At 31.4% G+C, this 125,194-nt stretch overlaps 9 protein-coding genes and 1 long non-coding RNA gene across 16 annotated transcripts in view; 3 read left to right on the top strand and 7 right to left on the bottom strand.

Moving 5' to 3' along the window:
* The window catches only part of LOC111037756, a 7,733-nt gene extending 6,264 nt beyond the window's left edge, over positions 1-1,469 (bottom strand). Inside the window, exons 1-2 of the mRNA XM_022320504.1 lie at positions 1,449-1,469; positions 1,026-1,288 (exon numbers count right to left, since the gene is read on the bottom strand). Coding sequence (XP_022176196.1) covers positions 1,026-1,288; positions 1,449-1,469 — 284 coding nt within the window. The remainder of the gene's footprint in view (positions 1-1,025; positions 1,289-1,448) is intronic.
* A 2,230-nt stretch (positions 1,470-3,699) lies between these two features.
* LOC111037770 (G-box-binding factor-like) lies at positions 3,700-4,182 on the bottom strand (the record flags this gene model as incomplete). Its single annotated transcript, XM_022320526.1, has 1 exon — positions 3,700-4,182. A coding segment is annotated over one exon (351 nt), but the record flags the coding sequence as incomplete, so codon positions are not given.
* On the bottom strand, positions 4,153-73,967 carry LOC111037760 (transcription factor Sp8-like). 4 transcript variants are annotated; one of them, XM_022320512.1, is made up of 4 exons: positions 73,292-73,967; positions 13,332-13,403; positions 6,150-6,762; positions 4,153-5,330 (listed from the first exon to the last, which is right to left on the bottom strand). In XM_022320512.1, the coding sequence occupies exons 1-4, from the start codon at positions 73,403-73,405 to the stop codon at positions 4,183-4,185; spliced, it is 1,947 nt and encodes a 648-aa protein (XP_022176204.1). In that variant the 5' UTR covers positions 73,406-73,967; the 3' UTR covers positions 4,153-4,182. The 4 variants fall into 4 exon arrangements, with proteins under 4 accessions (XP_022176204.1, XP_022176205.1, XP_022176206.1 ...); XM_022320513.1 differs by having other exon boundaries at positions 4,153-5,318; positions 73,292-73,965; XM_022320514.1 differs by lacking the exon at positions 73,292-73,967 and adding an exon at positions 35,758-36,006.
* A 10,604-nt stretch (positions 73,968-84,571) lies between these two features.
* On the bottom strand, positions 84,572-86,171 carry LOC111037769. Its single transcript, XR_002604910.1, has 2 exons — positions 86,056-86,171; positions 84,572-85,987 (listed from the first exon to the last, which is right to left on the bottom strand). It is a non-coding gene; the product is annotated as an uncharacterized LOC111037769 (long non-coding RNA).
* On the top strand, positions 85,870-88,213 carry LOC111037768 (protein spartin). The gene is made up of 6 exons (XM_022320525.1): positions 85,870-86,014; positions 86,072-86,202; positions 86,260-86,585; positions 86,679-87,149; positions 87,222-87,474; positions 87,542-88,213. The coding sequence occupies exons 1-6, from the start codon at positions 85,898-85,900 to the stop codon at positions 87,699-87,701; spliced, it is 1,458 nt and encodes a 485-aa protein (XP_022176217.1). The 5' UTR covers positions 85,870-85,897; the 3' UTR covers positions 87,702-88,213.
* A 215-nt stretch (positions 88,214-88,428) lies between these two features.
* On the bottom strand, positions 88,429-90,158 carry LOC111037767 (uncharacterized protein C15orf61 homolog). The gene is made up of 2 exons (XM_022320524.1): positions 89,407-90,158; positions 88,429-88,606 (listed from the first exon to the last, which is right to left on the bottom strand). The coding sequence occupies exons 1-2, from the start codon at positions 89,705-89,707 to the stop codon at positions 88,479-88,481; spliced, it is 429 nt and encodes a 142-aa protein (XP_022176216.1). The 5' UTR covers positions 89,708-90,158; the 3' UTR covers positions 88,429-88,478.
* A 1,270-nt stretch (positions 90,159-91,428) lies between these two features.
* LOC111037766 (UPF0183 protein CG7083) lies at positions 91,429-94,373 on the top strand. The gene is made up of 9 exons (XM_022320523.1): positions 91,429-91,874; positions 92,349-92,431; positions 92,499-92,582; positions 92,647-92,690; positions 92,797-92,956; positions 93,021-93,255; positions 93,319-93,524; positions 93,595-93,677; positions 93,739-94,373. Exons 1-9 carry the CDS (start codon positions 91,811-91,813, stop codon positions 94,052-94,054), a joined length of 1,275 nt encoding a protein of 424 aa, XP_022176215.1. The 5' UTR covers positions 91,429-91,810; the 3' UTR covers positions 94,055-94,373.
* A 3,193-nt stretch (positions 94,374-97,566) lies between these two features.
* Positions 97,567-108,304, bottom strand: LOC111037755 (influenza virus NS1A-binding protein-like). Its single transcript, XM_022320503.1, has 13 exons — positions 108,118-108,304; positions 107,791-107,912; positions 102,293-102,465; positions 101,818-102,017; positions 100,855-101,053; positions 100,597-100,785; positions 100,405-100,536; positions 100,195-100,321; positions 99,647-100,126; positions 99,454-99,579; positions 99,214-99,387; positions 98,957-99,127; positions 97,567-98,888 (listed from the first exon to the last, which is right to left on the bottom strand). Exons 2-12 carry the CDS (start codon positions 107,834-107,836, stop codon positions 98,976-98,978), a joined length of 1,998 nt encoding a protein of 665 aa, XP_022176195.1. The 5' UTR covers positions 107,837-107,912; positions 108,118-108,304; the 3' UTR covers positions 97,567-98,888; positions 98,957-98,975.
* Positions 108,305-110,284: 1,980 nt separating this feature from the next.
* On the bottom strand, positions 110,285-113,093 carry LOC111037754 (probable ubiquitin-conjugating enzyme E2 C). The gene is made up of 5 exons (XM_022320502.1): positions 112,638-113,093; positions 112,517-112,544; positions 111,315-111,401; positions 111,036-111,243; positions 110,285-110,604 (listed from the first exon to the last, which is right to left on the bottom strand). Exons 1-5 carry the CDS (start codon positions 112,739-112,741, stop codon positions 110,495-110,497), a joined length of 537 nt encoding a protein of 178 aa, XP_022176194.1. The 5' UTR covers positions 112,742-113,093; the 3' UTR covers positions 110,285-110,494.
* A 2,491-nt stretch (positions 113,094-115,584) lies between these two features.
* LOC111037757 (multidrug resistance protein 1-like) overlaps positions 115,585-125,194 on the top strand; it is a 16,061-nt gene continuing 6,451 nt past the window's right edge. The window contains exons 1-16 of one of the 4 annotated variants that reach the window (XM_022320505.1): positions 115,585-115,725; positions 115,848-115,947; positions 118,576-118,621; positions 120,819-120,953; positions 121,899-122,131; positions 122,217-122,349; positions 122,711-122,844; positions 122,910-123,081; positions 123,144-123,268; positions 123,355-123,526; positions 123,610-123,834; positions 123,952-124,077; positions 124,151-124,354; positions 124,433-124,684; positions 124,755-124,988; positions 125,103-125,164. In XM_022320505.1, coding sequence (XP_022176197.1) covers positions 115,868-115,947; positions 118,576-118,621; positions 120,819-120,953; positions 121,899-122,131; positions 122,217-122,349; positions 122,711-122,844; positions 122,910-123,081; positions 123,144-123,268; positions 123,355-123,526; positions 123,610-123,834; positions 123,952-124,077; positions 124,151-124,354; positions 124,433-124,684; positions 124,755-124,988; positions 125,103-125,164 — 2,333 coding nt within the window. In that variant the 5' untranslated portion in view covers positions 115,585-115,725; positions 115,848-115,867. Of the gene's footprint in view, positions 115,948-118,575; positions 118,622-120,818; positions 120,954-121,898; positions 122,132-122,216; positions 122,350-122,473; positions 122,640-122,710; positions 122,845-122,909; positions 123,082-123,143; positions 123,269-123,354; positions 123,527-123,609; positions 123,835-123,951; positions 124,078-124,150; positions 124,355-124,432; positions 124,685-124,754; positions 124,989-125,102; positions 125,165-125,194 lie in introns of those variants that run through there. The other 3 variants (XM_022320506.1, XM_022320508.1, XM_022320509.1) reach the window with 3 other exon arrangements.

Below are 125,194 nucleotides of genomic sequence, written 5' to 3'. Positions count from 1 at the left end.
GTAGTTACAGTGAACTTTCGTTTGACGAAGTATTTTTTGAGAGCCAAACGTATTCAGTTCAGTTTGACGAAATCGGAAATATTATCAATAATACGATTTTTTTTTTCGTTACCCACGAGACTCCGTAATGTGGAAGTTGCATCTGTAGGACTGTAGTATAGGTATACCTGCATAAATAATAATGCTCAAAGCCATGTCATAAATGATGATAATGTTCTATATATTATCCTTATGAGAAATATGGCTAGATATCATAACAGTTAATTCTTGTTTTTACCGTGCCCTATATCGTCGTAACTCGCATCAAATCTCTAAATACGCATCTTCGACGACTCGTCGTCATAAAATGAATCAAATGTTGTAGACAAAAAACGACTCGAGCCGGTTCCCCACGGATAGGTCATCAAGCTCTTCGCGTTGCGCATTTCGAAGTCGGTTTTCGTCATTTTTCCAAACTACAGGGTGTGGCAAACAGAACTCCCTGATTAGGGAAATTAATAAAAACCACACCGAGTCAAAAAAAAAATTTGTATTTATAAATTGTGCGTGTTTATATAAATTAAAAAAAAAAAAAATTATATCACGTAAGTGCAGGCGGCCCACATTCCGGATACACTGATTGAGCATTTCATGGTAATTTTCTACGACTCTACGGGTCATTTCGGGCGGGATAGCAGCGATTTCCTGCAGGGTTATTACCTCCTCCTTCAGAGCTTCCAAAGTTTGTGGACGATGTCGGTACACTTGCAGGGCTTTAAGATATCCCCAGAGATAGTACGAGCAAACATCGCGCTCTGCAGTCGTTCGATAAAAAATCCTTTATGTTATATACGCCAGGCGTGGTGAACTAGCCTAACCTATAACCAGCTATGGCACGTTGGCCGAATTTCAATGGCAAAACTAGTTGAAATATACTTTTCTAGACATTATATTTCATAATTAATTTGTCCGTATTTCGTACAACAAAAGTTAACTAATAAAAGCGTATATTATAATAAAACGTGTATAATATAATTATTGCTTACCTTCTTTTATCGTCAGTGTAAAAATGGCTTTTTCGGCGGAGGGGCACTCGATTATGTTTCGAGAATTTCGTTTTAAATTGAGGCACCTGTCCCGTAAAAGGTTCGCCAACCCTGTTATACGCGAATGGGTATGATACGCCTCCGTCGCTGATAAGAAAAAAAAGGCATACGCAGTCTACATCGATCCCCAATCGAGTATCGTCGACAATTCCACTCCAGTATTTTACAGGATTTTTCACAATACTTACCGACAACTGCGGTTTCTAAAAAAAAAAAAATTAACCCTGTAAAAAGCACATCTGACGCGCTCAATCATTGTAGCAAGTGCTTATAGTTTGGACAGCAGCTAAACGTACTGCACTGGCCACTGCACACGAGACGAATGTGATAACTTATGTGCAAGGCGTAACAGAAAGAACTGACTGATGCAATAACTTTTGTCATAATCGATATTTTGAATTTTTTTTAATTTCATATACGTTACGTGCTACATGTTCAGTGCGAACAATTATTTTTATTTTTCAATACTGAAGAATGTAAAACATTTAAAATGTAATTAAATTTTTTTTGGTCGAGTTCAAAATAGCCGAATCTGATTATAAGAACAGTTTTGATGGTAAAAACATTTATCTAATTCGAGTAGTTTATTTTTTAGAATTGTTTTAAATATCAATATTTTTTCGATTAAATTCATTGTCGGAACGAAAAACTTTTTTCAAAATAAAGTTTTAAGAAATTTTCTGACCCGAGTATGATTTTTAAATTATTTACTTCTACTCATAAAATGTTTTAAAAAACGTTGTCCTACGTTAAGGAAGCATAATTTTTTTTTTTTTTGGTCAGCGCTATCTGTTATATCTGTCGCCGTGCATTTCGAAGTCGATTTTCGTCATTTATCTGGACCATATATTATATACCTATATGGTATTATAGTATCGTATACTGAATACGACACCCGAGACGTCCTAACGTTTGGCGCAAACATCGCTCTCGTCGGCAGTCGAAAATTCATATCATACTACCCATGAATACATAGGTAGGTCGCATAATACGCCCACATAATCTTGGTCTCTGGATCGTCGAAAATTCCACGCTCTCGGCGGCCGTAGCGTATTTCGCCGGATTTTTCGTACCACATTACGCCGCAAAAAAACGGAAAAATTAACGCCGCAAAAAACGCATCGGCTCAATTATTGCTGCACCGCCGCCGCCGCCGCCGCCGCCGCGGGATAGCGTGTCACGCTGCAAGTGATCGTAGTCTGCACAGCAGCTAATGTACAGCGGGCATATAGGGCACTGCACACGATACGACACGAATAATAAATGATATAATATACTTGTCAGCGTTGGCATAACGTAATAATAATAATATGTATATTAAAACGCCGCTCGTGGTGTACACCACCATTATTATACCCGTGCGGTGGTGTCGTGTGTTTGGCTTTTCGTCGTCAAGGTTTTTTCGTACACTTTCGTTCGAAAAACCGCAATGGCTGCGGGCACGGAAAGGCGATAAAAAAAAAAAAAAAACCCCCCGACCAAAAGACCGGCGCGCATACACCATCACGTATATATTATCGTACACACAAAGTCGTTTATATTACACATAATAATCCGAAGTGTACCAGCTATGAGTGTGTCGTATAGATGCATATAGCGTAATATACGTAAATTATACCTGCAGTGTATAGGTGCATGTATACCAGGTATCTGTTTAGACGTTATACAGGTAAGCAAGTACCCATGTATATGTTTGTACATAGGTATAGATAGGTGCACAAAATATTGGCGGGTGCTCGTGTAATTTAACGCCGCCGCCGCCGCTTGACATTATTATTATGTGTTCGAGTCTACTCCGCGGGTACAGGCGAGGAGGAGGTGAGAGAGAAAAAAAATTCCAATTATGAGACGACAACAAAAAAAATTGTAATTTATTTCGTATAGTTATCAATACGTATATACATATATATATATATCATATATATCATATATAGGTAATAAAAAATACAGTAGGTACTCATATAATAATATTATGTATATAGAAACGTAGTCGAACATTTTTTTTATCTTGTCCGTACGCGGTTCTTACGCATATAAACAACCGTATATATTTACAATACAATAATGTACATCGTTTTTGTTGTACGTTGAGTATGAATAATCGATAACGGCGACTAAAATATTATATAAGTACAAAAGCGGCTGCGGTTCAACGTGGCACACTCGGTCGCCGGACGCGTATTTTTATATATATATAGGTAAACCGCGGTGTATTTAATATGAAGAAAAAAAAATTTGTTTTAATCGTTTGAACATGACGTACTATAGGTACACAATATAATATATAAGATTTTTTTTTCGACTTCGTTATACCCTATATGCGCGCGAAGCGGACAATATACTTCGTCGGGTTAAACACTAATAAAAACGTTAATAATATATAATAATAATAATAATAATAATAATAATAATAATAATAATAATACGACTTTTTTTTTGTTTTTTGTTTTTTTTTTTCACATAGGAAAACATTAAATTATGTACACAGATGTAATACAATATATAATGTTATATATGTACACATAGAAATAATGAATCATATAATTATGATAATAATAATAATAATAATAATATATTCTGTACAAAGTGGCGACACTCAGAGATTATATTGTACCGTTAAAAACACGCCGCGAGTGTTAAAAAAGTGGAAAATAAAACGTCTGTAATTTTTTATAATGTAATATAAATATATATATATACGAATAAAGATTTACAATTTTACCGCTTTTTCCGTCTACAGTGCGCGTCAGTACGTGTAAAACGCACTGCCGAGGGCCGCGTAATGCGTGACCAGGTTGCTGCCGTGCTGATGATGCTGCTGCAGGTACTGCTGGTGATGTTGATGCTGCTGGTGCAGCTGTTGCTGTTGCTGCTGCTGCTGCTGCTGCTCCTGCTGATGGAGGTGGTGTTGATGATGATGTTGTTGCTGCTGCTGCTGCTGCTGGTCGTGCTGATGCTGCTGCTGGAGTCCGTTTTTGTACTGGAGACTAGAAAACAACTGTGGGCCGGGCGTAGCACCACCGCCGGTGCCGCGGTCGCCGCCACCGCCGAACGCGACAGTCGGCGGCGGTGGCAGTTGCACCGGCGGGGGCGACGCTCATTCCAGTTTCTCCTGGTACATCTTCGGCTCTTTGCCGGCGGCGTTCGTCCAGCAGAAGCTCTTCTGGTCCTTGTTGTTGTTGTGCTGCTGTTGCACGGACAGGAACGGCGACGAGCCGATGGCGTGCGACGACGGCGGCGACAGCGGAACTACAGAACCCACGGAACTCACTACCGGGCTCCACCGGACCAGACCGGCCGGTCCGCTCAGGGGCAACGGAGGTTTGACGTCCACCATGTCGGCCATGTGCAACGGCTGCACGTGCTGCTGGTGCTGTTGCTGTTGTTGTTGCTGTTGCTGCTGCTGTTGCTGTTGCTGCTGTTGCTGTTGCTGATGTTGCTGCTGCTGCTGTTGCTGGTGTTGGTTGTGCGGAGACGAACCGTCGGCCGCGCTCTGGCTGTTCTCTGAATCGGAACACGAATCGCTGCTGCCCTTCTTGCTGCCGCCGTTGCCGTTGTGTGTCTTGACGTGCTTGGCCAGGTGGTCGGACCGCATGAACCGCTTGTTGCACACGGGGCACGCGAACCGCTTCTCGCCGGTGTGCGTGCGCAAGTGCCGCTGCAACTCGTCGGACCGCGTGAACCGCTTGCCGCAGAACAACCAGTTGCACACGAACGGCCTCTCGCCCGTGTGCCATCGGAGATGCGCTTTGAGATGGGACGTCTTGCCGTACACTTTGCCGCAACCGGGTATGTGGCAGCTGTGCACGTTCTTCTTGAGGTGGCCACCGGCCGGTCCCAGCCGCTCGGCTTCCTGGCAGTTGGGACAGTCGCACGTGGCCCGTCCCGTGTACCGGCGCTGTGTGCGCGGCGATGGCGTCTGGGGGGCCGCGCTGTACGCAGCGGACACAGCGGCCGCGGCGGCTGCGGCTGCGGCAGCCGCGGACGCCGAACCCGGTGACGTGGCCGACGACGAGGACGACGAGGACGTGACCACGGACGGATGATGATGGTGATGGTGGCTCAGGCCGAACGAACCCTGCGCGCCCGGCAGTATGGATTTGTACGTGTCCTGCAAGAAATGTTGGTTGGAGAACAGGTGGTGAGCGGCCGCCGTGTTGGACGCGGCCAGCGAGTGGCTCAACGACGAGTAGTCCGACTGCGCCGCGTAATTGGCCATCTGCGCGTGCATGCCTGCGTGGAAACCAAAAAACAAAAAAATACCAAAATAATCAAAACTCGTCGATATTATAATACAGTTATGCGTATTATACAAGAATTATAATCGTCCGGGCGATTACACACCGGTTTTCGATACATTATTATTATCGCTGTTAATTAATATTCCATAAATCGCCGTATCCGGTACAATACCCATACGTAAATAAGTTGCCTTTTAAAGGTCCGAGATCTAAAATAATTACGATATCAAAATATATTTCACATCTCTCGTAGGTACCTTTTATATAGGTAGGTATATAATATTATGCGTAAATAAGTCGCGTATTATATTAAACGCCCGGGATCAAAAATTACGATATTCGAATAATTATCATACCGTAATGTTGCACAGTGTAGACACGCGCTCGATTATGAAATGTGAAAGGCATCATTTTATGCGTCGAAATATCGTATATTATATTGTAATATATATGCATATTATAATATACGTATAGGACATAGGTATATGTATAGTAGCGGATCACGATTCGCGCGCGCTTATAATCGACCTCGTATGTGTGTGTGTTTATGTTTATACATAGGTACGCGGCCGAACCAGCCGTGTTTCGAAAACGAATTACCTATATACCAACGATTATTTTAATTTCGATTTTTAATTTTAATTTTTTAATCGCGAGCGTATTTTTTCTATTAATTTGTATCTTAAAAACGATGCCGTTACCATGTGAGACGTGCGTACCACATGAACGTTATCATTGCAATATTATTATTATTTTCATTATTATTGTGCATCGCATAGACACTAGTAATAAATCGTTTGATAAATATGCGCATAATATTTACCTCCACTCATGTCCAGCCATCCGCTCCCGTGCACATCCCACCAAGCGGGATTCACGGACTCCGTCTTGATGGCGGGCGCGTGATGTCCGGCGGTGCCCATCGAATTGAATGGCCACTCGTACGGATGGCGGCCGTACAGCGCGCTGTGGTTGTCGACCTTGCCCAGCAACGGGCTTTGGTGGTGATGGTGGTGTCCGTTGTTGTCAGCGGCCAGCGTCTGGTGGCCACCGCCACCGCCGCCGAAGTAGATGTTGCCGTGGTGCGGCGGAGGCGGGGGCGGGTAACCGGCCCCGGTCGGCACGGGCGTGGACGGAGCCGACGACGTGGAAGTGACCACGGGCCTGGGCGATTCCGCAGCGCTGGACGACGTCCGCTGTTGCTGTTGGCATTGTTGCTGTTGCTGTTGCTGCTGCTGCTGCTGTTGTTGCTGTTGCTGCTGCTGTTGCAGCGGCGAACCGGACATGTCGGTGGACTGCTGTTGCGGGCTTTTTTTCCACGGATAGAACCCTTTGCCCACGGCAGCGTCAGCGAGTGGCGGCGGCGATTTACTCTGCAACTTGTTGCACTGAGCAGCCAACATGGCCAACGGAGTATTTCTCAGACCGGGATGTTCCTGAAACAAATATAAAAGCTTCTAGTTAGAAATTTTCGAATGCAGACTCATCGTCCAACACAACAATCCTGACTCCCGATTTTTAGATGGCCCGTGTAAATAAAACGATTCAGTACCACTACAACTATTAAACGAGACTTGGGCGACAAGTTTATTTTTGTAGATCAAAATCCGATACCCATAACGTCTCTTTAAATATTGATTTATACTTTATCGACCGGTAACCTATTTTATTATACGTGTAAAATCCGGTAACGATGCGTGTCGTCGATGCGACTACGATGTATCAAAAGAATTGTTGAAGTGTCTTAAATGCTGTGAAGATTTGCATATATTTGACTGTGTTATTAATTATTATTATAACGTTTTGTGCAGTATACCTGGTACGAGTTTCAACGGCCCGGTAACTACTTATATTGTCAATACACGAAATATAAAAGAACAAGTACCCATAGGTATTTATCAGAAACAATATCGACCGAAAAAGAATCGCGAGTCGTATAACATAATCGCGGTTCGAATATATTATAATATCTAACGATATTATAACACATAGTTGCAAGTTGCAACAGTGCTTCACTCGCATATTATCATACGGGCTCGTAAAATATTAAAATATTATACCTAAGTCGAAATGCGTATACAAGCAGTTGTTCGAAATTAATTACAATAAAACTATATAATAATAATATAACATACGCGGTGCACGTGGCGTGTGAAGCGATCGTATATGTATAATAATATTCAAAACCAGTTTGTCCGACGAAACGAGATTTACATATTATATATACATAGCTAGTCTATGCAGCTCGCATTATATTCGTACGACCGCGGCTGCTGCACAGTCGGCCCGATAGGTATACCAATATATATTATACTATACAAATAATCAGATCACAGCGATCATTTCACGGCAATCGGTATTAGGTATAATATAGTGCAATGATATGCAAAACAAATGCCCAAACCATTCAAATTTTTTGTTGCGTGGTGCAACACTCCTCGCGTTTCAATAACAGTATCAACTGCTCAACACATCAACACGATATTATCATATTATTATAGTATAGTAGATAATAATATTACGGGCGTATCGTATGGGTGCCTATATGTGTAATTTCAATGAATGTAATGATGTAGTATGGAGCGTTTAAAATAATAATTGTAAATCGTATTACACTGCGTATACGGTTGTATCGTGGCTGACCTATAAATATTTAGTAATTTCTTTCGACCGACGCTTTCAAAACTCGTTCCCCTAAAGATACGTTTGCGTATACGACACCGCGGTGACGTTTAAGCGAATCTAAGTGAGACTTGTAAGTCTCCACATCCGCAAATGACGGATCTCTGCATTTTTCGAGCGTTAGCGCGCACGTGATTAACATCACACGCAAGTCGACCACCCCACACACTTCCTCATTTCAATTTCTATTTAACAGTTATGATATTATATTATACACACAACACACACATATTTTACGAATACGTATGTATATGTATATGTATATGTGTACAATGCAGAGCGCGAATGCGCCCAACGGCTGTCTGCGCGGTAACGTGTTTGGAAGAATAATATTATGTAGACCATACATGTGCGGACCACGCTACCTATAAAAAGAGTGCACGTATTTATATTTTTGTAAACAGTTTTAAATAAATTAGGTTTTTAAATTATTACAAAAAATAATAATAATAATAAAAACGACATCTGAATCCGATCTCGATATTTGATAGCCAATGGCTAGGTAATAGACCCGACGGGCGACGACGTCTATACAATAACATTTTAACCACCGTCTTCGTTCTCGTATTAATATGTACGCTGTATAGGTATAGACACCAACAAATATCGGACGCACGACAGATGAGAACCGTCGGGTATTATTATTTTTGTGGATCGAATCATATTATCATATTTTTCCATAATAAGGCTCTGGGGAAATAATATAAGTACCTTCTACCGACTGACAACTAAAAAAAAAAACGTTATATATATTAGGTATGCGATCGAGTTTTACCTACTGCGGGTATATCTATTTATGTGCATATCATAAGCCCATATGTATATTATGCAGCATAGGTATTACTGAAATAATCGACAAGACGACTGCTGCAGGATCAGATTTAATAGCGGGCGTGCGGTGTATAGCAGACAATTATATTATGATGTAGAGAAAGAGTCTTGCTCTGAATATAATATACAGAGACGTTGAAACATCGATAATCGATTTAAATTCCTAAGTGTAGGAAATGGTCTCAAACATTACCATGACTTATAATATAGCCAATATCTATAGGTCGAGTCAAAAACGTTACAATTCAATATTATATGTTGGACCCGTTGACAGGCTATAATGATATATTATAGGTAAGAGATATTATATATACATATATATATATATCCCTCAAAGGCAGCAAAGAATGAAATCATACATACAATGAAATATATAATATTGAAAAGCGTCGAATTGTAATATTAAAAATGACAAATGAATCAATTTTTTTTATATAATTATTATTAAATGCCAAAAATATTTAACGATTTCAGAGATCTTTTGGATGGTTTTTAAATATACCTTAAAAATACTTCTTCGGATACAGCACAACGTGGACATAATATGCAATATATATATAGTATATACGTACGAGTATTATTATAGTAATCTTAGTATTGTTATTATTATTATATTTTATTGAGAATGCAGTCTTTGACACAACTATTCATTCACAAGAATTCTGAAATTATTAGATTATGTATCTATGGACGAATAGGAATATCGGAACATACTTTTCAATGGGATTAAGTACCCATGCAGTGATGATATCCTCTCAACTACTGCAGCGCTGTATTATATGCACACGATAACTTCAAAATTTATTAATGAACTATTAATAAATAATAATTATGCATGTCATATAATATTATTGGGTAACACGATTAGAAAAAGACTTTAAAGATTACACAAAATATATAATGTAAAACCAGTCTCGTATAGTATTACGATGTGTAATATAGGGTGCATAAGGTTAAAATTTTGATAATTCTACACGCAAGTTAGTAATATTATGTATTTACAATTTACATATTATATTCTTGTAACGCGTCAAAATTAATTAAATTACACAAATAGGTGTAGGTAAAATTATCGATCGTATATATTTGAAGGATAAATTGCATCGGCAGTAATAAACAAAAATACAAAATGTGTTTATTAATTTAAATCTAATTAGCATGTAATTAAATAAAAACGTTACGCAGTGGGCAGCAATTATTATCGATGTAAATGAATGCAAAACACCATTGACTTACAATAATATAATATTAATAATAGTATTATCATATATTAATTTGGTTCGATGAGCAAACAAACAGAGAAAAAAAAATAATACGATTTTCAATGCCGGTCTTCGCCGACGGACGGACACGTTGGTCAACTGTCACTTGTGATCGTTACACACTAAGTGCTGTCATATTAGAACCCCAATAAAATATTATACTACTCCGCCGACGAATAAAACTAACCACTCAAGCGAATTTGACAACCCATTCATTCGTCCGGCGCCCCTATGATTACATTATTGATCATCACGAATGTCATGCAAAACTCGTGCATTTTCAAAAATGACATATTTTACCCTACAGTGGGCATGTATACATGTTATACAGAAATAACCTCTGCACAAATGCACAATACCGTAATCGTCGTTTTACGAAATTCGTAATTATTTTCGATTCATTGTTATTGTATTGTTTTAAATCAACTTGTCGGCGATTTACACATAAATCGTGCTCGGAGTTGAAACGACGCTTGCCGTCTTATAAATACATACATACAACATACTATTATATATGTACTACCTATATAGAATATATAGACAAGATGTACTTCGGTATAACTTATAAGCACACTGGTTCGGCCGCGGGCCCGGAGGATATTACGCAGTGGTGTATTATTATCGTCGTCATCTCTGTGGCATTTGTCGACTGGATCGCCGGGACAAGATAGTCTAAATCGTGGAGGGATAAAAATGATCATCGGGAAATCAGCAGGGTCAAAAATACATTTTATGAAGATGAAGAAAAAAAGAAACAGCCGCGTAACCCGACACCGGATATTCGTGTTATTGTCACCACGGAAACGTAAACATTTCAATAAAATTCGGAACGAGCAGCCGCCACCGTCCAACAATAATAATAATAATGTCACATTGTCCGAAAGGTAAAATCCTATACATACACCTGTCGCGCTCTCAAAAATCATTTACAATGACGTTTTTCTTAATCGAATATAGGCGATTCGACAAATTTGTTCCACTCGTTGTATTCAACTGAACTGCAAAGTATATACAAAATATATATTATTGTACAGGGTGCATGTGTATACATGGATTCGACGCATTCGAACGCAATTTGTATCTGTAAAATTGTCAAATTTGTGTGATGCACCATATACCCTGTATATCACACATAAATAATACATAAAAACTTTATGATATAACCTATAACTATAAGCGTTCATACATATTATTTGATGTGCAGAGGGAGGTTTAAATATGCTACGAAATTTATGCCTAGCGTATTTCGAGGAAAATAAAAGTACCTCCTACCCGTCGGTGGTTTATTTGAATTATTTGTAGGTACATAGGTACGAGGCACGCATGGTATAATATATTAATATAATACAAAATTGTTTCACGTAGGTACCGACGGTATATAATATAGTATAGTAGTACGAACTATTATTATGCATAATATATGCTCGTGGTATTTAACACGCGGCTAATTACAATATCGCATATTTACGTATTTTTAATAAGACTGTTTTATGCTAACCGTCCAAAGTTACTCGCGCCGCGGCGTTACATAGGTACGACGTGAACACAGCCCACGCAAGTTATATGATAATTTTAGAATGTAACAAATTTACAAATGAAAAAAAAATGAAAAAATGAACTCTAAGAATTGGTAAAAAACTCGATACATTCAACTCTCGTTTCCGTTCATATATTATACATAGTATATATATGTGTATGTGTGTGTGCATATGTATGTGAGTATATAGACTGCTACAGTAGAGCATATAGATATATACGAACAGGAACCCGTTAGTTCCTGAGGCCCATAGGTGCTAGAAGAAGAAGGCACACCTTGTTTATATTCTTTTAACTAACAAAAAGATCACGAGATAAGCCGCGCCATTAGTCAACGTTATATCTGACGACGTCATAAAATTAATTATATACACACTTTTTTACTCTTTTTTTTCTTTTTATCAATGTGTGCTCGTTTTAATGACGATGAGTGTGCGGTTTGTGGCGGCAAGCAAAAGTGTATAGAGAGTGAATAATGATAATAATAAAAAAAAAAATGAAATTCAATAAGACGATTTTTTTTTATTTACTATTGTGAATGGAACAAACGAACTATATATACCAACCGATAAAAAGTCAATCAGCACAAAATGTTTTTTTCATAATATTATAACAATATTATAATGATATTCCTCCCAAAACTTGTCGTTCGAATTTTTTAGAGATCGAATAATGTATTTTGTTTGAGAAACATTACATATGATATATTTAATGGGAAACAAGAGAAATATAACCTACTATATAGGGATGAGGGACCTGCACGTCAAACTACTAGTAATTATGGGGAGTAATTATTTTATGTATATAAGCATAATTAATATTAGTCTGTTTTTTATTATACTATTTTACTGACCAGTGACTGTAACACGCAGTTCAAGGCAGAGTTTTAAACGCACGATAACATAATATAAGAACATGTATTTTGTGCTGCAACGATATTATTTAGTATATGTTTTTGTACAATTTAAACTAAGCGATTATCAGTTGTACAATATATGTTGTATCTATAAGAATTGTAAATAAAATGTTTCAATTTTTCGAAACAAATAATAACCATGCGAACTGCACTCTTCAGTTTGAACACAACAATATATAAATACCTACAACGGACAAATGGCAATATGCATATACTTTTAATCTACAGCAAATCGTATATATACTAAATTGTCTATACATTAAATCAAATCGTATACGCGTCACCCATAACTCTTAATACCGACAGAACGACAATGGAATATTATGGTACAATATAGTATATATTTATATGTGTTGTACATATATATACTGCAGTATAATGTATATATAGGTAGTACTTTGTAGACGTGAAGGAGGAGATTCTATCGTCATTTTTTTTAAAGTTATTATTTACTTGTAGAATGGCTTCTTCCATTCTGTTATAACATCACCAGATTAGGTGGCGCCACATGTCATGTAGGGTTCAAAGATTCGACACCGACAGTCCGTGATGAAGCGGTTTTTATAATTTTCTTTTTCTGTCTCTCCGTACAACATATATATACAATATACATATATTTATAATGCGTACAGAGTGTTTTTACTACTCTCATTATACAAGCCCGGGGCTCTTAGTGATGGGTTTACGCGTTTAAAATCCATTTTCTACCGGCAGCCTAATCGAAAAACGGCGGCTAAATTAAAAACAAAAAATGTACACCAGGAAAGGGGCAACTCACCATTATCTCTTGTTCGGTGGGCCATCCTTCATTGCAAGATTTGCCAGTTAGGGCGCTTTGGAAATCGGGAACCTGTAAACACACACAATAAAACGGTTAGCGAAATGCATAATGAATACTAAATAACCATATAATATATGGACATCTAATCATGTATTGAAATGTACATAACATTATAAATATAGAGTATTTAAGTATGTCAACATATGGATTTTCAGAAAATAATATCAATTGAACGAATGCAACTGCTTTTGTATCGCTTAAAACAATCCGTGGTAACACGTGCGGTCATATTTATCTATATAGATACATATTATACATTTATATTATATTATAAAACATATCACTTATAGGATACATCATAAACATAATATTCTGTAATATACATGAAAGTATAAAATGTTTTTCAATCATTATTCCTCAAAATGCATATATTTTTTCAGATTTTTATCTCTATTGATCACTCATCCTCTCGCTTCAATTATAATAATATTATATGCGTAATATGCGTTCACAAAATTCACCGAGTGACGACATTGGCGACAGCTAAGCGTCTTTCGGAAACGCGACAACGACGAAGTGCAGCGGCCGTGCCGTTAAACGAAGGTCGTCCCGAAAACGGGTTCATTAATACATCCTCCGGGCGTAATATACATATTTTACACATGAATAATTTGACGGCACACCATCAAAGTTAACGCATATAGGTACGGCCGCATATGTATATACACACATATATATATATAAGTAGACACAATAATGGGGGCTCACAACTACTATCTCGACGATACCGCCTTTAGCTAAAAAACATGTGTTTCGGACAAAACGCATGTCATAAATCCTTTCGTCCAGCATCAGTCGCTATCTCTTTCCGCTGAAGACGTAGGTATGTATATAGGTATATAATATTAATAATAATAATAATAATGATATGTATACGAGTGTGTGAGATGTGTAATATCGTAGGTAGGTGTGTAGGTAGGTAGGTAGATAGGTATATTATAGAGTTTACAACGAGTAGTTCATCGGCTATTTATTTTCTTTGGTTGGGCTACCGATTTACGCGTGGTCTGAAAATAAAAAACTTTTTTTTTCAAATTCCATTTTCAATCACTCGAAATCTGCCGCTCAAGGGCTCAGACGCATACAACCCATATAAATATATATTATTGGATCGAAACGTCTACTTAAAGTGATCTGGGTTCACGTGCACAGCTTGAGAACGTCAGATTTCTGTCGAATGCTCAGGTATATGCTATATAAGAGACCGGCACTATAATAACAACTGACCATCAAAATAACAATTGCCAATTGCACATTTTCAACAATATAAAATATATTGTATACATAGTAATAAAACGTTATACAACACATCATAATATGAATCATCCGCTACACCTCGTGAATAATATTATTCTACAAGAGCAGCTGTATATATATATATGAAAGGCTCACCGTGGGCCGCTCACATGAGAAATTATGGTGGGGAGTGAGAACTGGTATGGATAAGGATATTTATTTTTAATTAGTTCTTCAACGTAGAAAAATAAAACAACGGTCGCTTAAGGACATATGCGTACAAACAATATTACAGTAGCATTTTATATATTTTTTAATGGGTTGTAACAAGTGCAAATACTCATTGTGTACATATATTATATATATTTTTATATTATACAATATACATTTATATTAATATTTATCATTCACACACAATGGCCTGGAGTCATTTATAAGTTTTTTCTAATTATATTTTGAGTTATTAATATTGGTTTCAATTCTAACGTGATGTACCTATTTATATACATATACATATAGTTATGACCGGCAGCATTCAAAATATAAATGAAAAAAAAAACTGTAAACGAGAAAAACAGAAGCGACTGACGAAACATCCATACAAGTCATCTGGTCGTATATTATAAATAGGGTTGAACTTAAATATCGAGTTTTAATAAGAAAACGTGGTTAATTATGTCCTCGGGGTCGATTCAGTTGTTATTTAAATATATATAACATTATTATGAATGAAGTCCTACCGCGCATACGCATCATCGAAATGATTAAGGTATATATTCTTCAATCGGTTTATTAAAAACAATTAATCCCCAGGCGATTTCCCACGGTGTATAGCCAACAGACATGCAAACACACATCACACATGCTGCACGCGTAAATAGTCGTTACGACAAACAATAACGAAATACAAAACGAAATATTATATCGAACATGATTGATCGACAAATTAAAAAATTTACAATAGCAAACATTATATTATATTGTAGCAAAAATGTTCCTACAAATACAATATTTAATAGCTGTAGTGTAGGTACATGAAAACATATGCTGCACTATAGGTTAGGAACCTAATCCAACCTATTAATAGTGCAAGCGAAAACTGCACATAACTACAGTCAAGTACCTAATACCTGTATTATACCTATATTTTGTATTGGCACACTACGCTGCGGGGTATTATCTGCAAATTCGGAATTTACGAAATCACGTCTTCAAAGAGGAACAAAATGACCTTAATATTCTGTCAAATCTCATTCGTGTCTTTTTGTGGTTACATTATTGTATTATATTATTATTTCTTCTCCTTTTTTTTTTTTTGTTCAAAAGAGACGATTCCGCGTGCACTGCACCGTCGCATTCAAGTGTCAAACGGTTTGACGGGCGAAACGTCAACAGAATGAAAAGGGGCAGATTTCTTCTCTATACAAAGTGAATTAAAATCGCGTGCAGCCACCACCGTTTCCCGTGTTCCAGTCTTTATTGACCGCAATTTATTTTGATAGCGGTTCAAAACCCGTCTCTGTGAACGCGCACGTTCCGTCAACAATGAAGCCCATGTAGAAAAAAAATAAAAAGATATGTATAATGTGTGTATAATATTGTACTAGTAAGTGTGTTGTATAAAATAAAAATAAAAAAAATGAAGAAGAAAGAAAGAAAAAAAAATCAAAGGCCTGAACAATAGGCCATCGCGGAATTAGCAGCCCCTCGAGGTCTGAAATCGTGTCGGCGTAATCAGCCCGCAATGGATAATAATATTATTGTATCCCGAGGCCGCAACGATTTCTGACGATTTGCTTTTTATATAATGTATACCTATAAGTTATAAGTTATAACCTATACTCTATAGTAATATTGTATTATATTATATATTAAAACGACGGCGTCGATTGCGCATAGCGATGTAAAATATACAAGTTTCATTTCTTCTTACGTTACACAAACAATAAACATTAATGTTATTATATTTTTTTTAATTTTTTAAAATAATTGTTAATACATATTAATAGTTAATGTATTTTTACCTAATCGAATTCATTATTAAATAGAATATAAGGAATTACACCTATATATATTGTTTTGTATATATAGGTTATAGCAAATTATTAAATTCTTACATGGGCAATTAATAATTATTTACATATTAAATATAGGTATCTACCCGAGTATTTTATAAATAGAGCAGAATCATTTCAATTTTCATGCACTATAAAACCCATATAATATTCTAATGTTAGACTAACCATATTCAATCAGATATAATAGAATCATATAATAAACCAAACATCTCAATTAAACTAGACAAAAATATTTTATTCAAAATAGTATTAAAAAGTAGTTTTGAAACTAAAAACTGAATTTGCCATACTATATTTTGAAGCTATTTTATATTATATTTGTTTTTTATTCGATTCAATGTGAATGACTCGATTTTTTTAAAAACATAATTATTATTTAAATATAACTTGGCTTGATGAAAAATCTTGTATATACGAATATAAGAATATGGCCTAAAAATATAAATATGACCTTAAAATCATAAATATGCCCTAAAAACTCAAAAAATGGCAAAATATGCAAATACATGAACGCATGCAATGTCCTTGCTCTACTAATTATTTTTTACATAGTACAATTTGTAATTAAATTTTTCTAAAACTATAAGCAATTTTTAAGTTTTATGAATACGAGAATTAAATTATAAGCTAATTGACTCATTAAATAAATAATGTTATTAGTAAATAGAAGGTACCTATATGTATAATATTGACTCTATAGTATATATACCTATTACCTATACTTCAATTATAAATATATGCCCATAGCTACAACTTTTATTGATTTTAATATTTCGTGACATAGAAATTTATAATTGATCAAATTCATAATTAACAGATGTAAAATCAATTTTACCCTAAATATTTATTATTATTGTGTGTATATTGTATACCTATAGGCTATAGTAAATATAATAATTATTAATTGTATAATGTACCTACTAACGTAATTAATAAACCTATAAATACATAGGTATATCAACATTTTTCAACTAAATATTTTGTCAAGTGTCAACAGTTTCTCAAACCTCTATTAGGTACCTGCTATAGCATACTATATTATAATCATCATCCTTGGATGAATAACAATTATAATATGAATGTCGAATGATTTGATCTTAAAGGTATTTATGAAAATTATTCGCTACACTGAATAATACTTTACTAAGTTAACTTATTGTAACAATGATATTAGGTAACTTATGAATATATTATTAATGTTAATCTAAATTGTTGGCTCATTTATGTATAAGTCATTAGGAGCGTCCAAGGATATAAAACGTGAATATATTTAAATTGAAAAAAAAACATACACGATACACATATATAATATTCTACTTGTAATGTGCTTATAATCATAGAGTAGGTATATGCAAGTTTTGTTTAACACTTATAGCCAACGTTTGTATGTATAAACTAATATATGTCGAACGTTGATATGTATAAGGCTATATACCTAGCTATATTAAAATAGTAGAAAATAATTCCACTGCAGTCATTCGTATTTATCCAATTGTAGTAAACTGGCAAATATCTTATCTACGCATGAAGGTTATTTAACCACCGTAATAAACAATTTATATATTATATATGTATTATGTATACATATTATACATCATATAGAACCCTCAATTTAAATTTTAAACCTGCAGCCGTATATCAAATGAACTCAACAACTGATATGAGTTTCATTATAATATTCGTAGATACCTACACCTAACTTTTATATACTATACCTATACACACTTAAACGTGCGGGCGTTAGAGTTAGTTATAAATAATATAAATAAGCGTAGGTATATAATAAGTAAAGTCATATATTATACACTCGTATGGGGTATAGATATCAAACTGTTTAGGTACTGTGGACTGCGGAGAATTGTAATATATGTATACAAATACAATACATATAGTTGTCCGATGCTTAAATATATAGATTGGTTAGATATATAGTACAGCCTATACGGGTATGTATATGAACTCAAATAATATGACATTGTAGTTGTATACCTAACTATACAATATAGGTATCAATATATTTATATACTAACCTCCCACGTTTAAAATCGTTCTAACTGTTGACATTTGTACAATAAAGGTGTACTTATATTCACGGAAACACACTATTTATAATATATATGTACCTCGTATACTTTTACCCATTCTTTCCCGTTATAACATAATATTATATTATATAGTTCATACGCAAAAACAGGGTTAACGCGGCAGGTTAAGATCTTTCTATGGGTATAAAAAAAAAAAAATAATAATAATAATAAAGGCTATAATGTCAGTCAACGGTCGACACCCACTGCTTCCGAAAAACCCGTTACCTGTGCCCATACTATTTATGTATCTTTTTGCCGTTATAACAACAGTTCCTTTATGTATATAAAATATAGCGCACTATATATTTTTAAAACGTTTTTTTTTTTCATTCAATCCCACTGAAAATTTATGGTCGGTCGGTCTATAGTAGCGATATTTTTTCTGTCCTTTCCACACAAAAACCGTTTCTCGGACCCTTTCCCACGATGACACGTTGACCAGCGTCCGTGCCGACTAAGAGCCTATATACATATAGTGTGTATAAGAGGACAATCGCACACGCAGTGAATCTCGAAGAGGGTTAAACCCGGCGGCCGACACCCGTCGAGACAGAATATAGTATCAGCGGGACGCAATATCCTAAACATGTATATAAATACGCATGCTTGTGGTATGCGACCAGGATTTTGTAGGTCTTTTGTAAAACCCCTTTTTGTGGTTTTGTATACTAGACTATATTCTTGCGTATACGTGTCACCACTAAATATTTATGTGGCCGCAATACTATACATGATATATATATATATATAGGTATTATATGTAGCCATACGCCATATGATGTGGGGTAGGTACCAATATATAATGTATATCAAGTAAAACGGGAAAAAGGAATATGAAACACAGAAACCGAAAAATCATGATTTATGGCATTCCAGTTATTTTCTGACGTAATATACTATAATACCAATAATATGTTATAAACTTATAACATATATGATATAGAATTGTTACCAGTACCAATAATACAACTATGTACGGGAGTTTTGGGAAGATGGATATTTTAGTTTTCTGAATATGTCAACCCTTTTTTCATCAATTAAAATAATATGGTAAGTATAAATTATATTAAAGTGTTAATATACATAGAAGTTGTAATTGAGCTCTTGAGTTCCTCATATAATTTTACCCTTATTGTAGATAGTACACTTCAACACATGTAAAGATAATTTATTGTGACTATTTACATATAGGTACGTGTACTTACTATAACTTTATAATACATACATAATACATTAATAATAAATAAAATATATAGAATAAACTATTTTTGGATGAAATTCATCACATTTTCTATACAATTTTAGGTACGTATTTACTTGCTTCTATTATATTGAAATGTGTTCCCAGAATCGAAAATGACACGGCATATTATATTATGCTGCAGCAACAGCGTATAAAGTGTAAGGTTTCTACGTGCAAAAATCCTCGTTTATTTTATAATATAACAGACTACCCTCAAAAATATAGTTGGGGTGAGAACAATCTATATATAAATGCATGTATTTTGTATATAATTGGAACCAATAAATAACATAAGACCCAATCCAATATTTGAATGTGACAAAAACTCCAATCTCTCTCTTTTTCTGTATATAGCGTATAAATTGCGTATATACTTATATATATTATATATAAGTATAATAGAAGTAAGAAGGCGGCTTCTTTGCAGACGACAATAATAATCATAATAATACGCACCGCGATTTTTAGGTCTCAGAAAATACAATAATTTTCAGAGACTCGTTTTACGATTTGCACCCCCGTCGAGTAGCCCTTTGAACCCATGCCGACCCAGAATACATTACACGTATAAAAACACATTATAAACGTCATATTTTCTGACACATATTTCACGAATCGTCTATTGTTTTTCACTGGTATATCGGTCGTTTTATAATACGCATCTACTTATTTTTTTTTTTTTGAGAAAATATAGAAAATGTTCATTTTATATACTATACAATATACATATATATGTATATAGGTACCTATAATTTAAAAAATAATATACAACCACCTTTTACTAATTATAATCGTATCAGAGAACCCTCCACACTCTCAAGTAAATATGAGCCTTAATAATATGAGTCCTAATATAACTTTATACGATGCCTTTATATATTATGGTGGTTTTATAGACACTATATAAAACAGTTAAAGCCATAGGTACAACGTATACTGTATACCATACAATATATATAGCTGCACCATAATTATGAGTTAGAGAATATAATCAACAAAATAAACTCTCTTTTCAGTTTTCAAATGCGTTCATTATATTGTTCCATTGGTATTCAATTAATTAAAAGGTGAGTATATATTATATAGGCACCAAGATATTATATATACATTAATGATTAGATATACGCTACAATTCAGTGTATACACAGTACACACAAAAGCTTAAACCAAAACGTTAGATTACCTGTGTTTTTCTTTTAAATATTCATATATGTATAGGTGCACTATCCTCTTTAGATATAAGTATTATAATATAATGTGATGAAGCTACATGTGAATGCAACTGGACATGCTAGGTGCACTCGAAATGTGTTAACAACGCGGCGACTGCTGGAGTCAATTTAAATTAAACATGTTTTAACATTAAAATCGTCTATTATTGAAGGGAAATTTAAAAAAAATTTATCCAAGGTAGATATATATAGATGAAACTCCTAGTGAAAAACACAGCTGCAGTAATAGTCAGTATAGGTGCCTATAACAAGATACGTATATAATATAGATACGTAGGTATATTATACATGTATAACAAAAATATATTTTAAATCACGCATCGAAAAATGTATATACAGATGTAGGCATATACATCTATATACATATAGGTACATAATATAGCAAATTATATCAAATTGAGCAAAACGTTTTTGAAATATACCTATACGTATAAATATATAGAATACTAATAATGTACCATAGGTACTCTACGTTAATTATATATGATACACATAATATACTATATGTATATGGAAACTGGTAAACATTATAATTATATTTTATCATCACACGAGCTATAGTTTAAGTATATAGGTATAAATTCGTCGTTAACTTACCACGGACGTGTTGTAGAGCGGTACGCCGGGTACGCGTGATATCGGGTAGTCGGCCAACATGTTGTTGTTCTAGCGTGAGACCGATTTGTTGAGTGCTTTTCTTTTACGTCCCGTATTGTATATAGGTATAATGACAATAAAATACGTCGTCACCCCCGATCGGCGTAGGTGCAAGTGGCTTATAAGTGTGTGTGCGAGTGTACGCCGCGGTGCTCGTGCTCGGCGTCCAGTCCGTCAGTAAAATATTAGTTTTCTGGTTGCGACCATAACTCGTTTTATTCGCGTATAATAAAATAGTGTTTCAGTGACGTTTAAAATCAACGATACTCTACGACGTATATCATAATAGTTTAATTAGGTATCAAAAAATATGTTATATTACGCATTAATATCGCTTCGCAGACAACGAAAATCGTACATTGTTCAAACCGGCGAGTGTATGACGGCGTCCGACAGTCGAAGCCGAATGAAAAACATAATCGACAACTGATAAAAAAAAAAAGAACTATAAACGAGAACTATGTGATTCGAAACGAAAACAACAACAAAATACAACGTTGCGCTAGACCGCGGTGATTATATCGAAACGGGCAATGTGTGTAGACTGTTCGAGACCGCGATCGGAGCGACTGTACGCGGACGGCGGTCGGCGGCGGCGGCGTCCCGCTACAAGTGGGCGGAGCTTGTCGGGGTCCCGGCGGCCAATGGACGGACACGCCCACGTTTGGCGTGCGTCGTCGTCGCGTTTCCCCGTCACCCGACCGCGCGTAAACCGCAATTAAATAGGGGCGCCCGGGACACGCCCCACCGCGGCGGTGCTCCTTTGCCCCCACCGCCGCCGACGACACCGCCACCACCGGCGACGATGACGACGACGCTGGGCCCGCCGACACTATATTATGCGAGGAGGCGCGCGGCACCGAAAGTGGCGCCGCGCCGGTGTCGCCCGGTCGACGATCGATATTTTACATTTTGCCGCGCTGGGCGGTGACGCTGTATTTTCATATTATAACATATACCGCGGTATAAATACTAACTCGTACTTGGGTATATTATGGGTAGATAGGTATACACCTATATCATAATAGTAATAACAATAATACTCAACGCGTACTTATAGCCGTGAATCCGTAATAATAAAACATAATAATATTAATATTATCGTATACTCGTTAATATACAAAAAGTATTATAGTATGTATATACTATAAATATTATTACATTATATTATTATATATCATATACCTACACATATATTCATCTAATATATATATACCTATCTATAGTTAAACGTACGCTTTTGACGGATGCAGCCACCAGTCAGTCGTTCAGACGGATCCGGTCACGCGGTACACCATCATATACAAGCGTCATATAAATAATAATATTGCGTAGGTACATTTATCATGGATGGACAGCTTTAGCGGAGCAGCTTTATTATACTATACGTCATGTCGTATTTTAATGCGAAATACATTTTATTATTTTTTAAATATTTTAATATACTAAGGTACCTTACCTATGTATATATACACATACATAATATGTGCTGTATATAGTATAATTGTATAATATTCAACTTGCCGGTTTAATGCGTCTTAATATTGGTAAATTTCCGGGTGCGATGGGCGAGCTCAAAGAATAAAAATAATCAACCAAACACAATATAATAAAGTATATAATATAAACCTATACCTATCTACCTGTCCTAATCTGTATTTAATTATAGATATAATATACTACATATATAGACGTATAATACACGGATAAAACCGTATTTTTTTAAAATCCTATTATGTACCTACTTACTATATCTATTTGTATATTTATTGTCATTATACGAAAGATTTAAAACAAATCATAATCAATATTTAAATGGTTTTTTTTTTTAAATCGTGCTATAAAAAAATATATATTTTGAAAATTCTGTTGCAGATGTTCCCATCCCTGAAAATTACCCATCCGGCACCCTTAGTAGGTGGTCTGCGCAATTGTTATAACCAATATATAATATTTAATATTGCGGCCAGCAGGATAGATATATCGTATACGCATATGCCATACAGACATATACTGCAGTATAATGTATATTACGGTTTTAATCTAAGCTGCAGTGCAATTTTGCAGCACGTGCTGCGGTACACGTGTATATTATTATTATATTTCGGATACGCGCATTAAGGCGTGAACATTGTCACTATACTCGCATATAAAATATATACAATATACATATAGTATTCTTATATTTATAGATATAAGATAAGTATATAACGAAAACATTAAAATGTACCTATTATATTTTTGGTATTATAGTACATGCAACTATATATAACTATAGACTATATGTAAGTGTATAATAATTTTGATTTAGATATTGGTATAGGTACGTTTATAGACATATTCCCATATTGTAGCTATGTTGGTTTATAAAAAAGTGTGCAAGGTGGTTTTAATGCTCTATATAAAGTTACGAACAGTGCCTATATACACCGTTAACAAAAAATAAAAATATGTTATTTAAAATGTTTTTTTTATATACATACGCTATATATACTTACTTACGTGTTATAACATCAAAACTTTGCCTGGTAACGTGCGCATCTGTATATATTATGTATAATATAATATTCATAAACATTATATAATGTAAAATATATGCTACCTATTAATACTAGGTACCTATACCTATAAGTAGTGTATAAGTACTAAAACACTAGGTATGTATATAGTATTATAGTGTTTATACTACTCATACACGTAAATATTTATAAATAGGTAATAAACTTATATAGGTATATATTGTTAATACGTTTATTATGTTAATACGTATGTCGTATAGCGTTAATGCGTATAGGTATTATAAAGACCCCCGACGTTGTATCTTATGCTTAAGTGATCTATATGACCGATCTGTAGACACATACATTTGTTCAGCAAATATCAGAGATGAATATCATTAACATAAACAGTAGCATTGTAGCGTTTATATAGCAGAAAATTGCACTTGCAAATATATAATTTAATGTTCTTGGTATGAATATGTATAAATAGGTTTAATGTGTGATACTCTACTATAATTCACTTGTTCTTTAAACAATAGTTGAAAACCATCATAGACCAAACTGCAATATACTATTACTACAAACAATGCAATTTATATGATCCACGACCGCTACTTAATATATATACATACAAGGTACCTAAATATGTTTGACTTTTCGCATCAAATTAATTTAAAGTTATAGAAACGCTCTGCACGCGAGGCATATATTATTTTCTTTGGGCGTAAACAAAACATCATTAATCATTTTGTTACATGAACTATCGCAAAAATCTCAATGTCTATAGTAATTTACGCTGCAGCTTAATTATTATATCTCTTATCATTCGGTTTACCGACCATATCATTAGTCATTAGTCGACAAAATATAAGAAAATTAAAATGAATAATGGATGTTAATTTATCGGTAATATACTAATGTATAATGACTTATAAGTTATAATATACTATTATATATTTATATAATGTCTATATATAAATAGGTATATATATCCAATAAGTAGTCCCTAATTTTTAAACATTCCTAATCATTTTTAGGTATTATTCATTATATTGACCTTATTTTCTTTTGTGTATCTATATATTATACATATAATGGTATGGAGATTGTAGGTGTATTCTATTTAAGTGTTGATATAATATCAGTTTGGTATATAACTCATAATTATATATTTTAATCATTATTTACGATTTATTTTTTTAATTTTAAGACGAATATTAAATGTTTTACGGTTTTGTTATTACCATTGCAGCCCATCTATACTACTCTACATATTATGTTCGCGGCCTGCAGGAAGTATATGTATGATAAATATGTATACCTACTTATACCTTTACCGCAGATGGTTATTTTTATATTACTTCTACAATATATACCTAATAACTAATTGTGTGCAAAAAATTAAATTCACTCGTGAAGAACATTATATTTGAATAAAACATTTATTCGAAAATATTATATACATAATATAACCTATATACCTACACGTTTTATGAAGGTACCTACATTTATACTTCGTTTCATATCCATTATTTACACAATTTATAATATAAAAGGTATATAAGGTATTCAACAAAAGTAAAAAAATATGTTTTTTGGTACCAATTATATGTATAGTGTAATTATTCAACTACACTACCTTATTCAATGACAAAAATAATTAAAGGAGAAAAAACAATTACCGTTTTCTAAAAAATACATTTAGAAAATTAGTTTTTTTTTTACCTAAATATTGTGAGAAAAGTTCTAATATACACATTATATTTTTCTAGGGACCAGTTATACTGAAATAATGAAATAAATACAAATAATAGTGCATTTCGTGTGCGATATTCATATGTGTTTTATAGGACAAATAATTTAATATTTAAATGTTCGATGAATGTGTTTTATAATATTTCTTAGTCAATTTATTTATCGCTGATATTCAACAAACGTAGAAAACTATGTTATATTTTCTGAGTATGTAGGTATATAGACACTGTAGTTTAAGATAAAAACTGAAAACCAGAAAAAGTTGACGATAATGATGATGATATAATAACAAAAAAATGAAGAAGCTATAATTGAGTATTTAATGACGAGACCGTATGTTTAACGAGTTTTTGGCCAATTGAATTTTACAATGTGTATAGTAGGTACCAGGTACCTATTTGTCTGTGTGTTTGTGTGAAACTGTGTGAGAGCGACAGACCAAATTTCTATTGCAATTTCCGCTACCCCTATATTTAAGGCACATTAAACCGGTTGGGTTTGTTCTTCTGTATTTCTGTTGTAATGGGTTCGATGTATAGATCAACCGGCACGTAGCACCGGACTCTGCAGTATCTGTACGTACACACAAAATGAACGAAAGAATAAACAGACAGACTGGCAGCCGGGCGGAGAGAGCGCGAGAGGGGAGAGAATATAATATATTATATATAGATGGAAAAGAAAAAAAAATACCGCCATCAAGGAGGAAATCATTTGTCCTCCGCAGCAGCGGTCGTGTCTGCATCAGAACCGATTTTTCAGCGATCTTTCGTCGTCGTCGGCTTAATGATACGACCCAAAGGCGCCACCATCGTGGTATATATATTCGACGCAACGCACACACACACACACACACACACACACACACACAGATACAGACACAAGCTCGTTAACCAAACATTAGGCGCTTTCTATGGGTACCTCCCCTGTTATCTCCACCACTACACCCCACCGCACGGCACCACCCACATTGTGTTTGTCTATATACTGTGTACACGATACACACTGCACGTATATACACAAACGTACATGCGCGTGGCGTATCTATGTACATATAGATATATTATGATGTGTATGTCTATATATACTATATACTCTGTGTAGCATATTTAATTTTCGTGTTTTCATAATGGAACTGTATAGATATACGCCGACGAAATTAATGTCATGTAATCAATTCCCCAGATCACGTATACATAATACATATATATATATATATATATATGCATGTACGTACGCAAGTCATACATATAGTATTTATATATACCACTGCAGTGGTAACACGCGCATTAGGTATATTGCATAACGACCGCGCCGCGGAGACGTTTAAAAAATATGTATTATAATATAATAAGGAGGAGCACGACCTGTTTGGACAAGTCATAGAGAAAAATGAACAAACACTGGTAAAAATATAAATAATATGGTTGGGTACTGATAAATACACAACACCACTACAAGTTTAATATAATATATTATGTATGTATATATAGGCATAGTGGTTTTCTACTTTTGGTCATTCGTGCACGTCCTGCAGCGGCTGGTTGGTGGTGGGTGCTAAATACGACTATACGAGACGTGGAAAAATCGACCGTCGTTAACAAACTAAATATATTAAAAACACCGACGTGTATATATATATATATATATATATATACATATTGTGTATAACATCGTGAACTCGCGCGTCGCGTTTCAACCGGCCGTTTCATTTGTTTTAAAAATGACGCCACTGCCAGCTATATATACGTATGAAATATGTACAATAGGTATTTATATAATGTGTTTATATTTTAAATAGTATACACAGCCAGCTCACAATCTATATGCAGCCATTGTTATGTATATGATATACAGCATATACGTGGACACGTGGCCTGAGTCAAAGTGTGCTGATGTATAGTGCTATAATATATACTGCTCTACACGTGATTCGACTTCTGTCCAAAAACTAAACATAATATAATATAGTAGGTATAATTTATATAACCACCCCGTATAATACCGAGTAATATATATAGGTACTCAGCTACGGCTCAACTCATATTATAAGTTATAGCTTTCAAATAGTGGTAATTGGGTCGGAATGCATACATATAGGAAATATTAGTATCAAAACATTTGGAAGTTCAAAAAAATTATTAGATATATATATTGAGGACTCGTTTTATGAAGATAATATAACATATTATATATATGTATAGTTTATTATTCAAAAAACGGTAACTAATAATTTATATTGTGTCTCCCAATTCTTATGTTGCTAAATGGCTTTATAGTGTATGCGTATACTGCAACTATACATAAAATACTAGCTAATCCCGTGCACTTTGTTGCCCGTTGAAAATACCAACTCTATAATATATGAGATTCGATATGCGATAATGCGAGCAGTATATTACGCTTAGTGCGTACTCTATATGAATATGTTTTTTTTATTTATTTTTTTTTTTTTGCCCACCGATGAGTGGCTATAAGAACAACTCAGCCACCTTGGTAGGCAATGTGCGAAAATTTGATTTGAGGCATGCTTATAACAGATCTGCTCGGTTAACCAATTGCAACCAATAAACAAAAAAAAAATACTCATTTCTACCAAATGTATTTATAATTCTCCTATAACCAATAGCAACTATTTATAAACAAAAATGTCTTTAAAAAATCTCAAAATCCCCGATAGGCACCTCCCCGAGTTGGACCTACCAGGTCCAATTATGAATCTAAATCATTCAGGGTATCTCTCAAACACACAAAAAATATCAACAAAATCGGTCTAGTCGCTTAGACAGGCTTAAAGGACAGACAGACAGACATTATTATATACATAGGTAGATTAGTGTTACAAACTATCTAAAAACAATTCGAACACACATATCAATATACATATAAGTATATGTGACGACTGCAAAGATCACCAGTCAAAAAACTTTAGGTTTTAATCTTGAAAAAAATAAATGTTTATAAGATTTATATAAATAATAAATATACTTATATATATATATATACCTACACGTGCCGTGTGTTTTGTTTTTATGTAGTAAATATTTTGTACATCTGATAAACAACACTATTATATATCATATCCACTTGTTATTTTGTCGATAATATCGGATGACTTTTGGACTGTTTTGGTTTAAGCGTTCCTTAATGAATAAGGTGCTGGATGGAAAACGACAAATTGGATACTATTTTATTGTACATGAACGTGTTCCAGGACCAAGAACAATATTTTAACCGAAATGTTTTGCACTTTGAAATTATTAATAAGTAGGTATATATTATATGATATACTGTAGTCTGTAAGTACCTACCATACATTAATACATAAAAATATAATAAAAACACCGAGGTCTGGTGTGGCATAGTGGTTGCAGGCCACTGCAGTCGCTAATGTGCTCCCGGATGGGTGACCATCATGGTTTTTGCGACGAATTCTCTCCCAACATATATACATACGTGGATCTAAAAACCAACTGTAATCCTGCTACAAAATGCAATGGCCATAGTTTCCGATGCTTTGATTCAATAAAAAAAAAACCAAATATCATTCAATTTGCGTGTAAAGCGCAATTTTTTCACAGATATGTATCTTTAGATCATGTACAAAAATAAAATTGTACTATAGAAATCATTGGAAATGATAGTAATTGCGAATTTACAATAAAACTTTATAATGTATAGGTTACCTGTATAATTATTTTAATTTTAAATTTATTTTTACCACGTCGAAAATATGGCAAGGCTTTCTATGCAGGAACGAAATCAAAATGAAAAATCTTTAATTTGTAAACAAAATTTAATTGTTCTGTCCCAATGATAATATAACATCGTCAACGCATTCAGTCCATTCCATTCTGCTGAATATATTACGACTGCATTATAGAACCCTGCACAGTCCACTGAACTACAACCTATTATATAAGGTAGACTATACGGCGGGTGTATTACTGCAGGTATGTGTAACGTAGTAAATATAGTAAGTATATATATCATAGTATTATTGTTGTTTTTATTTTTATTATTGTTATTACAGTTGCGTAGACAATAGGCAATTTTTGACGGGATTGCGGTAACAGATTGCTACCGGAGGTGACACGTGCGAACGCGTTTAACTTGGCGAGGTGAGTAAAAATATCCGATTATTAGGGAAACGCGGACGGCTGCCGACGGGGCGCGACGATGTGTACTTATATACACACATTACGCATATTATATTATATATTAAACGCAAGCAGTCCGCGATGTAATATACAACGCGGGGCGGAGTACTTTTAAGCACCGAGTGTGTATTTAAATGGGTGTGCGCCACAACACTTATATACATGTATAATATATATACATATGCAAGTATATAGTTATTGGATGTTTTCGTATTATATAATAACATAGTGCAGTGTATATACTATGAGTGTGTATATACGAAGCTAAAATAATAATAGGAAGAAAGAGCACATTGGACTTATATTTGACAAGGCGCCCGATGCGTATAAATACAACTATATATAGGTGTATATAGGTACCTGCTGTATATGTGTATATTATATATTATATTATTGACTAATTGAACACATTTTAAACGCCACACACACTCACACCTCCTACATATACAACTGACCATTATTACATCGTAATATACACGCCGCCGCGCTAATGATAGACGAGTTTTATCTATACACGAGTCGACTGGGCTTAGGAGTTTTTTTTTTCGCCAAAAACAAAAAAAGGCCCGGGGCGTGAATCACGAGGATTAACCTAATGACCGAACAAATTAGTGTATGTGTGTGTTTATATGTATATAATATACACCAATCAATAACAAATTATTTGTAACATAAACTATACAGCCATTATACATTTTAATCTTATAATATTATACCCAAGCGACATATAGGTATAGGTACGTGCTTATAAAACGTTTTAACATTATCTTATAGTTTATACGATTGTAATTATATTGTAGAAGTTGTAGTAGATGTGCCTAGTTGTAGATAGATATTTAAAATATAATATATATAGTAGGTATACTGCAGTTGCTATATTTTACAGTTTCAGCATAATAGTGTATAATATACATCACGTTTATAATAGCGTTTAAATACATTTGGTAGGTATCAGCTAGTTATATATAACCTGTATCAGTATAGAAAAACAACTTATTACGAGATAATCATACCGAATACCGATACATACACATGCGACATGCGATTACCTACGCATAGAGGTAAATAACAATATAGGTACCTGTATTATATATATACACAAGTTAATGATTAGAAGAAAAAAACGGTGAATTCGCTCTGCTCTATAATAGATGTTTATATAGCAGTATGTATATATATATACTAATATACTATATATATACAGTGAAGTCATAATAAGAGCAGTATGGTAAAGTTCTATACTTTTAAAATGTCGTGACCCTAAAATGTAGCCTTGTGCAATTTAAATAACACATTGAACCTCCCTCAATAATCTATTTTTTCCAAAATAAAATTAATCATTTGTATAGTATATTACCGAAACAGCATACCATGACGTTCTATATGACTTGTGTGTGTGGCCCGTAGTGAAAAGTCGTCGCGTCGACTACAGCAATAATCGGCACTATAAACAAGCGCCACCCCGCCAAACGAAATGTATTTCGCCCACGTCTGATGAAGCCCACAAGTATAATATGATGGCTATTTGTAGTATATATACTTCCAAAACGGAAATGAACAAAGTAACCACCATTAAAGTAATTTTCATTATCATATATATCTATATAGTATAGACTATAGAGTATTTATATCACAATATTTATTATGCATTTAAAATGTCTTACCGGATGAGGGGCTCGAAATGTAATCAAAAAATATAATATTTGTCATCGTCCCGTCAAAACATTAATAATAAATAACTAGGTACATTTGACTCTATAATGTCTGTATATAGTTAATGCTTATTAATATGTCATATAGGGAGGAAGTGACCAATTTACGTGATTTAATTAAGTATTTATTTTTAGGACAATAATAAAAATGCATGATGTATAATGTGTATTATAGTATTTGAATGGATACATAAATATTAAATATCTTATATATTGTTATAGCTCTTATTTGTCATTAAATTTAAATATAGGTTCATATTGAACTGCACTTATAAAACATAAATTGTTGAATTTTACAAATGCATATTTATACTGCATAATAGGTAAGGTGTTCTTTGTAGCCAGTATAGAGAAAAAAAATTTAGCTGTAAAAATATAACATTCAACATGTACCGAGTTTAATTTATATTTTATAATTTAAAACTCTATATTATATAATAAATTGTATTTTTAACTTGATTAAAATTAAATCACTTACGATTTGTTTCAACAACGACGTTTTAACTTACATTTTGTTGCTTATTCGAAAAATACATTATAACTGAAAACTTAATAATTGTTGTTACGTAAAAATATGATAAATCAAAATAAATTATATATTATTTTAGTTTATTGGTTAAAAACTTTAATTTGAGTTTATTTATAGGCTGCGAAAGAATAAAATAATGTGTAGGTATTGTTATTAATTTTTGTAAAATTTTCAACAATTTTATTTTCCAACAAACGTAAGGAACATAAGCAAATTACAAAAATATCTGAGAAAATACCATAATATAATATATGTTTACATCATTAGTTTAAAAATACAATTATTATAGTGTTTAGGATACATAACTATATAACCTTCAGTTTTCGATTAGAGTAATTTTAAAATGTACCTATATACAACTTATTGTGGTTTAGGAAAATTATAGACTTACATCATAAGTTACATCGGATTATAAAATTGTATTGCCGTCATCACATTTAATTGAGTACATGCAGTACAGGTAAAGTTTATTTGTTTGCACAACTGCAGATCTGTGCTTAAATAGTACCTAAACAGACCATTTTTTTTTTTTAAATAGCATCAAAATGTAAAATGAATCTGAAGTCTTAACTTTAGAGAGTAGGTATAATAAATATATTACGTTTTAGAGTTGTGATAAAATATAAATGTATACTTATGTCATATATAATTAATCAAATTTTATGGTTTTTCAAATAGATTTCGATTATAATAATTCATTTATATACGTATATATAAAAAAGGCTTTGACAATGTACTATATCTGGTGCGCGCGTGTTGATTTATATTCTATCAAAACTTAAGAGGATACGAGAGAATTTGGGGAGCTCAATGGTTGTGTATAAGGGTAGATGGTAGGGGGGGGGGGGGGGTTAATGAGCTAGCGTCATAAATTTCATCGGTGCATAAACAAGGCCGCGACTGATTTCAGTTTTATGAGCCCATAAATATAATTTAATATGCCCGTTTAGTTCACGCATATACTGCACGCGGCGCGGTGTAGGTATAATAATATGGACGTATATATTATATATAGCTAAGAACGGTAAACTTTAATATTTCAATCGATCATTTGCAAATATAGAGTAATAACTATTATATATAGGGACGCATATGCGTATGTATAATTATTTATGTGCACATGGACGATTTTGAAATAAATAATGTTGATGTATATATATATAGTATAGGTATAGGTACGATAAATTATTATAAAAAAAAAAATTATAAATTCATCATTTTATATTACATCCTAGAAAATATATTATAATATCAAGGCGCCACAAAGTAGATACTTATATTATGACACGGTATATATATATATATGGCGAGTGTAGGAGTATATTAAACATTAATAAATATATATAATGTATGATAGGTTTTGCACTGATTCTTGCCCGTGAGCCAAACGCACAACATTGTTCAGAAATCACAATAACTGGTTACATTTAATGTTTATACATAAAAATATTATTATTATTACCTTTAAATATACATAATAGGTACACTCGCCGTTTAACAGTTACATTGTGTGCGCACTTGTTAAAAAACACTAACAAATTGTTTTTTAAAATAATAGTATTAACAAAAGGTAAATATAAATGGACAAATATTAAATAGTATTACAGTTTGCATATACCTACAAACGATCAGGTTAATATTATTGGAATAAAAAAAAAAGTCTTTAAAATAAATATTTATAATACTCATACAAGGTAACTATGTATAGAAATATGCACTTTTAATCCTATTATTATATAGATATTATAAACATATATGTGGATATAGGATATAATATATATGTATATAACTGATATACACTATACAGTTTAAGTGTATAGCAAATGTGAGTTTGTACTTGATACTTGTTAATATCTAATACGATACTCGTTGTAATAATACATGCATGTAACACTATGAGTTATTACGTATTAGGTAATAATGGAAAAAAAGAATTCGATTAAAAATTCAATCAATATTAATATTATTATATTATAAAAGTTGTTAGAATTGAAAAAACCAAGATTTAATGAGTTATTATATTCGCAATTAATTTAATTTTTATTTAATTTCCATAAAGTCTATACAAATAACCTATAATAACCAATAAGTAAAAATAACAGCTAAAATATAAAAACGAGTTTTTGTATTGATGATTTTTTAAGCTTTCCATTCTATTCTAAATGTGATTTTGACTACTAAAATTTTTATAATATGATTTTAAGAGACACGATTTTTCTGTAAAGAAGCGTATTAATTAATAATTATCCATAGTTATACTTTTTAACTTTATTAAGATTTACTCATAATGAATATTTAAATATAAAATATTGTTGTTATTTAGTGACAAAAGGAATCGTAGGAATTCAACTGTACGATGAATAATTAATCTTATTGAATTCATAAAATTAAATAAATTGTAATGGTTCAGTATCGATTAAGACTTAAAAACTATTATACGTTTATTATAAATGTATCATTACTTTTTGTTTTGTAAATTGTATATACAATACACCTATAGGTTTAATATCTATATGTACTAAAAATATTTAGTTATTCGTTCTATTTAAAAAATACTTACAGAATATAGGTACTTATATCCCACGTAATCTGATGACAATTATACCGTGTTACATTTAAGAAATATAATGTAGTATACTTTTAATAACTATTTAATATTTTACACAGATGTTTAAACCTAGCTAATGATAATACCACAAATAAATTATAGTCAAAAGTCAAATATTCAGTAGGTACAGGTTAACAAAAGTAACTATAACTTCAATATAACATATACACCTAATGCCCATATTGTATATACATAGTGTGTGTATCTATAGTGTGTATGCATACATATATTTATTTACTCAACGTACGTTGTACTTATCGATGATTCCGGCTTGATTTAGAGAATCTATATCAACTGTCTATACTTTTATATTGTCTTGATACAAGTGTATCTCAAAGAAGTAATGCTTTAAACTTAAATATTAAGACGAATAATCGTGTTTCACACTCAAAAGTAATAGTCGTATAATATACTTAAATTCACCATAGGGCTGTAAACATAGGTAGGCAATAGCTATAGGTACCATTTATAATATTTAAAAACCTATGTAATGTATAGGTATATGTTTCTATTCAGATGATACATAATTATACTATTGAATGGATAAATATTATTATAGTCTTACTTTTTCACAGTACAATGCGTTGCAATTTTCGGCTAAATGATAACTGCTGTACGGATACGACATGTCGAGTGTGGTCATTTCGACAACCGATTATACGCACTATTATTATATATATGCGTGTGTGTGTGTGTGTGTGTGTGTGTGTGGTGTGTATAATATCACTACAACTATTTGGAGGGAAAAAGCAATCACGTAAAACCCACGAACTTGTAGACTTGTCGAGATATCGTTTAAGACTGGTGCTGTATAACTAATAAAAATCTGGCTTATGAAAAAAAATGTATCTATAGCCGTGTTAAAAAAAAAAGGAAAGACGGTTTAAACGAGTCTTGCCGTTTCATTGGCTCAACAATAATTAGTCGTTTACTACACCCACACTATATAACCACCACTTTGATTAGTCCCACAAACCGGCGTTCTACGCACCTTTAAAAAAAAATTATTAATTAATTTTTGAAAAACAAAAGCGAAATCATCTCAATACCGCACTTACAAGGTTTATAACAATTAAACCTGCTGCATGATTATAAGCTGTTGAATAGGTACCGTCAAATAGCCTTCTTATAATATAGGTAATATTATAGTAGGTACTACTAAATATATATATGTACATGGATAACACCGTTTTATATAATTTATTGTACATGGTCTTTAGTCAAAAAAATTTAAATTAAAATCATCTATATATTACTATATTAGTATATAAGTATAAAGGTATGTATCATACATAACTTTGTACATATATATATATTTATAAATTATAATTTGTATAAATAGTATAATTTTTTAAAGTTAACATTACTAAATAGTAGGTATATGAATGTAAACAATTTATTAACACAATTTGCTTTATAACTTATCCATTACCCACACAATTAAAGCTATTTCAAATTTGACGACAATTTATATATATTTATGGGTATAGGTACCTGTTATTGTAAAATCATTTTTGAACAAAATTTCTCTAGGTCAACTTTATTAATTCTGTATAATATTACAATTCATAAATATTTGTAGGTATATGTATTCTACAAGAATCGTTAATTTTATATTTGTATAATTACAAATATCTTTATCGGGTTGCCGGCCGTCTACGGGTTTTCAACGTTCGCGCTTTGTGCTGTTTTCGTTAACCGAGTTGTATACAGAGCGGGCCAAGGGATCATCGCAGAATGTGTGTTATATTATATACATTAAATAGTCATCGCCGCGATTGATGCACGTCCTACTGTTTGAAGTGTCGACCAGTGCAACAGGTGAATTTTACTCTCCAGACAATTTTACTGGGTTGTAGATAACACAATATATTTGTATCAAATGCATATCGCCAATTTATACATGCCTACATTTTGATCATTATGGTCAGTGCACAAGTAGGTATACATCAAACAATTAAGAAATTATGTTCTTATTAAAAACCGATACAATGTTCTGTATATTAATCTTATTAATATTTAATATTTTGTGTAAAACCATTATTAGAACTTTTATCTGAAGTGTTCATCCAAATATTCATAGCCTATAGTACCCATATGTACTTGCATTTAATATAACTGATATACTGATTAGTGCTGGGAGGCCTCTTCGTTTTTATTTTTTATGTTATTATATTAGACAATTATATTTCCCGGTTTTGAAACAGAAGGACTAAACTTTTGCAGTCAACATATTGACTATATTTAGTACTATTGTATATAATGTATTTACGCAATTTTCATCATTCTTTTGTATTATTATCAGGTACATAATACCTGTATATATATAAGTGTTATACCTAATTTAAGTATTGATAATTTATGGATATTCTATTGTTTTTATAGGTAATAATATAATTGAAAATATTTTAGAAATATTAAGAAAGAACATATTTTATTACTCGTCTGCACGTTTAATATTGACTTTTCATTAAAAAAAAAAAAGTAATGGAAATTATTAAGTGATTGCGAACAGCAGCGGCGTTAAAGGGGCGGCTTAGGCCAACGCCCGAAACACAGGTCGGCATCATGGGCGTGTATGTTTAAAGAGAACACACAATAGACAAATTGTATCGTCACAGGCATATAACTAGAAATCATATATATATATATACCGAATTCCCTTCATAAAATCAAAAATATTTGTTGTTTTTGATAGACTATTATATGTATACGAAAAAAGTAAAATAGAATGTGTTAAAATTGTGAGGTGCTACCTACTATATATTTTATAGTCGATAAAAAACACAACTAAATTAGATGGCGCAAAAATCGTTTATAGGCGCCAGAGGCAGTATCCTCCGTGTGCGCTTCTAATCTCACGGATATTGGATTTATTGGTCCGCAGTTACGCAATAAATATACAGGTATATAGACGTAGTATATAGTTACCGGGAACATCAAAAACACTATTTTCAACCCAAACAACCAAAATCGTTTTCATTAAAATCGAAAAATGTAAGTATAGTAGTAACATTCAGTTAATTTTTATTTTTCAACTATACCATATGTAATTAGTTTATACCATATAGTATATAATAAACGTAGTATACTGCATTTCTGCAAGTGTAGGTTAGGTCAGTATACCCGAGGTATCTATATTTAAACGCCTAATTATTATTAAAATGAATCTAAATAATAATAATTATTACAAGTATATAATTAACATAGACATTATATTATGCACCTTCCTAATCAAAAGCGTGCGATTACATTTAATACGCCTACCTAATAGAAATGAAATTATATTTTGTTGCAAACCATGTGGATATTAAAGAGGGCGCTGAGAATATATTATTATTTAAAAATAACATTCACTCTTTTTTTGAAGATCGTTATAAAAATGCCTCTCAGAGTGACTGTTTTTGCAGATATTAATAAAAACAATTTTTGGTTTTTTTTATTTATATCCTCATGTACGTACATTGTAAATATTGTAAAGTTGACCTTAAACCCTTTTTTTCGGTAAAACGTGTCGTTGGAACCAGATTTTTTTATCGTTCAACACTTAAAAAGGGTTTCGTTAACATAATTTTTAAGCTATTAAAAGGGAGTGATAATGACCGCCATTTAACACTCCCCGCGCCTGAGTCGACGATATTCAATTTTTTTTTATTTGTAATATATTAATATTGTTATTAGTTATTGCGCATTATTATACGTTTTGTGGATCTTGTGCAAAGTTTATGTTGTATCATAATATGATATAATAATAACAAACTGCTGCAGATACCTATACACAAAGATTACATGCGTACAACAGATGCATTATTATTCCTACTTATATCTTTACGCGCCGTACATAATTTAAGTATCTTTTTTTTTGATTAAATGATTTAATTTTCTGATTTTCTTAAATCGATGCATTGATTGATTTTTATGGTGAAATTTCATAGGCTCGAAATCATCACAATTTTTCTTTAAATGTAGGTACTGTCGGTTTTCATTAAACCTGAGACACTTTTCTCCGAGTGTAGGTATATATGACTTGATATTCGAAAAAATATACTTTTATCATTGGCAATTTATACCTACAATTGGCAGGAAAATCGTAATTTCCTCCTTGCCTTCAACACGTATATACCAATGTTTTTTTCCAATACAATAACCTGCAGCTAGTGTTAAAGACTGCAAGTTCCTTCGATAATATGAAATGAATAACACGATTAATGTACGACGACGGAACACGATTAGGTATACGATAAATCGACGGCTGAAGGGGTCGAAGAGGGGCGAGAAAGTGGAGGAAACGGTAAATATATTATAAACGTTCATGGGCGCTGCAGAGAAAAAAAAATCGCTCGATTAAATTTCCCACACGCGTTTCCTATAATATACACACTCGCACAGCTATTTCGAGGAGGGGGTGCAGGTCGATTCATATAATTTGACTTTGCGGACACTGCGCCACACTAAATATATAGTAATAACGTACGCGATAACCCGGTTACACTTCAATAATGTTATGTAATATAATTTTGATTTTAATATTATTATTATTATTATCGTCGCGCGCGCGCGGGGTCGCCGGCGATGTGCAGATTATCTCCGATAAACCCGCCCGCGGCGGCGCGACGAGGAATGGAATTATCGCGGGGACGCGCCGGTGCAGCCCCGGACGGACCGAGCGACAGCCGCGCGTGCACGCCGAATGTGGAGCGGCCGCGGGGCACACTGTCTTGAGAACGCGCCGCACCTCGTCGCTGAGGCGATGGAAAATATTCGTATACTACTATTATTATTATTATTATTATTATTATTATTGTGACGACGGTCGCGTGCGCGCGTGCAGTTCTATAATAATAATAATATTATTATAAAATATTGCAGCTATCCGTCCCGTCGCGGCTACTGCTGCTGCTGCTGCTGCTGCTGCTGCTCTGTTCCTGCTCTGCTGTTGTCGTCGTCCGCACGTGAACAGTCAACAGAGGGCGATTGCACGCGTGTGCGTGCGCGCGACTGTAAGGAGATGCGTTTGAATAATTACCGCGCGGTCTTTCTGTCCGTTCCACTGGCCACCGCCGCCGTTAAATTGGCCGCGCGCGCGCCCGCTAAATAATACAATATTATTATTATTATTATATCGACTGTGTGTGTGTGTGTGTGTGTGTGTGTGTGTGTGTGTGCACGCGGTTCGTCCCGTTCGTTTGTCGCCCGCCGCACTTGTTAACGGGAACTGCAGACAATAATTATTGCGCGACGGCGTCTGTTGTTCGTTTGCAGTCGTTTGTCATATACTATCGTAATACAAATATGATAAAGCGGCCGTTCGTTTTTGCCGATGACATATCATATCGTTACCATCCCCCGCTGCACGCGCTCGACCGCTGCGGCCGTATAGCTGTGCTCGACGACCACCGCTGCGGCCATCATCGTCGTCGTGTAATAATAATAATAATAATAGTAATGTAAGCTCATGATATTCGAGCGTTCGTACGTCACGACCGTGTTCGTGGTTATTACCTCGGTCGTGACGCGCTGTGTACACAACGGAATATCGTGGGCGTCCTATTATATTATGTTATATTAAAAGGCATTAAGTCGATTTTTCCAATTTTCATTATTGCGGGTCAGCGAAAACGGGCTATAATAATATCGTTTGACGTGCTTTATCGTCTTATTACCAGTGTTGTGTTGATTGATTGTGTTGTATACGTCACATTATGTAATATATATATAGTATGAACTTAATTAATTTTAATTATTCTGCATTATATACTGTTATACCTACTGTTATTATACTGTTTTAGATGTTGCTATACAGTATGTTTTTCAAATACCTACCTAGGTATAAATATGATATCAATATGATATATTGATAATCCGTTTGACTTAGACATTTAAGAAAACATTCATTCTTAATATTTGGTTTGCCTTAATTGAATGCCCGTAGGACGATTTATAATATGCAATCGAATAAGAATCGTTTTTATATTCGCAATGGCTCGCCGAACGTATTGCAGTGTGGGTAGGTACATATTATTATTATAATATATCACAAAAACTTTCGCATTCTACATGACGGACCTACCTACCACCGTAGCACAGTTATTTAGGTACAAGACATTTAGACATATCCTATACGTGATACGTCTATATTATAAATGTTGTTAAGTACTAAACTGATCTAATGTTTGGTTTTATAAGCTACCTAGCCGTGGTATACTTACGATGATTAACACGTCACCTTTAGACCGTTTTGCATAATTATATCGTTGGCTAAATATCTATAGTGTGGGAATAAGTTCAATGAAAAATAAATGTATAATACATACGTTATCATGTATACTTGTACGTGGACCGAAACCAAACTGAGAATAAAATCTTTTTTTTTGTTGCATATAAATTATAATAATACCTTATATAATACTATAGTGGGTATAAATAGTTTATATTGTTATGACGGCACATTATATACGTTTATTAACCAGCAAATAATTAAAAAACAGAAAAGAGCGTGTAAAACCTCTACTTCAACATATGCATCAGTTGTTTTGTTTTAAAAATATTAATATATATATATATATATATAAGGTTAGGTTAGGTTAGGTATATATATATAATATATATGTTTATGTATAAATTATGAGTATCAAGTATCTAAAAATAATGACCATTGAAATTAATTACCATTATTTAAATTGCATTAATATTAATGTTAACAAACATAATTCATACTTGTTTTCATATAATTTTATAGTATCGCAATTGTTTTACAATAAAGGACCGTTCTTATAAACGTAAAAGTGTATAACCAATAATAACGGTATCAGATTTCTGCAGCCAATCGTCGTTTAATGTTATAAACCTCGGTTTGAAGCGATTAAAATATAATTTTTTTTATTACTTTATTGCTAAGTACTTAACCTATTTAAAAAAAATCAATAATATATATATTACCCTATGAATAAATTATTAACCTTTCATAATATATTAAACAAGTACTTATAGACAATATTAAAGTTAGAGGGCATTTGATTCACGACTCACGAAGGTCCCCATGTACTTATATTTCAGTACGAATTTCCATATTTTATTTTTTATTGTTTTATTGTTTTCTTTACAATAGCACGAATATAATATATTTCCTAGAATTCTTAAATGAAATATTTGATGAACACCACGATGGCACAATGAATGGCACTTAACGTAAGAAGGAACTATATGATACCATTTATATTACACATTTTGTCGAACCAAAAGCTTGGATACTACGAAGTTAGTGGTTAAAAAGTGTTGCAGGTAAATAATAATAAGTTAATTGTGTACGGTGAGTCATAGTTTATAAGTGCATATTTTTCACTTTTTTACTAAACAAAGCTTTATATCAAGATATATTTAAAAATCGTAACAAAAATTATTATTGCTGGCAATGATTTCCTAGAAAAAACACTGGAGCAGGTGTACAAGACCCTTATAAATCAATTATGATGTTTATTGTTTATATACCACATTACCATAGACAGCCAGACAGGCATCTATCTTTTTTCATTTAATATTTATGGATCAAGAATTTTGTTATTTTGTAATTTACTTTATAGCTGCGTCTATATAGTACGTACCTACAGTACAAGTCTACACGTAGGCATGTTCCTATTATGTTAGACCCTTCCGGAGGGTTGGCCGGAAATGAGAATTATGATTTTAATTTATAAAATATATAATATAGGTATTATACCCATATATACTGGCTACTGCGATTTCAGAACATAATTTTTTTTTCATTATCCATTTTTACTCATATTATTTTTACTGCGCTTCGTATTGATTTTGTTTTATTCTAAGAAAACTAAAACATAAAAAAATACACTTTTTTACGGGTGCTTTGAAAATTACATAATATATTCAGAGGTTGTACAATACGAATATAATACACACGCGACGATTGATTCAAGTCGTTTTCACACTAAATAATACAAAAACCCATGAAATATTCACCGCGCGTGACCTCAGGGTTAAGACCGTGCGTTATTGATTGGCCGCGGGAACACACTCACACAAACACGCATATACACATCACACGGGAGTACACGGCACACATATTATTATTATATAGGTGTACCAATGTGTGCGCGTGTGCAATGTGCATGTAATAACACATACCTACCTAATACTATTTAGATTATGACGCGTAGTTATGATAATACGACCCAAAGCTGTTCCTATGTATGATAATATCTCTCGGAGGTCTCTGTACTAAGTGTACGCGCGTCTTTCTAGGTACCTACATAATATACCATAGAATGGAGAGTAAGTACCTACACGCACAGGTACTCGTATATATGTGCGTGTGTGTGTGTGTGTGTGTGTGTGTGTGTGTGTGTACTTATTACACGCGCGTACTGTGTATACAACCGCTCACTCCGGGTTGGGTTGGGTATGAACGTGTGCATATAAATGTAGAGAAAAAATCAAAATAATATTGTTATTATAATGTGCAGCCAATGTTTATGTAATTTACGACTTGTAACAAAAACGTTTTGTACGTACAATATTGAGCGTACCACCACCACCACCACCACCACCACCGCCGCCGACTAATAATATTATACGCGAATGTCTTATTGCGTTGTGCAGCGTACCTATCTGTATAGTACCTACCCATATCACGCGTGATACACTGTGTGTGTGTGTGTGTGTGTGTGTGTGTGATGGATACATAAATATAACAACCGGCCGCATGAAATATGAGACGTGCCACACAGCATCGCGAGTGTAATGTAGGTAGGTATGGGTAGGTACGCGTATAATGTGTAGTGCGAGCGAGAAAGAGTTGGACGGAGATGCTCCGTGAGATAACCCGGCCGAGTGGACCCTCGTGCGTGTGCGTTTCTATTCGTGTATGTGTGTGCGTGTGTGTGCGTGTGCTTGTGCGTGTGCGTGTGCGTGCGCGCGTATATATACAATCCGTCCGGATGGACGGGACGAAAATTTACAGGCTATAATTACAGGGGAAGCGACCGTATTTAATTATAGGCTTAGGGGGATTATCCTCTGCGACCAGACTACGGCGGCGGCGGTCGAATTTTAACCGAACCGCCGCCGCCGCCAATATGATTCATTGCCGCCGCCGCCGCCGCAGCGCGTTAAAAAACTGACAAAGCGGAAAAAGCGCGCATCGAATCATATTTATATAATATACTGTCTATATATATATATATATAAATAATGTACACCGGTACACATATTATATTGAGGTATAAACGCGTGTGTGTAAGTATCTATTTATTTAATTTTTGTTTTGTACAACTGTTTGTAATAAATTATAATTCACTTGAATCTTTTTTATACAACGAAATAATCATATTGTCTTATAATGTAATAACGATTAAAAAAAAAGAAGGTGGGATGAACGAGTTATTACATATTATTATTATTATTATTATTATTATTATTGTGCTGATGCGATAATATAAGCTTAAGAAATATACAAGTGCTTTATTTTGTAGAGATGCTGTTGTAGTTCGATTTCATCGACTGCAAGAAAGTCGTAGACGTCAACACTTTTAACTTTGTGCGATTTAAATGGTCACCTCTAACATAAATTTACCAGTTCCATATAAAAATGGTTTTCATTTTATCAGTCGGATCAATTATAGGCACTATAATAGTATTATAATCATATTATAACCGCTTTGGAATTATTCATTATAATCATTGTCATAGTCATTAACAATTAACATTAAATTTTAAGTCATTTTCTAACTTTCCACTCTACCATCATCAGAATGGATATATTCATCACTCATTAGTCATTATAGTTTCTTCCAAATATTTATTAATTATTACTATATTATATTATATTATATTATATGAAATGTGATCATACTCTCACCAGTCACCAGGAACACAAAACGTTTAAATGGCTATCCAAAACCGTTTTAAGCTTTCTTTTGAGTCCACTTGAATTATTGACTCCGAATCGAATTTGACCACAGGTCAACATGGTTAAAGTTAACAGTTATATACCCACCTATTATATATATATTCTCATTTTTCAAACCTTATATTTTATTCATACCGTTTGACCCTGAATTATGTATTATCAAATGATATTTTCTATTATTAGTTATCTACTTAAAAACGCATTAATACAATTTCTATGTATTTATATTGTCATCATAAGGTATCTATATCGTCTACTATAGATACCCATGCACAAATATAACAAACATAAATTTTATTAATTAATTAAAAATAATTTATGAATAATATTAGTTAATGTTAATATCAATCCAAATATCCAATACTCAACACATCGTCATACTATAAAATATACATTTCCGATTCCCCGATTTTACGAAATTAAAATAATTATTTTTTCTATACATAATACATATAGCCTATAGGTAGAACTTAAGAAGTTCTATTTTTATTCGACATATTGTACATCTTTTTATCTTTGTCATTCAGCAATCAAGATATCAATATTATTTATTAATATATCTATTGTACAAATATGACTCATGAGCACAACCATTGTAAAACGAAGAACGCGCAATCCTGCACTACATTTATGTTCAATAAGTACCTAAACATAGTTTTTAACTCAAGAAATTCAATTTTTATCGCAAAATATTTAATAAAAAAAACATTGACAGTGACATATAAAGCCAACGTGTTGCAGGTACCTGTATAGTTTTCCTAAAATAATTTCAAATGTTTTCAAATAATATTATTTCTTTTTTTTTCTTTTTTGGCTTCGTCCCGAACCGTCTTTGAAGCTCTGAGGCAAAAGCAAGCTGTCTTCGTGAATCATTAATTAATGTCACGAGGGCCTGGCGGCGACGGCGGCGGCCAATGGTCGGAAGTCGTGTTGCCACGGGAGACGCGAGTGGGCGTTAACCGCGTGCCCTCGAGGAAAACTCCGCTGCGGTGGCGATGCGGTGGCAGTGGCGGTGGCCGTAAGGGTAGGGAAATGGTGAAAAACTATTTTCCCGTGGCAACAATCCCCAGAACAAGGGCAATAAAATATTTTACACGAACTCGAAATAGTTCTGTGTGCTATTATACGAGAAACCGAAAACGCGAGCACAATACATATAATAATATGAATATGTATAGGTGCTACACCAAACGGAATGTTATGTTTATGTATTTCAAAACTGATGTTTGTGATGACAATATTTTATATGCATATCATCCGTATTCCATTATATATTATATTGTGCATTAAATACAATATTAACAGATAGATAAAATAATTTAAATGCTAACAATGTGTCCAGCAAAGTACTTTTATAATATGACATGATCAACGAGATTTAAATTTATTAATTCGACTGGAACTTTAAGCATCGTAATAATTCATACAGATTGTATAGTGTATATTATTATCACATAATGTTAACAAAAATGTTATGTTTTGTTATAACCTTTAGCAAAATTTCGGGAAACAGCTATTTATTAATATTTAAAAACGTCCGAGAGATAAAAAAATTCAACATTTTTCCAATAAAAATTGTGTTAAATATCCTATGTAAACATACTTAGGCATACATATACGTATCATAATATTATAAGTTATCTATAAGGTACCTACTATACATATTTAAATGTACATACCTATGCAGTATGCATAGATAAATACATATTATAATATAATATAATATATATTATTTATTTAGACAATAATCCCATGTATGCCAACATATAATACGTATAACTAAACGGGATCTTATATTGATAACAGGTAACCGTAATAAGGATTAAACTTGTTAAAAAATTAATTTCCAACACATTATTTTTATAAGATACCTGCCTATATATTATATACATAAATATTATATAATTACAGGGTGAGAGTTTCAGGAAATTTGTTACTATCTATATATTCGATCTAAGATAATCAAACTAACCCATATAAGGTGTATATACGTTGCATATTGTATACCTAGGTGCCTGTACCTAAAAAGGTAAAACAATATATATTAATGACCAAAGTTCAGACTAAAAAATATTGTTATTTATACTATACAAGTAGATTGTATAAGGTCTATAAAATATATCTACACCCAAGCCTATATATACTAATACAAAATTAAATAATTTCAAACGCTTATACAATGCGGTAATTTCATTTTCACCAACGCGTTAATATACATTATAATATCCTCTATAATAGTCGCAGAGTATTGAACGGCTGTATGAAGATACAATATATTACATTATTCCGTGTGGTTGTTGTTGATCGCCGAATACTATAGGATATGGAAAAAGTCCAATCTTTCTTGCCGGTCACGTAACACGTTCTCATCCACATCGTGATAGACATTAGTCGGTTCTCGGGTTAATTTTTTTCGTTCGCCACTCAGACCACCGTCATGAAAAATACAATCCGGTTTCGGATACTATTTGGTGGTTAATCGGTTTACGAAATGAAAATTCAGTTTTAATTAATCTTTGGAAGAGGATCGGAGATTTTTATTTTTCTACATAGGTACATCGGAAATTGGTTATCGAAAGGTCTTCGCACCTGTCGTGCCTATACACTAATGTTTCTGCCCGTGAACAAGTTGATGCACTGTCTCATAGCTGTTGTGTTAAAAAATATTAAGTAAGTAACTTTTTTAAGAAAATATTTAAATTATATTCATAAAAATTAACAAATAATCTGTAAAGTGTATTACATTAATTATGTCGAATAGGGTAATTATTGTAATTATTTTCTCCATTAATATGTTTTTCCTCAAACTAATTATAAGTATTTTCTCACTAAATTATTTAATTTTAATTGATTCGGACATAATTTAAATTTAATATATACGTAAGATATAACACGTAAACATAATTATGTAAATATCATACCAATTTTGAATTCTATACTTGTACACTTAAAAGAATAAATACATAGTTTCAAATTGTCTTACAAAAGTAATTATTTAACTATACTACGTTATTATGAAACTATAACTAAAAGAAAAAGAATACAATTATTTTTATCTGTTAAATGTTCGTTCCTCTTAACTGTACACTATAGAGTTTAAACTTGATGAAAATGATAACTTACCTATATCACATATTTCTCAGGGCAGAATTATTATTATTCATAACATACTCTGCAAATTTATTTTTCTAGCCTGAGACGAGACGTAGCTTGTATTAAATATAGAAAATGTTTCATTACGAAAATCTAGTTTTGCATTGTTGACGTTGTATTTATTTTTTAGAAAAAATTTTAAATTTCAGTCACTATCAAACTTTTCGCATTCGATGTTATGCTTTTATAGCCAAGCATGAGGCATACCAACAAATGATTTTTTTTAGTGGCATTTGCCTATGTTTTTTCACCAACTACCAAAGCCCTAATTTTGACAACCAACTATTTTTAAACTTGTATGAAATTCCAATTGTTCATCCGTCACCGCGGTGTTACTCCCCCCCCCCTCCCCCCGCGAACAGTATTCACTAACAAACGTCATTCCCACACGCGCACACACAGTTTTTATTTATACGCTCAAAATATTTTAATAATATAATGACATTACGATGTACGGTGCAGCGTGTACAGAAAAGTTGACGCGTATATTATACCTCCCTTATTATTTGTAGAGCGTGGAATTTCCTTCGAGAGCGCCGCCGCGATCGCCGCGATCGCCGTCTCCCCCCCCCCCTGCACGCCGTCCACCCTCTAATCACGGGTCTTATATATTATACCGAACGTCGGCAGGGTCTGCTAGAAGTGCCGTTTCCGCCCATTATCAATCGCTGGCTCGTCTGAAATCGGCGGCACCGCTTATTTTTCACAAAAACCCCCGACCGGCGTTACGCTCGCGCACGGTGGGCGTGCCGCACTAACGATAAATCAACCTGGGCCACCACCGCCACTGCCACCACCGACGCCGTCGGAGAGTCACTTTCCACTATACATAAACTACCCCCGACTCCACTCAGACTTTGCGCGCAAGTTCACATACATACACTATATATATTATACGGTATACTAGAGAAATGTGTGTGTGTGTGTGTGTGTGAGTGTGTGTGTGTGCGTGTGTGTGTAAAACGCCATGAATAACAAATTTCTATATCACATGACCCTCGGCGCATGATGATAGCCCTATGAATTTTTATGTTACACGAGCACCACTATATTATATATATATATATATATATATATATATATGTATATAATTTGTGTTTATGAATTCTCGAGTGAAAAACTATTTTTATACCATCCACATTATTATAAGTATATATGTGGTATGTTGTATATATTGTATATACTATATAGTCCGTCGATAAATCAAAAAGTATACGCGAATAGAAAATAATAAATATAATTTGTCCGTTTCACAGATTTTCATACAAAATATACCATGTTGCAAGTATAATATAGTATAAACATATAATATCCTTATGATGTATTTATGTCAAAAACTAAATGCTCCGGCTATAGGTCGAATTCCGTAAAAAAAATTGTATGTGTACAATACATTCAAATTATTCATTTTGCCCGTTTGAGGGTGTACATCCGGAGTATATATTATATTCATACGATAATATGGGTATTACTAGTTTTTCTTTTTTTTCTCACGATTGCCATCAACCTTTGTGGAATAAAAAAAATTGAAATCAAAATATTATTAACTTTATAGGTAAGTACTAATGGAGTATAGTGGCGGCCGCCGCTCTTAATTACTTGACAATAAAACAATATACACATTAATATAGATTTTTTAATTAATTCATGTAGAGTATCGCTAGGCTCATATTTTGTAAATATAAATGTAGCTATGTTATTAATAGCAGTGTTAAGTACTTGGTATAACTATAAATATCTCATTCGATATTATATTACTATGATGTTTTAAAAGCATATAAGTAAGAACATTTGAAAATTCCTCTCTTTTAAACTTATAATAATAATTATTATTACAATATTATATAGTCTATATAGATAAAGTATAAATATTTTACATAGATAGATATCATATTAACCACTAATCGAGTATTTAAATTCTAAATGTTACCTTCCACTTAAAAAATGTACACACAGTGTAATCTTAGTTTATATTTTCATAATAATCGTTACGCGCGTGCACATCTTTTAAGTTTTACTACGAAATTTACACGCATAATTATAAGGTGTTGGAAGTGACTATTTTTTTTTTTTAATGAAATAATCAAGTCATCGTATTTTATATGTTCTACAGAAGACATAAAAATAACAACTTTGTAATTATTTCTTAACCAACTTTAAACTATTTGTCCAACGCAGAAAACACGCAAGATGTATATTATATTATATTATTATGACTGAAGATTAAACATCATGTTATGTTTACGGTTCTTTAAAAATAAACGTTCCGTTTTGAAAATATAATTTAAATCGTAATTTGATACAAACAATAATAATAATTGTACACATTAATAATTTGTTCATTTCAGATTAAATCAATATTGTTTCCAAATTATAATTCGACGCCGCACATTGGCCATTGAGGTATATTCGAAGCCGCCCATAACACTATTAAAATTTAAAAAACTCAAAGTTTAGTATCGATAGTACGTATATAATACCTATGCATATAAAAGGTCAATTGGTTAATTGCTTACACGTATTAATTACATTTCAAATGACAGGTGCAACAGCGGTATAAAAAAAAGTTAAAGAAAAACAACGTACGTGAATCGTATGCATTCATAAAAAAAAACTCTAGTCGCTTTTCGTGAGAATATCGGTTTGACGGTGTCCAATCGTTATTATATTTTTTTTTTCACCGGATTCGAAAACGATTATTTATTAGTTTTGATTGTATCTGCGGTCCGGTTTAACTGCGTCCACCTATACAGTGTATATTTATATGTATATAAATATCCTACAAACGTACATACGTAACAATGTCTTGTACACGATCGTTATGCGTAAAAAAAAATTTCAAAAAATAAAAACACAGAACGACTGCTCGAGCTTATGTATTTTATAATATTATACATTATTCCCAATACAATCTCATAGAAAATATCGTAATATGTTCGTGTGTGTAATAATATAGGCATTATAAACAGTAAGAGCACACCATATATTATATGATGACGGTCTATCGCGAGGCTGTGCAGCGTACCTCCTTCCTGCCTAGCGACTGAGAGAGGATGATGATGATGACGATGATGATGATGATGATGTTGACGATGACGACGACGACGACGACGACGAAGATGAAGATGAAGACGGTGATGACGATGACGATGATGGCGACGACGACGACGACGACGACGACGACGATGGCGAATACAACACGGATTCGTCGGGTTGACGTTTAAATTGCCGGTTTCGATTAAATTACTATGCTAAACGCCGCCGCCGCCGCAGCAGCAGCAGCACTGCGGTACGAGCTCTGTTTAATAATAATAATAATATATAATATATATAAACGGAATAAAATACGCGTGTTCCTATGTATACGTATACCTATACACGGTGGCGTGGCAGATTCTACGAGACCTGTCCCCGCACCCAACCGCCCGCCGACCGCCACTCGTCAGCCGAAGCCGTCTCGGAGGCCTAGAAAACACACACACACACACACACACACCCCCACACCCCCCCCCCCCCCCCCCCCCCCCCCCCCCCCCCCCCCCCCCGCCCCCCACGGTACTCGCCGCGAAAGTAGTAATTTATCGGGTGGAGATAATTTTAATTGTATACCAGCTGGCGTTCGGAATTACAATGTATAATAATATAATAATACGAAATATACCGCGCGCGCCCGCGTGTGTGCGCGTTAAATGCTGTACATTCGAGCCCGTCAGGCATTGTAATCTTTTGGTATACAGCCACTGTGCGCGCGGCGAGTCGCCTCGTTCGTGGATTTATGGCCGGTGCTAAACGCTCGCGCGCGCGCGGCTCACACGATCGGCCGCCCGCGATAACCCGGTAATTTCTGATTGATGGGCGTCGATTACCGGATTACTGGACTGTCATCGGCGTGTCGGAAACGCGGTATAATTGACCGGTACGTACACGGTATATGTTTTATCGTGGCGGGTACCTACCTCGATTTATATATCATACACATCGCACTAAAAATGTATATAAACATATACACTATATATACGTGTATTATTATTATTATTATTATCATAGTAAGTATATAATATAATGTGGGACGTACCCTGCACATTATTCTATCAATAATAACGTTATTCGAGTGCGTTATCATCGCGTGCAGGTATATAAATGTGTTATACAACTTATAATACGTTCTATATTGGCGTCTGCACAGCCGCCGCGAGAGTGTTGACCAATTTACATTGTCACGTGTGTTTAGGACTTGGGTACAATCGCATCGGTCTGCTGTGATTCGTATAGTGAAACCGATGCATCCTGGTGGAATGATGCGTGTCCTGCAGCCGATATAGTTATGTAACTCGTCCAGATTACAAAATATACCGAGGAGCAAACACGCGACGTGGACCTATGTACAATTGACGAAATTCACATTTTGGTCGTACGTTCTACATCGTGTGTAATTAACATGATAATTGGTAATCTGTAAGATTTAGTTTTCTACGAATGTAAAACAATTTTATATTATGCACCATCGGATTGACAGTCAGCTTGACTATATAATCTATATAGAATAAAATATTATTACTGTCACAGAATTCACCGATTCCAGAATTTTATCAATACCTTTATTTTACATTTTACTCAATAGTATTCTTGTTGCCTCTATCCTATGTTGTATCCGCTCAGCAGCTACAGTCATATTACATAAAACTCAAAAAATTGTTTGAATCAATCCAAGTTTTGCCTCATATTAACCTGAATAATATGTAATAAGTATCTTATATAATATATAGATTTTTTTATAAATACAATAAGATATTGCAATTTATGTCTAGTGATGACAATATGTACAATGTACATGGTTAGATTTGCTAAGTCACAAAGTTATTGTGGTAGCTTAAATGCTAAGCGTTTATTTAAACAATTAGGTCTCGATAGCGTCTATATCTAAGGCGGAGTTGAAGCGGTGGTCCTATGTTTGAGTTGGTAGTACTTACATTGATCTTATTGACTTCTGAATAGACTCGAAGAAGCTATCGGCCAATTAATGTGGGTCTTGGAGATATGGAATTTCGAGGTCTTTGTGAATATTTTGGTTTCTTGCATACCATGGAGCATTTTTTATTGTTCTTAAGGCCTTGTTTTAAAATATTTGAAGTTTTCTTGAGTGAACAAGTGCACATTTAACCTAAATGAGACAAGCATAAGTAAGCAAAGGGCAAGGGCGCATCAATTGCTTGAAAATAAGTAAAGAACATTTTTTCTGTACAAAGTTGATTTCCTGTTTAATGTATGTTAGTCTTTTGTCCAACGTTTACGCCAAGATACTTGACGGTCGGCATGTAGATGTAGTTGAATATAGACATTCTTAAGGAGATCAGCGAACTCGTCGAATAATTTGTACGTAAAACACTTTTAAACTGTAATATATATATATATATATATATATATATATACATACATAGTGTCATGTCCATTGATCAATTTCTCCTATCCAAAGCTATATTAAATATATTAAAACCACGCAGTTATGCCTTATGCGATGTATGGCGTGCAATATCAAATCGAATAATTCCGAATTGCAGGTAAAGGTATACCGTATACCACGGGCATAGAATATATTATAAATTGTGGGGTACGTAAAAATATACGTAAACAGTATATACAAACACGCAGGACCCATATAATAATCGTTTATCATTTTCGCATCATTAATCCGTTTCGCCGTCATCGTATATAACGTAGGTCGTTATTCTATATTATATATATATTATAACTACTTTTAAACCTCCCCGCGCAACAGAAATACGTCACGCTGCGGGAAGGAGGGGCTGGAAAAAAACGTTTTAGGCGAGTCTTGACAAATTATTATCATCCACTCAACTACCGGAGTTTTGGATTAATGATTTTACGAGCGCAGGACGAAGCGAAAATATTGTTTTGTTTGGGTTCGTGCACCAGACAGGTATATGAACCTAATCGATGTTTAACGAGTTCATCAAGGTATTCGACATTAGATATACAAGGTGTACATTTTTTTTAAAAGAACCGTATAAATTGTGTTGAAGCACAATAATTAGGTCAGGTAAAATTGCCCATTCTATTTATCATCCCCCCAGAATCATGATTTTAACGACCCTATACATAGTAAAAGTTATACAATTATAAACGCTTTTAATATCATATTTATAAAGTGAATCCTATTACTCTGTGGCCTGTGCAGCCTATAAAAAGAAGATTTACTCTTTAGAAACTTTAAATTACATTACATAAATGAATGAAATTAATTGCAAAAGTAACTTAAGTTTTAGCACTATTTAATAAATGCATTTCTGTGAGACAATATTATAATGACTTAATAGGTATTTAAATGGTTTATAAAAGTAATAAGAGGTAATTTAACGGGAAACAAGAAGTGAATATTAATTCAATGCTTTGGTACAAAAATATTTATTTTTCTGATAATAAATTCTGTTCATAAATATTCTATAGGTTAATGTACAATATAATTAAATTTAAAGTTTTTAAGGATTCAATTTATTTTTGTCTCAATAAGTAATATATAATAATGCATTATTTATCAACATATAAAATAATAAATTTCAAAATAATTATATTTTTTGATAAGTGGATATGAAATTAAATTGTATATTATTTTTGTGAATAATTCAAAAAACCACTCGATTATATCAAAAAAAAAATAGTGAACAATAATTGTTGGTAGATAAAATTTAAATTTTTTCTGAACATATGTGTGTTTTTACAAGGACATTTTTATTACTCTGTGCATTTACTTTTAAAGTAAAGTTACATTGGTAATAGTGGTATATTTGATTAAAACCTGGTACACACAAAATTTAACAGGTATTGGTACCTACCTACAGGGTTTGGGTATGCATATGCGGTTCGGCTACAATTATATGGAGACTCTACATTTTACCTTTTCAAGTGCATAACCTATAATTATCGTTATCACCCGGACATACATTTAAAAAGAAGATCCTTTACTACAACAATAAAAAAACACTTGTTTATTTTGAAATCGTTAAAGGAATGAAAAAATTTTTTAATAACTATCTATATTTAGATTATAAATTAACTAAAAAATAACTACCAAAAACATAAAATCTTTCATGGATTTCTTTGTAGGTAAAAAGTCTACGATTATAAAAAAACTAAATACAGAATACCTAATTTATTTTATAAATTGTGAAATGTATATATTACTATTTATACATTTTTTATATAATTTTTCTAGTAAATAATACAAACTAACCATGAGTTACCTCTTTTACAAGTACCCCAGTTATATAAGGTTATTGAAAGTAGTATAATATTATATTGTTGGTAAATGCAAAATAATTTTTTTATAAGGTTGTTAGCAGAATAGAATTCGTGTGGCCTAAAGCCTTCTTGTAACTCTTAATGATCTTTCCTCGTTTTTTATGAACATACACAATTAAGATGAGGGAAAATTTATTCACTTTTTTAGAATTTGAATAATGGCATTAATAACATTAAAAACTATTCAGGTCACTTACCTATACCTATATGAACTTAAATCAAACCAAATATTTTGTATTACATAATATTATACTATATAGGAAGTATCGCAAAATACATTAACAAAACTGTATTCACAGGCAGAGATGATCAATCATAGTATATAATGTAAAAAATAGCACCATCATACTCACGATAAAAATAAAAAAAACAGATAAATATAATTTATTAGGTACTCGTTAACTTTGTGATTTATATTCATTTTTAATGACTGATTTTGGGTACCTACGTCCATAATTATTGTATAGATAGTTCATAAAAAACGGTTTATTTCCGTTTTCCATAATATTTATTAGAAAAAACCAAGCGATCAATCAAAAGCTGTGTTTGATATCAAATAAATGAAATATAATAATAATAAACCGGCAAATAGCCGTACTTCAAAACAGATGACATCAATCAACATTAACCCATTACATTCCAACCCTTCGATTTCCCATTATGTTTTTTACCTTAGCCCATCAGTCACCAAAACACTCGTAAATGACAACACCTTTTGAAACGCCAGTATTATTGTGCACGCTTATTTTGTAAAGGGATAATTTATTATATAGCTCTGATGGCTTTCATGGCATGATTAAAAAAAATATATATTTATTTTTCATACTGAATTTTTTTGTAACTATAGCTTGTCTACACAATTTATAAATTTCAAACAAATTGTCCGTTATTTTTTGCACTAATGTTAAACATAAATTTATAATTTTAATATGAGTAATAACATATACATTCAGTAATATATATATATATATATATCCCTATATATATATATACCTATATATAAGTTGCTGAAATATTGTATTAATTTCTTCAAGCCACGCATTGTTTATCCAAGATACTCCGATTCTGATAAACATTTAATATATAATATATATATATATATATATATATAAGTTCACTGTCCGGCCACGAACATATTCTTTACTACCAAAAGAGTTGAAAGCGGTTTTTTATTCCCAGAAACTCCACCCACATGTATTATATTCAATACGACACCGGAATCAACGTAAAACCTTTATTAAGATCGTATCCAACAAACATTGTTGTATTCGTTGGCCGTTGCTCAATTTACGTTTCTTTTAATTAAATGTTTTTTTTTCTCGTTTATTATTATTATTATTATTATTTTTATTTTTATTATTATTATTATCCAATTACGATCTCACAACTTGTTTTTATACTCGTGAGTAAGACTATAAAGTATACATAAACACTGTTCACAATATAATAGGTACACGACATGAAAGCTTATTAGTGTGATAAATCTTCGACTATATATTTAATATTAATTTATATTATATATCAATATGTTTTACTGACATAGGAACAACGTATAATAGTAACACAAAATACAATTCTACCTAATATTTATATATAAAATATTTTTAAAAAAATGTTTAGGTAACTTTTGAAGGATAAATACTAAAAAAAAGTATTTCTTAAAAAAAACAAAAAATAAAAATATTTACTGTATATTATTGCTGTATGACCAGCATATATACACTATTTCGACCACTTTATGGTTTTAAAATATATTTCAAAAACTCTGTGACCATTATAAAGTCTGTGATAAAATATTTTCCTACACCATATATATACATATTTATAATGTATATGATCAAATACAAAAAATAAGTCTCCTCTCTCTTCTCACGGCCAAAGATTGGGTGAACATTTTCTGTGGCCGCATACAACCTATAATTATCTGACGGAGCACGTCTACATGAAGAAAACTATATATAATATATTAATATATATATATATATAAATGTGTGTGTGTGTATGTGTGCGTATTGTGTATAATGTATAATACGTGTACCTTTATGTATATATATTCTGGGTCTTAGTTCATAGCGAAACAATTAGCAGTACGGGTTTAATTTTAAAATAATAATAAAAAATAATAATCATATAAATCTCGTTACCTTTTTGAACTATTATTATAACACGCTAAGAAATAAATGTTAAAAACCATAAATTATTAACACCATCAGCTAGTTCCTAATAATTAATTTTGGAGACAGTGAAAAAAAACATACTTTAAAAACTGTATCGAAACCATATATCAATGAAGACATTGACAGTATAGCAAGACAAACATGTATAATATCTTAAAATCAACTCAATAAATAATAATTAAAAGTCAGAAGAAAAAAATAAACAGACAAGGTTACAAATTTAAGACAATAGCTCATAAAAGATCATCAGTCGTTAGCAGCTATTTTTTTTCCATGACAAATTTTGTTGTCTGATATTTTTGATTTACAATATAGGTTTTCACAAAAACGCTTTTTACCCATCGCCTAAAGCATGGAATTATGATAATAAAACACATTGCCAGTGAATAATAAAATAAAACCATGTTTAGATTCTTGTCTGAAGTAATATTTGCTTCGGGTGAATCACCCAGATTGTTAGCTCTTTCAGCGCGAAGATTAAACTGAATTTACTAAAATAATCTACTCAATTACATTCTTTTATTTTCATTTATCGGAAAACAATATTCGAAAATAGTTACTCTAAATCGATGCTTTTCTTCTAATTATTTCCCAAGATAAAAACAGAGAAGTTTAACAGACAAATAATTTAGTGAGTGATAAGTCTAGCTAGGTCAGTGGACTTGAAGCATTTGTTTATTTATTTTGCACTATCACAAAAACAGCAGCGTAAAAACAAATACATTTTTTGTTCAAACAAAACTAGTGTTTGTATTTTTTTTTTTCAAAACATGTAATTTTGTTTTGAACATAAGTCATACATAAATACGTATTTTGAGTTTTATATTTTTAAGGCATATTTTTCCTTTTTTAAACTTTTTGTTTCATATTTCGTGAAATTTAATTTAGTAGATATATATTCTTAACCAATAGTGTTTTTTGGTTTTATACCAATTAAAATTAAATAACATAAATTGTCCAAACGGAAATTTATAGTTCTATATTTTTGTTATGTACATAGGCATAGATTTATTTTAATAACTAAGCCTTCATAGTGGCAACGTGTATGCCATTGCAGAGTGACTGAATTTTACGGACTCGCGCATTACTATTAGTATACGAAAATTCTAAAAAAATAACTTCAAGTGCATATTTTCGAGTTATACAGTACCAGTAATATGCTTGCATGTTGTGCGATTTCCTAAAGCTTTACAAGATCTTGTGCCCCATCATTAAGTGCAGCCTCGTTCTGCCCTATATGAGTCATACATGATATTAACATGACGTTATTCTTATTTCGTTGATATAAGCGTACCTAATACTGTTTAAACTACGTAGGTATAACATACATTGATTTTGGACATGCATCGTGTGTACTGTATACCACATGACAGCCGTCAAGGAGAATAATATAATAGGTATATTATATCTAACAAATATTTTCAGCTCCATATTATAGATCACACGAAAAATATTCCGAGGGACTAAAGAAAAATTGAACTGGAGTTGATGGGAACAGGTTATCCTCGACCCCTTCAAGGTCAACGGATGTAAAAAGAGAAGAAAATACATCTGAAAACAAACATGCAACACGAAGGTAATTACGATATCTTGTTTCAATTATTTTTTTTTTAACAGATTAGATTAATTTGTATTTTTTTTATTCGTTTTTCGAATAAACCATTAGATGTTAAGAAAGACCTTGTATAAGTTATTTAAAAAGATTGATATTATTAAAAAAAAAATTTGGATATCGTGTAAGCCAAAGTGAAGGATAATAATTGCTGTCATTTATGTTTTTATGTTCTTTTTACAATTTTTGTTTACAATAGCACCTGTGATATTTTGAAGCTACTTAAAACTACTATGTATAATACACATAGCACATGTATATTAAACACACGATACTCGTACATCACACGCAAATGCTACTGTGTCTTGACGTCTTGTTATGTGCTTATTGTGGATGATTATTTTATTATTATTTATTACTATTAACTAGGTAGGGTATAAATACCTACCTATTATCAAAATGAGAACTAGAAATGATGATATTATGTTATTCTCATTAATCTCGCAACATAATCTATTTGGTTATTACAGTGAATTATACAATAGTTGGATACGACGGTCGTTGACGTAAAGGATCTCCAAAGTCCGGAACACATTTTATGTCAGCAAAAGAGTCGTAATGTTTTCGCTTAAATTACTACCAAAAAAAAAAAGTCCCTCGCCCCAACAAGTATTAAGTAAATATAATAACACTAAAATGCGTTCTGGTTTATTTCACACCGTTTAACATGGCGGAAGAGCATTTTCGAGGGTTCATATAAAATCTTTAAATATATATATATATATTATATACGGGCATAAAAAAATGTGACTTCTTCTGTTTAATGCATTTACAGAGTTTCATAAAATGTAATGTTGAAGTAATAAAAACTCTCTCTATATAACATAATACGCAAAGCTTTATATATCAACGCCCAAAAATATATTATTATGGCATGTATTCATGATGTTTAATAATAAAGTGTATATATGTATGCATGGAAAATGTAAGGTTTTTTTTAATTCGAAAATTTAAATGCTTATATAATATTGCTGAAATAAAAAAAAAATTTCATTTATTTTTTTATAACAAACACGCGGAAATCAGTAATCGAAATACCATAGTTTTTATTACATTTTCTCGCACTTCTCCATCCAAGGTCAAAATTAAAAGGATCATTACAATTATTATTTCTGTAACATGAATTCATTAAATTTGTTTTATGTTCATAACCATTATATTGCACTCTTATAATTGCATATTTGATTATGTTCCAGCATTACGGTAAAATTGTATATTACATTTTGTGTAATTCATTTCCATACAATTATTTGCATACGGCGGTATACCGTTAAGGCGTTAACACACACTAAAACAAATATTTTAGTTAATTACATTTCATATTCACGAGATTCACAAATTAATCAAGAGGTGGTAGACCTACTATAAATATATACACATTAAGTCGTTACCACATACATTCTTAAAATATGGTTTAAAAGTAATGACTTAAATTCGATTAATGAAGCTACACAGTACACATGTATACATATTATTTTATAACTATAGACCAAAAATGTGTTCTGAACGAAAATCATCTAAAATTAAACTCAAAACCGTTGGATGATTAGATCGACGCACGTATATTAAAATATACAAATTGATCTTTTTTTTTTCGAAAAAGGAAATAATTTTCGTTGCATAATGGCTCTAGTTATTAAGTAAGCAATTGAGGGAACATACGCGCGGTTATGCGGTCTAGACAATTTAATATGGCCGCCGCCGCCGTATCATGGACACTAACCGTGATGTTCGTGTAATAATAATTAAAGACGGTAGATTAGACTTTTTAAACGAGAAAAAATCGATTTGCTGTTAATTTAAATTTGTAATGAAATATTTCATACGCACGCGCGTCGCGTCGCGCTTATATGGTCGTATAATACGCGCATTGCTACAGCGGACGAGCGTGTATACTTTTTTCTATCGGTATTATTTTTTTTTTCCAAATTAGATTCGACGTTACATATTGAACACAAAATTCCAATATTATTATTTAAAACATGTACGTAATATGTATGCGTAAAAGAATAATTATACCGCGACTTTATAGGTCCGTATTATATTGATATAAATTACTATAAAATATGTGTATATATATATCAATATCAGGTATAGTATTATATAAGCTGAAAATGAAATGTATACGAAATTATTAATGACGGGCTACAAAATACAGTATTAATCTATAACACAATAATACGTGTACGCATATTACATATTGCCAGCATAAAATGTGCACTAAATAATAGGTAAAATATCACATATTATATACAACGCGTACACGATCAATACACTTGATTTCGCAGTGTTCCTAGAATTGTATATATATAAGCATTACTCGGCGAGGGCGGGGGAATTCGGTTGGTCCGGTCGTGAAGTGTGTGTGTGTGTGTGTGTGTGTGTGTGTGTGTGTGCAGCGCAGGAGGACAACGGTTGTCCTGGTAGGTTTGTTATGTGTGCACTGCGAGAGGGCGTATGGGTGGTGTGGAGAGACAGAGTGGGTTAAAATGTTGTGAGTTTCAATGGTCCATTAGGGGGATATAAAGTCGTGTGTACGTATGTGTGCGAGTGAGTGAGTGTGTGTGTGTGTGTGTGCGTGAGCGAGAAAAACGGTTGACCTCCGGATGTTATTATCAGCAAAAGCTCTCTTGGGAAAAGTGCCGAGTCTTTCCTGCGTTACAGAAACGCCGGTCGCCGTTTAATACATCCGGCACTCCTTATTTTTCTTATTTACTTTTATTTTTTTCTTCTGTTGCCTTTGTGCGGCTGCTGCAGGGGTCGAAATGAGTCCCTTTAATTTTGCAAACGTTGTAAATTTCGTAAATCAAATGATATCAAATACTCTCCGGTGTATATTATTATACAACGGCACGTTCCGTTTTAAACACGTCGTGGATACTCGTTGTAATACGCACATCTACATTTGAAGTTCAAAATTCCCTTCCTTTTTGATATTCTAAGCCCGCTTGTTTGGACAACAAATATTAACAATCGATTAAAAGTACTTCCCTATATCTAAACATAATATTACATTTAATACATTTTTATACATTTATACATATTTTATTACAATAGATACTAGGAATTTATATGTCTCAGAAATATACCTACTGACTCACTATAGTTTAGAAAAAACCTATCTAAAATGAATCAGTCAAAATTCTAGGATATACCTGCCACGCGGTACGTATGTAATATAAATATATACTTTCTATACATACCTGCCTGGTGGTACGATTAACAATAATAAATAATAATGAACTTTTAAAGTATAAATATTCGTATATAATTTAATGTATTAAAATCGTAACTTACAACATAACTAATTGGATTTAATTATTTTTTTAAGGAAGGTGGGTGATGAAAAATAAAATAAATTACGTTTAGCTACATAGTGATTTTCATCACAACAATAATTATCGCATTGCTGTATTTACACTCTTACATTATTATTGCTTTATTTTAATGAATGCAATTATAAAAGACGGATGGACGAGAAACGACACTGATAAGTTAGTACGCATATTTCAATTACTTTTAACAAAAAATGTTCTAAATTTAAATATTTTATGTAAATATGATATATATATACATATATTAACCAACTATATAACCTTATTAATTGTGTTTAAAAATAAAATTATACTATCTACAAAGGCTTTCGTGTTACACTAATATTTTAGCAGAGACCGAATAACAATCATAATATACGTAGTTACATTCTTATATTTTTGTTAATACCATTACACAATTTATTCAATATAAGAATTACTATTATTCGGTAGTAATAATTCAGTAAACGATCTACATTATATAACCTTAAATTTATCATTTTGAGTACATGTCTTTGTAATAAAAATAAACAACGTAAAAATAATCATAGTTAACATCTGAAAAATATGCAATTGATGTGATAATTAGCTTATTAAAAACAATATTTATTGAATGAAATGAAAATAATCATTTCATTACTATATACTATATACTATATTGTACACTTGACATTAATTTATTTATCAATATATTCAATAGGTTAGTAATTGATTTTGTTCTAATTCAATTCCAACATGCCAGTAGACAAACAATTATCATCACAAATACCATTTTGTTTTTAAGATAAATTAGATATTTTTTAAATGTTACTAAGTAATTAAAAGTAATAAATTAGATACGTATCGGGATGTGTTTTTTCTTGACTTCTGCACGAATCCAAATTTAAAACTATTTAGTTTTTACAATATTATATTGTGTATTCTTACGACAGAGCCCTTTGTAGCAAAAACACCGCTTTTATGGCATTACGAACCATATAAATCTTTCCGCTGCCAAATTTATGGCTTGAAGTGGAAACGCGATTCAGTTTCATTGTCTACCTTTCTAATTTGAAATAGTATTGAAAAGAACTGGCGGTATAATACTCCACATAATATTGTTTTCATACTTTATTACGTTGTGTACATAAATCTTTAATCTCCATTACAAAGATAAAAAATGTGTAAACGATAAATGTCTAGAAACTCTAATATTATATTATTGTAATGACTTATGTACACGCTATAAAATAAAATATGTTTTTACACTCTGCGCTTTATAAAACTATTAAATGAACTAAAATATAAGTGTCCATCATATAGTAATTATACAATATACATTAAAACATTTTTTTACAGCCATTAATAACATTAATTCGCGTTTTGATAAGATTTTAATAAACTCTTATCGCGTATTACCACAAGGTTATTTAATCTTCAATGATCTTGTACTAATTTTCTTTATATCTATCTATTTAAACATTTATAATTTATTAATTTATATACAATCAAAATACATCCTGAATATACCTACGTTATTTTCATTTATCATACTTTACTTTAAACTTAGAGATTTGGTTAGCTCAGACAGTGCCTGTAAAAATACAACCCGCCTAATTAAATAATTTGAATTACCTACTGTAATTTATACATTTATGTAGGGATAAAAAATGTTTTTTAAATCTTTATAGTAAGTGAAATGTTTCAAGTTAAATTTAAATGAGTGCTTAGTGCTTACTATTTTTAATCAATCATATGAAATACATAATATTCAAAGAGTATATTTGTCCTAAAAAGTATTATATAATGGAGGTTGATTCGCACGTTAAAACTGAATATAATATGATTGATAAATGTTGTCAGTATCTGATTGTCGGTATTTTGTATAAACTCGAACTGACAATAAACTTGTTGCATTATAACTATAATTTGAATTGCATGCACCCATAGTGATTTTATTACATGCCCAATGTTCATGTCTACATATATTGTTGATGTGTACCAGACTAGATTATTGTTTCCTTTATGTATATTATATATATATATATATATATTTAATGCACGAGAGCACCTGCATTATCTACGTAATCGCGAATAAATATTAAATAATATGAGATTTTGTTTAGTAAATTTTTTTTAAAAAATAACATTTTTACGCAGAAGAACCTTCGAACCAAATGCAGACAACAAGCAATATGATTATATAAGCAGTATTATTTATAGTGAAAATATATCCACTGTATAGCGCTGATGGCTTAAATAGCATTTTTGCTCAAAGAAAATTGAAATTAATTTATACAATAAATTATACCTACCTACTGCAGTTAGACATATTTTTATGTTGTGCGGATTGGCATTCTCGAAACCAGACTACCTATAGTGTTTTATTTTTTTTCATGACTTTACACCTGTTACAATACGTTATTACGTTTTTTTGACAAGCCGCTCACACAAATTAGACCGGCCTTCTGTAGCGGCAGAGGCGATCTTTTATTTTTTTCGTTTTTAATTTCGTTGGTTACCTGTGCGCTTACCCATCCAGCGGCGCCAGTCGGCGCCCCTTTCAGAACTAATAAAACAAAACAGAATAAAAAAAAATAAATATCGTAATAAAAATATAAAAGACATTTCGCGGTCGATGTTGTACACACGTGTACGTGTGTGTGCGTGTGTGTGCGAGTCGGCCGAACGCCTTTATGTGTATTTCACCGACCCGGCTGCCCCTTTCAAAACGCTGAACAATATAGCGTTATTTATATGACGTTTTTCCGGGGTAGAATACTCTTACTCTTTAATTGAAACATATTTTAATTAAACCGCGCCTTTTTGTCGGAAAAATAAACTGTTTTTTTTCGCTTTACTTTATTACACACATTATATATATATATAAGGAACATCTTATATTAATTATTATTATATAATATGTACCGACTTTTAATTGGATATTGCACGGCGAGTGTTTGTAAATCGTTTTGGGCTATTGGAGGTCCACACGTGGATATAAATTATGATTTTTGTAAATTCATCAGTTTGTATGCAATGTATTCGTGCGCCATTGCAGTGGCTTGTGATCAAAACGAAATGGTTTTTATTTAATAATGTGCGATAAATCTGTTGTACGGCAATTTGTCGTACCCGTTCAATGTTCGATATTATATCAAATAGATTGTGCAGATCTCTCTCTCTCCTATATACTGCAGGCGCATATTGCAGGTAAATCGCAGTCGTTTATGACGTGTCGCGTTCGTGTGCACGATAATATATTACGTGCACTCTGCGCATAATGCATGCGTGGCACATGATAAATAGGTAGAAATTACCATTTACAATATATCTTCATTGCAGAGTCGCGGTGTCATAAAACGAAATAATTAATAAACACATTGTATTTTAGTGATATGAAAAAAAAAAACCATACAACCTTGACGCCGCACTCGATTGTATTGTACGAAAAAAAAATGTATTATAATAGTATCATAATATACCTCTATGCATAAATACACATTCGACTTGCTCGAAACACTGGGGCAGACCCACGTAGATATGACGCACATATAATAGTGTATACGATGTACACGGAACATATCGTGTGCTGCATACAAAAACATAATGATATTATACATTATTTTATTGTTCATTTGTTCCGACGGACAAGAACGACATCGCTATACCTATAAACGTCATAGCGTATAACGTGCTTTCGTTTGGCGATCACGTGATATATACAATACGCATGTGTATAATGACGTAGTGTGCTCAAATATATAAGCCCGCAGAGTGTACGCACACATCGCTCGTCGTGCGCGTATCGGAGCTTTGCAGACGACGACGACGACGTGCGAGAAAACCGTCCATTGTATTCATAATTCAGCCTCATTATTTTCGAGATTTTCTATACGACACTATATTATAATATGCAATGCACTCGAATATTTAACGGACACGTGGAAGACACTCGACGACGTGTGTGTGTGTGTGTGTGTGTGTGTGTGTGTGTGTGCGTGTGTACATTTATGTACAATATATTATACTATATAATACGCGTGTAAGGTTTATACGCGACGAGATGTGCGCCGGGGTCCCTGCGCGCGGTAATTACGGTCGTGACAATAATACAAACCAATTTCTATTGTTCTTGTGAAATTAGGATAATTTTATGATAAAAACGTCGGGGCTCACGACCGCCATACAGTTTGTGTGAACAGACGCACAGGTATACCGTACATACAGGTACGCCGCACACACATGCACACACATTGTATACACATGCGATGCCCAAAAGGTAAGGGTTTTCCCCTCTCGTCTTATATATTATAATATTGTTATTATACACGCGGCGGCGCGACGTATTATAATATCGGTGTGTGCCTATAATATATTACATATATATTATACATATATATATATATGTGTGTGTACGCATACTTACGGCGGCGTATACTGCTATACGTTACGAAAATCCATGGGAATAATGGATGAGGTTAGTCGTATTATCTTATTCCCGATAAATCAGTGATACATAGAAATAGAATAAAAAAAAAAATAATAATAATAATAATAATAATAAAATAATGTGTATAGGTTGCATGTACATTACACGTTGTACATTATTGAACCGATCCATCGGCTGAGGCCAATCGTGACCCGCGACGGGACGTGTTCTCCGCGCGATCACGTCCGCCGGTGTTGTTTGAGTAAAAATACATAATATTATATTATATATACCTGTTGTGTAGTGTATTATAATGCACGTTGTACCGTTCGTTTTACGGTATCCATACGTGTACTTGGGTACTACCAGGTATCCGCATACATGTGCATCGTGTATACTTATCGCCGCGGTATAATACCTATATATATATGGGTACCGCACTCGAGCGGGAAATGTTAAACAATTATTGTTACGAGTAATTTGAGTCTAAAATGAAAATTATTAACACGTCACACAATCATATTATACATTATCGTTATTATTGTTGATGTTGTTGTTGTTGTTGTTGTTGTTGTTGTCGTTGTTGTTGATGGATAGTTGCGCGTACTTGCTCGGGTTTTGCATAATATCGCAGTGGTATTATACTGCAATGTATTATGATATATAACAGTAAACTGCGCGTTGGAGGCGAATAAGAAGCACTCTACGATAAAACGCTCGACCGAATTTCCAGAAAATATTTTTATGGTATAAATACGAAATTGTTTTCGCGGCGGTGGCGGACTGTAGTGTTATTCTTTTAGTTTCTTGCGGAAAAAATTCAAAAAAAAAAAAAAAACAACGATTTAAACGCAGATTCCCACTGCTGTTGCGGTCGACATTTCGCCGGGTCAACATACCCGCACACGACGGTGTGTGGCTTTTGTGTGTAGCTCGCGTTTGCGAGTTCGGTTGTTCATATACTATAATATATAGGTATATAGGTGTGTACACATTTTTATGTATATATATACCGACTTATACCTATGCATTATGCGGCGTCAACACGAGAACCAGCCATTTGTTTGTGGTGATGTCGGACAGCTCCGATTATTCCGTCAAGGAGATCACGCAATGCGGTTGCCACCCGATATAGGTATACACCTCTGTGTATTATGCTCGCAGACTGTTGCTCGTCCAAAACATTTACACACAGGTACGTATTTATGTAGGTATATATGCCTACGTATATTGTGTATCGCTGAAGAATCACGTGGTTTACAAAGGTACCAGATTCCGCTATAGGTACCTATACTGACGTGTATATTTATTACGCGTCTAAAGATTTCAACATGGATCTATACAGGCAACGGTATATTATACGATATCGATTTCGAAATGCGATTTTTGATTTAGATATTTTTTAACCAGGTGTAAACGAAATGGCTATACTATAAACACAGTGAATAAGGATGCTCCATACCATTTTGTTCTATTGGATTTATTCAAATTCTACTTTGGGATTTTTAAGCAAGCTTTTAAGGACCATATTTTCAAATAGGTACTTAGATTCGTATGTATAGCTGATACTAACTTCTTTTAGTAGATTATGTTAAGCAATTGACTTTTTTTTAATGTCAATGTTCATTACAACTCTGAATTACGATTCGAACTAGAAGTTTCTAAGTTAAATGTATAAATACACCAAGGGCAATCCTTAAAAATGATTGTACAAAATTATGAGATATCTGATTAATATTGAATCTAGTACTCTAGTAGCTATTATATTATACTCAGACAATTTTCATAAATTATAAAATGATGATATTATTGTTGATTAGGTATTATAGTAGACATAATTTTCAAATCATCAAATCCCCATGCTCATGCCCATGCCCACATATCTCCCAGACCTGTGACCAGAGACATGTTAATTAAAAAATGGGGGTGAGCTAGGTTGGTGAATCACGCAGTACATAACACATAGCTGAGCCCAACTTTGGTATATAATATTTACCGACTGCACAGACTTTGCGCAGCAGTGTTATATTATGTATATTAGATAAGTACCTACATGTATTTCACACGTTTATATTATATATGAAATATTATTACTATATTATAAGGTTATGCACATCAAGAAAATATTGTTGCCATTTTTTTTTTGTATTTTTAGTTTTAGTGCCACTTAAGTCACAGCGTGTGTCATAGCCATTACCGTATATACATTATATTTGTATGAGAAATAGTAATATACCAGATAGTAAATAGTTTTATTTTATTGTAGTCAACTTGTAGATTAGTATAGGTATATATTATATTATATAAATGCACATCATTTATACATTTTGGCAGACGTTTACGATTTTTCTTACTATATAATATACCTAATATATTAAATTCTTTATAAGAACATAATTTGTGGTCTATGATGCAAACTATACTGAAACTTTATTGTGTACCCATTGATTTTTAATTTTATTTTTTAATAATTTTTACAAACTTAAGCAATATGTTATTTATGTTATACAAAAGATAATCAAATACAATTTGAAAAAAAATAATTACAATGGTGATATTGATATCCGAATCCTTATATAGTAGGTATTTTGTACATTTTCAGATATGCTAACAAATATAACGATTATTTCTCAACCAAAGACGCAAGAACCTCTACTTTCAATTAAATAAAAAATCAAATATCATATGATGAAAAAATATCATAATAAGATAACACGTAGATATTACATATCCAATGATAATCTGCAGAACATTTTCTATTGCATATAATAATATAATATTATATTTAAAATAACATTACATTTTTTAATGTGAATTATCAGACAGTAGAATAATATTTGTGTATAAATTTACCATAACCTCAAGTGTTAAATAATTAAGGTCTAAATAGACTAACAGAACAATAATAACTAATAAAATATTAAGTGTAGATATAATATCATATATGATATATGCATATTTAGTTTTAATATTGTTTATTTATTTAAAACATATACTCTAGTATAGAGGGTTATAAAATGAGAATCGAAATAATTAGACGTTATATGCGTTTATAAAATTATAACTACCACAAATCAAGTATAATACGAGTACTATAGCCCTTTAAGTTAAGTTATGACATTAGTTTCTGACATAATTTTTAACGCCCAAATGTGTAGAGCCGATGTTGTTGCAGCGGGGGGAGATCGCTAAATGTACGGAGAGGTCCCAAATATTATTTGATTACGGGAATATAATCTGGTTGAACGCACATGCACACGAAGTGGGTGGTATTTTCTGATCGAAAAACGCCCCGAGATTTGTCATGGTTGTATAATACGAAGACACAAATTAGAAAATACGGCGTGTTCGATTTATTCAATTGACTGAATGTGTAATGTATATATACGCGTTTAATACATAGAAAACCTTAATCCAATTTAAATTATTATTATTATTTATTTATTGAATTTGTACTTAACTTTCAAACGAGAAAACGACACGAAGACAATTAGTAAAAAACCTGATGTAATATATGTATCAAACACTGTTCAATTATACACATAATATATTCATGAAGTATATGTGTAACTTGATATTCATCAGTCTCGAATCTCAACAGAGTATAGATATATCAAGTATCTGTAATCAGTATAATTTCTTACTTAATTTTCAATTTTTAATATGTCATTTTTAACATTCGTCTTATAAAGTACGATTGTGTAATAATTATTCAGGTGATAACACCGTACTGTCACGATGTAGATATACAGAGCTAAACTTAACCATCGCAGTTAATTGTTGTGTATTAGGTATGCGTATATGAATATATAATATCTTATAATAAAATATTATTAAAAGTTTAATTAAAACACACTCGATTTAATACAGTAAACAAATTGTGTTTGTATAATATACAGTTGTGTAAGTTTATTAGATTAGGTACTTGTAACAGTTGTATGATAATTGTAACTATAGTTATTATTTATGAACAATATTTTACTATGTTTATTGCTTATAATATATTATATTTTTATTTTTTAATCGTGAATATACTATACAAAATTGTTTTCTTTTTATCGACCCAGGTGTTCTAAAATTATTACTAACTTAAAAATGTTTTATAAGGAAAATAGTGTCATGGTCAAATTTTTAGTTTGAAGAGACATTTTCTTACATAAAATAGGTATTATGCATTTAACATTTTCTTAAAATGAAAAATTATGATAATATACTTATGGAATTAATCATCAACAGTTTTGTCTATTCTACTAAATGTTTTTAGTTGTTCATGATAAACTGTAATAAAAATAAAGTTATGACTAAAATTTAATTTTGAAACAAAAAAATATTAAAAATTACAGCTTATTTTAAGTTAAGCATACAAGTATCTCTCCGGGTCGATAATCCACCAAATTAAATAAAAAAGACATTATTTATCTTAGTTAAAAGAATATGAAATTAAAAACATAATAAATGTATATCAAACTTTGTTGTAAACATGCATTCAGTTAATAAATTATATTATATTGCTATTACTTATAACTTATAAGTATTTAGTGAAATACCTATATTATATAGGTAACTAAATTCATTATACTCTTATATTATACCTATATTCATTACTTCATTAGTTTTAATTTATTTGTTGTTGTAAAATCAAATCAATAACGTAAGACTCTACAGTTGTATTCTAAAATCATATGATTACATTTCATTTTCATTTTTTTAAGGACCAAAATTAATAATGTTAATAATATATATACTAATGTAAGTAAATTATTAAAACAATTATTACCTAATACCTATTAGTTTTAGACAATAAATTTCACTAAATAAAGCACATTTTTAATAATGTTTGTATGGATTTATCTATAAGTATTTATTATAAGATTATGAGTATATTTTTTTTTGTGGTGTACCAAAAAAAAGTGAAAATAGTTATTTTGCATTATTATTTGAAAGCATTTACGAAGATTGCATTAAACATTGCACACTTTTGAATAACATAAACTATTACATAATATTAATAATCACTCAACAAATAATCGAATTGTTCTTATATTCCTACGCCACAAATGTAGGTTATACTATAATATAATATAATATAATATTTAAAAACATGCGACTACCATAAATAATGATTCAATTATATTTGTATTATATGTACAATATAGGAGTTAGGTACCTACATTTTATACATGATTATTGTTATGGTCTATCGTACCCATATATATACGAATCTACACAGATACGCCAAAGAGTCCGACAATGAAGATGTTATTATTATCGAGTTTGTTAACCAGATGACTCGACACCTTCGATATACGTCCAAGTTACGCGCTTGTTATGGGCGAACGGGCGTCTAATCATTATACGGCTGCTCTTTCTATTATATACACCGTTATTGTCGATCAATCAATTTATTTCTGATGTTGTGAAAAATAAAAAAACAACCCCGGGATTCGTAACGATTTCACACACCTGCGATATCCTTTCGGTGCGCGTCCCCGCACGATAGACAACGCACACGCATTCATCTCAATTTAAACACGCGCGACGTGACAAAACATCTGTTTTCCATAACGGACATCATGCTCGTACGTATAGATACAACAACGTAATATAATATCATAAACATAAATGGCGACACGGTGATATATCGTCGCGCACACATTTGTATCGTCTGTACGCATCGCGATGTGTTTATTTCGGGCGAATATAATACGAGCCGAACGGAACGAACTTTCCGACGAAACGCGGCGATTGCGCCCAAAAATGGTCTGCGATGCCTCGGACGACATGTCATACGCCTTTGCGATATCGTCGGGGTTCGATACTTGCTGTGGATGTGTAGGTACAGTTGGATCGTTAAACATTATAGTTTCCCTCGGCACGGAGAAACGACGGAGGGACTGTGCATGTTGGTTGACTGCTATGACCACCGGGGCGGGCATTTTTTATTTGAAAAACATTCGACGGGGAAAAAACACGTCCCGCGTATCCCGAGAACTTTTGCAGAAAATGCGGAAAAACCCGTTACCGACTACTCGTCTGTTACGCGCGTTTGTAGTACAACTATACATCTATAGTAATATATTATTACATTTCGGTATATTGCTCTACAGGGACCTATATATATGTTATCGTAATATATATATATTTTTTTTTTTTAAACAATGACTATTAAAAGCGTATAGGTCGGACTTACGCTCATGATGGTCGTCGCTCCGTCGCGGTCGTCGTTCTTGTGATGCCCGAGTTCTGCGGTCGTTTCTTGCTGCTGCAGACTGTCCGCTCGGTTCCGCCGGTCATTTTCTTCCATAACCCACACGCGCACTCTGCTGCGGCTCGCCACTCGCCCACGCGCACATGTGTAGATTATTTATGCACGATACGATAAACGAACGAATGCGTATGTGTTTGAGAGAGAGAGAGTGAGAGAGATGTGTATACAAACGATTAATATTGCTCGTTTTCGTGTGTGTGTGTGTGTGTGTGAGTGAGTGTGTGTGAACTGTGAGTGTGTGTGTGTGTGCTTGTGTATTGTATATGATATATTAATATATTATAATATTATATTGTGGTACCTGCGCGGCCGACGGACGGCGGCAAAGACGAAAATGCGCGGACGACGTTTTATTTTTATTCATCACATTTCCGTGCGTTTTCCCGCATCCACCGCGGCCGGACGAAACACGAGCAAACCATGTTCGCACTAATGAAAATATTATTAGCTTTACTCTTTTTTCGTTTTTCGTCGGTATATAATTTTTTTCCTTTCTTCCCTACTCGCGTTCGTGCGGCGTACAGCGCGTGTATCCCACCACCGACACAACGCTGCGACGACTTGTCAGGTTTTTCTGTGCACAGCGAGTGTGTGTGTGTGTGTGTGTGTGTGTGTGTGTGTGTGTGCGGCGGCAGCGGTGGTTTCCGCCGGGCGACAATTATCTTCCCCTCGATAATTTCAGCGTTATTACGTATACGATATACGTACGTGGGTTCATTCCGCGCGCGTGTGTGTCCGTGTGTTTGTGTTTTTCTGTGTCCGTGTGTGTGTATATATATATGCGTATTTTTTCTCTCTCTACTATTTTTTTCTCATTATTATTATTATTATTTTATTTGACTCGAGTGTGTGTGTGTGTGTGTGTGTGTGTGTACACGTGGAAGGTGTATGGAAATGGCCATAATATGGCGCCTCCCACTTAATGAGACCGGCCGTCTCGGCCATCATGACATACGCACATACACGAGCGCGCGCGCGCCAGCGACGTTATATTATATAATATACATATACACAGGTTAGGTGTATATATATACTAGCAGGTATGTATATATACCTATCCGTCAACCGGAGACGGCGGCACGTCGTCAGATGCCGCCACCTGTCAGTCCGACAAACTTTTTAACCCGTTACCGATTCAAAATCGTTAATTTACTTTTCCGGTAAGTGTACATACATTATATACTATGGACTAAAGTCTATATTATATTATATATGTCATACACTATTTACATGTAGGTACACACGAGTACATAAAACGTATATTATATAGAATATAATACTGTTATTCTCAATTCTATATGCGATGCGTATGCTGTTTTCTACTCCTCTAATAAAATATCATATATTGTACCCTGTTGTATTTATTTATAAAATATTTATTATATATTGTGATATTATACTGTTTCGACGACGATAAAATTGATTATCCTCAATTTTGTTGCACCGTGATTTTTATGTTTGTTCGGGAGGAATCCATTTGTCACACAGTTGACCACAAAAAACCGTATATATATAGACGATATCAGCAGCAGCGGTTGATCTCGGACATATTATACAGATAAGTAGGTATACATTTATTGTATAACTATATATGTTTGCACATGATATATATATATTTATATTTTATAAATTTAAGTAGTCTCTTGACTTTCGTACATATGTATGTAGACTGAAAGTTACGAAGAATTATTGTTGTATGCTCATATACGTGTACCATTATATATATTTACATTATGAAAAGTATTCACTTACTGAAAAGTTCATCATTATTATGTTTCGTGATTTATTTAATTCGATAATTTTAAACCCAGCTCTTTACATTTTTTTTTACGGTGAATTGTAAACCAGCTATCATTCTTAGATGATATATATACTCATGTAAATTCATGTTTAAATGTATTAAGTAAGTACTTATAGGTAGGTGCCTATAATATCGTATAATATATACATTATACCTAATATATTACCTATGTACATTATAGGTAGGCGCATATTGCTATACCAATTGTTTCAAATGATTATTCGATTATTCATAATCTGCAATGAAAGATTTAATACATATATGATATATATAGGCACAATATAGAAGTGCAATACATTACATGGGTTCATGTACACATGTATGATCCAAGCTTGGTATAATTTATAAGAGTGCATTATTTAATAGTTTTATCTATGTTGCACGTGAGTCCTCGAAAAAAAACAAATATTGAGCTAACAAACTGTTAAAGAGTTGTAATAATGGTAATAACTTCTGTTTTTCAAAGAAAATCCACCCTTGTCTGTTGTAAATTATTTAGCAAAACATTTTTCTGAAAAATTGTAAATACAAAATTCAAAATTTGAACGAGTAGTTTTCGAGTTATTTAACTATGCGTATACTTAGGATAATAGGTCAATGATATAATGGGTTTCAAAATTATGAGGGCTTGGTGATTTGAAAATTTTAGTGATTAATAATAATCAATCACCATGAATAATTATTTGTAAAAATGGTCCAAGTGTAATAACACTACATCTAGTATTGGATCTATTTTTAAGGGCTAATTATGCCTATATTATCCTTATAGTACAAACATTTTAACAACTAAGAAACTATACACGTTCAAATTTTGAATTTGGTACACCAACATTTTCAAAAAAATCCGTAGATAACTGTGGTAATGAGATATCTATATAGTATATAGCCATAAAGGTACCTAAGTATACATATTATAATATTGCAACTCCATCATGCGATCAAGTTTAATATCAACTATTATTGGTGGCCTAATATTTTATTTTATACCTTAAACATTGTACAGTACCTAGGTAGGTATAGATAATAATAAATTAAGGGTAGGTACCTATACCTGCAATAATAATAGATATATGGCTGGACTGCGAAAGTATAATGTTGACTGCCATAGGTACATGAGTATGAGCCACTATATACTATCATTAGCGACCATTTCAACGGGAGATGAATTTGTAATTTTTTTTTTTTAGTTCAATCAAGACATCGGGCGTATGTAACTTGCGGAAAAAACAACCCAAAAATAAAAATAAATACGTCATTTGCCCCACATCTAAAATTGTATTTTGGTTATTTGCTCCACTTTTTAAGTTTGTAATTTGCGCCAAATAAAACTAAATAAAAAGGCATGTGTAATCTGCGCAATCGTGTACCTACAAAAATTATAATTTGCGCCATTGTTCACCTTATTAAAATTGTAATTAGTGCCACTAATACTATATCAGTCATATTATAATTATAAATAAATGTATACAAGTAAAACGAACTCCGTGTATATTAAATAAGTAAACAATTGCGTGAATAACTTTGGACAGTATTCAAAAGTTCCATCCATATATATAATTTCAGATTGGCATAAAACTTTTAAATTTGTATCACATGAAAATATTATTTTATGACAGTTCGGATAGTTGATTAATAGAAATTGCTCATTGAGGTCCGTTTTCAAATCCATATTGCTTACCTATATACTCTTTTGCAATTCTTCCATTGTTTTTGGCAATGGTTGCACCATTTTGGAAACGAACGTCATAAATATTTTGTCGAACTAGTGATATATCATCGGTAGTGACGGTTTGTAAATCAGATATATTTTCAGAAATGTCAGTTCGTCATATCTTACTTAGTTTAGTATACAGATTTTCCATAACTTTTCTCTTACATCCATTTGAATACATTTTTCTGTCTAAACTTGGTTGATCATGGCCGTTATGTTCATTTACAATTTCAAATTTTGTACAATATTTTCTAAAGAAGTATACACTTTTGCAGTGCAAGTTCTGACAATAAGTTATCGTATATAAGAATGTTTCGATTCATGAACTTTTCTATACATACAATTTGCAACTAATAACAAATATTTGTCTCTGGTACTTTAAATAATTTCACCAATACTTGTATTATTTTCCATTACTTATACTTTTATATAATTTTAAAATGTGAAAATCACATGAACGCGTGATTTATATCGGACTAACTTTAAATAACACGATTCGAGACATCAATATTGTTCAATTTCATGCTTAACAATACATTGATAATTTTCATTAGATTTAGACATAATCGGAGATCGATTACGTCTAAATAATAGAGGCGATATGTCTCTTTTATCAGTAGAACACAACAATATTATATTGGACACACGTCTGTACGTATATTATAGTATAATTGTATATCCTATACGATATCAGTAAATTTATCTGCTGGTAAATTCCAACAATTTAAGTTGAAAGTGTGGTGCAAATAACATATTCCATTTCGTTTTCTGTCGTGGCACAAATTATCAAAATTAATTTGTATATGTTGAGCAAAATACATGTTATATTTGTATATTTTGACGCAAATTGCATACGCACTTAAATGTACCTATTAGTGGAACAAATTACAAATAATAAAATTGGAGCAAAATATCATCTCCCTGCAAGACATCGGCGTCTTTTATTAGGCATATGACAAAAAACGATTTATTTATTTCATTGTGTGTATATGAACATAAAATCTGTAATTTAGGTAAAAACAACACAAAAAGAATCTAAAATCCTAATAATTCATGTTTTTGGCTGTTTTCGTTATCAATTAAAACTAACAATATTTATATAAAAGGCGTGACGGCAATAAAAATTAAAATTGCGATCAATCAGAAAGTATTACCTCAATTGTAAATCCACCGAATCCTTTGGTCCTTATTAACATTCAACAATCTATTAAAAAATATTATCTTCCACTCGTTTTTCTTGATGACCATGCTTATTCCGGGAAATTTCCCACAGTATCATTTTTTCTCGGTACATTCCGTATGATCATTAATTGTCATCTCAGAAATTCACTCAAAATTGCATAATTCATGTGATATCATATTATCTATATAAGAATATATAGGTATGCATGCATTCTTAGCAAAATAATTGCTTTTTTAAAGGTTAGAAGTTTAGAACATTTAGTTGGGTTTGATCAACACTTCGTACCAAATTTCAAATTTAGAGTTAATTAATTTATATAACATTGTTCAACTTATAGCATTTTTTGGCATTTCATGAAATGAAACACTGTCGTTTAAATGTTTAAAGAAGTGGGACACTACTACCTACGTCCTACGTAATCTATACGTAAATGTATTTATTGTTTTTCCTTTAAATAAATGTAGGCTTATGAATGTATTTTACTATAATATTATAAGACCTAAATAACTGATTTGCAAAAGTATAATACCACATGACTCGTCATCGTGTTTAAAAATATGCAAGTATAATAAATAAATACCTCGCATCTACTTATAGTGTAAATATATTTGTCATAAAATGGATATCCTTTTCCTGAACTATACGATCATATATCATGCAAGTAAAATTTAAATTTATGAAATGGACATATTTGTTATCCATTTCATGAAATGGAAACTCTTATTTTACACTGTGTGTAATATTTTTAATTAATTTTGATTTTTCCCCAAATAAATGTAATAATTATTTATGCGTGACAACTGTAAAAATCTTGGTTTAATTTTTACTTAACCCCTCTCCATTTCATAATCTTGGCTACGCACCTGATTTAATGAAAACAATTTCAGAATATTAAATTTGTGTAAACGTATTAGTGTTATTATTTCGATTTCACGAAAAGTTACATAGGTATTGTCGTATTGGTGTAATTGCTTTAAAATATTACACATAGTGTAAAATAAGAGTTTACATTTCATAAAATGGATAAAATATAATATGTCCATTTCCTGAACTTAAATTTGACTTAAACGATTCTATCGTAGTTCATGAAATGGATAGTCATTTCATGAAAAGTATAATTACACTAAGTGGATATATAAACGATATACCTGTAATAGGTATATAATAATTACACACGAATTTGATTCATTTTGCGAAAAATGATATCGATTATGCACGTTATTGCTCAAAATAATTATTCGATTTAATTGTACCTATATTACGTAAAACTATTTTATACTTGCATGACTGTGGAATGGGGGAGCTCGGGTTTTTTGAACTATAATATAAAATGCAGTTGCTTATATGCATAACATTTTACCAAGTACGTTGTACAGGGATATATACGTATGGTGCCCATAGAGGAAATGGTTATACAGCTATGCATTAAAAGTATAATATTATTATTTAAAACAAATTTGTATGATTAAAAAATCTAACCTGTTAAAAAAATAATAAGGATGAAGTTAAATTACAAATAATAATTTTACAACTCGTAGAATAATTAGGCTATTATACACACCTATACTCAGGTATCTGCAGTAAAACAAAATTAATTCGAGTAATTATAGCAGGTGAAAAAAAATACATTTACCTACAAAAATTACGACTTTGTTTGAAATAATTTTCAGAGTGGTTATATTCGAATATGAAAATACATTAGCCATCTTATTCGTAGTACAATAGTATAATGTTTTAACCACATAAATTCATAAGAAATTAAAATAATAAAATAATAGTTAGGTATAAGTATTACCTAACGGTAATTAAGTTTAAATTCCACAGTTTATTTTATTGTCACTATTACCTATGGATATTTTTAGCAATTTTAGATTATTCCTTATCTTATACAAATATTGTTTACCGTAACTGAAGGTTTGGTATATTATAAATTATAATATCAATAATAATATTATATAAGGTTTGTCATATTTATATATAATTATTACCTGTCTTATTAAATATTATATACAGTTTGAATCGCCAAGTTTGATACTTTTTTTCAGTAATGCTGTAAATTATTTAGCAGATAATTTTTCTGAAAATGTCAATGTATCAAAATCAAAATTTGAAAGTGTATAGTTTTTGAGTTATTTAACTTATTGTGTATAGTATAAGGATAATAGTTCCATATTTATCATAATGGATTATAAGAAGATATTATGGAAAATATGGTAAATAGACAATTTTAATAGTAATAGTATTTATTCTATTTGTATTACTATATCAACATATTTTATAATTTGTAAAAATGGTTTATGTATAATAAGTAATAACTACTAGATCCAGTGTTCTAACTATTATATATTCTCCTAAAACCATTCTTAAGGACAATTATCCTTATAGAATAACAATTGTAATAATTTAGAAACTATTGGTTCAAATTTATATATTCTCCTAAAACCATTCTTAAGGACAATTATCCTTATAGAATAACAATTGTAATAATTTAGAAACTATTGGTTCAAATTTTGGATTAGGTACATTAAAATTTAAAAAATAATAATTTACAGTAAAAATGGAGGTTCTCATTTGCGAAAACAGAAGTTTTTACCACCACTGGAAACTCATCAAATAGCACAAACAATTTCATGCACTTGAAAATATGGTCTTTAAGTACATTTGGAAATTTCAAAGATTATAATTTGAATAAATCCATCATTAAGGAAAATATGGAGGTGAGCATGCTTGGTAAACCATTCTGTACATATTGGTATAATGACACTCAATTTTCCTCGCAGATTACATCCGATGATGGGTCTTGCAGGTGCAATTGCAATCCGGAAGCGATTACCACCGAGTTATTACACATGCGGCGCACATACTACATGAAATAACAAATTTGTAAATTGTATAGGTATCTAAATAGGTTTATACGTGGTTAATTGCGAAGTCGATTGGTAAGTATATATATATACTAGACAAAACTTATAATGCCTGAAACTGCAGCAGCCTACAAGTATGTCCTTCGAGTCCTCAACATTTATATAGTACGTACAAGTTTCGTATATGTGTATAATATAATATAAGCGTATAACGCACCTACACGAAAACGTGAAGTAATAATGATTTCGCACGCGTCCTATAAGGTATTAACACAATTATATTACTGAGTTACGTCGAGGTCGATCCCGACTCTGCCATCGAGAGGATTATATACGCATATATAATTAGGTACGTATTATATATATATGGATTCTATATAGACTTATAGTCGTTACTTTAAACACTGATTGATACGCGTCGTGAAGCCGAAGTAATTTTCAATCAAACTACCTATATAGGTTGATAGCATAGATACCTATAGTCTATACACATACCTAATGTACCTAGAATACGTGAACGTCGTGAACCAAATATTGTAATTAATAAACCAATATAATACATATGTTTATAAATGTATTGGGCAACAGCGCCGTTCAACATAAGTATCGACGTTCAGATTTTAAACATACGTCTTATACATAATATTATTATAGTTTACATCGAAATATCATCTAAAGTTATGCGTGTATCGTATAAGTGCGCGTGCCGTTGCCCATTGGTATACAATAATTATATTAATATTACAGAGTCACGCGTGTTTATAGACTATATAGTGTGATGTGTGAACTTACGCAAGACGATTTTGACGCACCTGCAGATGTAATACCTACATCTAAAACCTGCAAATTTCATCATAAAATTTAAAAAATGAATACAAATTTTTAATTTGTATAAATACATAAAGTACCTATTTATGTATAAATATATATCACCCCAACCGCTTGATAAATTTATATACTTTATTTGAAATATGAAATATATAAGTTATACGCATGCATAATATACTTATAAAATTATACAAATATTGTAAGTACCAGTAAGACAAGCATAATATTATATTCATATAGACTTAAAGCCTATATGGTATAGTTAGGTATTTTATACATTATATAAGTGTAACATAATAAAATTAAGTTATTAAAACGAATGAAAAATGTGTGTTATAAATTGATTGTAGTTTAAAACTCCAATGGGCCTGGTGAAAATGAAAGGTAAAAACCAGGACACGGATTTTAAAAAAAAAACATTAATTTTGTTTTATAATGAATTAAAAAAGTTTAAGAGTTTACTCAAGTTATTTAGTCTTACTTTAATACAATTTCGCATTTGTTATTTAACGTCATAAAGATTGTTAAAGCGATTTTGATTTTGTGTTGAAAATATAATATACTAAATGTTGTAAATATATAAAAAATTTAATAGATATTTAAAATGTATTATGATAGATACTATATTAAATGCTATCTATATAGACTTAAATCTATTCGGTTTTTTAGTGTAAATCGGCGTTAGCCATTAGGTCTTCGCAATTCAAACGACAATAACGACAGCGCCATCTACCTCCATTATTTTTACCTTTCTCGACGAGCACGTGAAGAACTTTAGACATAATAATATCTTTACTATGTAAATGCATTGATTTTATAAAATCAATGGTAAATGTGAAAAATCACCCATGACTCCCCAGTCGTTACATATGTAACGAGTTTTCGTAAAGGTATTACCAGAAATATGGTATTTAATATTTATTGATGTAAATCAATAATTATGATAGCATGGTCATCAAAACGTATATAGGTATTCATTATTCATAATATATTATATAATCATATAGGTGTCAGAAACACCTAACTATGGAAACACTGGAAAAAAAGCTGTTTATTGATAGGACCAAACATTATAGTAAGACAGTAAGCAATATTAAGACATACGAAAAGACAAAACGATTTTTAGCATCTACCTAAACCGTTTTTTTTAGCATCCCTGTGAAAACTTGCTTGTTGATACGGCATAGGTTTCCAACTAGCCTATAACTGCACTAAACTGTAAACATATAAACGTTTTGGCCAACTTAATGGAGAGAAAACGGTGATTCTCACTCACACCAAATCTTCTGAGTCATAAAAAAACTACCTAACATTTAAACATTGAAAATAGATGTAACGGTGTTGCGGTGTATAGGTTCAACGGTATGTCGGTATCGGTATCTATCAGTTATGTTAGCTTACAGATTTTCCACCGCCTACGGCTGTGAATGAGAAACGAAGGATAAGGAGCAGCTTATCAAAGCAACTCTACAACTGTGGAAGCCCTGTGTTACGATGTAAGGCATCTTTAAAATGACCGTTTTAGTAAACCTAAAATAAGAGAACATTTTTTATATTTTTTCAATCAACTACAGGAGTACAGGGCAGGACATGCCAAATATTAGGATAACTATAGGTACATATAGGTAATAACCGATGGATAAATTAAACAGTTATAACTTAGAAGTATCTGATTGTATAAATCAAGGTTACGATGATGTGAAAAATATGACTGGTAGTCGGAAGAGTTCAGTCGCTTATCCTTGACAAAATTCCAGAACTTTTTTTCATGCATTATATTATGCTGTATCCACAAGTTTAAACATGAACCGAAATAAATAGATATGGTCACATCTTAGAGATAATGTGTCATAAACATGACGCGTGTGTAAAAGGTGGGAGTTTTCCACCGCGTTGCATTGGTTGTTGATTTTATATTGTAATATATATGGTAGTACATATTATTATTTGTTATAACTTTATAAGTCGATCCAAAGACCTGGAAGTTCTGAAAGTCTCCCATCCTCTTTGCGACTGACTGGAGGAAATTCAATTTGTGGTGACCTTCCCATCCTCTTTGCGACTGACTGGAGGAAATTCAATTTGTGGTGACCTAACCAATTTATTTCGTAATGAGTACCTAAATTAATTTAATATCATTATATCAATGTCCCAGCGTCCCCAAACACACCCCAGTTGCTAGTGGCTCTGCCGAATACGTTTAATGTACTTACTTTATTTAATGATTTTACATACGACTTCCTACTTATATTATGTTTACGATAAAATTTTCAATTGTCTTGAGAGTAAAATTATATGCTTATTACCACCAATCACCGTCCACCGACCACTTTTAAGTGGACGAATGACCAATCGGAAAATTGATTTTGCTTTCAGACAATGCAGTTTTAGTTTAACAGAAGTCAGAAATATTCATTGTGACTTCGTGTTGTCAAAAAAATTGTCTTGTTCAACTTTTTTTGGCTTCTTTTGAATTTTAATCACTAAAAATAAAATAAACAAAGTAACCCCAAAACATTAAAAATAACAATTTAATAAATACATTGATGCTTGGAGGCATAAGCATTTATTAAATCAATAGGAAGATAAATGGTCCTTTAAACATGGGTTAATGTCCCAACGCCCATCGGTCCATTACATTTTACTATTTTAGTGAACTCTGAGTCGTTCAATTTTTTTACTCTTACTCGGCATAATTGGATAAGTGTAAGATTATCGTGATGAAAAAAAGTATTTAACAAAAAATAAATGAATAATTCATTATCTTTTTGAACCAGGTGTAGGTAGGTACATTGTGCAACATTAAACTAAATACTTAAAATATTTAACATAAAATATATTATAGAAAAATGATACAGAGACGTACCTACCGATAAATTATAAGACATTTTCGGATGGAGACAAATCATTAAATACCTCACTTTAAAACTATTAAAAGTCCAAAAGCAAAGCAAAATAAAATACAAATTTTTGGTAAAAGAAACTTCACTTGGAGACTACTAGATAGAGGGTTATATTATAATTTATAACGACGATGGGAGACAATCGTTTAAATGAGTAGCATTACCTATTAGATATTCATAGTGAAATTAATGTAAATTAATGTAAAACCAGAAAACGTAATAGATTTGTTTACTAAACAACATTCTAGGTGTTTACAATTTATTATTCTGTTTATAATTACTGCCTTTAAGTAAGTACAAATGTTTTTAATTTTATTCTAAATTCTAATACAACTAGGCTAAGCTAACCTACCTCTGATATATTTTCTAGGTACTATTAGTATATTAATTGCTGTTAGTTATACTTATAACTATTAATTCATAATGCATAGATTTATAGGTGCCTACTTACTAATATGTGTTTTTACTATTTATCATGAATATGTATTTAAGCAGTTAGCTCCGTATACATCGTATAATATTAGTAAATGATAAGTAATAAAAATATACTAAAATGATTTTAAGTTACAATAGTGTAGAACAAAAGTCTGTGCCGATGTGATTATGAACTTCGAACACACACAGGTAAAAGTCAATAAATAATAATTATTATCAATTAGATACGTAAGCACGATGAGGCGTTTTTCTATTACTGTACCAACATCAATGTGCAAAAATGACATCGTCGGCGGCATGGGTGATGAGTCATCGGTAAAACAACAATAATATCATATTATTATTTAAATATTCAATGATAGTCGCAATCAACGAGTGACGACTGACCGAGTGTTCAGTGTTTAGCCACAGTCTGTGACTCACAAGTCACAGAATATTAATAATTTAGTGATAATACGTGTTTCAGTCTTCAGTGTTCATCGAACAACTCGCGCCCAATCGGGCGTTATCACTTCTCACTGACCGGAGCAGATATTTTAAATTTCGATTTTCAGCGTTTTCCGTCTGAGCGAGGTCAAGGAACGCGAACCGAGTCATTACGAAACATTTCACAATATATACCGATCTGCTGTGATACCGCCACTTTCATTTCTCGTCTTCGTAGTCGTCACTCGTAAATCAGTTGTCACTTGTCTTCAATCTTGATCACAACAGCATCATTAAATTCTGTGCAATCGACTCAGATATTTTTGAATTTTGTTTTGTGCTTGATCCGTTGGTTTAATTCCTGCTAACCTGGAAACATGGCCGCTCATGGTGAAACCGCCGAACTCTATGGTCGCGTGAAAGCCGCCACTGACAAATTTTTCGCCACTCTGCGCGAAGCCAGGAATCTTGAGACCCAAGGCAAAACAAATCTGGTGAGTTCATAGTTATTCTAATATGATTGAACTGCACTTACTGATATCTGTGTGTAGGCTTTGCTGGAGTACGAACAGTGTCTGAACATCATCGACAATGTCTTCTCGGTTCCACTAACTCATCCGACTGACCTGAGTCTTGAATGGACGGAGGTTGACAACATACTACAATACTTGAAAACCGAAAAGTAAGTGTACACAATTTTTGCGATTTATAATGTACTTTTAATACATGTTTGTTTCAGAAAAGAGATTTTAAACCGTATTGTTGAGCTGCAAAGGGATAGTGGTTCTAACATGGCCGTAGATTGCAGACCTATGCAAAGTCCTCCTTCATATCAGGAAGCTACCCGTTCCGATGAAGAACAGTCCTCTGTTTCAGAAATAGAACCTCCAGTTTCATACAACCATTTATCAGCAATGCTCAATGATTTACGTGTCGACATCGAACAGAGTTCAATGGCAATCCTATTAATTAGCTGTGATAATTCGCAAGTATTTTTCATTGCTGCTGATGGTCAAGTAACATCGCCATCAGAGAAATCAAATGTTAAAATTTTTATGCTCGAAGGTAATTACTTAATTAAAAATATTATTTAACTTAATCATTATTATTTCATAACTTATTTGTGAATATCATTATATTATTTTGATTTTTGTTTAGGTACAAATGGAGAAAGCACACAGCGATATTTCCTTTGTATTGAGGATATTTACTATCCACTTGTCGCCAATGGTTCACCATGTCTTCGAACAGAGTTTGGAGCATTTCTGTTTCCTGATATTGAGAATAGAAACTCAGCTATTGGTGTGTTAGTTCTTCCAGAACATTTGGAACTTTTCACAGATGTATTAGAAGATATACTTAAAAAATCATTGAGAAAAGAGTCTGGAAAGGCCCGAGAAAAAGGTCACAACATCTCAGCACACATTGTTAAGGGAGCTACTTTTCTATCAAACGGATTAGTGAAAGGTGCTGAAAAAACAACAAATTTCATGAACAACTCTACTCCTGGTTTACTCAACTATATTAATCCTTCTCAAAGTGATACACATGTTTGCTCTCCTATGAAAAAAGGTGTTAAGGTCGCTAAAAATGTGACGAGTACTGCTGCAGATGTAACATGTTATGTCGGTATGATATAATATAATTATTATTAAGACCAAGTGTTTTAATTTTAAATTAATATAAATGCCTTTTATTTAGCTGGAAAAATAGGTACGGCATCATGTGTTGTTGGAAAATTCCTTGCCCCTCATGTTCACAAAGGTGGAACTAAAATTTTAACGGGCGTTACTAATATGGATAAAAACGAAGCTTCCCAGAAAATGACAAATGTGTTTGATATAGCAGCAGGTGCAATTGAAGGTTTTAGCATTGTCTATGATGGACTTGAGAAATCTGGGATAATGCTGGGTAACAGTATTTCAAACAATACTGTTCTTATAGTTCATCACAAGTAATCTAAGATATTATAATATATTAACAGTGTTGATATTTTTGCCATTTGTAAATTTTTTTTAAAGGTTTGGTAATAACGTTAGTGAAGTGACTCAAGACACATTTGATACAGTTGGCCATGGGTTACGATTTACTAGAAGTGTAAAGGAGTTTGGGCCCAAAAATATTATCAAATCTACTGTTAAAGAAACTGGACGTGCCATGATGGTGCCAGAGAATGATTAGAATATTTTCTGTGGTTATGGAACCTAATTTACCTTGCTGTGATTAGAATTTTATTTTTTATATCTTTATTTTTGTTAATTTAATAATATTATTATTATTATTAAATAATGATAATTATTATAGAAAAATATTTACTTCCAAAAATAAATATGTTGGTATGATAGGTATATTATAATAATCATTATTTTATTGTTATTTCTTTAACGACACATTTTTGGTGGATCTTAGTAATATATTGCTTATCAATCAAACTAGTGTAGATACTATGAATTATATATGATTATATTATACTGATGCTATATAGTTTATACAATGTTATACTGAATTTGAATTGTTACAAATGTTGTTGGTTATTGGTAAATTTTTATATAAAATACATTAAATTTAAATTTATAAGCAATTTGTGTTACTTTTTCCTTTACTATAACTAATAAAAACTAATTTTTAACCAGAGATGAATGTTTACATTATGTACAGATCTTGTTTACAATTTCATTATATGTATATTGTTATATGTTGTTTTATTATCATTTTTGTTATTTGGAAGGAAATTTTTAAATTATGTGTAGGTTAGGTTAAATAATACAGGGGACTTATATTAATCACATTTTAAGCCATATATTTTTTCTGACAGTATTTTCTATTATTATTAATTATAATAATTTATTAACATTTTTATAATATATTTAACACCTAGATTAAATAATTAAATCATTTAGAGAATTACAACATTTATTTCAGTTTGGTCTAAAACATACTACCTATATTAAAATTATTTTAGTGTGTCGAACCTTTGTCTTCTTTTAAAAGAAAATAAACATAAACATCTCCTTCAGGTGTCTTCACTATTTCTTTATATGAAATCATAAAAACAGCAGATAAACCATACAAAAGCAATGGTATACCTGAAAAATTACATTATTTAATAATAATAAGTCTAAAAAGTACATTAAAGGTACAATAGGTACATTTAAAACAAATACTATGGGTTATTTTTTCAATCATAAATTTCTAGAACACAAATTTTGCAAATTTTTTCTCAATACCTATTTTGAATAAAACCAAATTATGTGTAATTAATTAAATGCATAACTGGCTGCTGGAAAAACTTAGTAGCATGTATGCCTCATCTTTAAGTAGTAAAATTTAAATAAAAAAATTAAATTAAAATATATGAGAAATTAAAAATGACGTAAGCTAATATTTACTGCAATTTCAGTGAAATAATTTAATGATTAAAGTTCAACTGATAAACATAATCTACAAATCATAAATTTAATTTCAATTTTAAGCTGAGATAACTTATTGAAAAAAAACGAGGAAACATTAATTTTCATAAAACTAAAACATAACCAATATTCATTAATGATTAATCATGATCCACAATTATAGAACATTAAATATGATGTACAAATGGAATACAATAAAATATAATTTCATAAAATTAATAATTAAATTGGATGAAAACCATTTGGGTTTCTGAATTTTTTTAAATAAATTGTGCTATGATTTATTAATAATGGATAAAAAATGTTTAATACTATAACATTGATATTCATTAATTGTGTAATTATTGTGGTGTTAATATTCAAGCTACGTATGAAATCTGAAAAAAAACTTTTATTAGACTTTCATGCAATCGTTTATTCCGAATCGTAAACCACAAAACATTGTATGTTAAATACATAAACCGTCAGTCGCTCACCCAGATTGACGATTTTTAAAATATTAAACAACCGATCCTCTACTTGCAGGTCTTCGTACGGCCTTTTGGTGCAATGGTACTTAATATACGGAAAACAGCCGGAGCGTAGAACGTGATAGTTTGAGTCACCGGTTTTCCAATTGAAGTGAGACCGGCCCCTTTGGTCATCGATCACCGAAGTGTATTTAACGAAAAATGACGTCCACGGTGGCTCGTTAGTTTGTCGCAAATAATTAGTGAGCACGATCGAGGCCTGGGGGAGCCGGTGTCGTCCGAAAAAATTTCGAGAAAAATTCGACATTTCGACATGTCCTTCGTCACGGACGACCACCACAGTACCACACACCACCACAGACTTTTATACTAAACTATACAAAAATCTGTGCACACCACACACGATCGTCGTGATAACACTCGAAACTCTGTGATATGCAAAGATGCTGATCAAGATGGATTATTGGATAACAAACCCATCTTATTCGAATCTAAGAATAAAGATAGTTTAAGCATAGAATAACAGTTATTCTATGATGGTATAAGCACTATACATAATATAAACAGCGCGAGTGCGGCAATTTCCAGCTGTTCAATACTGATTGTAGATATTCATTTCACTTTTTAAGCACGAGAATCATGGGTCGATGGGCAACCCATAAGCAATAACCATATTTTACAATTATAAATAGCTGTAGCCCGAACTTTCGAGTTTCGGACACCATCACGATAAAATATCAATATTCATTGTTATCAGTGTTATCACTTTTACAGAGCTGATTCGAGGGCCTAGCCAGGTGGTGCTTGTCAGTTGTCAGGGGCGCAACCTATTGAAAGAGTGGAGGAGCGCAAAGCCGCAAAATTCGTTACATTTTTTATGACAAACGGGGGCACGAAATTGTCATCGTGACAGGACGGAATAGAAGCATAGACCTTATACTAGTAGTGCTTAGTATAAGGTCTATGAATAGAAGATATAGTGCTATGAAACTTTTGAAAAGGGTGATGGCAGTGGCGCCGAAGTCTATGTCCGACCCACAGATATTGAGATATATACTAATACTTATTTGTGGTCCCGACCTCTTTCGGCAACACTTTATTTTCATCATCACTTGGTTATAAGTATTAAGTAAATTATGACTTATAAGTAAATTGTGGGGTGGCAGTGGTTGAAATTAAGTTCATTCCACCCCTGTTCTGTACATATTAATATTGTTGACATAATAGTTAGGAACTAATTAACCTCAAGTCTATAAACGGGAGAAGTTATGAGAGTGGTAATTTCAAATTGGGAGTCCTAGGCCGGCCCCAAGTACCTCCCGCCAAATTGAGCCAATGCGTCAGACAACGATCACACCGCGCATAACTGATTAACACATAGAAACAATAACTGACGAGCGAAGGGGATATAACTATAGGTAATGAAAGTCGACGGACAACTCACAACAGAATTATGGCTGCAGTTTCCAGCACTCAACAGCTATAATATATGTAGCGATTGAAATTGACGAATGTGCCCATGACAAGACTAATCGAGCCGAAAGTTGGTGGTAGGTTACCTACTGACTACTTTGTAGTGACTGCCGAGTGCTGACTGCGCCCACTGAGATCGACGAGGGTTCGGTGATGCTTACACGCCAGACATACGTAAAAAATTAATATGGATTAATAAATACGATGTTGAATGATGGCCACAGCGGATAGATAATTAATTTATCATAATAGTAATGATAGTAATAATAACATAGGACACTAGTCAGCTGATACAGATAATGGGTTAAAAAATGATCATCTATACCTATCTATACTCGAATCTGTGGTTGTACACCTTGATCGGGCTTGATTGCGAACAATAACAAAAACAACCGTTGCCTACAACACCCCCGCAACACCCGCCGACCAAGGTTGGTACGTCGTCCGCCGCCCGCACATCTACGCCGCGTTTAATGTTTATGTTCCGTCAGCTGATTACCGACGACCATATACTGATTACGCGACCGAGTTGTATAATAATATATACGATATAGGTATACCTACGCCCGCCGCGGTACTGCAGTAGCAGTTTGTGTTTTTAATAGGCTATTTCGCAGTTAGCAGCAGCTGATTTATTTGTACTTGATATTAGAGAATTGTATAAATACGTTCGTGATCGTTTCCTTGCGCTGTTGTAATATTATTATAATCGTTCCGTCGTTTAAAGGCCAATCGGTCATTTACGCAATTTTTTATTTTTTTTTGTTCTTTCCCTAACGGACGTCGTCAGCCTGCTATGCGCCTATGTCATTGCCGCAACTCTCTCTCTCGGAGGCTGACGTCTTTTTAGCTCAGCCGTAGCTCGATATTGTAGTGTTAGCGTTTATGGTTTTCTTTATTTATCTTCAACATTAGGTCATTTAGGTGTGAGAGAAAAATGTTGACGTTGGACGTCGTGCCCGAGAGGTCTCTGGGATGTGAACAATGGGAATTCGTCCTGGGTAAGTATCCACAATGATATTGTATTCGTTTTTTACGGTTCGCGCTCACCACAAAGTTCTCAAAAATCGTCGAGGATTGACATATACACTCAGATCTTGAACAATTTGGCTTATTGTAGTTCGTCAAAACAATATCTGTAGTTGTGTTGAATTTTTCCCAGATTATGTGGTTTTTATACGGGATACCATTTAGAATGTGATCATTTAACAAAAGACTGAGTAGATTTCAGCATAGTATTGCATTACAACCTGTTGACAAAGAGATATTTATCACTTACATCTGACTATTTAGTCAAAAAACTTTTTTCTTCCTAAATTATTATATTTTTTTAATTTGGAAATGTGAAATCTTATGGGTTTTGGTAAATATTTAAATATAGCACTGATTTATTTCTACAATTAATAAATCACAAACAAATGTTATTTAGAAAACATAATAAAATAAGTACCTAAACAATATGTTTTTGATATTAGGTATGCATTTTTGTCAAGCTGTAGCAATAATTCAGTCTCAAGTTGGCATTATAAAAGGAGTTCAAGTTTTGTATAGTGATAAGGTAGGTACCTAATTTCTAGTAGTTTTATAATTTAACTTTAATAATATATGTTCTTAAAATTATACAGAACCCTTTAGATATTGATCTCATATTAGACCTTCCTCAAGATGGTATTCGATTTATATTTCATCCTGTATTTCAGCGTTTAAAGGTAAACTAATCTATAATGTCTTAATAATATAACCCTAGCCAATTTTGCTTTATAATATTTTTAGGTGATTGAAATTGTTAACCTGAAAAATATTAAACTGAAATATTGGCAAGTATTCACAGTTATATATATTTTTGTTCATATACTTTTCATACCTTACTTAGTTTCAAAAACTAAAATAAATTCTCTTTTATTATTTTTATAAATTATATAGTGGTATGGTGTTTAATGCTCCAGAGGTGATGCCCACCATCCAACAAGTAGAACATACATTTGGTGCTACTCATCCTGGTGTTTTTGATGCTGAAAAACAAACATTTACATTAAACTTTAGAGGAATTTCATTTTGTTTTAATGTAGATTCTAAATTTCAGGTATAATTTATATTTTTATAAACACTGACACTATAATAATTAACATTGTAATTTTTTTTTTAAGGCTGGTAGTGCTCAGTGTGGACTTGGATCTTTGCAGTTTGCTAGTGGAACTTCCCCAAATGTTAGTCGTGTTATTATATTTTCTGGGAGTCCACTTCCTGGTCAAGATATTTTGAATATTCCATCACATCCGTTATCTTGCTACAAAGGGTTAACTTATTTAGAACGATTAGAAGTTCAAAGAGATCTTAAAAATACGAAAGGATTTATGATACAATTATACTTGGAAGGCTCTGGTAATGTTAAATAAAATTATTGATTTGAATAGTCTTTAATTTGAAATCAACTGATTAATATAGGTTCAAACCGTGGTCGTAAAGTCACGTATAATCGTGAAATTAATTTTGGAATGTCATGTCAAGATGTTACTTCTATGTTAGGCACCCCTTCACAAGTTTTTTATAAATCTGAGGACAAAATGAAAATACATTCACCAAATGTCCATAGACACATATCTGTTCCCAGAAGATCGGATTACTTTTTCAATTATTTTACCTTGGGTTTTGTTAGTATCTATTTAGTAAAATATTTTTAATTAAAAAGATTAGTTTAATATTTATAAAAATAATTTACAGGATATTCTTTTTGATGCCAAAACACACAAGATAAAAAAATTCATTGTGCATACTAATTTTCCTGGTCATTATAATTTCAATATGTAAGTATTTAAAAATTAAAATATTTTAGTAGTGATTTAACTATTGGTGGCTTTTTTCTAGCTATCATAGATGTGAATTCTACATTGCTTTGACTTCAGAAAAATCAAAATACAATCTGTCGAATGACTGTAAAAAGTATGATAAAAAACCAAAGCCAATCACCGTGAATACATTTACCAAATGGGACGAGATATCTGAAAGACTAAAACATAGTGAAAGACCTGTTGTGTTAAATCGTGGATCATCTGAAAACTCTACCAATCCATTTGGATCAACATTTTGCTACGGTTACCAAGATATGGTATTTGAAGTTATGCAAAATCAGCATATTGCTTCTATAACATTTTATAAGAATGACAATGAAAATGATGTATGACGAAAATTAGTTGCCACGTCCTACCCAGTGGCCTTAATGTGTTTTTATAACCAATCAGTCTCTTACCATGACTAACAGTATTTAAAAATTTAAAAATTGTATTGCATACCCAATCTCAGTGTACAAAAACAAAAAAAAAATACTCATTTAAATATAATATATTATGTGTACACAATATCTAATCGTATGTGGCATATTTAGTTTGAGGCTAGAACATTTAATTTGTATGGTCCTATACAACTAGTTTTTAAGTATGAAGTCAAGTTTCATTAAATATAAAATGTTAAGTTTTTCCAAATCTTTTTGGGGGAAAAAAAAATGTGTTCAAGTAGTTTTTAATTTGAAATATAGTTTTATGTATATACATAGCAATATATTTTTCTTGCTATAAATGTTTGTTAAAAGTGTTCTTAATATTATATTTATTTAAATGTTTAAGCACATCATTAATTGTTGTACAGTTAATTAATTTACTAAAATTATATTTATTTATTTATTTATATAGAAACTTGACAATTTTAATTACCACTGTCTATTTATTTTATTAATAATTATTTTCTATCTAATTTTATTTTAATATTCAGTAACTTAGTTAAAACTACTTAATTAGATAATTTAATATAAATTTTAAAAAGTGCGATGTATGATCTCAAACAAAATAATGTCACATAAAATTTTTTTTATTAGTAATTGCTGGTTCCATATTTTTTCAACTATACAAATAAAGTAATTGATCATCTACATCTTTAACCCTTATATTTATGCATTTGAAATGTATGAAATTATTCATTATATTTGAATTTAGATAATACTTATGTATCTAAAATATGGTCCCACAATCTCTAAATATATCAAAATGTTCAATGTTGTGATAGCAATAGTACTTGTAATTGAATTGTATAACTTTAAATTTACTTATTTATATCAATATTTTTTTTTTATAAAATAGCATAAGTTATTAGCTTAATATTTTGTAAGACTTAAAATATGAACTATTCCAGGATCCGTTACCACAATACAGAGTATTTTTGATGTTTATAAAACACGTTCAATTATTGAATTTTTGTAAACTCATTACTTTCATACATTTTTTTTTCTAGTTGACAATCAGCAGCATTACTACTTATTACTAATTGAAGTGGAATCTCATTAATTTCTATTGTTGAAGTAACAATATAATTTCAAAGGAAGTTATGATGTACCTACCTAATAACGTCATAAAGTAACATAGTATTTTAATGTTATTTGAATAAAACTAGGAAAAATGCTTGATATCTCATTTGTAATTTTTTTATTCAATTCTGAGAAAAAGAAGTGATACTCCTAATAAAATGTATATTTAAATAAAGTCATCTATATCCATAGATTATCAACATATTACCTTGATTACCATTAATTAAAAGTAAAATTATTCAGTATCAACAAGTAAACAGCATAAATGCCGGATTCTCAATTAATGTAACTTAAGTATAAAATTTGCAAATAAACAGCATAACATTGTAAGGGTGAATCTGCCGTAAGTTGGGCAGTTACATGTATACGTATATTTACGACATTACACCCTGAAACTGACCTCTGTGACAATAAAATCGAATTATCTAAACAAGGCCATCTGGTACATAATGTTACGAACATTAAAATTTTTAAAAAAGTCGACCCTAACAAGAAGTTTAGTGATCAAACAACTGTAAGTCTTCCATTCTTCATTTTGGATTGGGAGCCACAAGCAAACAGCAGACATATTTTATGATATAAAAAATGTGTGCTAGGTACCTATCATATTATAAAAGTGGAATCTCCAAGGAAAAAAGAAGTGCCAAAATGCAAAAATTTGTCACACTCAAAACTACTGTTTTAAAACACTAAAGTGACAGAAGGATACACTTCGCTAAATTGCTTTAAGTCTAAAAAATCAAAGGTGAAATGCGCAAACTGTGGTGAAGGATAAAGCGCAAATTGGAAAGGTCATAGGATGCATCACCTATAAAAATCCAGAAGAAAAAACTAACCTAAAAAAAAACTACAGCAGTACAAAGAATACAACAAAATCCTGTGAAAACAGTCACTGAAGAAGTCTCTTTTGCACAGATGGCTAATTCTTCGAACAAAAATTGTAAGGGTCCACTGACTCAAACCCATACACAACAAAAATAATGTACAGTCGTTATCTGACGTTATGCCAGTATTAACAAAATTAAATGAGGAATTGGACGGACTTGAAAATAGCCAGCTGAAAACCAAAGCTCAAAAGAAGTAAGACCAGCTAGTAAGTCTAACATTGATGTAATTGTAATGCAACACTGTCAAAACATTGCCCTTCGGACCAGCACTGCAGTCTACCGGTTGGAAAGAAAAAATACAATTCAACGCGACATAATGCTGATTACATGGCAGACAAAATCCAAAGGTTTGCTAGCAAACAGGAGATGACACTAGATCACCATGTCAATCCATTGGCCATCAAATTATTAGACAACTTCAAGGACATCTGACATCTTAAGCGTCTAAAACCAAACAACTTAGTTAAAAATTTTAGATTAGGCAGGAGCCACTTCATTTGGAGTGACTCCATCAACTAGTAAAATATATACATATATATATATATATGTGAAATATATATAATTGGTCAACATATTTATAAAGACCTTTGGGTCATTTAAATAATAAAGCCCCAGGGAACTTTAAAAAAAATATATTTTGACTTTTTTGGGTTCATTTTGGGACATGTTTTTGATTATAAGAGCGTATTTAAAGTTTTTAGTGCTTTTAATAGTTTATCAAAAATCAAGCACTTTGGTAAATATTTTTAATGGAATTAAAGTCAACAATTAAATTTAATTTGAATCAAGAGTATTGAATGTATTGGTTTTTTTTTTATTCATATATAGGTACATATAAAATATAACAAAGAACCCAAAATAATTTAAATAAATAAAATGTTTAAAGAAAAAATTTTGCCCCCCTTACTATTTTAAAAATGGGGAGCAATTTCCCCCTCATAACATCTCCAGTTTACACCTATAGTGCCCAGTACCTTAATATTTGTTACTTTTATTACAGTCAATTATTTAAGTAAAAAAACAAGATTTTTGTGTGATAAGTTACTTAACACTGTCAGCATAAATAATAAATAGGAATTTTTCTAAATGCTATGATCAAACCTCCTTAGCTTTTCCCCAAAATCTGTATTTAAAAAAAAGTAATATAGCTCCAGTATGAAATAACTAATAAAAACATATCAGCATAAATAATAAAATAATTGACTCAAGGGGGACTTATATGTAAATCTTTATTGATTACCAATATATTATCTATTCTGTGGTTATTCTGTGTCTTATCAGGAGGGAATTTTCCCAATGAAAATATACCTCATATACTGATTTTCTTACAATTTTAAAAATAATACAGGTACTATACCTAGTACATACTCACTATTTCCGAGTCCGGATAACCATAAAAATAAGTATGAGGATGCAGACATTATTTTATTCTCATATTAAAACAAAGTAATAATTAAACACATTTCACTTTATTCTTAACTTTTTAGGTTTTTGAAACCAATCAAATAAAAAAAAATATACAATTGTTTGACAATCATTAACATAGTAAATTCTGTTATTATATTTATTGCTTAAAATCAACTATTTGTTAAATAATAAAATACATTCAGGAACTAAACCAAGTGATGTTTCTGAACAATTAATACATCAAAGTTTTTTTGTTTCTTAGTAACAATATTTGTGTTCAATATATTTTAAATGTATTTTTTCCTGAGTCCATTACAATAAAACGATAAAATACTAAGAACAAATAATAAAGTAAAATAGTATTTTAAATTTCATTTTAACCTCTTAGGATTTACATTTCCCAAGATGTTTTATTCTTGAAATAAGGTCGTGGCCTAAGTTATTGTGTTCAAGATAATTATTTTAAATCATCAAACATTTGTCACTTTGAGTAAGTACTCGACCATAGTGTAAATATATTCATTATTTAAATTGCTGGTTTAATATAAATTATTTGGTAAATAGCCAATTCACAGTTGAAACTTGGTTCTTAAATATAATAATTACTAATATCTAAAAATTCATAACTATCCATAGTCACACATATATATTATTTATCAAGGTATTTAAGACTGGTGACAGTGTTCAATATTTTAATATTTTTTTTGGCTAATACAAATTGACGATAACTTGAACTTAATTTACATATTATTGCATTATCCATGTGAATACACATGGTATTATTAATTAATATTTTGTAATGGGATATTGAATGGGATAAAAAAAAGGTAAAGAATTAATTTAAAGGCATATTGAATTCTTCCTTATTCACTGTAATTATTCTTAGTAATAACTATTAAATATTATATTTTATAGATTTACTGAGAAATGTATAAGATTATAAATTATGTGTTAGGTAAAAAAAATAAGAAAATACTTTTTTTTTCAATAAAAAATAGCGATAGTGTAAGATTGGTCAGCAGTTTTAGGTATTATAAAATTTTCCAGAGTTATCCCTAAAGACGGGTCAGATAGGGAATTCACTGTGAGCGTTGTAAAAGAACAACACTGTTAAAATAAATATTATTTAAATACAAAATGTTTGAAAAAAAAATATATATGTATGTATAAAAAAAAATTCTTTTCTTTAATTTACTCTGAGATACCATTAGAAGAACCATTTAAAAATTCACAATCATTAAAATTACAGACTGTATCAGTTGTTGGAAGTGGAGATGCTGATTTTGAACAGTTATTTCTTGGGCTAAATCTGGTCCATTCATCCATGGATTCATCCAAAAATTCAATACTATTCAAGAATTTTTTACCTAAAAAAAAAAAATTAAAAATAATGACACCAAGTAACATAAATGTTTTAAAATGTATTAATAATTACCAGAGAAACCCCCAACAGCTTACAATCTATTCCCAACCACAGCAACTCCTACATTAGCACGGGGTGTTATCATGTTTGGACCTGGAATCCACACTCTTTCGTTTGGATCATACATTTCAGTAGTAGCTAGTGATTGAGTTCCGTCAGAACCACCAACAACATATAATTTTCCTGTAAAAATATAATAAATATATTATTATATGAATTTAGTTTTTGGTTGAATGAGCAAGATTTATAATAAAAAAATTAATGTTGACCTTTGATATGCGCAAGTCCACAACCACGTCTAGGTGTAATAATTGGTTTAATAAATGACCATGAATTTGTCTCTGGATCATAACACTCGACAGTGTTTAAACAATTCCAAGTATCACAACCACCAACAACATATACTTTACCATTCATTGCACATACACCTGCTTGGTTTCTTCCTAATTGGTTTAAAATTTGTATTACATATAATTTTTTATTAATCACTGTATTTTAGTCAACCTTACCTGTTTGCAATGGAGCAATACTAGTCCATTTATTTGTATTTGGATCATAGACATCACTCTGTTTAATTCCGACTTGACCATTCCATCCACCAATGCAATATATTTTACCATTCAGTTCACAAACACCTAAAAAATTATATACATATCTTGGGTAACTTCAAACAATTTGTACGACATCAAAAATATTATTTACCAGTGTTTGATCGAGCAAGTGGTAAGGAAGTCACAGGAATCCACTTTTTTTTAATCATATCATAACATTCAACTGTAGATAATTCTGTTGTTCCATTGCATCCTCCAACTGCATATACTTTGTTATTCAATACTGCTATATTAAATCGCCCACGTGCTTCACACATGGGTTCAAAAGTTTCCCAAACATTTTGTTCAGGATCATAAGACTCTACATTTTTTATACATTCAGTTCGATCATAACCTCCACATACTAAAAGATTGTTGTTAAAATTAGCACAACCAATAGCACATTTCCCAGATGTCATGAGAGCTAAAGCACAATAAAGATCTGGCAATGATTCTTGCGACTCAGCTCGGCTGTGCAATGGTGATGGTTGAGTAGAAGGTGGATTTGATAACATAGATACATTTAGTTTTAATTTTATGCTCAAAGAACATAATTGACCTTTTAGTGAGCCCAGAGCAGAAAAAGTATGTTCTAAACACAAAATAAATAACAGTAAGATTTATGATACTACTATGATAGATAAAAGAATAAATAACTACCTCCAACACAAGTAACACCAAGTATAGTCCAATCACTATCAATAAAACTTTCTCTTCGTTCGTGCATTTCTCGGTTGCATATCAAAACTCTAGATTTAGCCGGTTGTATTTGACCTTTACGTCTAGTCTAAAGTATACAAATGTTATGGAGGACATAATAATGAAGTTATTTATAAATTACATATTTAATAATTTAATATTATTATGTACCTTAGGAATAGATGTTGTTTTCTTGGATAATTTTTTATAATCCTGTACAATTTCAGTATCACTTAACTCTCCAGACGGAAGTTCTGAACAATCCTGCAATATGTTGTCTAATGCCAAGTATAACATATACGTCTAAACAAACAAATAATTACGATTTAAAATTAATCCAAATACTTAATTTTAATACTTTACTTTTTCCATAAGACCATTAAAGAATGTTGCCGGTTCATTCTCATCATAACAACGTTTAATCCAATCTAATACTAACTGAGATACAGAATCACCTGTACTCAAAGTCATCTCTTGTTTTGTTTGACTTAAAATTTCTATTTGTATGCATGGCAATGAAAGGAAAGTTGAAGTTTCAGCAATCTCTTTCATCTAAAATGTAAAGTTAGAGATATTCTAAATGTAATGACAATTAATTATTTTTAGCAGTATTAGGCTTACTTGTGCTGATATAAATGAGTTAACTTGGTTAACAAACGATATGCTTGTTGATATACAAGGAAGAGAACGTATCTCAATACAATTATCAACAGTTAAGTATTTCATCATAAAACGAGCCAACTCTTTTGCAATACGGTCCATTTTTAAGTAACAGGCTGCTTGAAATATTGATTTTACTTGATAAACATTTGCTTCCAGACTGAAAAACATAAAGATGAATCAATAAAAATCTATTCTTAGTGTAATTTTTAATACCTTAAAAGTAAAAAATTAACATGAACCATGATTATTTAGGACAGTGGAAGATACCCAAGCACAGATTGTTTTATAGCATTGGAAAGGTATATGTTATTAAATTAAATAAAAACATTTAAATGATTTAATTGAAAGCAAAAATTAAGTAATGTATTTAAACATGCAACACCCATCTTACTGCATTTTATTACAAATGTCAATATATTATTGCTGAGAATATTACTTATTTGAATGAATAAAAATGTTTTATATATTATTTTAAACTAAAAAAAAAAATATTTGATAAGGTTTTATCATTTTAATACTTTTTTTAAATAATTAAAATAATATCAATAAAACCATTCATGTTAGATAATAAAAAAACTTTTTGTTCACATTGGTATGCAAACCAAAAAATAGCTTTCTCAATCCCTAATATTATATATTATGCACAATTAATTATTATTTAATAAATATTAAAATTATTCAATATTTATACTGAAAGGTTAAAAAAAATTATTAGGTATAATATGCCTTTAGGGATTATTTTTTCACTATCTTAAATTTGTGCAAAACTCAAAATAGTGTAAGTTATTATAAGGAAAACATACTGATGATTTTATTTTAATACAGTATTTAAATCACATTAAGTTTGCATGTTTCTACATAGACATCAAGAAGGTAATGCTGTTAGAGTTAGATAAATAAATGGTAGCGACAATGCGTTACCGAGATGTGTAGGTGTATTCGACGAGCTTCTCAACAGCAGAACAATCGCTGAGTGGACCAGTGGCATTCAGTGTATATGTTGTTATTGCTTCTCGCTGTGAACCTTTCTTTTCTTCATCATCAGTGCTAAACATCTCCATCAGAAACCGACTCGAGCTGGCCAACACAGCACGGTGACCGTGTAACTCGCAATTTCCCACCTACACACACTCATGGTGGTCGGTCTACGTTTCAAAATAGTCAACACTTCCCATCCAACCCACAAATTACAAAATAATTTATTTAATGAAAAACTAAAATTCCCATAGTAAATTTTCAATAAACCAATCTTTTAAATTTACCAATCTAATATTATATTATTTGTTCTTAATTGCATAAATTATGTCAATCTAAAGTACTCAAATTTTAATTAAAAGTATAATTAACTTTACTAGACCCAATAAGTTTAACAGTCATAATCAATGATTTAACTTACATTTAATATAACATCACAAAATGTTCGACTTTTGCGCATCATGTTAAGTGAATTTAGTAATACCGTTTGATGATCTTCGTCTTCCATCACAAACATAGCTCCTGTATCACAGCCATTTAAATCGGGACTCATATTTTTGCCTGCTGCAACTTTGTCGATGTTATTATGCCCATCTAAAATTCAAATAATTCAATATAGGTAACTAATAAAAACTTAACCTAACTTATTTTCAAAATTTAAATAGATAATAATTTATTTAACTTTCTATATGTTATAAATATTCACCCATTAATATTCAAATAAATATATAGCTATTTAGTCACGTAAACGAAAAGTTCACAAAATATAATTTATGTTCATATTATGTTGTATGTAAGATACCTACACCTACACACTTTGCAAAATAACATTTAAAAAAAATTTTAATTGACCATGAATTAACTATTTTAAGTAAGAGATATGACGTATCATAAGTTGAAAAACAAATATTAACGAGTAACAAGGACCCTTGAAAACTTTTAAAGATAACTACAAATCTAACTTAATAATTGTATACTATTTATATAATTAAAATATAACAAAGAAATCTTCTTTCAAACAAGAAATATAGATGGTTAATTTCTGAACATAATTAAAGCTATATTTTTAATGCATCAATAGTCACAACAATTATAACATTAAGTTTGTTGATGTAAAAAAATGATACCATAGCGACCCGATTACTATTTATTTGAAAATGTAAACTACATATACTTTAATGGCACCAATACACGACTATACAAGGGTTGATGAATTGATTTGACAGAAGCACTACAATAAAAAAAAAAGTAGTGGGGTTAAGGGAATAACCTTGATTTAAACGATAGGTGAGGCGCACAAATTGACTTGTCCCTCTTCTTCCTCTAAAGTTATAGATACCCTGATGTAATACCTATTGGATTTACTTAATATTTTATCTGCTTATTCGATATTGACCTTGTACCTCAATATCGTGACTAGTTTAAATTAAATTAATAATACATATATTTATTTTATGTTTATGTATATAAACGTTTTATTGATTTTCGAATGACGCACTCAAATCCACCAACTTCCAACATATTATCAATTGAACATTTACAGTCTAAAAAAAATATTTAAAAATAGGTAGATAGGTCAATAATAATAATAAAATCACCGTCGAAGTATTGACTATACATTGTTTAGACTTCTTAAAAGTAAATACATCGGGCAACGGGTTAATACATATTAGCATATTTTGTTTTTTTTCATATACAATAATATCGTACCGGCAAATTGTATTTTAAGAAGTCACTATAGTAAGATATGGAAAAATTAATATGCTTATCATGTACGTTCCTAATATTGGATAAATAAAAGTATCTAATATCAGTTCCCAATCAATAATTAATTAAATTTAAATTAATATTATGTAATAATATATTAATATGTTTAATATCTGACAACTAAACATATTGTACAACGTAACATTAAAATATAAAAATCTCAGCAGATATAATATTCTCACATTTAAATTGTTTGATAAAACTAGAATTATTATAATAGCCTATAGGTCAATCGTCAATGACTACAGTCTACAATGGAACAGTGTTGGTCCAACCAAAAGTAAATTTGTTATGTGCTTATGTAGCATCCCATTTTAGACGGTGATAATGTACATTGATACTATAAGAGACCTACATTTTTAGTCAAAATGACATGAGTAAACAACCATTAAATATAAAACATTTATATTTTATGCAATCGCTCAAAACATCACTATATAACACAAAATAGTGCATAAAATGTAACCTAGTTTAGTTGTTTTTAGTATCTATTACACCATTCAAGATAATAATTAATATTATAAAAAGTAGTACCTATATACATACAAATGCATTCACAAGTTCAAAATGTTAAGTAACGATAGTTTTGTTTTGATATAAACTAAGACGATAACCGACTTTTGTTGTTATTCATCATTGTAAAATTAAAAATTGGGCATTTTATTCCAAAAATAGATCTAAAATATTGTATACTATATATAGTAATATCTGAATAGCGTGTAATCATATATTTGTTAATTATGTAGGTATTTGGTATTTGCCCAGATCGTTGATATTTTGACATAAATCAAAGGAATAAGGAATTGTTATTCAAATAATCAAATGCCACAACACGAATAACTTGGATCCGGCTTAATAGTCTTTAAATAGACCTTAATATGCATGGTAACATAATTCCTTCTAGAAATACTAAAACACCTTTCCACGAACATCATTTATAATTGTTCAACTATTTGCAGAGAATTTTTCTAGTTATAAAGAAATAAAAAATATCATTATAGTAGGTACTGTTACGTTATACTTATTATTATTTGACACGAGATCGGGACCGAATTTCGTGAGGGGACATTTTGCTGGGCAGGATAAAACCTTGTAAATTCTCGGATGAATGGAAAAATATTAAAAATACGGAGACACCAGAATTCCTGTCTATTTTTAACGAAATAAGGTAAATAGATTTGATGAAATTTGGTCGTTGAATAAATTTGAGTTGTTCCGATTTCACTATTTCGGAACAACATTTAAATTTTAAATACATAGTTTTAATTATAAATAGATTATAGGGGTACACTACCATAGATTACATCATCCTAGATATAATGTATGACACTATTTACTATACAGTTTACAGTATAAAGTCAGGTTCACAACTCGCAGTGTCGTTTTGAGTTTAAAATAGTATTCTGCTTACAGGTAACGTGTGACCAACTTTTTGTTACCATGTATTACACATACAGAACACGACACGACGAGTTGTGAACCCCCTTATTCGACCATTAAAGGTATAAACACAATACCATATAAAAATGGATTTGATGTGGTGAATGGTGTTCGTAGTTCACGTTTACCTTTATAAAATACAAATTTTGAATTTTCTGATTAGAAATCAGAATCATATTGAAAATTATAAAAATTACAAGTTCAAAAGTATTACCCACTGTCCAAATTATTTAAAATCGTTTGAAAGTTAAATTTAAAATGGATATAACTGCTGTAATCGAATTATTATATTAAGAATTATTACTTATGTTGTTTATATGCACTACAGAACAGGCTACAAATTGATAAATTCCAATGAATTGAATTATGCCATTAGCCATTTGTAAAAAATAAATTGCAGTGCAAATTGTTGACACTTAAACCAAATTAAACTATGAAATACTGTTCATAACATACATTATTCAAGGTTTGAATTTAAATATATTTAATAAGTACAAATTATAACTTGTGCTGTATGATAACACAACGCTAGAAAATAGTGATTCGCGTAATAATCATTATAAATATTATTAAGGTCAAAGTAGTATTTTAAACTAATTGATATGCTTAGTCAACTAAAACAACAATATCACAATCCTACATTATTATAAATTACAATACAAATTAAATTTCAATAGATACAGTTTTATTTTCAGTGTAATATGTTTTTTATACTATTGTGTATAGTTTAGAATTTATTATTTTTAGTATTGATATAATGCATTAAGTAATGCACAGTATGATGTGGCTACATGCAACAACTTGGTTTAACCAGAAATCATAAAATTAATATTTTTTATATGAAACTTAGTAATATACATTTACTCTGAATACTTTTTTTCAATTTCCCCATAAATATATATCCAAAAAATTGGCTATAAAACAAACTATAATTTAAGGAGACCGGATTCACAAAGCAAAATAAATCTTGTGTCATATTATGTTATCATATAATAATTTATGAATTAACTATTAAGTATAGCCCTCTCTCATGTCGTAGTACCTCCGCTGGGAGGCCTCTACACTCAGTCTAATCTGTCGTTATTTATTTTTATTTATTTCATTTTTATTTAATTCATCAATTGTTCTTATTGTTCTATTTTATTGTAACAGATTGAATAAAAATCCTTTAATAACAAAAAAAAAAAAAGTATAGCCCTAGTCAATGAGACTAAGTTTCTTTAAAAAATAAGAAATATCATGCATGACATCTTCATATGGTTTTACACGACACTATAATTCTTTGTGATCTTGTTTTGGTGGAACATTTGTGTATTCAAATATCATACTAATAAAACCTCATAATTGTAAAACCATTAGGATTATTCTACTAATACAGGGCATTAACTAAGAATCTCAAAAGTTTGTTACAAGACATATTTCGTGTTTGTCTGAAGTAAAAATATTTAATTATTTTCAATCCTGTTCTTCAATCACAATAGCCACATAAAACAAAACTAAGATGTTCACTAGAAAAAAAAAGATCATAAAAGAAATATAATATGTAGAACTTAATTTATATATTTTAATTTTTATTACTTATTGGGATGATTAATAAATATGTTAAACTTTTACATTACATCCAAGTATTTACTAAATTAAGATATATAGATTCAACACATGAAATAAATTATCTATTGTAACATTATCGGGTATCAACCTATCTAATCCTCATTCATGTACACCTTGCTTTAATTTCTTGATTGATATAAATTCGTAGATTTTTTAATTCAAATGTTAATATATATGAATATTTTTTATAAAGGGCTAGGAAATTAAAGATAATGAAGTATTATGGTAATTTGAAACTTACAACATAAGATAACCACATAAAAATCATAAATGTTAAATTTATACAATACCTACCTACATAATCTTCATGCTTTAAGTTATTCAGAAAGTTTACAACAACCAAGTAAATTGTATGAAAGTATAGGTACATTATATTACATTATGATATAGATTATTCACAATCATAAATTAATTTGTAACTTGTTATTAGGTACAATAAATTCATTTATATATTAGGTATAATAAACAATTTAAATAATTTATATATTCGTACTTTGATTCTGTTGTAACTTTGAAAATTGAATGTATTAAAAACACATACCTACTATTTAACTAAAAAATGTCCTAATTCAGTGATAATTTAACCAATTAACCAGGTATTAACTTTGTGCATTAATAGGTACACAGACAACTTTAATCCTTTAAGTTTCTTCAAATTAAATTTTTTATCAATTATCAATTTAAAATTTTTATTATTTTATAACCCTAATTATTTACATATACAAATAAATACAATTTAAGTGTTTGTCTGCACATTCAAAATGACTGATTTTGAACTGATTTCGATAGGCAGAGAGAAGTTTAATAAGGAGGATTCAATGCTAGGTACTTTTTATCCCAGAGTTCAAGAACCGGAGGGTAGTATTGTATCACTCATGCATTTTTTCTAAAAGAATAAATATTTGTTTTGCTTATATTTTCTGGTTGCAATATTGGTTCGATAGAAAAATAAAATAAATAGTTACCTACCTACTAATATTTAATTTGGTTGTCACAGGCAAAAAATATACTCTCGTAAACATATAAATCTGTTAGTTTATTATTCTTTTTTTCGTTGATAATAAATAATTATTATTATAAGTATAACGTTTTAATACATACTTGGCAAGAAGCCGTTGGTCTGTGCGTGTTTGTTGTTGTGTTCCATTTTTCTCGAAATATACGTATTAAAGATAGAGGTGTAATATATAATTAGGTATACCAGAAACACTCAAGCTCGGGATCTAGTGTAAATGCGGAATAAAAATAACATTTATATTACGACAATAATAGCGACGAGCTCAATTAATTGTACCACACAGGGTATAACCATAGTGACAACTACCGTGAAGTGTAGTATAATGAACGCAAAAGTCCATTGCATCCAAAACCACACACAACACCGTCGCAGGCACACGCATAAGCGCAATGGTACACCCGATTACTTACTTCGGAGAGGTTAGAGAAGAATTTTTTTTTTTTTCTTTTAGCAAATAACTACAACTGTCTACGACGGAATAATAAGTCGATCGATCGAGAGTGCCGAAAAGCACATGTTGCGTCTTCGGCTCCGGTCGCGAAAAGAGACGAGATTTCGAGAGTGCGACTGTACGGCCACAGTACGGGTCGCCGTATTATCGCCAACGGGAAACGACGCGAGCTCCTCGATTAACCGCGGTTTAGGGTAGCGGGGTGGGCGGGCGGCGCGAGCCGGCGCGGCGTGCCCCGTAGGCTGTACGATGGGTTCACGGAGCTCACGCACTCCGCCCGGACCCCCACTCAACCGCGCCGGACCGAGTTTTCTGTATCATCTGTAAAAATCATTACCCACATCCAGAGACCTTGTATGAGATCGCCGCGCGCTGTCTAACATCCTTGGACCAACGCGGTTTCCAAGAATCCGGTTACCCGCAGCCCGCCGACCGTTTCCAGTGCGCTGTCCGCCCTCCGCGGCGATTTTATTTCGAGTTCATTTATTTAACGGTTCGGCCACCGACTGAATTATGGTTGCGCTTGATCTGTGGTGGTCTGCCCAGTCCGGCACGAGAGTACGAGTCTTCAAAATACCCGAAAATCGCGATCGAATTTCCACCAAAACTTCATAAGAAAATAATTCCTTTTTTGAATTTTCTACAATTTTTTTTTATAATATATTCCTGTTTTACCGGACGCCCTACACTTTTGATTCGTTACCGGAATGTAGTTAGCATGCCGAAAACGGTGGTGAAGTATGAATTTGGCGGTCCGATTTAGTTTTGAAGTCCAAGACCCATCTAGGGCGGTTTTACGTAGCGGGTAGAGTTAACGATTTTATTTGTCAGAGCGGGTGACCACGAAAATACTAATTAGCCATAATTTCAAAACTAAGCCCGATCGCCAAATGCTGGCCCAACCATAATTTATACCATACCTAAAACGTACGTTAAAATAAAGTGTACCCGGTAAAAAGGAAAAATTCCTAATTTTCTAGTTGTCAAAAATGTACTCCTAAAATAACCGTTACGTATTGTACTTACTACTTAGTTTTATTTTATTAAAATCGTTTGGCTTAGCAACAAAAAAATAACCTTAAAAGATCTTAAATTTAATAATATGCGTTTGTATCTATTTTACTATGTCTAAAAATAGCGTAAAACACGTTTTTTACAAATACTCAGTAGTAAGTTTTTATTTGGATCACCTATAATTTTTATTGTTATAAAAATGATTGCAATAATATAAAATAAATAATACAACATCCACTTAAAAATATCCCCGGTTTCACAATTATCGATGTTTCTTCATATCACTGGAGCCAACTGCTTTCCTTACAAAATATATTTTTTGATGAGAAAATATGTATCTATTTAAGTAGTAAAAACGATAGTAGAGCTTGATTGCTAACTGGAAACTAGGAGCTTAAAAAGTATTTTTTTTGCATATCATTGAAATTTTTGATGGATATTATTGGTGAAAAATGGTGAAAAATGATCTAGTATAAAATAAATAACTCGTTCTTTAACAAGGGAAAGTAATATTTTTATCAACTATTTGATAGGTCAAGACTGGTCAACCCCGATGGTATTTTTGAAACAGCTAATATTTTGTCTTTTAAAGTTTTAATACAACTCGTTTTTGTATACATTGTTTAATGAAACTTACCTTATAGTGTATTTAAGTGTTTAAGCACAAAGAATATTTTGTTTTTTTTTTTAATCGAAAAATTTGTTGTTTACCTAATATAAATATTAATATTAAAAATATTCAGTCAAACAACACATAAGCTCTTTTCATAGAAACAGGATTTTCTCACCTCAATATTTAGGTGAATATTGATAAAATTTTAAACCTATTAATAATATTTATACAAATAGTTTGGATACCAATAACTTATTTCGACATATGTATTATTATTATATTTTATAATTTTAGTTTTATTAAACCCAGAATAAACAATACATATTATTACAAATTTACAACAGATAAAAGTAGGCGTATGAATAATAAAAATAATATAAATCCCATGAACATGTCACAAATTAAAAATAAAATAGTTTTGTTTCATACCTAAATAAGCAGGAATATGATTATACATCTAATATATAGTAAGAAAAAGGATAAGTAAAAAGTACATATTTTCATGTAAACCAAAGTGTAATATAATACGAGAAATGAGAATAAAATTGTATAATAAACTACAGAAAATAATTATACTTCTCTGACGTCTGATTAAAGTAGTTTACATTAATAATCCTATAGATGACTGCATATTAAAGGAAAATATAAAAAAATGAGTTAAACAATAAACAATTTAGTCGTTGAGATTAGTACACTATTACACAATCTATTATGTTGATTCAGACTCTTTGTATGTACTTAACAATGTTGCTTTAAAAACTTCTTGTCTCGGCCATAATTGTGCTGCTTTAACGTTTAAAGGACTTTCGTTATTTGGCTCTGTAAAAGTTATAAGCATTTAAAATAAAAGTTAGAAATTAGTTTCAAAAAGAAGGGCTCGGTTATTTGAAAAGATCCACAATAAAATACAACTACCTTTACTCTATAAATTATAATAGTTAAAAATATCGAGGGGTAAATATTTGAGTTTCTTACATTTTAGTTTACACAAAGAAATAAAATATATATTGATATAATCCTTTGGCATTTTAAAACATTATTAATTAAACCTTACCAACATTGATAAATACATATTATGATAGGGTAAAGACATTTTAAATAGATTTTATTCCTATAATTAATGCGCCAATACCAATAATTTCTAATTGTTTTTTTATTATGTATGGCATCATATTATACTTGGGACTCTACTTTATACTACATTATATGCAAAACAAACATTGGGTATTTTATGAACAAAATATATTTACCTCCAAGAAGAGATTGTAATGATATAAGTATTGCTTTGACATCATACATAGCAGACCATTTGTCTTTTAAAATATCCAAGCATATGGAACCACTTGCAAAATCCACATTGGGGTGAAAACAAGGAGTTAAGAAAGTAACAGTTGGTGGTTTATATGGATAGCCACGCGGAAATTCCATACTTAATTTATATTTTAAATTTTCATATACCTAAAAAAAAATTGATACATTACACTGAAAGTTATTTTTCTATACATATTTAATAATGAATAAAAACGTACAGTGTCTTTAGGTCCAACTATTGTGGCAACCCATCTAAAGAGATTATCACCATCTGGAAAAGCTGATACTGATCCATCACATGACATCTAAAACAGTAAAACATGAAAATAATTTTTTTTCCTGAATAATTCTGAATAATTATTGTAAAATAAATTATGTAAAATAATAATTGATTTTTTCTAACAATCAACAATATAAATATTTAATACACCCAAATATAGATATAGTAATTACTAATTAGATAGTTTTATATAAGAACTAGGGAAACTCCAAAATATACATCATAAATAAAATAATTCACTAACACAATAACAATTAACAAGTCATAAACCAAATATATTTTAGTATTAGTTTCTAATAGATAAGATATACTGTATTATACTGAAATGATTAAACAAGCAAATCTTATAAATATTAGTGTATGGTACACTCATATTTATTGAAAAAAAATCGGGAATAATTTGATGAGGCAATTAAGTTGAAAGAGTAGGTTCTATTCTTTAAAATTCACGATGAGTAAAGTGAATTAAATAACTGTTCAAAACTCGGTGTCATATAGAATTGAATGTATTAATATATGTATTTTATATTTTGATACCATTAATTAGGTATTTCTCTATGTACTTAAAACACAGAATACAATAAAGCATAGTTATGAAACACTAATAGTCTAATTTTCTATAAGCTGAGGGAAAAGGGATTCTGTGCAACTCGTTTAACATGGGATACGAGTAACAACAAGTGTCACAGTACAAATACTAAAGATACAGTTTTATCCCAAATTATGAAGTATCAATTTCATGTCTCTTAAATGGGTAGTTTTTTATTAAATACACAAATAAATTACTTGTCTCTATTAATTGGTACATTTCATCAATTTAGCTTTGTTATATTTTATATGAATTATGGCTATTTAAGGAATGCCACAATTGTTAAATTTGACCAGTTAAAATAATTTTTAAAACATCAAAAACTCTTTAATCCGAATCCCAGGCCATTCTTATTCCAGGACAGATATTGTTTCTTAAAATTTTCTATCTTTAAAATATGTACACAATAGGTACTGATATAATAAATCACAATATACAACTACACCTATATTAAGCTTAAGATTACATTTTTGATTTCTAGTAAAGTTGTTATATATTAGGCACATGGCAAACAAAAAATAATAATAAAGAACATAAGTTGTAGAACTTACCATCAAACTCATTAATTCTTTTTGCAATCTAAAACAAAAACATAATAATCATTAATAGAGACCAAATCAAAATATGTGTAACACGTCAACTACTACTCATTTTCAATATCATTGATATTACCTTTGAACGACTTTATTTGATTCTATTCTGTCATTCATATCTTCACTCCGTTTCGGAGAGTTTGAAGAACTACCCTCGAGTCTTGGATTGACGTTTTGGGCCATTGTTTAATAATAATATATAACTTACGAGCTGCGGAACAATAACGCAATATACGGTGCGCGAGATGGACGACGGTTGAGTTTGGTTTCCAAAAGAAAAACAAACAGTATTATGAACCGTATGACTAAAAATATCACAGTCAAGATAAATAATTACTACGAAGACTACGTGAGTTTACTTATGTGGGTTTTCGAACTTGTATTAAATTTATAATATGCCGTCTGGTGTAGCCGCTAGGGTAATCGGCAGTTGCAAGTAAAGTAAGCAAGTTTAACACCAAACGTATATATTTTAAGAACACGGAAAAAGAAATCGCATTACGCATATAAGCATATTATTACTATTCCGAATTCCCGAAAGCAATCGATTGTGGAATTGCCGTGTTCTCATTGGTCATATTGTTTAATCACCGTTGTGACAAAATGTAACGGACAAACCAAAGACGTGACGAACATCTGATAGCAAAGAGGTCTTAGATATCATCAGTTCGAATATGCCGCCAATTCACCTGACTGGGATGGCGGGAGTAACAATATTAAATATCAATTCGCATAAAGTAATAAGTAATTATAAATTATTAACTATACTACTGTAAGTACTACAGTTATTTATCATTTATACAATTAAATATTTATATATTATAAACATAAAATACGTCTATGCCTATGCTATCGGGGGTATGAGGAGATGCACTTGTTCGGTGTAAACATTTTTACTGGAATTTGTACCTTACGGGCACGCCCAAGCAAGTCATGCGTTTGAGGCGTTCCTTTAGGGTGGCATACAATTTTAAAGAAACAGTACGCGGCAAAATTAAATAAATACCAGTAAAGAAGAGAGGCATTAAAATGTTCGCTTTAGCGAGAAAAATATCTAACGATGACGGGGTCAGCTTACGGGGTTTATGCTATATAATATATGTGGTCGGCGATTATAGAGAGGAGATATCTGAAAATGTGTCTAATAGGTCCACTCAGCTGAACACTTAATACCTTCTTAGTCTTGTAGGTAGTGCAGTAAAATAGATATCGAGACAGTCAGTGTAGTTGATAATGTGTTAAATTTGAATTCAATGCTAAATCATTGCATTCAAAAAACAATACTGAGCTAAGATTGTCTAAATTATCATTTTATATGATACATGATTGAATCTTTATGAACTATTTATATAATCATTTTCAATTGTTTTAGTTTTTTTTTTTTGCTATTGTAAATATCGATAAAAAATGGTTCAGTAGGTCAAAATGTTTGACAATTTAGTACAACGTTTCTCATAAGTTGTTTAACTGTTTTAGTATGTAATACTTTTCTGAATAAAAATTGAAAAATTACCTATGTCTTTTTAGTCAATATCTTCTTTATTACTATAATATCTTCCACACAAACGTTTCTAGGTATTGAAGAAAATATATCTGTTAAAATATTAGTTTTCTTTAGAAAAAACATATTAAAAGAGTAACACATTTTCAATGTTATGATGTTAGTTCCTTCCTATCAGTCATATAAATTAATCCAGTGAACCTCTAACAACGTAGACCAATACAATGAAAATAAAATTCCAATTTAAAAAGGAAAAATTTGCTGTGGAAATATTTCCGATAAATCTCCAATTGAATATTTCTTTCTTTTGGAAATATTCCCAATCCACATCAATATTATAATAGTACCAATAAATGATCATTATTATGTGTATACTTCCCCCCATAATCAACCGCATCATACATATCACACAACCTCATGCACATTTCATGTAATAGTCATTACATTCAAAATAAATGTATGGACTTTAAATAGCTATATAAGCCTGACCAAATTGTAAGTTCCTACTTGGCTACTTCCAATGATCCGATTAAGGAATGTAATGTAATGTTTGAACTCATAAACAATATACTACTTTATAATTTGCATTGAACGGAACACTTTTCAATTTTATCGAATTCAAAAAAAGAATAAATTATTAAAGATGTATGTATAATGTATAGATGATATATGCTTTGACTAATGCGAGCTAAACTTTTTACCAAATCAAAAATGTTTATATTTTTAAATTGAACCATTAGAAGTAGGTACCTTCATTTTTGTTAGTCGATAAGGTCGCTCTAGTAAAAATTTTTATATATTTTGCAGGGGCTTTAAAAAGTTGGTCTAATGATTGGGAATGAATGTCAACTTTAGTCGACATAAATTTAGCTCAAATTGCACCTATGTTTTAAAGTTCTAATTTTAACGAAATTCATCATTATTTTGTATTTAAAAATCTTTAAAATAGTATATTTTTATAAAGGTAAAGATTGAATATTTAAAACATGATTTATCATAAATTGTTCATACTGTAACCAAAATAAGAAAAGAATAAACAGATATTTTTTGTTCGAATTTGGACCCGAAGCCTGCTCTGCAGGAGCTGCCCCTGTAGTCGGCATATAATTTATAATTATTCAACATTTAATCACAGATTATATTAAATTGTTTTATATTGTTTTATTTGTTTAATATAATCTGTGATTTAATCATCATTCATCATCATTAACATTCTGTCGATTTGAATCATATGATAGGTATATAGTAAATAATATTATTATCTAATTTGTAAATTTTATTAGGATGTTTATGGTATGTAACATAATGAGATAATAAAAGTTAATATATTTTATAGTATTTTTAAGAGAATTCTTGAATAAATTAATTATAATGCTCAATACTGTATAATTTCCAGTATGAGGAAGATTAGGATTTAGTAAGCAGTAGGTAGTGGGACTGTTGAAGTAAATGTAACCAATCACGCTATAATAAGCTGAACGTACATATATACAACAACTATAGGTACACCTACAGCATGTGCTCCGACTAACTCTCAGACAGTCAGTTTATAATCTGAGAACTACACGAATACACGATTTGCTGTTCGCATCATTACAGTTCACGCTTTCACACTTTCACAGTTATTTCAGTTTATTATGGGTACTTGTAATTAGTAATAAGCCGGGTAAATTACTTTTATTTAACTTGGCATTGATTGGGCAACTAGCCTACACTTATCGATTAAATGTTTATTAAAAACAATATTGTGTAAAGAAGTGTGTATTTGTTATTTGCTTTAAATCTTAGTTTTGTTCAGTTGACTTGCCATGTTCAGTAAAAATAATGAAGAAACAGTTGGATTATTAAAAGTTTCAGCCAATAAACTAGATGGGAATACAAAATATGGGTAAGTTAATAGTAGTATCTATATTGTCAGCTTTCTCATAATAACAATTATTATGTATGAAAAGTGAGTATGTATAAGTATGACCAACAATAAGCAAAAGCATCTGTAAGGTGGCTTGTGGAGCCATCTCCCGAGATTTGTTAACTGTTCGTATTATATATTCTGTGGACGCTTATTAAGAAGCTGTCCCGGTCCCCTAGACGCATAACGTAGCAAGTTATACATTCGTCATTCTGAATAATCTATTTAACTCTGTTATGTTTAATATTAGAGAGAATTAACGATTGACCTATAATTAAATTTAGTAAATACAATATTATCTAATTAATCATATAGTTTTTTTATATTTTAATTTTACAGCGAGATATGAGCAATGAATGTATTAAAATGTACAATCAATTTACAATTAAATTTGATAATAAGTTGTTAATTCACTGTAACATTAAACATTATACAGAGTTATATGGATTATTCAGAATCGCGTGTAGAGTCCTCTTAAGTAGGTAGTAGGTACTAGGTGCCTACCATTGATTTTGTTTATAACCAGTTTTATTATTATAATAATTTCTTATATTCTGTACCGAGTGTACGGTAATATGCCGTAATATGGCGTAATATAATGTATATACCTATATACATATATATATGCACTCCAATTATTTTATTTTTTATTTTTATTAAATATAGTTTCCAGTCTTATATTTTACAACATATTTTTTATTTTAAAAATATTCATATGTGATATAAAACTGTGCAAGTTAACACATTGTACTGTACATACTTTAATACCTAGTTAACAATATAATAATAAATTTTACTGTAATAATGTATATGTATATACCTACATCATATACATAAATATAATAATACCTACGCACTAAAAACTGTTTTTATTTCACAAGATAACATTTTTGTGCAACTACTGAGTGAAATAACATTCAAATGGTAGATACATTTTATACTTTTATTCTGAAGTTTTCAATAAATTATGACGACAATCATTGATTAATAAGTTATATATTATAAGACCCCAATAAGGCCAAAATCAGGTCATTGGTCCAATACTAATTCTACCAATATTAAATGTACCTACGTACCTACCAGTCATAAAAGTCATAAGTCATAAATCATAATGTGGCATGTGCCTATTAATACTGTTATAGGCTATAATTTATATTTTAATAATAAAAATCTCGTTTAAAAATCATGTTCATTTCAGATAAATAAGACAACTACTGAATTATACAGAGTGTCAGTCGTAATAATTGTTATATTTTGTAATCTATGGTAATAATTTCAATATCCATTATAGTTTAATCTTTGAAATAAAGCTGATAAAGTGATAACCTATAAAGTATAAGGTCAACAGTACTATCCAAGATGTTCCTGTAGTAGTGTAGTGTGTACCTATAAATTATAGTATGTGACGTTTGTGTAATTGTGTATACAAATATCTTATATTTTGGTACCTATAATACCTATCTATGTTTTCTATCGGTAGAGCAAGCATATTTTACTGATAATAATTTATTTTATGTAATTTTACTTGTTATTTCTTATCGTACAAAACTACAAACCTTTAAATATAATATTATACAAATTAAAAATTAATTTAGACTGTTAAGATGCAAAGATGAATACGTAGGATTCATTCTGGAATTTGGCATTTGTCTCCTTTATTGCTCAACTTAAAGGATAGTTAAGAAGCGGATAATATATTGTTAATTTTACGTTTATGTTTATTTTTTACGAATTTGAAGATTATGGTAAATTCATTTTCATATTTTATATTAGAAAAATCGTTCTGAGAAGATCGCACATTTTGTGTAAATTGCGGTTTACTGACATTTATTTAGATTTGTTACGGTTATGTCTGTAGGACATTTTTCCTTTCATTGAAAAAACTACTGAGAAATAATAATTAATTAAATTTTTTTAGATCCTAGGCCCCACTGAGAGAACTCGTATGGGTGCCCAGGAGTTCTAAATTACATTATAACTTATAAGTCATAACTTATAAGTACATAAATATACAGTAGATATTATTGTATTCATAGTAAATGTACTATGTACAGTAAAGTAGAAGGTACAATAAGTAGAGAAAACAATTCTGAAACTAGTATTTAAGATTTGACATTTATACAACAAAAAGGTTTTTCTAAATTCGGTAAATTCGTTTATTGAGATTTCATTAACCATTGTGAGATTTTTTTAAATTAATTAATTTGGCGATTCATAATTTAAGGTGGTATAAAATGTTACATAATTTATTGTCGAGTATATATATTATATATATATATATAGGTATATATGGTATCTAATATATTAATATATATATATGTATACCAAAATGTCTGAAAGTAGATATTTCTGTACATTTTTTCATATGAAAATTGTTATTTGCGTAGGTCCTTGTATTAACATCATAAATTCATAATATGTACCTAGTACCTACTATATGTAAATTATGATTTTTCAAATATTTTTTTTCTGGTAGTTATCACTTTGAGATCAATATATTAATCGTTTATTGGATATCTTTGTACTTTATTGAGCAGTTTTTAAAATTTGATTTTGACATGTAAATATGTGACTATGTATTTTTAAAATTTTTAAATGTTGTTTTAGAACTGTAGGAAAGCAATTAAAGAAAAAACCCTCATTCGGTGGCCTGGTAAGTACAACTGTACAAGTCAATTTTAATAACAATTTAAAAGTTAAAAAAAATTAATTATAACATCTTTTTCAAAATTCGAAGTGCTTTATAATTATTTCATAACGTTTTTATTTTTTTTTAACACGTCTCTATTTATATTCATAAATTATTTTTAATCAACCAACATTTTACTTTATTTTTCATTCATTGGTTTTATATTTAAAATTAGTTATATACTATGTATATAATGTCATAATGGGTTAGACGAGGTTAAGGCTTTGAACTACGTAATGATGTAATAGCTATATGTACTTAATACGTACACAAGTTGTACACACCACACAGTCGGTTCTCATCAGCTACACAGCCACACACACTAACGGCCACTCAGGTCTCAGACTCTCAGCGCAGCAGACAGCAGAGTGCAGACGACTGCAAACAGTGCAAACTGTGATAGTTGTTCACGTCATGTGCGCTCATCAGCCGCCCACCACTCGGCACTCACGTATATTAGTATAAGAACATTTAAAACTGGTTTCAGTGGAATCTGTTTATATTGTAATATTACTTGACCTAACCTTGAAATTATAAATACAAGCGCCAAGTTATTTTTATACGCCGCCATGCTATTATATACATAATATAATATACGACATTGTGCATATAGTTTATAGGTACCTACCTAATATTATCCATGTATTGAATACCTATTGATTGTTGGATATCGAGTTTGACATTTCGTTACTTTACCAGACACCACTTTTTTTCGTTTTATTTTATGTTGTTAGTGTTATACTGAAAATTATGGTCAAGTCAGAACTTGGCGGTCGGACTTGTTTCGAAGTTAAGGCTGTTAGAAGTTTGATGTAGACTGTGGTATTGGCGCTTGGCGCACTATGGCTCAATTACCTAATTATAATATTCGCAATGTACTATTACCTGAAGAATCGATCAATAATTACTGCAGTAGTGCAGTAGGTATATGGGTTTCGAACATATTACATTTTAAATTCATTAATCATATAGACATACAGTGACGCCGAACTCTTAAATTTGTATCCAATAACCCGCCCACCCACAACAACTTCACACTTCACAATCGTCTAGATTTGAGAAGTAAAGGAATCGCTTCACAATTCACATGATATGTGAGTTCAGCCCCAATGCGCCACTGTTTTCATAACTCATCATAATATAATTCATCAACCGAACGACTTATAGTTAAATATGACTGATGTGGGCTGTTCGTCTATACCACGCGGTCCACCACCCACGTCACACGGTATACCTACTCCTTACTCGTCTGTCTTGCCTCATTTTATTTGCGTTTCGCTCACGGAAATGGTAGAAGCACAAAATAATGGTTCTATTATTATAGTTTTGTCTTTAAGTAAGGCTTCACTCGAAACACAATACATTTTTCATGATTTAAACTTTTGGTAATGGTTAAAAAATAATTTTTTATTTAGACCTGTGAGGCTGTGACATATTAAATTTTCAATTTTGACGTTGAAGTCCAGTCGAAAAACTGTTGGAGCTAAGTTTTGCGACTGGAGGCTGAAGTTGATGGGCATAGTGAGCGGTCCTTAGGTATAGGGGTCTAACTATATACCTAGGTATTAAATCACTCTTTAAGTTACCTGATTACATAGCTTACATAGGTTAGGTCTGCACTCACCCAACTCTTCCCTCCTCCAGACACCGAAGGGGCCTACCCCCACCCAAGTTGTCTTTTTCCATCCCCGAGGGGTTTGGAGGCTGACCGCCCAACCGAGAGGACTGTAGGTCGTAGGATCTCGAGTTTGGCGACCGGAGCCGATAGGTCACTAGTTAATATAGGTACTTTTCACACTGTAACTGGTAAGATTACGAGAGGTCCTTGGAACCTCCGGTTTGACAATTGGACTTGTTGTCTACCCGAAAATAATTGTAAAAATGGTTATTATAGCTTAGTACAGCGCAAATACAATTAAAAGCGAAGTAAGCGAAGTAGTAGAGCGTTGTGCAAATGCTTATAGTATTTAAAAATCACAGAATCAAAAATTTTATTTAGGCTATAACTTCGAAACTATAGGTCCGACTGCCAAATTCTGACTTCATCATCGTCTTCAATACCTAAAACCAATTACATATAAGTTTAAAAAAAAATTGCAAAAAAACGGGTGCCCGGTAAAGTAACAAAGTTCCACTTAACCAACTCAAGTTTATTTTTTAGTTTCGATATGCTAGCAAAGGTGATGTGGTTCTTATGTCTATTGGTGTTATATGCTCGGCTATTCATGGATCGAGCTTTCCTGTCTTGGCATTGGTATTTGGCCAAATGACCAATGTATTTATCAAGCAAGCATCAGTAAGTAATGTGTAAAAAAAAACATTTGTTGATAAAATAACGGTGTTTAGGTTCCTACTATTTTATATTAGATACCTGTGTATAATGTACACAGATAGAAAAATAGAGCCATTTGTGTTGTTTTATGACTTATGCTTTATATACAGTACCCTACATAGTTTTTTGTAGGCATGTCTTGTTAAAAATAATTTAATTTTGTAAATATAAAAACTTAACAAAGTAAATAGTATCTATATATAGTATACCTATACAAATATAGATATACCTATTTACAAAATAAATATGTATGTAAATAATAATAAAAATATACTTATTACCTACATAATGTTCATTTTTATTTAAGGTCAAAAAAACTAGTTTAAATTAATTTTTTTTACCCTAATAAAAAAATATCTGTAGAATTGACAACCGCTCTGGTCAGTTCTCTAGCTGGGCAAACTTTTTATTCTTCGATTTGATTTATCAAGTAACAACAATAAGTCAACACGTACCTATTATGTTCACCTCAATTTTGATATTCTATCTAACTACAATCTACATTGCTTATAAACTATTATTTATTAATTATTTGTGACTCGTTCAAATATTATAACAAAGCTCATCATATGATTAATACATATATAATTATATAGAATTGTAAATGAAAAGTGAATGGAATACTGTTTTTTTCAAAAAAAGTGTTCAATACTTACCAGAACCCCGATAATGCTTTATCGGATAGACAGATTTATATTTATAAATAAATTATAATTATTAAATAGGTAACTAAAATTTTTCTTTAAAATTGAATAAGTCTGTGAAGCATCTAGGTATGCTTCTAGCATATCTTATATACGATATACCTGTAGCCTGTAGGTGTATATTACCTTGAAGCCGTGTAGGTACATTTTGCTTAACCTTTTACCATATAGGTGAGTTACCTGCATCGTCTGTTTTTACCTACAGGTTACTTCCACTGAAAATAACTCACTGGTCAATATACCAGTGGTTGGAAATGCCTTAGATCTCATACACGCTAATCCATTTAATTCAACAAATAATTATACAAATATTCTTCTCTCAAATGATGTATCAACTAATTCATCCTTAAATGATGAGAGTTCTACATTTGGTGCATTTTTTATGTCTGAAATGGAAAGAATGAGTACTGTTAAAACTATTACAGAAATGGATTTGAGGTGAGTGGTTTAAAGGTATAATAAGTAATAACTTAGGTATTTATCAATTTTATTATTATTATTTTAACATACTTTTTAATCTCAGCAAAACAACAGATATTCCAAATCAATTTAATGATGAAGCTTTAAGTCCGGAAGAATTTTATAACTATATGACTAAGTTTTCATTGTATTACTTATACATTGGATGCGCAGTATTAATTTCTGCATTTATACAAGTAAGATATTTTTGAAAAATTATAGGTATTATAGTATAAATATATGTAATTTATATGTAACCTATTTGGTTATAACTTATAAATACTTAAGTAATTATATATTTTTAATCATTACTAGGCAGATAGATATTCAGTAGTCGCCGCTTATTGGACTCACTTTGGGACCCGACAATTTGAGTCAATTAACCGAATGAGTCAATAAGGCGAATGACTCAAAAACCTAACCTAACCTAACCGTGCGAATCGGGACCAACCGTTTTGAGTCTAATATGCGAATGAGTCAATTAACCGTGAGTCCAATAAGCGGCGACCACTGTAGTATAACCTATTACCCATTACTAAAAAATAATTTCTTTTTTAGTCTTTCTGTTGGGAGATTGCTTGTGAAAGACAAATTCACCGATTGCGGAAAGTATTCTATTGTCAAATCCTTAGACAAGAAATGAGTTGGTACGACTTAAGTGATGGTGAAGACTTGACAACAAAATTATCAGAGTATAAAATTACAACTAATACATAGCTAATATATAAAAAATATAAAAATGAATTTTTTTCTTTAGTGATTTGGAAAGAGTTCGTGAAGGTATTGGCAGTAAATTCAGCATGGTTACTCAGTACATAAGCACTCTTTTCTCTGGTATAGTAATTGGTCTTTGTGTCAATTGGAGATTAACATCGATCATACTTTGTGTCACACCATTTTTAGTTGTAGTTTCTGGAGCTCTAGCTATAGTAATGTGTTTGATTTAAAGTACCTACCTAGTGCTATGGAAATTTATTTTATTTTATCATAGATTTCAGCAAGTACAGCTGCTAGAGAGCAAATTAAATATGGTTTAGCTGGAAGTATAGCTAAAGAGGTCTTATTAAATATTAGGACAGTAGCAGCATTTGGAGGAGAACTTAGAGAATCTAAAAGGTAGGTTAAATGTAATATTTATTACATATAATATATATATTAAAGAAATATTCTTTTAAAAATTTCAATACAAACCAATGTTATAGATATGAGATGGCTATAGACAAAGGTCGAAAATTAGCCATGAAAAAATACTATGTATTCTCAATATTATTGGGTTCTATATTTGTGATAATGTATTCAGCATATGGAATAGCATTCTGGTATGGATCTAATTTAATTGTTGATGGAATTTCATCACCTGGTAGCATTTTCACGGTATCTAGTTCAAAAATGAATCAATATCTAGTTGCTTAGCTTAAATGTCCATAGTATAAATAACGATAAATAATGTAAACCAGGTATTCTTTAGCGTAATGGCTGGGGCGTTTTCTGTGGGAAATGCTTTGCCATTTATAAATTCAGTAAGCATAGCAATTGGAGCAGCATCAAATGTATTTGATATAATTGATAGTAGACCAAATATTGATCCTTATTCAACTCAAGGAAAGAAAATAAATAAAATTCAAGGAAAAATTGAATTCAAAAATGTTAACTTTGCATATCCAACAAGACGTTCTATACCAGTAAGTCACATGAATTACTAGTACAGTATAAAGCACTTTACTAATACATAGTTTACTGTCGTAGATATTATTCTACATTAATAATAAAATAATTTATTGTTAATTGTTAAATTAAAGGTTTTGAATAACTTATCTTTAACAATCGAACCTGGGCAAACTGTAGCATTGGTAGGTTCTAGTGGAGGTGGTAAAAGCACAGTTGGAAGTTTGTTACTACGTTTCTATGATCCCACAGAAGGCCAAGTAAGAAAAATTGTATTCTTTCAAGTATATAAAACTAAAGTAATACCTGCTGATAAATATTTATTTTCTTTAGGTATTGTTAGACAATTTTGATTTAAAATATTTAAATGTACATTGGCTTCGTCAAAACATTGGAGTTGTATCGCAAGAACCAGTGTTATTTGGTGTTTCTATTGCTGATAACATCAGATACGGTCAAACAGATTGTACTCGACAAGATATTATAGCTGCTGCAATGACAGCAAATGCCCATAGTTTCATCATAAAATTACCTAAGGTTAAAATAGTGTACATATTAACCTAATAATCTTACTTTCTGACCGATCTGGACATATTATAAACAAAACTTGTGCAGGGTTATGATACATTAGTTGGAAACAAAGGTTCTCAACTTTCTGGTTGTCAGAAACGGAGAATTGCCATCGCAAGAGCTCTGGTCAAAGATCCAAAAATATTAATATTGGATGAAGCTACTTCAGCACTAGATGCACTAAGTAAAGGCATTGTACAAGAAACCTTAGATAAAGCTCAACAGGATAGAAGCACAATTATTATTGCTCATAGACTGTCCACAATAAAAAATGTTGATGTTATTTTTGTTTTACAAGTATTACATTTAATTACATATATTTATATCATTTTATGATACAGATATAATTATAAACTTAATTTTGTAGAATGGAAGTATAGTAGAATCTGGAACACACAATTTCTTGATGTCAAAGAATGGCCTATATTCAAATTTATTTAACACAGAAGTGAAACAGAAAAATAATGAAAGTAACGGAGATGATTCCTTAGAATCTGATAAAGATATTATGGATATGTCTTTATTAGATGATACAAATATTAATACAGAATATGCTACACCATCAACTAGTCAACCTAAGAATAAACAAATTAGTTTAAAAGTAAGTACCTACCTGTTACTGAGTATGATAACTGATAAGCTAGCAGCCAGTAGGTATGTGTTGAAATTTTTAGTTCTAATATATTTTTTATAATTTTTTTAAATTTTAAATTAGAATCCAGAACTTGAATCTTACTGTGAAGTTGACGACGATGTCATAGAAAATGAAAATTTTGAGTATATACATAATAATTAACGATACATTAG

Source organism: Myzus persicae, unplaced genomic scaffold, assembly GCF_001856785.1.
Source record: "Myzus persicae strain clone G006 unplaced genomic scaffold, MPER_G0061.0, whole genome shotgun sequence".
Classification (NCBI taxonomy): Eukaryota; Metazoa; Arthropoda; class Insecta; order Hemiptera; family Aphididae; genus Myzus; species Myzus persicae.
The sequence above is the reverse complement of the archived record's forward strand: the minus strand, read 5'-3'. Positions and strand labels throughout refer to the sequence as shown.

Coding starts and splice junctions, on each gene's coding strand:
- LOC111037760 (XM_022320512.1), bottom strand. CDS start 73,405: ATGGAAGAAAATGACCGGCGGAACCGAGCGGACAGTCTGCAGCAGCAA. Junction 6,763..13,331: donor CCACCGAACAAGAGATAATG/GTGAGTTGCCCC, acceptor TATTTGTTTCAG/GAACATCCCGGTCTGAGAAA. Junction 5,331..6,149: donor ATGGCTGGACATGAGTGGAG/GTAAATATTATG, acceptor TTTTGTTTTTTG/GTTTCCACGCAGGCATGCAC.
- LOC111037767 (XM_022320524.1), bottom strand. CDS start 89,707: ATGTCGAATTTTTCTCGAAATTTTTTCGGACGACACCGGCTCCCCCAG. Junction 88,607..89,406: donor TTTAAAAATCGTCAATCTGG/GTGAGCGACTGA, acceptor GTAATTTTTCAG/GTATACCATTGCTTTTGTAT.
- LOC111037766 (XM_022320523.1), top strand. CDS start 91,811: ATGTTGACGTTGGACGTCGTGCCCGAGAGGTCTCTGGGATGTGAACAA. Junction 92,691..92,796: donor AATATTAAACTGAAATATTG/GCAAGTATTCAC, acceptor TAAATTATATAG/TGGTATGGTGTTTAATGCTC. Junction 93,525..93,594: donor ATTATTTTACCTTGGGTTTT/GTTAGTATCTAT, acceptor AATAATTTACAG/GATATTCTTTTTGATGCCAA.
- LOC111037755 (XM_022320503.1), bottom strand. CDS start 107,836: ATGGAACACAACAACAAACACGCACAGACCAACGGCTTCTTGCCAA. Junction 102,018..102,292: donor TTTGTGATGTTATATTAAAT/GTAAGTTAAATC, acceptor GAGTGTGTGTAG/GTGGGAAATTGCGAGTTACA. Junction 100,537..100,596: donor TTAATGGTCTTATGGAAAAA/GTAAAGTATTAA, acceptor TTGTTTGTTTAG/ACGTATATGTTATACTTGGC.
- LOC111037768 (XM_022320525.1), top strand. CDS start 85,898: ATGGCCGCTCATGGTGAAACCGCCGAACTCTATGGTCGCGTGAAAGCC. Junction 86,203..86,259: donor CAATACTTGAAAACCGAAAA/GTAAGTGTACAC, acceptor TGTTTGTTTCAG/AAAAGAGATTTTAAACCGTA. Junction 87,150..87,221: donor AGATGTAACATGTTATGTCG/GTATGATATAAT, acceptor CCTTTTATTTAG/CTGGAAAAATAGGTACGGCA.
- LOC111037754 (XM_022320502.1), bottom strand. CDS start 112,741: ATGGCCCAAAACGTCAATCCAAGACTCGAGGGTAGTTCTTCAAACTCT. Junction 111,244..111,314: donor TAGTTGGACCTAAAGACACT/GTACGTTTTTAT, acceptor ATTTTTTTTTAG/GTATATGAAAATTTAAAATA. Junction 110,605..111,035: donor ATTACAATCTCTTCTTGGAG/GTAAATATATTT, acceptor TAACTTTTACAG/AGCCAAATAACGAAAGTCCT.